At 36.3% G+C, this 144,179-nt stretch overlaps 2 protein-coding genes and 1 pseudogene across 3 annotated transcripts; 2 read left to right on the top strand and 1 right to left on the bottom strand.

Moving 5' to 3' along the window:
• Positions 1–30,609: 30,609 nt before the first annotated feature.
• Positions 30,610–98,843, bottom strand: SAMSN1 (SAM domain, SH3 domain and nuclear localization signals 1). 2 transcript variants are annotated; one of them, XM_036747382.1, is made up of 8 exons: positions 98,710–98,843; positions 56,622–56,693; positions 53,171–53,326; positions 51,358–51,487; positions 48,461–48,612; positions 44,413–44,619; positions 39,015–39,165; positions 30,610–31,610 (listed from the first exon to the last, which is right to left on the bottom strand). In XM_036747382.1, the coding sequence occupies exons 1-8, from the start codon at positions 98,764–98,766 to the stop codon at positions 31,411–31,413; spliced, it is 1,125 nt and encodes a 374-aa protein (XP_036603277.1). In that variant the 5' UTR covers positions 98,767–98,843; the 3' UTR covers positions 30,610–31,410. The 2 variants fall into 2 exon arrangements, with proteins under 2 accessions (XP_036603277.1, XP_036603278.1); XM_036747383.1 differs by lacking the exons at positions 56,622–56,693; positions 98,710–98,843 and adding an exon at positions 54,016–54,049.
• A 7,253-nt stretch (positions 98,844–106,096) lies between these two features.
• LOC118839877 lies at positions 106,097–106,661 on the top strand (annotated as a pseudogene).
• A 34,199-nt stretch (positions 106,662–140,860) lies between these two features.
• Positions 140,861–141,272, top strand: LOC118839878 (40S ribosomal protein S20-like). Its single transcript, XM_036747384.1, has one exon. The coding sequence runs from the start codon at positions 140,876–140,878 to the stop codon at positions 141,233–141,235; it is 360 nt and encodes a 119-aa protein (XP_036603279.1). The 5' UTR covers positions 140,861–140,875; the 3' UTR covers positions 141,236–141,272.
• The last annotated feature ends 2,907 nt before the right edge of the window (positions 141,273–144,179 follow it).

Below are 144,179 nucleotides of genomic sequence, written 5' to 3'. Positions count from 1 at the left end.
ATTGTGTGTGTATGTGTGTGTGTGTGTATGCCCATGTATATATATGTATATATTTGCCTCTATATTACTTTTCCTCAATGGAATATAAGTAGAACAAGAGAATGAATGAGGAAGGAGCTCTCTTCTTTTTCTTTTTGCATCCTTAGCGCGGAGCACAATGATTGGCTCATAGTAAAGCACTTAATAAACGCTTATTGCATGAAGAGCTGTGTAGTATCTTGTTGGTCATTCTCATCAGAAAATAGTACTGGCTGGCTGTGCTCCATTTGCTCTGATGTTGCTTGTTCTTATCCCACAGAGAAAAGAAATCTGTCTCCAGCAGTTGTATCTAGGCTCTTCCATCCCTGAGTGTGATTAAGAGAGGAGATTGGTAACTGCGTAGCCCTCACTCTGATAAATACTTTCCCAATAGACATAAGGGAAGTCTTTAATGATGCTACTTACTGCCCTTCCATTCCCCAGTCTATAGAGATTCACCAAGAAGCCCATTTCCGAATGACTTAGAGAAGAGCTTGCACTCTAGGTCACGGAAATAAAACTAATATGTAGAAGCAGAAATGGCTGTTCTTGGGGGAATTTCCTATTTCAGTTCACTGGGAGAGTTGTCTCTGCTGAAAGAAAGTAATTTCGATCACAAAAGCAGGTAGCCCATGGGTCAGTTGTAGCCAGTAAGAGTGTTCTATTAAGTTTGTGAAGACAGTTAGAATTCTTTTTTAGGCCCCATGCTTTCGTTAATTTTAAGTGACCCAGGGTGGCAGGATTAGAGTTTAACTTTTTAAAACACAAGAGGACTCAGAAGGTACATAAATGTCCTCCAGCACAGTCAGTGCTCTGAGTGCTAATGTACTGTAGCACATTCATCAGTCATTCTAATAGTCTTTTAACTTCTGTCAGGAAGCCTACTGAATGCTAACATCTTAAATGTTTAATATTCTAAAACATATTTTCATCAGTCTTGGAAATTATCTGGGAATACATTTTTATAACAACTCCTTTGGAGAGTAAAGAGTCTAAGGTTTATGCAGCAGGGACCACTGTTAGTACTTTCTGACATATTTGAGAGATTTGAGCACAAAGATTTAGGATCAGAAACTCAAAGAATTTTAGAGCTGGAAAAAAAAACCCAAACATAAGAGTCATGGAAGTCATCCATATATCTACAGGATGGCAAATAGCTAGGGGAAAAAAGTCAGTCAGTATCTTTATTTTTCCAAATAGATAGGGAAATGAGCAGTTGAAGTATTTGTTCCTATGAGCCCGTATGTCATTGCAATGTAAGTAGCAAGGGTACAGGCTTGGGAGTCAGTGGAGGAAGAACAATGAAGCTTTTTTTTTTAATCAGGTAGGGTGGAACTGTGAATCTGTAATAAATTAGGTCATCCTGGTTTACAGTTTTGTTTTTTTCCCCTTAGACTACTCAGGTTAGGAGCAAAGTAAATAAAAGATAGGGATGAGCCATGGCTGGACACGGACAGGTCAAGCAAAATTGAAAGCAAGGAAAACGAAGAGCTCCAGGGGGCAGTATTAATAAGTATAATCCTACATGAAATGATAGACTCAGGAGTTTGTCCTAGGTGGGAAAGGGGGCCAGTCTTGAAACCAAGGAGGAAGAGTCTATGAGACCTCTTGATACCAGAGATGGTGGTAGACATGGGAGTACAGGCTATGGAATGAGAAATCCTTATTTCTAATGATAAGATTCTTTTTAAAGGCCAGATTTTTCTGACAATTACTAATTAAATTTTGGAGTATCCCTGCTGTCATGCTTATACCTATGTTTCTCTTCAATGTGTACTCCTTTTCTACTGTTTTTTTTTAACCATATGAATCTTCATTCCCCCATTTGTGACCCAAACATACTTCCCAGTAGCATTCTCTCTTTTTTTGGAGAGGGGAAGGCAGGGCAATTGGGGGTTGAGTGACTTGCCCAAGGCCATACAGCTAGTGTGTCAAGTGTTGAAGGCCACATTTGAACTCAGGTCCTCCTGACTCCAGGGCCTATGCTCTCCTCACTGCACCACCTAGCTGCCCCCCAGTAGCATTTTTGATGTTTGCCCTAGACAACTAGCTTGATTTTCTGGGGTTGCCACATTCTTTCTCTTAAAGAAACACTGCCTGACACCACTTGCATTGTCCATTTGGTATCACTTGATAGAACATTGTGCCTTTAAAAGTTTACAATTTATATTATCAAAAACAATATTGAAGTCCTTTTTCATATTGTTTTCCATATAATTATTTATCTAGGGTAAGAAATTTGATTTCTAGAAACATGTTTTTTAAAGTACAAAATGCAAAGAAAAAGATATTTATTGACAGAAACAATAAAGATAATGTTTTCTCCAATTTGCACTTTCTGTTATGGGAGTAAATGATTCAAGATTTCGGGAATCAACAGTTGCAGAAAATTTTCAGTTCAAAAGTCCATAATGTCCACAGACTATAAAAGCCTTTACATCTCCTCTTAATGAGTCTCTCTCTCTCTCTCTCTCTCTCTCTTTCTCTCTCTCTCTCTCTCTCTCTCTCTTCCCCCCGCCTCCATCCCTCTCTCCCTCCGTCCCTCCCCTTTCCCTCTCTCTCTCTCTGAGGGGAAAAACCTGGGTGTTCTCTTTTCAGCTGATTGTATCATATTTTTGAGCTGGGCATCATTACGGATCTACAGAGAAGATAATCATTTACATTGCATATGGACATAAAAGAGGGAAGGAGTTGATGAATTGCAAACAAGTATAATTTATATGGACACAGTGTGCCAGAAGTGCGTTCCACTCTGTTTTACATTGCAAATGGAATGATTCCTGCCCACTCACTTGGCCTAGTGCCTAAGAACTGAAGGGAGAAGCTATCCTATTAGCTTTATGAATCAGGCTCCCACCTGTTCACCACACAGAAATTGGGCCTTACTCTCTCACACGCTAGGGGTCTCTGAGAGCCAAAGAGATCAGTGACTCACTAAAACAGATACTAAATTCAGATTCCAGCCACATGGCTTCTTAATATATAAATTTCAGCACACAGCTATACTGACATCTTAAATAATGTAGTCCAAACGCATGGTTATACAATGAGTGTAAAAAAAAAAGGAGATTCCATACAGCTAATATCAATCACTTTGCTTTCCCTGTAGCCCTTCAGATTATTTTTGTGCATAAATCTTTTAAAGATGTAAGAATCTACATATAACATTTCTGTACCTGAAGGCCTCAGTTGCTTCTGGTTTTGACTGGATTAGACCTGAATGAAATATTTGGTCAGTTCAATTCACTTTGTTGCAGTGATGGCTGACCCAAGGAATGGTAGGCCGCACTGAATCCTTTAGCAATTGCCGTTTTTACCATGGTCAGAAACACACAGCCATTCACCTCAAAAACCCACTTTCGTTTGGGGATATGGCTTTATCTTCATGATTTCTGGGTAATTGAGGTGGTTTTTGCTTTGAGAAATCTTTTGTTTCTGGAGAGCTGGTCAAATTGGATTACCGTAAGCTGAAATTCAGATACATAGTGTTTATTCTATATCCTGAGTACACACATACTGTTAACAGTTTTTGTTTGGGTACTGCCAGAAATCACTGAAGGAGCAAGTAGAAGTATTGAGAAATGCAGTACGGGTTTTTATTAGGCCCTATCAAATAAGCAGTTGGCAAAAAGGGAGTTTGAATTTCCCATTTCACAATCCAATACCCCAGGTCAAAACTAGGAGATTTCATCTCATTTTGGTTGTTTTCATGATTTAAAAAAAAATGACATCCACTTGATCTTGCACAGGATGTTGCAAAGGGCTTGAACATTATATCAGTGGATCTGACTACTCTGCAGGATTGACAATGGATTTAAAGTCCTCTATCTCTCCACTCTGGGCATTTTTTCTGGCTATCCCCCATGTCTAGAAAGCTCTTTTCTGTTCTGACTACTGAACTCCCTGGCTTCCTTTAAGTCTCAGACAAAATACCATGTACTACAGGAAACCTTCCCTAGCCCCTCTTAATTCCGGCTCTTTCCCTCTGTCAATTATTTCCCATTTATCCTGTGTATGGCTTGCTTTGTGTACATTTGCTTGGCTGTTTTCTCCCTATTAGGTTGTGAGCTTCTTGCAGAAAGGGATGGTCTTGCCTCTTTTTATATCCTCAGAGTTTAGCATGATGCCTGCCACACATTAGGCACTTAATAAATGTTTATTGAATTGAATCTACTGAAAATTTTGCCTGTGTGATTCACTTGTGTGGCAATGGGCAAATCACTTAATCTCTCTGTGTCTTTTGTTAACTCATCTGTAAAATGGGATGAGGCGGATGGGAGTAGAGGTACACAGATATACATACACACATATATGTATACATGTTCAACACATAGGTATATGTAAATGCATATATATACACATAAATTATGTGTGTTTGTTTATACAAGGTGTTCCAAAAATCTTAGGGCAGTTTTAAGCCTTAATAACTTAATAGATTAAAACTGCACTAAGATTTTAGGTATACCCTGTTTTCAACAGGATGGACCTGGCCTCTAACCTGTGAATGGCCAGAGCTAAACAGAGCTGGCTAGAGACAGAAGAGTCAGGAATAAAACAAAAGTTCGATTTCAAAGTGAGGGAAACGGCCTGCAAACAAGGAGGGATCCACACACATGTGCCAAGGCCCCTCCTTTAGTGGGGGACCCGAGCCAGTCTGGGGAGATCTCAATACTTAAACCAACGACTACATAGTGAGCTGTAGCCTTGACAATAAGGGGTATAACAGCAACAACGTGACAACTTTGGCTCATAGCCGGGCTTCATGACCAGAACATGGCTACTTTGTCTGGTGCTTGGGCGAGCTTAGAGGACATCTGGTGCTGGTCAAAGCAATACAATAATTATGTGATTTTTGCCAGAGGATGAGCGCAAAGGATTGTTGTTATGCCAAGCTCAAGGCACAGCTTGCTTGCTGAACCTTAGCTCTGGAAAACAGGGTGTCTCCTAATATCTTGACACTTGCCTAGAGAGAATCAGAGGAATTTTAGGCACTTTTAAAATAATTTCTTCTTTTCCTGTCTAACTTTTCTGTCAACATAATTATAAAAATACACAAATAAATGTATTTACATGTAATATATGCACTAATAAATGTACACACACATACACATGAATGTATTCTTTTATACAAGGTGTCCCCAAAATCTCAGTGCAGTTTTAAGTATTAGTAGCTTAATAGATTAAACTTCACTGAGACTTTAGTACACCCTGTATATGCACAGAGAATCAGAGGAATTATAGGTACTTTTTGAGCTATTTCTTGTTTTCCTGTCTAATTTTTTTTTGGGCAATGTAATCTATAAAAAGATCTAGAGACTTTTGAGACAGACTATGGGATGGTGAGACAAACACACAAACGCTAATTCTGTGACCCCTCACCCTTTCCCCTCTACAATTTAGCACTTTTATTTGCTGTTCATTTCATCCGATTTCTACTTTTCCTTCCTTCCACAGAGGTAGAGAAGTTAGAGGGAGACGTTGGTTCTGCCTTTATAGCAGGTAGCACAAACAGAGCTTGGGAGAGGAAGCCCATTTTGCCTTGAAAAAGATAGACATTACTTCTTTCCTGTGAGAACTTAGAGGAGAGACAAGGAAATCCCTGTATCCCTTCAAGAGAGAGAAAATATACAAATGTATGCAGTCATACCCTACGGTAGTTAGAGAGGCCATTAAGGCAATTATTAGCACAAATAAAAAAAAATCTCTGCCAGGGTGAATGCTGGGAGTTTTTGCATTGGAGCTGCTGAGGTTTCACTCCATTTTTAACCTCGCCTCAAATTCTAGGAATTTCTGGTGTTCTTTTGACCTAAAACATTGGTACTGCTGCTACTGACACAGAGGCAGTTCAACTGAAGATTAGTGCAGCTGCCCTTTAGTTAAGAGTTTTAGCTTTGCTTGCTAATAGTTCTAGATGTGGACTTTGTCCTTGGGAATTAATTTTTGAAAGATTATCCTTTAACAAAATCCATTTTTCTCCTGTTGCGATTAATTTTATGTGTGTGTGTGTGTGTGTGTGTGTGTGCATAGATAGATCTCTAGAACAATCTGCCTATAGAAAGATATATTATATAGATGCTTTTCAGTTTTAAACTGATTCTTAGCCCAATTTTTGTTGATGTTGGATGAAAGAAATTTTGCCTTACTCCATTTTCTCATACCTTTATGTTTTAGATGACTGTGTTTATTCACTCACTTTTTACTAAGTGCTTTCATTTTTGTATTGTTTTATATTTTACTTTATTTTGTCTGTCACTGGATCCCTCTTTTTGCTTGCTTTGTTAATTTCATTTTATGTGATTTTTTAAGTCTACATTGAGTAGGTTATTATTCCAGCACCTTTTGAATGTGTTTTCCATTTTTGCATTCATATTTTTGTATACACATAATTTTTACCCTTTCTTATTATAAACTGTAATTTTTACAAATTTTATTCCAGAAATTGCTTTAAAAAAAGAAATTTCATTTTCAGTTTTGTTTTGGTCTTATTCTTATTGTCACAGACAGTTCTTTCTGATATAATCTATCTGTTGTCTTCTTGTTTATTGAGTCATTCATGCCAAATGTTTGCTTTGATTCTTACATTTGTGAGATCATGAGCATGAGTGAGTTTTTGATTTACTGCATGCTATTTCATCGTTACTTGCTACTTGCTGGTGTATGAAAAGTTGTAAATGCTATTTCATGATCTGTAAATTTTATTTCTGTTGCATTGATAACAATTTGCATATTTGCCTTTTGTTTATTCAGCAAGTATTAATTACACATAGAATTGCTTTCCATTGTTACTATGTTTTAACTTTTCAAGTTTGGTACTTACAGTGGAATTACTGGTTTGCTGAATATTTTAAGCATGAAATAACTTTTTGATAAGATAGATGCCACATTGATTGAAGAGTGTTGAAGTGTTATGGTAGTCAAAGGGCATAGACATCTTTTTATATTAGAAGCAGACATTTTTAAAAAATCATTAAAAATGGTTTGGAGACTATAAAATAATGTTTAGTAAAGTCAAGCCAGAATGCACGGAGATCTCTTAATATTAGGAGTAGATATCAGCATTTAAAAAAAATATTTGGAAAATGAAAAGAAATGTTTAGTAAAGTCAAGCCAGTGGAGACTTGAATATATTTATCTACTCTGCTCTTCAATATAAAAGAGAAAAGCAGTTTGACTTTATATACATATATAGACTTATATAGATGTCTGATTACACAGACTAACATCTTTAAAACTAGTTAAGAACTGATAGCAGCAAATATGGAAATTCAAAGCTATATCTATATATCAGTGATGTTGAGTCATGGATGGCTACCACCACCACAGTTAGTGGAAACAAAGAAAATATTAATTGCAATAGAGGACAGAAATTCTTTTGCAAAGAGGTTTCAGTTCAGGAAATATTAACTTCAACTGGTCCAGAAATATCTTTCCACACATAGAGAAAGTAAACTAGCCACACAGTAGATGCAGATTCAGAGGAAAAAGTCTACAGAGGATCTGGTGAGATATGGAACAGTGGCCAAAGCGGTCATCTTTAGAAAGATAAAGTACTAGGAAATGTAGCCACAAGGTCCTGATACAAGAGCATCATCATCAGGACTCACATCCAGCAGAACTATCCTTTGCAACAACCATGCCCTAGAAAGACATACGACCGATGTCTATTTTTAAGAAAAAAATCGAAACTCCAAAAAATCCAAAACTAGACACACTGATTTCTAAATACTGAACATTAATAAAAGGTAACAGCCAGGAGAGAAGCTTACCCCAGTTCCATGTAACAGTAACAATGACCTCATATTAGATTCCTTATGGATCTATTACCTCTAGGCTCATAGGATCCCACATAGAGGTAAAGGTGAAGGTCGAGAAAGTGATTATGTCTCTGACCTCGACAATGGATCTCCAGTGCCTATGATATTTTAGGAGAGATATTGTAGAAAGGTATATTTATAGAATTTAAAAGGGCTTAGTCTTGGAAGACAGAGAGACAAAGACTGACCGATTATTGGAGCTTCTCAAACAAGTTATTGCTATATTGCCAAAGATAAAATAGACAATTTTGGTTACCTGAAGCTGAAAAGCTTCTTCGTAAGATAAAATTAATGCACTTAGGATAAAAAGGGAAGTAGTCAAAAGGGGCGTGGGTGTTTGTATCAATTTTTTCTGATAAGGGTTTGGTATCTGAAATATATTCACAATTAACAAATGTATCTAAGACTAGTAGCTGTTACCACACAGATAAATGGTCAGAGGATAGGAACAAAAAGTTCTCAAGAGAACTGAAAAGCATTCACAACCACATGAAAATGCTCTGAATTCCTAATAATAAAAGAAATGCAAATTGAAGCAACCCTAATGTTTCACTTCCTACCATTCAAATCAGCAAAAATGATAAAAAAAAATTGGCAACAGTCAATGTTGGAGGAGTTATGAAAAGATGGTCACAATCATATTTTATTGATGGAGTTATGAAATAGTACAACCATTTTGGAAAGTAATCTAAAATTATACCAATAAAGTGACCAAAATTACTATACCCTTTGAACCAGAAACTATTACTGGGCTTATACCTCAAGGAGGCCGTCAATAAGAAGAAGGCCCCCATATTTCCCAAACTATTTATAGCAATACTTTTTGTAATAGCTAAGAAATGGAAACAAAGTGCATGCCCATCAACTGGGGAATGGCTAAATAAATTGTAGTACATGAATTTAATGAAATATTACTGTGCTGTAAGAAGTGGCTTGTGTGATGAATATAGAGAAGCATGGAAAGATATAAATGAACTGATACAGAGTGAAGTAAGCAAAGTTGAGAAAACAATACACACAGTAACTACAACAATTTAAATAGAAAAAAAATGATACACCAAAAACTCAAATGTAAAAAAATATTATAAAGTCAAACAGAAGAGATATGAGAAGTCATCCCCAATCTGCCCCCTTGCAGAGGTGGGAGGTCTATGGTTGTTACTCATTGAACATATTTTGGGTCTTTTATGATGTATTAATCAGTATTACTCATTTTTTTCCTCTCTAAAAATACTATTTGTCATGTGGGATAACTCTTTGGGAGGGGAAGAGGGAGAGATATTTGGGATAGATCTGTGGCGATGTAAGAAACAGAAAATATTAATAAAAACTTACTTTTAAAAGAAGTTGTTTCTATCAAGAAGACAGTGAATGCTAGATTTAGCAGCTTTCACTGGAATGTTAACACTGATTGGAACTAATTTCAACCTGTTCAAGATATTGGAAAGATACAACAAACCATCTGGGGCTCAGTATCTGCATATTTTAACCATCTGCACAGTTTATGCTAAGGTATAAAGAAGGAAAGAAACAAATATTGTTAATGAATTTTATGAAAGTACTGGCTTTCCAAACTCAGAAGACCCTGAAAAATTTGACTTTGATGACTCCCCAGTACTAGAAGAATGGAAATAGTTCTTGAGGTAGAAGCTCATAAAAACACTCATTAAAATGTTCATAAAACTTATAAAGGAGACATGGAGTCTCTCTTCATGAATGAAATGTGGGATGTGGCTGAAGAGCAACTTTTCAGAATCCATCTTATTGGGTTCTAAACTTTGTGTGAATGATCTACGAAGATTTTTATGAAAGACCTATCTGAAGAAACTATCTGAAAATATTTCAGGCCATCCTCATAATCGCAGAATTTAGCAGTTCATATGCAACTGCTATAGTGGTAATGGTAGAAGAAATATGGAAATACAGGAATATGAGGAGACTGTCAGGCTGAGCAAAAGACCTAAAGTGGACCAGTATACCATGTCAAGGGATCAGTATGCCCTAGATGGTTTTCTACACAGCCAGAGGTTCTCAGTCTTGTACTTACACAGTGAATAATACAATCATACTCCTATGGCAGAAGAAAGCAAGGAGAAGAGTGTTTTAATCTGCCTGGCTATATTTTTTTTTACCACTGTGAGCATAGATCCCAAAGCACCTTAATGACTTCCCAATGGCTGATGCAGAAATTGCTCAGTGACCTGGAAGTAGTGGTCTCTTTAGATGATATCATTGTCTTTGGAAATACACTGGAAAATCATAAGGAGAGATAATGAAAGTATTGGATTGACTGAAGGAAGCCAGTCTGAGGTTATCAATAGTTTTTCAGAGCCTTAGTCAAACATATATGCTACAGTGTATTAAATCAAAGTGTCTACACTGAAACCAAAGAAGAGTAAATATGATCTTAAATTGACCATATCCACAGAACCTGTGAGATCCAAGAAATTTTTAATGATATAGTGGCTATTATTACAAATTTATTAAGAAGTATGGTTTTTTGCCAAACTACTGAATTACCTTCTATACTTGTAGAGACCCAGGAGCAGGATAGTTGATATATGTCAAATTGCTTCAAACCCTACAAAAGCATTTGAAGATTTTTGAAAGTTATGTCAACTTAGTAACCAACTGTTTGCAGTCCTGCCTGCCAATCAGTGTTGGGGGAGACATCTCCCAGTCTTCTGATATTTATCACATAGTCAAGTCTCCCCCACTTGTGACCTTTGTGTACCTGTTAAAATAAAAACTCCTGTGAACTGCTACAATGGAAGAAACCCCAGGTCAAAAAGTGGAACCTGGAATGAACCAGATTCTGATCATAGTTTACAAAGATTATAATTGTATTTACTGCCTGAGAAGAAAAGCTTGGAAGTTGAAGCAATGAGACAATGTTCTCAACTACTCAAAGGAGTGCGGGAAAAGGGTGAAAAATTTACATATATTTGAGGTATGTTGGACTTTTTGAGGTATTTATAGCTAAGTGGGGGTTAAGGGAGAAGCAATAGATTGGGAAGTCAGGAGGAAAGTGGTGGTCTAGGGAGAAGATATATAGAAACACAATAAATTAGAAAGCAGGAGGATTGCTGCTCTTTAGATAAGTCAGAGAGCTCTATGCTGGTCAAGACTGAGATAGAAGGGCTCAACTACTTTTGCAGATGTTGACCAATATGAATTGTCTTAAAGTTACCTATTAAAAACTGACTCCATCTTGAAACTATTGCTGATCTTCAGTAATCAAGTTGTCAGTGTGTTGCTACCATGGCATATTTATAATAAACTCCTTTTAATTCCCTTTGTCCCAAGTTTTGCCTCATTAATTAGGATGAAAGCCTAAGTGTATTCTACCAAACATTTAAAGAACAATTAATTACGATACTATATAAATTGTTTGGAAAAATATGTGAAGAAGGGGTCATACCAAATTTCTTTTATGAAACAAATATGGTGTTCTTACCTAAACCAGGAAGAGCCAAAACAGAGAAAGAAAATTATAGACCAATTTCCCTAATGAATATTGATATAAAAAATTTTAAACAAAATATTAGCAAAGAGATCACAGCAATTTATCACAAGGATAACATACTATGACCAGGTGGTATTTGTACTAGGAATGCAGGGCTGGTTCATTATTAAGAAAATTATCAGTATAATTGACCATATCAAGAACAAAACAAATGGAAATCATATGATTTTTTCAATAGATGGAGAAAAAGCTTTTGACAAAATACAGCACCCATTCCTATTAAAAACACTAGAGAGCATAGGAATAAATGGAGTTTTCTTTAAACTGATAAGTAGTATCTAAAACCATTAGCAAGCATCACATGTAATGGGGATAAGCTAGAAGCATTCCCAATAAGATCAAGGGTGAAACAAGAATGTCCATTAACCCCACCGTTATTCAATATTGTACAAGAAATGTTAGTGTTAGCAATAAGAGAAGAAAAAGAAATAGAAGGAATTAGAATAGGCTATGAGGAAACAAAACTATCACTCCTTGCAGATGATATGATAGCATACTTAGAGAATCCTAGATCATCAACAAAAAAAATTACTTGAAACAATTAACAACTTTACCAAAGTTGCAGGATATAAGACAAACCCACATAAATCATCAGAATTTCTATATGTCACTAATAAAACTCAGCAGCAAGAGATAGAAAGAGAAGTTCCATTTAAAATAAATGTATACAACATAAAACATTTGGGAGTCAGCCTGCCAAGACAAACCCAGGCCCTTTACGAACACAATTACAAAACACTTTTCACACAAATAAATTGAGATCTAAACAATTGGAAAAATATCAATTACTAATGGGTATGCCAAGCTAATATAATAAAAATGACAATTCTACCTAAATTAATTTACTAGTTCAGTGCCATACCAATCAAATTACCAAAAACTTGTTTTATAGAGCTAGAAAAAAAACAAATTTCATCTGGAAAAAGAAAAGATCAAGAATATCAAGGGAATTAATGAAAAAAAATGCAAAGGAAGGTGGCCTAGCCATATCAGAGGTAAAACTAGTATAAAGTGGCAATCATGAAAACTATTTGGTACTGGCTAAGAAATAGAGCGGCAGATCAGTAGAATAGGTTAAGTACATATAAGGTAGGTACACAAGACACAGTAGTCAATGACTGTAGTAATCTACTGTTTGATAAACACAAAGACTCCAACTTCTGAGATAATAACTCACTATTTGACAAAAACTGCTGGGAAAACTGGAAAGTAGTATGGCAGAAACTAGGCATAGACCAACATCTCACACCCGGTACCAAGATAAGGTTGAAATGGGTACATGATTTAGACTTGAGGGATGATACCATAAGCAAATTAGGAGAGCAAGGAATATTTTACCTGTTAGATCTATGGAGAAAGGAAGAATTTATGACAAACAAGAAATAGAGAACGTTCTGAAATGCAAAGTGGATAATTTTTTTTTTTTTTTTTGCTTTTTGGCAGGGCAATTGGGGTTAAGTGACTTGCCCAAGGTCACACAGCTAGTACATGTGTCAAGTGTCTGAAGCCGGATTTGAACTCAGGTCCTCCTGACTCCAGGGCCGGTGTTCTACTCACTGCTCCACCTAGCTGCCCCCAAAGTGGATAATTTTGATTACATTTAATTAAAAAGTTTTTGCACAGATAAAACAAATGCAAACAAGATCAGAAGGAAGGCAGAAAGCTGGAAAACAATTTTTTTTACAGCCAGTGTTTCTGATAAAGACCTCATTTCTCAAATATAGAGCTGTGTCAAATTTATAAGAATACAAGTCATTCCCCAATTGAAAACTGGTCAAAGGAAACGAAAAAGCACTTTTCAGAAGAAGTAATTAAAGCTATCTATGATCATATGAAAATGCTTTAAATCATTTGATTGGAGAAATCTGAATTAAAACATCTCTGAAATACCACCACACACCTATCATATTGGCTAACATGACAGAAAAGGAAAATGATAAATGTGGGAGAAGATGTGGGAAAATTGGAACACTAATGATTGTTGGTGGAGCTGTGAATTGATCCAACTATTCTGGAGAGCAATTTGGAACTATACCCAAGGGGCTATAAAACTCTACATACCCTTTGATCCAGCAATACCACTACTAGGTCTGTATCCCAAAGAAATCATAAAAAAAGGAAAAAGGACCCATATGTACAAAAATATTTACAACAGCTCTTTTTGTGGTGGCAAAGAATTGGAAATTGAGGGAATACGCATCAATTGGGGAATGGCTGAACAAGTTGTGGCATTGTTGAGGTTTAGGGGTACTTGAGACCCAAGACACTAACTCAGGTCCTGCTTGAATGAATTCAGCTCAAGCCTTCTCAGGCAAAGAAGGACAAAGTATGTTAAAAATTCATCATATTGGGTAGATTCTTAGCCGGCCTGAGCATTTGTGATGCTTGTAATAAAAGCGAATCACATTGCATCTGAAGTAGATTGAATCATGGAGGCAAGATGAGACTTATATACAGAAAGATTATGGGAGGGATCTAGGGTGGTCCAATGGTCTGGGGTGATGGGAGGAGTTTAGGGAGGTCTGGGATGATGTCAGACTCCAGGGTGGGAAATAGCTGAAGGCCACCTAGAGATAATGTAGACAATACAGGGCTAGGGTAACAGACTTGATAGGATCAAGGATGGGAAATGGCCAGAAGGCAATCTGGAGGTAACCAGAAAATGGAAGGCTAGGCTAGGCTATTTGGGTATAGAAAGATGATCAAGTGGGAAGAATTCAGGGAAAGCTCAGAGGGGTTCCTTATATCCCCTCTGTAAGGATCCCCTCTGTAAAGATCAGTAACCTATACCCCATCAGTGTAGGAATGAAATGGAATACTATTGTACTATAAGAAATGATGAATCGGTAGATTTCAGAAAAAACCTGGAAAGACTTATATGAACTGATGCTGAGTGAAGTGAGAAGAACCAGGAGAACACTATACAGAGTAACGCATTGTGTGATGATCAACTATGATAGATTTAGCTCTTCTCAGCAATACAATGATCCAAGACTTGTGATGGAAAATGCTAACCACATCCAGAGAAAGAACTATGGAATCTGAATGCAGATCGAGGCATACTATTTTCACCTCTCTTTTTTGTTTTTCATTTTTTCTTTCTCATGATTTTTCCCTTCTGTTCTGATTCTTCTTTTACAACACAACTAATATGGAAATATATTTCACATGATTGCACATGTATAACCTACATCTGTTTGCTTGCTGTCTTCGGGAGGGAGAGAGAAAAATTTGGAACTCGATATTTTATTTCAAAAAGTATGTTGAAAACTATCTTTACATGTACTTGAGGAAAAAATCAAATATTATTAAGAAAAAAATTAAAAATAAAAAAAATCCAGTTTGGGCCTTGATCTGGTTTAAAGAAGTGACTTCCACTTGTTAAGAGTTTTGAGATTACAGTCAATAAAATAGTATACATTGACTTATTAAAAACTAAAGGAAGGAAAAACATGTCTAGCAAATACATCTGTGTATCTGTCTTATCCTATCATCTGTGTTTTGTGGCAAATGCTGCTAACTTTTTCCTGTGCCCTAATTAGTCACGGGAAAAATAATGTATTTTCCGACGAACTTTAAAAGCCTCCAGAAGGAAAGTCTGTCTTTGCTTTTATAACTTTGATCAATCTTGAAAGACAGTTGGGTCACTCAGATAACAAGGAAATGAGTCCTTGTACCTAATCTATAGAATATTATGGTAGTGTAAGCTAATTAAAGACTGAAAATTTTGACCAAAATATAAATTCACTACTGTATGTTTCCAAATTGTGTGTGAATATTTTTAAGAAAAGGTGAACTGCTCTAGTACTAAAACTAGTATCAGTGAGCCAGTTTAAATGCTGACATCAGAAATGACACTTAGACTTTTATTGCATTAGTGCAATGTTAGTGCAGATTTAAACTGCTAACCTTAATGCTGCTTATCAACTCTTTCTTAACCAAGAACACAGAAAGAAGTCTGTTTAAATCAGGAATCAATCTAAATAAGTAAACTTCAACTTGAAATAACATTTGTTTGATCACTGTATTTACTTCTGGTCAGATATCATCTTTCAAGAAATTATCAAGGAGAGCTGCCCTGATATTCTAGAGCCAGAAGGTAACATAGAAACTGAAAGAATCCACAGATCGCCTCCTCAAAAAGATCCCAAAAAGAAAACTCCTAGGAATATTGTCACCAAATTCCAGAGCTCCCAGATCAAGGACAAAATACTGCAAGCAGCTGGAATGAAACAACTTGAGTATTGTGGAAACATAATCAGAATAATCCAAGATCTAGCAGCTTCTACATTAAGGGATTGAAGGGCTTGGAATACAATATTCCAGAGGTCAATGGAGCTAGGATTAAAACCAAGAATCACCTACCCAGCAAAACTGAGTATAGTACTTCAAGGCAAAATATGGACTTTCAATAAAATAGAGGACTTTCAAGCTTTCTCAGTGAAAAGACCAGAGCTGAATAGAAAATTTGACTTTCAAACACAAGAATCAAGAGAAGCATGAAAAAGTAAACAAGAAAGAGAAATCACAAGGGACTTACTAAAGTTGAACTGTTTTGTTTATATTCCTACGTGGAAAGATGATATGTATAATTCATGAGACCTCAGTATTATGGTAGCTGAAGGGAATATGCATATATGTATATAATATATATACATATATATATATATATACACGTGTGTGTGTATGCGTGTAAGTATATATGTGTGTATATATATACATATATATGCATATATGTATATATATATATATATATACACACACACACACACAGAGGTCACAGGGTGAGTTGAATATGAAGGGATGATATCTAAAAATAATCAAATTAAGGCATGAGAGAGGAATATATTGAGACAGGGAGAAAGGGAGAGATAGAATGGTGTAAATTATCTCACATAAAAGTGGCAAGAAAAAGCAGTTCTGTAGGAAGGGAAGAGGGGGCAGGTGAGGGGGAATGAGTGAATCTTGCTCTCATCGGATTTGACCTGAGGAGGGAATAACATATACACTCAATTGGGTATCTTACCCCACAGGAAAGAAGGAGGAAGAAGATAAAAAGGGGGGATGATAGAAGGGAGGGCAGATAGGGGGAGGAGGTAATCAAAAACAAACACTTTCGAAAAGGGACAGGGTCAAGGGAGAAAATTGAATAAAGGGGGATAGGATAGGAAGCAGCAAACATGACTAGGAAAAGAGAGGAGAGGAGAAGGGAGGGGAGGGGAGGGGAAGGGAGGGGAGAAAGGAAGAGGAGAAGGATGCATTGCCCAACTGGCCAGTTCCAGTTGGCTCTCCAGTGGGACAGCTCCTCTTTCTACTCACAAAGGTTTGTCCTTTGATGCCATGACATGGAAGTGAACTGGATTTAAGTAAGTGAGGGCTGTGCAAAGTCACTAACTTCACTTTTTCCTCCAGAACCATCTGGGTCTAGTGACAAGATATAGATCAGGACGACTGCAGATGGCCCTCTGTTAATAATTAGTATATATTGAAGTTACATTTTTGGACCAACTATTCACTGCATGTGTGAACTAATGTGCACTATATGTATAAAACTCCAGATGGTGATTATTCTATATATATAGCCCTAAACTGCGATTAGTAAAATTTTATTATTTGAGGTAAAATCTTAAGGCACTGCAATTTGATATTGTTCTGTGTTTTGATTTCAGGTATGGTTGTCTGAATTGTCATAAACCCCGTAGCTCAACATTCAAGGTAAATGCCATGTGCTGCTTGAAGGGAGTACAGTCAGAGAAGTGTAACAGGTGAATTTCAAGAATCAGAGAAAAGTTAAGGGGCAACCTTGCATAAGCAAAGGAAAGATCCTCTTGATTCAGTTTCCTGATTGTGCTATTTCCTTTTTGAACTGGAAGATTTCCCACCTGGTTAATTGTGAGTCTGACTTATACGCATGAATTCTATGGAATGTTACTATCTTGTTGACTGTCAGATATGACTTGTGCCTAAAATCAAACTGAGTTAAAGATTTATTTTTCCCTTGTTATGGCTTATGTCAGATCAGTCTGTGCCCTTGAGGAGACAGTATTGGAATTGTAATAATTGTGTCACTCTTTTTTCCCTTCATATCAGATTTCTATTATTAGGGCAGATGAAAGTTTTTATGATACTATATCTATTAATTAATAGGTTAGTACTAAAATATCTGAGTTACTACAGTAGGATGCAAGTATGAAAGATCTTCCTGTTTTCAATCTGAATTTGATGACTTCCTAGTTTTGCCACCCCCTTGCTAATGGCTATATATTCATGTTTCTAAGATTAAATTCTTGAAGTATCTCCTTCTTTGGGAACAATATAGAGATAATATACTCCCAAGAAGGAAATTAGGCAAGGAATATCAGAAAAATTTGCAAAGATCAGAAAAATGTCCTAAGAAGTTTTCAAGGTTCCCAAGAAAGTTTTCTAATTAAAGGAGTAGTAAATTTTGAGAAAGTGACAGAATCTGTTTTCTCTAAAACCTAGGTATGTGTGTGTGTGTGTGTGTGTGTGTGTGTGTGTGATGGGCTTATGTGATTTACTGGCCTTGAGTATGTTTTAATAAGAACTTCTCAAAATTAATCAAGGATTTTTTTTTACATAGCATTGAATTGAAATTGAAATTGAAATTATTTTCCTGTTGTCAAGCCTGTTTTAAGAGACACAAAGGCTCATTTTCCAATTCAGGACCTCAAAGAATATACTAAATTTTACTGAGTCTTGTTATTGGCAGATTTAAGCAAAATACATTGAATGAAATCAGTGGTGGGATTCAAATAAATTAACAACTGGTTCTCTGCCCTAATGACCATTTTAAATATGCAAAAAGATGTACTGAAAAGCAGTTTAATATTTCATGCATTTGGGGGCGGAGCCAAGATGGCAGCTGGTAAGCAGGGACTAGAGGGAGCTCCGTACCCGAGTCCCTCCAAAAACCTATAAAAAATGGCTCTGAACCAATTCTAGAATGGCAGAACCCACAGAACAGCAGAGGGAAGCAGGGCTCCAGCCCAGGACAGCCTGGATGGTCTCTAGGTGAGGTCTATTCCACACGGAGCTGGGAGCTGGGAGCTGGGAGCTGGGAGCTGGGAGCTGGGAGCTGGGAACGGAGTGGAGCAGAGCCCAGCCTGAGCGGCGTGGAACAACCAAACTTGGAGTCGGGCGGATGGGGCCCCTAGTTACCAGACCCCCTCAACCCACAAACACCAAAGACTGCGGAGAAGGGTAGTGGGAAAAGCTGCGGGAGTGGAAGGAATTCTCGGTTCAGCTTCCAGCCTCGGGGGCAGCGGAGGTGGGGCAGCTACAGTTGCTGCTGTTTCTGGCCCCAGGCCCACCTGGTGGGAGGAATTAAGTGGCGGATCAGAGCAGGAGTGCACAGCCTGCTAAAGATCTAAGCCCAGCCCGGGCTGGGGGTTCTTGGGGAAGGAGGAGTGCTGGTGTGACAGAGCTGGCACCTCCCCCCCAAACATGGAACATAGAACTCGTTAGTCTACAAGCAGTCATACCCCACTGAAAAACTCAAGGGTCAAGTTAGTTGGTTGGGAATATGGCCAGGCAGAGAAAGCACACCCAGATTCAGTCTCAGACTTTCGATTCTTTCTTTGGTGACAAAGAAGACCAAAACATACAGCCTAAAGAAGACAAAGTCATAGAGCCTACAACAAAAGCCTCCAAGAAAAACATGAACTGGTCCCAGGCCATGGAAGAGCTCAAAAAGGATTTGGAAAAGCAAGTTAGAGAAGTAGAGGAAAAATTGGGAAGAGAAATGAGAAGGATGCAAGAAAACCATGAAAAACAAGTCAATGACTTGCTAAAGGAGACCCAAAAAAATACTGAAAAATACACTGAAGAAAACAACACCTTAAAAAATAGATTAACTCAAATGGCAAAAGAGCTCCAAAAAGCCAATGAGAAAAATGCCTTGAAAGTCAGAATTAGCCAAATGGAAAAGGAGGTCCAAAAGACCACTGAAGAAAATACTACTTTAAAAATTAGATTGGAGCAAGTGGAAGCTAGTGACTTTATGAGAAATCAGGATATTATAAAACAGAACCAAAGGAATGAAAAAATGGAAGACAATGTGAAATATCTCCTTGGAAAAACCACTGACCTGGAAAATAGATCCAGGAGAGATAATTTAAAAATTATTGGACTACCTGAAAGCCATGATCAAAAAAAGAGTCTAGATACCATCTTTCAAGAAATTATCAAAGAGAACTGCCCTGATATTCTAGAGCCACAGGGCAAAATAGAAATTGAAAGAATCCATCGATCGCCTCCTCAAATAGATCCCAAAAAGAAATCTCCTAGGAATATTGTTGCCCAATTCCAGAGCTCCCAGATCAAGGAGAAAACACTGCAAGCAGCCAGAAAGAAACAATTTGAGTATTGTGGAAATTCAATCAGAATAACTCAAGATCCGGCAGCTTCTACATTAAGAGATCGAAGGGCTTGGAATGCAATATTCCGGAGATCAATGGAGCTAGGATTAAAACCTAGAATCACCTACCCAGCAAAACTGAGTATCATGTTCAAGGCAAAATATGGACTTTCAAGAAAATAGAGGTTTTTCAAGCTTTCTCAGTGAAAAGACCAGAACTGAATAGAAAATTTGACTTTCAAACATAAGAATCAAGAGAAGCATGAAAAGGTAATCAAGAAACAGAAATTGCAAGGGACTTACTAAAGTTGAACTGTTTTGTTTACATTCCTACATGGAAAGATGATGTGTATGATTCATGAGATCTCAGTATTAGGGTAGCTGAAGGGAATATGCATATATATATGTTTATGTATATATAGAAGTGAATGTGTATGTATGTATATATCTATGTGTACATGTATGTATGTGTATGTACGTATAGATATGTGTGTATATATATATATGTATATATATATATATATATATATATATATGTAAAAGAGAGAGAGCAGACACAGGGTGAGTTGAAGATGAAGGGAAGATATCTAAAAGAAATAAAATGAAATTAAGGGATGAGAGAGCAACATACTGAGAGAGGGAGATAGGGAGAGATAGAATGTGGTGGATTATCTCGCATAAAGGTAGCAAGAGGAAGCAGTTCTGTGGGAGGAGGGGAGAGGGCAAGTGAGGGGGGAATGAGTGAACCTTGCTCTCATCAGATTTGGCCTGAGGAGGGAATACCGTACATACTCAGTTGGGTATCTTACCCCACAGGAAAGAAGAGGGAGGAAGATAAAAAAAAATAAATAAAAGGGGGGGGGGATGATGGAGGAGAGGGCAGATGGGAGTGGAGGTAATCGAAACAAACACTTTTGAAAGGGGACAGGGTCAAGGGAGAAAATTCAATAAAGCGGGATGGGTTGGGAAGGAGCAAAATGTAGTTAGTCTTTCACAACATGAGTGTTGTGGAAGGGTTATACATAATGATACACGTGTGGCCTAGGTTGAATTGCCTGACTTCTTAGGGAGGGTGGGTGGGAAGGGAAGAGGGAAGAGAATTTGGAACTCAAAGTTTTAAAAACAGATGTTCAAAAACAACAAAAAAATTTGCATGCAACTAAAAAATAAGATACACAGGCAATGGGGCGTAGAAATTTATCTTGCCCTACAAGAAACGAAGGGAAAAGGGGATGAGAGGGAACGGGGGGTGATAGAGGGGAGGGTTGACTGGGGAACAGGGCAACCAGAATATATGCCATCTTGGAGTGGGGGGGAGGGTAGAAATGGGGAGAAAATTTGTAATTCAAACTGTTGTGAAAATCAATGCTGAAAACCAAATATGTTAAATAAATAAATTTAAATTAAAAAAATATATTTCATGCATTTAATACTCATATAAGAACAATAAAAGGAGTACACAAAACTAGATTACGTTATAAGAAAGAGTTTTAAAGTACTAATGAAAAAATATTAAATAACACCTGACAAAAACGTATCCTTACGGAACGAAAGCAGCCGTGTGACCATAGCAGCCAATTTTGGAACATATGCAGAACCAAAACTCATTTTACCTATTGTAACTCTTTTTTTCTTCTACTTGATAACCCTTGAAATCTATATTTCCATTGGTTCATTGTGTCCCAGCTTCCTATTGATTTCAGCATTCAGGGAACTCCAGTGAACTCATAATATCTCGGGGGAATTTGGGGTGTAACACAAAGTGGAAACAAATGATAGATTGTCACCCCCTGGTGGTTTGGCACTTTTTCTCTGTATGTTGTATGTTTGTTTACTGAAGTAACAAAACCGAGGGAATTAAAATGTAGTATTTCATCAAAGGTATAATGAGTTTTAATAAATGAATAAATAAATATTACAAGCATAGTTCTGTCAATTTTTTTCATCTATGGACAGAATGAACATTACTATGGGTGCTTACAAAATGCTGTTGCACAGATGAATGTTAAAAAAGAGTAAGGAATGTAAATTTGTGAGTTCCACATTATGCGGCTGCCCAGGCACCCAACTTAGAGATAACCCTAATTACAAGTGCCATTTTAACAATTGGTTCACCATACTCAACATAAAATTAGGCATTGGTTCTGCTGACATGGTGCGAACCAGCTGAATCCCATCACTGAATGAAATCTATTAGAAATATTTCTTCAGAGGTTGAAGAACTATCTCAAGACACAATCCAGGCCTTTCCAGAACCATCTAGCAATATTATCTCACTCCAAATGGAGATTAACTCTCTAGTAGAAACATTTCTCCAAATATGCTTAGTATTAGATGTTCTCACCGCTGCCCAAGGTGGACCCTGTGCTATTAGTAATCAATCCTGTTCTTATATTAATATGTCAGCAGAAATAGTTACCAATGTTCATTAGTTTCAATGTATTATATCTGACACTCAACAAGTAGCTAACGAAACACATGTAACAACCAGTAATACTGGTGGGACCTAGGAGACGAAGGGTGAGATATTCACTTCTTTGGTTAAATATGCTCTCCTTGCTGTAGGCCTTATAATCATCCTCTGTCTGGGTATTGACTGTTTTATTACTTGTAGCACTAAGGTTTTCTTTAAATTAGTTCCTAGTGATTATGGGTATTAATCAAATGTTATACTAGGTTGTTTTCCAAAGATACATTTTACTTAGCTTTTCCACTTCTGTGATTCTTGCTTTGGTCTATGGAACGCAAAATGATTCCTTTCATATTAGAGATTTTAAGCTTAGGCCTGATGGTTTTCAGTCATTATGACACCCTCCCCTTAAAGAAGGCTGTATTTTATTCATAGGTGATTCATTGAGGCACCACAATTCCTCAAAGGATCAAAGGGGGAATCATAAAATTGAAAATTGATAATCCTCTCTATTTTGTAAAGACTTAATCAAATTAGTATATATTATTAATTTGCTTTCAGTGAGAATTTAAATTCCTTAGTCATGCATTTTCCATTGCCTCTCAGTTACCCTATTCTGTTCTTATAAATTCACCCAACACTCCTTTTTCAGAGAAACATCCTTGAGAGAAAGGTTAAGCCTATTCTATGAAATGCTGATGTCAAGTTGTTCCATGAAACTCAAGTTGGTGTTTTCCAAGCTTGTGAAAATAGCAGTATTCTTCCAATCATAACTTGATAACATCCACATTGCTATAGATCTTGTGCCTCAGTCAATGGCTTTTTTTACTTAATCACTCCCAGGTTGCTACAAACCTTGTGACTCTGACCTTTTGACTTATGACTCTGAAGGACCTTGGTGACTTTCTTTGCCCTTTTGATGTTCCTCTTTTATGACTATAAAAGAACTGCCTTGACAGTCAGGAGTATCCATGACCCCATTCATTGGCAACCAGTACCCTTGCTAATAAATTAATTATGCTTGGAACTCTATTGCCCCACTTTATCATTATTTCAGTCATGATAAGCAACCTTTCATTCCTGGTACAAATCCCACCTAAGTACAGTATATGATCTTTGCGATATATTACTGTAATCTCCTTGCTAGTAACTTTAAATTTTTTGCATTAACATGCATTAGGGAAATTGGTCTATAATTTTCTTTCTCTGGTTTTGCTCTTCTGGTCTTAGATATTAGAATCATATTTATATCATCAAAGGAATTTGGTAGGATTCCTTCTTTGCCTATTTTTCTAAATAGTTTATATAATATTGTAATCAACTATTGGTTGAATTGGTAGAATTCACTTGTGAATCCATCTAGTCTTGGTAATTTTTTTCTTAGGGAGCTCGTTGATGACTTGTTCAATTTCTTTTTCTAAGATAGGGTTATTTAAGTATTCTATTTCCTCTTTTGTTAATTTAGGCAATTTATATTTTTTGTGAATATTCATCCTTTTCACTAAAATTGTTAGATTTATTGACATATAACTGGGCAAAATAGTTCCTAATAATTGCTTTAATTTCATCTTCGTTGGTGTTGAATTCACCCCTTTCATTTTTAATTCTGGTAATTGGGTTTTCTTTATTTTTTTTAAATCAAATTAACAAATGGTTTATCTATTTTATTGTTTTTTTTTAAAACAGCTCCTAGTTTTGTTCATTAGTTCAATAGTTTTATTATTATCAATTTTATTAATCTTTTCTTTGACTTTCAGGATTTCCAATTTGATGTTTAATTGGGGATTTTTAATTTTTTCTTTTTCTAGGTTTTTTTTTTTAGTTACAGGCCCAGTTTACCAATTTGCTCTTTTTCTATTTTATTGATATAAGTATTTGGAGATGTTAATTTTCCTTTAAGTACTCTTTTGGTTGCATCCCACGAATTTTGGCATGTCGTCTCATTGTTGTCATTCTCTTTATAGAACTTATTGTTTGCTTCTATGATTTGTTCTTTAACACACTTATTCTTTAGGATTATATTATTTAGTTTCCAATCTATGCTTCCACAACCCTTTATGAAAGGTAATTTTATTACATTATGATCTGAAAAGGGTGCATTTAATATTTTTGCTGTTATGCATTTGGTTGTGAGGTTTCTATGCCCTAATATATGGTCAATTTTTGTGAAGGTGCCATGTTCAGCTGAGAAAAAGGTATGCTCTTTTCTATTCCTTTTCATTTTTCTCCAGATGTCTATCATATCTAACTCTTCAAAAATTCCATTCAACTCCTGGATTTCTTATTTATTTTATGGTTAGATTTAACTAGATTTAAGAGGGGAAAGTTGAGGGCCCCCACTAGTGTAGTTTCACTGTCTATTTCCTCCTGTAATTCATTTAATTTTCTCCTGTGAGAATTTGGGTTCTATGCCATTTTGTGCATATATGTTTAATATGGATATTAGTTCACTGTATATTGTTTCTTTTAGCAAGATGTAATTTTCCTACTTGTGTCTTTCAATGAGGTCTATTTTTGCTTTTGCTTTGTCTGAAATCGTGATTGCTACCTCTACTTTTTTTACTTCAGCTGAAGCGTAATAGTTTCTGCCCCACCCCCTTATTGAACTCTCACACTGTTGGCTTCCAGTTTTTAATCTGTTCTGCTATATGCTTCCATTTTATGGGTGAGTTCATCCCATTCCCATTTATAGTTATGATTCCTACCTGTGTATTTCCCTCTATCCTATATTCTTCTATTTATCCCCCCCCCCAATTTTTATCCTTTTCCTCTTCTAAAGTCTGTTTTCCTTCTGACTACTGCTTTCTTTTATCCACACTTCCCTCCCATCCCTTTTTATCACTCTCCCTCCCATTCCTTTCCCTTCCTACTTTCCTTTGGGTAAGATAGATTTCCATTACCAATTCAGTATGTGCATGTGTGTGTACATACATGCATACATACATTTACACTTTTTCCCTTTTTGAACCAATTTAGATGTGAATGAACTTCAAGCATTACTTGCTCCCCTGCCACCATTTTCCATCCACTGTAAAAGCTCTTCCTTGCATGCCTCTTTTATGTGAGATAGTTTTCCCCATTCTTCCTCTCCCTTCTCTTATCTCCCAGGGAATCTCTCTTTCTCACTTATCCATTTTTTTTTCACATCATCCCAACATAATCTACTCATTCTCATACCCCTCTTTCTAGGTAGAATCTTTCTAACTGCCCTAATAATGATAAAATTCTTAGAAGATACATGTGTCATTTTCCCTCATAGAAAGGTACACAATTTAACTTTATTGAGTCCCTTATGATTACTCTTTCCTGTTTGCCTTTTTAATGCTTCTCTTGAGTCTTGTTTTTGAAAGTCAGATTTCCTACTCAGCTCTGTTCTTTTCATCAAGAATGCTTCAAAGTCCTCCATTTCATTCTTCAGTGAGCTTCTGTACTTCTTTTCCATTTGGCCAATTCCGCTTTTTAAGGTGTTACTTGTCTTCTCATAATTTTTTCCCTTTGTTGTCATTTCTTTACCTATTTCTCCTCTACTACTCTTATTTGATTTTTAAACACATATTTTAGCTCTTCCAGGAATTCTTGTTGGGCTTATGTCCAGTTCATTTTTTTGCTTTGAGGCTTTGCTTGTAGTTGTTTTGACTTCATTGTCTTCTGAGTTTGTGTCTTGATCTTCCCTGTATCATAGCAGCTTTTTATTTTAAAAAAAAACTACCATAGTTGCTTTTTATGATTATATTCTTTTTTATTGTTGTTGTTGATGATGGCTCATTTTTCCACTCTATATCTTGATTTGGAACTTTATGTTTATGTTGGGCTTTGTTGCTGGTGTATGTGCATTGGGGGAAGGGGGGGGGAGGAGGAGATGGATTCCCTGTCTGAAGCATCAGGCTTTTTCACACTTCTATCTTCAGAGCTAGTTCTGGGTTTCAAGTTTTGATTCTTCCAACGTGGTGTGATATGGGGAGAGGTGTGCTCACTGCTCTCTTGGTTTGTACTCTGGTCCTTAACCAAGAAGTGCTCCTGATCCCTTGGGATTGCAATCTACAGGGCTCCCAGGGCCTCTTCTCCCTTTGGGCCAAAAGTGATACTGTCCTTCAGGAGTTACACTCCCTCTTGCCTGAAAGTGCTCCCCCTTGCCCTTAAACTGTGACCTGGAAGTGAATATAGGCAAGGGAGCTGCCAAACAACCTTTGCTCCTGAGTCCAGTGTTAGCACAGATGTATCTTGTAATCTCCTTCTGTTCTGCTGCCAGGTCTCTTACCATCTCTCACTTGAGACCTCCAAAAACTGCTGCTGTTTCTATTACCACCATGCAGCCACAACACTGGTGTTTTGTCCACATGGGCTCTGGGACAGCCTGCTCCTCTGTTACACTTTCTGACTTTCTTTGTGGTCTTGTGCTGGAAAAATATCTCATTGTAAACTTTTGTTAGCTCTGCTACTATGGAATTTGAGTTGAAGTGTATTTTAAAGTTGTTTGGAGGGCAGTGTTGGGAGAGCTCAGTTGAGCGCTTCTTTCCTTCACCATCTTGGCCCCTTATATGTTTTATTTTATTTTATTTTGAAGGCAAAACCAAAACATTTATTCAAACACCAGAAAGCCACATTGGAACACTAGAAAGCCAAATCCATCGTAGTAACAAAGTAATGTATACACATTAGCAATGCAGGGTGCACCGACATCCCCAAGTCTTCCCTCCATTAGGCCTTCCCACAAACCAAGCTCCCTTAGGCAAAAGTGCCCCTCTGTCACCAACACTAACTGCTCTGTTCTCTGACTGCCTCCTCTCTTTCTTTTTTTTTCTTTTTTTCTTTAATTTATTTAATATTTTTAGTTTTCGGCATTGATTTTCACAAGAGTTTGAATTACAAATTTTCTCCCCATTTCTACCCCCCCCCACTCCAAGATGGCATATATTCTGGTTGCTCTGTTCCCCAGTCAGCCCTCCCTTCTGTCACTCCACTCCCCTCCATCCCCTTTTCCCTTACTTTCTTGTAGGACAAGATAAATTTCTATGCTCCATTGCCTGTATATCTTATTTCCTAGTTGCATGCAAAAACTTTTTTTGAACATCTGTTTTTAAAACTTTTGAGTTCCAAACTCTCTCCCCTCTTCCCTCCCCACCCACCCTCCCTAAGAAGGCAAGCAATTCAACATAGGCCACATGCATATCATTGTGTAAAACCCTTCCACAATACTCATGTTGTGAAAGATTAACTATATTTTGCTCCTTCCCATCCTATCCCCCTTTATTCAATTTTCTGCCTTGACCCTGTCCCTTTTTGAAAGTGTTTGTTTTTGATTACCTCCTCCCCCTATCTGCCCTCCCTTCTACCTTCCCCCCTTTTTTATCTCCTTCCTCCTTCTTTCCTGTGGGGTAAGATACCCAATTGAGTGTGTATGTTATTCCCTCCTCAGGTCAAATCCGATGAGAGCAAGATTTACTCATTCCCCCTCACCTGTCCCCTCCTCCCTTCCTACAGAACTGCTTTTTCTTGCCACTTTTATGCGAGATAACTTACCCCATTCTATCTCTCCCTTTCTCCATCTCTCAATATATTCCTCTCTCATGCCTTAATTTGATTTTACTTTTTTAGATATCATCCCTTCATATTCAACTCACCCTGTGCCCTCTGTCTACATATATATATGTATATATATATATGTATATATATGTATGTATGTATATATATGTAGGTATGTATATATGTATATGTATGTATGTATGTATGTATGTATGTATATTCCCTTCAGCTACCCTAATACTGAGGTCTCATGAATTATACACATCATCTTTCCATGTAGGAATGTAAACAACACAGTCCAACTTTAGTAAGTCCCTTGTGATTTCTCTTTCTTGTTTACCTTTTCATGCTTCTCTTGATTCTTGTGTTTGAAAGTCAAATTTTCTATTCAGCTCTGGTCTTTTCACTGAGAAAGCTTGAAAGTCCTCTATTTTATTAAAAATCCATATTTTGCCTTGGAGTATGATACTCAGTTTTGCTGGGTAGGTGATTCTTGGTTTTAATCCTAGCTCCATTGACCTCTGGAATATCATATTCCAAGCCCTTTGATCCCTCGGTGTAGAAGCTGCTAGATCTTGTATTATCCTGATTGTGTTTCCACAATACTCAAATTGTTTCTTTCTGGCTGCTTGCAGTATTTTCTCCTTGATCTTGGAGCTCTGGAATTTGGTGACAATATTCTTAAGAGTTTTCTTTTTGGGATCTTTTTCAGGAGGCGATCAGTGGATTCCTTCAATTTCTATTTTACCCTCTGGCTCTAGAACATCAGGGCAGTTCTCCTTGATAATTTCTTGAAAGATGATATCTAGGCTCTTTTTTTGATCATGGCTTTCAGGTAGTCCAATAATTTTTAAATTATCTCTCCTGGATCTATTTTCTAGATCAGTGGTTTTTTTCCAATGAGATATTTCACATTGTCTTCCACTTTTTCATTCCTTTGGTTCTGTTTTACAATATCTTGATTTCTCATAAAGACACTAGCTTTCACTTGCTCCAATCTAATTTTTAAGTTAGTATTTTCTTCAGTGATCTTTTGGACCTCCTTTTCCATTTGGGCAATTCTGCCTTTCAAGGCATTCTTTTCCTCATTGGCTTTTTGGAGTTCTTTGGCATTTCACTTAGTCTATTTTGTAAGGTGTTATTTTCTTCAGTATTTTTTGGTTCTCCTTTGGCAAGTAATTGACTTGTTTTTCATGGTTTTCTTGAATCCCTCTCATTTCTCTTCCCAATTTTTCCTCTACTTCTCTAACTTGCTTTTCCAAATCCCTTTTGAGCTCTTCCATGGCCTGGGACCAGTTCATGTTTTTCTTGGAGGCTTTTGATGTAGGCTCTTTGACTTTGTTGACTTCTTCTGGCTGTATGTTTTGGTCTTCTTTGTCACCAATGAAAGATTCCAAAGTCTGAGACTGAATCTGGGTGCATTTTTGCTGCCTGGCCATGTTCCCAGCCAACTTACTTGACCCTTGAATTTTTCAGCAGGGTATGAATTCTTGTAGAGTAAGGAGTACTTTGTCCAAAGCTTGAGGGGCTGTGCTGTTGTTTTCAGAGCTATTTCTACACAGCAAGCTCTGCCACACCAGTGCTCCTCCTCCCCCACGAACCCCCAACCTAGACTGGACTCAGATCTAACCTGGCTGTGCACTCCTGCTCAGATCTGCCACTTAATTCCTCCCATGGGGTGGGCCTGGGGCCAGAAGCAACTGCTGTTGCAGCTCTGTAATCAGCCTCAGAGCTGCATCACCTCCCTGCCCCCAGGGGAGGTGGCCTAATCACGAACTCCTTTCACTCTGCTCCCCACAGTTTTTCCCACTAATCTTCTGTGTTGTCTTTGGTGTTTGTGGGTTGAGAAGTCTGGTAACTGCCACAGCCCACTGATTCAGGGTAATAGGGCCTGTTCCTCCTGGCTCCTGGTCTGGTTGGTCCCAGCACAGCCCACGCTGGGCTCTGCTCCCCTCCACTCCCAGCTCCGTGCAATAAACCTTACCCTACAATCATCCAGGCTGTCCTGGGCTGGAGCCCTGCTTCCCTCCGCTATTTCATGGGTTCTGCAGCTCTAGAATTTGTTTGGAGCCATTTTTTATAGGTGTTTGGAGGGACCTTGTGGGGAGCTCACTCCAGTCCCTGCTTCCCAGCTGCCATCTTGGCTCTGTCCCCTCTCATATATTTTAAAAGAAAATAAATTTATGTATAATAAATTTTCAGTTTTGTGCATAATCCTCTTTTTCTGTTCTATTTTGCTCATGCAAAAATCCCATTTTATTTGGTTTTTGTTAAATTCCCTATAAAAATGTGAAATTATAATCTCTTCCTAGGTAAGAATTAGTTTATTTTTTGTTTTAACACTCCAGTGCCTTGTACACAGAAGGCATATAATAAGTGTTTGTTGAATTTAATCCCAATTGTCTGGTTGATACTGAGGTGGAATAAAAGTAGAAGCAACAGGAAGAGTCGAAGAGATGGAGGAAAATACAGTGGTGAGTGTAGCTGTTCTCCACCCCCTTTTATTCATTAAAGATGTCCAGATCAGTTTCTGTTTGAGAAGGGTATGGGAAAAAAGATGCTGCGTATACCTCCCTACATAGATCTTCATGTTAGGTTAGTCCTATTTGCTCTTGAATACGTTGCCAATGAGTACTCATGAAACATTTTCCACAATCTCTGAGGACTTTTCTCTCCTTCACTCTCCACATAAGATGCAGCATACGGACCTTTTTAAAAGTCTCACTTGTTTCTATTTAACATTTATTTTCTACTAAATGTTGTAGGCAGTCTTGTGTAATCTTCTTAAAATGATAAACACAGTAGCTTAAATATAAAACTAGAATCTAGGATGCATGATATAAAATCAGTCAGTTGATTTGATATCCATATCACTATAAAAATATCTCTGCATGTCTCAAATTACAGAGCCTTTTATAAAGAACACAGTCTGGAAAGTATAATCCCTACATAGCTCTATTTATTATCAACATTAAGACAATTTTGAAACAACAGGTACACGATGTAACTATTTTAGGACAAAATCAATAGTATTTACATTATAAGTAATTTTATTAATGGTTATGCTTGTAAAACCTCTTTTAGCTCTTTTTAAAAACACTGGTAAACATTTAACCATGAAGAAAATCATTAAAAATTATTTAAAAATATAAACCATGCCTGGTAAAATGCTTTAACAACGTGCTTGAGATAGAGGTAGGGAAAGGAGCGATATTGACAAGAGATTTATTGTTAATTTTATGGGCAATTGTCTGTGGCATTGCTATTCATCACTATAATTCCACACACAAATTTGTAACTGGTAGACATGGAGGTTGTACTGCTTTTTCTTAATGGTCAAATATTAAGATGATGAACTTGTAAAATGCTTCTAAAAATTAGTTTCATGTAAAAAAGGCAACACAAAGAGAAAGAAACGATGGACCACTAACACCTAACATTTAAAATAATAAATACATATACTATTTACAATTGGGAATGCATGAAGGACAATAACTTTTTTGATTTAGAAAGGTTTTTACAAACACATATTTTTCTCTTATTTGTTCTTCCATCTATAATCTAAAATCATTTAACAATGAAGTTTTTTCATCAGAATTTTGAAACATCAAGGTAATCAAATCTATATGCCACCAAAATTATTAAATATAAAAAAGTTATAATTCCCTACTATATTTCCATCTTGACTAATTGACTATTAGTCTCATCTTTGGATCTCCTTATAATGTTGAAAAACATAGGCTCAATCATTTGACTCTGTGATAGTAATTTTCTCTACCATGTTAGACAGATTTTCAGACTCCAGATCTTCTTTGCTATTATCTGAACTTTCTGATGAGATATAACAACCAGAATCTCTTGGACAGTCATTGAACTGTGACTTGTCAAAAGTGATGTCTGGCTTTAAAGATGGGGATGCAGGTTCACTTTCTTCTTCTAAAGCTATAAATAGAAGAAAAGACAAAAATTAGACAAGGTTGAGCCTTTGGTGGGTCTCAAGGTTGAGCTGATCATTATTTTGAGTTATTCTTACTTTATCACTATTAAAAAGGGCCAGTGCAGGAAGCAAACAATGCATTTAATTAACACACAAAAGACGTTTGAGATCAAATTGTCAAGACAAGGCTCTTCTACAAAAAGTACTGATTTTTGTCCTGATTCACACATTTACAATCCTAAATATAGTACAAACTATGTGAGATGATTTGGGCTTCTCATCCTTTTTTCATTATTTCAAAACATTAAAGCACTATGTAAATAAATGTTGCCAAAGAGCTTTAGATGTATTATTTCGCTTAAGCTTATCAACCTTGTAATACAGTCACTACAAGTATTATTATTATTTTTATTTGACAGATGAGCAAATTGAATTGCACAAAGATGAAATGACTGGACCACAGACATATAGATAGGATTAGAGGCCAAATTTGAATCCAGGTCTTCAAATCCAGCACTATAGTCCTTAAGCCAGAGATATTATTATATATTATATACACTGTGACTGATTGCTTATCCAAATGCCTCAGGATATCAGCAGAGAAAGGCATTTGTAGCTTGAAATGTATAACCCAGATCAATAGTATGCCTTAAGAATAAGTCCATTGTTAATTTTTCAGCTCAAATTATATATATATATATATATATATATATATATATATATATATATAACTTATAGAACAGCAGGAATTTATGAAATAATGTATTATAGAGTTTTAAGACTGACTATGCTTCTCACAGTTGCCACTCAGAGTTGAACAATCCTAGGAAAGTTTGTTTCCTTTGCCTTTATACTACGATGGAGAGAATCAAAGTAAGTTTACACAATAGGAAAGGGTAAATTGAACGTGGCATTATTATGTCATATTTTACAGGTCAAATTTTGATTATCCTTTCTCAAAGGTTTTCCCTTACAGTAGTGTCCTGTACCTGATAGATATGCATGTGGCCATCAATTTTAGGACATGTGCTTTGGGAGATTTTCCAGGAGAAGTGATGGCTTCACAAGTCTCTCCAAAGTTTTCTCCTGTTTTTCATTCTGGGTACCTGTGCTGGACACCATTCTTTACTAACAATAAGAACTCACATTTACATAGCAAGATCATATACATGATCGATATCATAAAATTTAGCCAATTTAATTCAAAGCCTCTTAGTTATATATGTATATTTTATATTTTTGTTTAATAATGCATTTAATTAACAGCTGCATTTTAAAAAAAAGATCTGATAACATTTTTCTAATGTCTTCTAAAGCTCTGGAATTAATTAATTAAGAAAACATTTTTTGAATCCTTGTTTTATATAAGGAGTTACGTTAGGCACTTAAAACCAAAAATTTAGAAGACTTTCTGTCTTGTCAAGGCAATGGTTTCCAAATGGAAACAATTTGAGTATCATTACAATGCAATGTATGAAAAAATGTAACTATACCATAAAAATTCAGACATTTTTATTGCTCTGACACTACATGTGATTCAAATGTATTTGATCTGTTACCTTAGTCTCTGAAATGTTAACTACAGTTATCAAACTGTATGCTTTAAGATTTAAAGTTAAATTTTTAAATTGTATAGCCTTTAAAAAAGATAGGTTAAAGGTTATAAGAAATATGTGTGTGCGTACATATATAAAGTATATGTATGTATAAATAAAAAATGCACAGACATATGTACATATACATACACACATACATTTGGAGGAAGTAGGCCATTAGAGACTATAGTAAAAGAAACCCCACCCCTTCCAAGCCCTCAGAGTTCCCATAGAACCCTGAATCGGAAATCATGCGTGCCCTCTGGTGACCTAGCCTGCCATTGTTAGTAAGGTTTGGGAGATATGCATATACTTTCACATTTAAGTATATATGTATATTTGTGCATGCGTGTATAGGTACTTAGATCCACATATATGTACCTACACATGCATCATACACACACACACACACACACACACACACACACTTCCCCAAACCCTACTGTCTGTGGCAGGCTGGGTCACCAGAGGGCATAGTCAGAGAGGTAAAGTTGCCCTGTCTCAAGTACCTCCTTTCCCTCATCATCCCAACAGTTTGCCAAAGTGATTTTTTTCTGAAACATAAGTCTAACCATGTCATACCCTTACTCCAGTGATTCTTTTACCTCTAGGATCAAATATAAACTTTTTTTAAAGATCTTCACAATCTCTCCAGTATTCTTTCATATTACTCTGCTCCCCACATTCTGTAGTCCAGCCATATTGACCTACTGGCTTTCGCTGACATTGCCTCTCTGGTCTTTGTGACTTTGTTCCTAGAATGCACTCTCTCACCCCCTTATCTCTTCATCTTAGAATCTCTGGTTTAGAATCTTGACTGAACTCAAATACCTGCTTTTTAGGAGGCCCTTCTTAGTCCCCCATAAGCTGGTACCTTCTCCTCTAAGGCTATTTGTATCTTGTGTAACCTGGCTTCATGCCCAGTTCTCCTAACACACCACTGAGGGGCCTTTTGACCACACCCAGTTTATTGGACATCACATCCCCTGCCATGTTGGGGTGGGGGGTGGGGGTGAGGTAGCCTTCTTTGATTGGCTGCCTGCATTGCTAAAATTAGAAAGGCTAAGCCATTCCCTCTCCACTAGGCTAAGCCACTCTTATTGGCTGTGTGTAAATGCTGATGATCCCAGATCTCAAAGATTGAACACCATGAAGTGAGAGTGAGTGCCTCAAGTGCAGGCAGCCAATCAAAGAAGGCTACCCCACCCATGTGGCAGAGGACACAATAGGTTCCATGTAAGGAGAGCCGGGAATTCTCAGAGAAGTTCGGGTTATACAATTTTGCATTTATCTTGCATATGTCTATTTATGCACATGTTGCCTCCCCCATTAGAATGTAAGCTCCTAAAAGTCAAGGTCTATTTTTGCATTTTCTTTGTATCCCTAATGCCCAGCATAATGCCTGGAAAGGGTTGTTTTCATGACCCCATTTGGGATTTTCTTGGCAAAGATGCTGGAGTGGTTCACCATTTCCTTCTCTAGCTCATTTTAGAGATGAGGAAATTGAGGCAAACAGGGTTAAGTGACTTGCCCAGGGTCACACAGCTAGTAAGTATCCAAGAAGCACTCTATGCACTCAGCAACCTAATGCTAAATAAATGCTGATTGAATGATTGGCTTATCTGTGGTCATTTAGGACTGAAACCTAGTGTGGCCCTTTCTGTTACACTTCACTGCCTGAAAATATGTAATGTAACAAGAACTTTTATGAGATGCTTTGAGTGCTATCAAAGCAAGTGAATTATTCACCAGTTTAAATGAAAACTGGTGTTAGCAGTATAAAATAAACCAGAAACTGTCTATTCTATACTCCGTTTTGAGCATCATTGAATACTTAAATTCTCTCTTAACCTTACCTAGCCTCCTTGATGAAATATGAGATAGCCAATGAATAAGGTTTGTTAATGTTTATTCAGTGCAAATGCAAAATTCAGAATTTCACGGTTAGTCCTTTCTCAGGGGAAGTTGATAGAAGTCTTCCTCTCTTCCAGCTAAATCCTACAATCAGCTCTAACATCATACTAAATGCTCTTATCAACTAATATATAATCATCTGTACTATCTGTTAAGCAATGACATCACCCTGCCCCACCCCCCAAAATGTTCATTCTATTTACATCCTCAATGTTAAAGCGAGGGAGAGTGTTACTAATTTTGGTAGGGGTGGGAAAATAAAAAAATGGATTATTCTGAGTCTCAAATTTCTCTTTATTCTAACACACACACACACACACACACACACACACACACACACACACACAAACACCTCATAATCTCCTATCCCAACATCCCATCCTCCTTGCTAATCATCTTTAGCTGCATTAATGACCAATGAAATATTTTTCTACCCTTTCCTAAAGTTTCAACTATTATTGCCAAGGCTAAAAAAAGTCTGTTTAACTCTTTGTTTCAAATGAACCAAAGGTGTTCTTATAACCAACCAACAATAAAAGACACTAACAGTAGTATTACTCAACTGTCAGATAAAATAGATGGAACAAAATCTTGAGCCGTACTCCCTCAAATTCTTTATTTTTAACTTTTGGCTTTAGCTTTAAAAATGGCTTCTTAGTTTTATGCGGCCATATATTCAAGGCCCTTATCACCAAAGTCACACTGAAGGTGTATATTTAATCTTTAGTATAGTAGCAGAAGATATACATTAAGTAATAGATAAAAATAAGCTACTGTTGCACAGAGCAGAATCAGCAGAACTCCCCATCTTATCAGCAAATGAAAGCCATTTTTTATTTTTTAAGCAAAGCACAATTTTATATAAGACAAATGGTATTTAGTAAGAATGGTCTAATATGTAACATACATGTTTTTGACATGTATACGCTAACAACTTCAGATTATCTGATTAGACTAAATATCAAAGAAATGTTAGTTCTTTGACTTATGTTTTGGCTACAGACAGTAGCTATATCAATATTTATTTTGTGGTTTTTTTTCTCTTCAATCTTGACTGCATGTGTATTTGTGTATTCATATTAAGATTCATGTATATGCTACATATTTAATAATAAGTGTTAGGCTTCTCTTAACTAACTTGTTAGAGAAATTACTTACGGCTTTATGAAATCAACTAAGTGGGAATTTCTTATTTTCAAACACAGAAAGTCATTATATTTTGGAAGAAGATATATTGTTGTTGTTTATAAGAAACAGAATCCTTGTTCTAGAGTCAAAATAGAAACTAGATGTGGAATGAAAGTAGTAGTAGAAAGAAAAATGGTTATATAGTATATATTGCTTTGCACAGGAGAGTGATCATTATAGAGCTTCAAAAAGTATATGCTATAGATCCATGTACATTTGAGTGAAAATTTTTACAGCTATTAATTCAATTGAACATGTATTTATCAAGCTCCTGCCATGTGCAAAACACTGTTAGATTCTAAGGGAGATACAAAGTTTAGATAAATAGTCCCTGCCATTAAAGAATTTTAAGAGAATTAAGACACCCACATAGAAAGCTATAAAACACATTATTAAATGAGAAGTGTGTTACAGAAGGCCAACATAAAGCATTATGTAAGGTTTAAGGTAGAAGTTCGTTATGAATTAAGAGGATTATAAGGGAGTTTTGTGGAGATGGTGCCTTTCGAGTCAGTTTTTAAAGGATGAATAGAAATTTAGCAGGTTAAGAAGAGAAGGAAAAAACGTCCAGGGGAAAATAAACAAAAGCATGGAGGTGGTATAAGCACAGGACATGTTGTGAGGCAGTGTTGGACAAGTTAAGAAGAAAGATCCCCATATGTACTCATTACTACACCACTATGAATCGAGTTATAGCAAAATTTCATTTCTGATGTGTATATTCTCTAGTGAAATAACAGATCAACATTTGAATAATTTCCCAAAGTAGAAGGAAACTTTTTTTTTCTCAAACCACCACGGAACAAAATAAGCATTTTTATAAAACTGTATAATAAAAATGGTAATTGCACATGAAACTGCAAATCTATTATGTACAACTTGCTATTCCTTTTAAATATATAATAAAGTTATCATATAAATTTCTTTTTTTCTTCCCTCCTTCTCTGTCTTGCCCTAATAGCTATCATTAGGCACAAATAGGTGTGTGTGTATATATATATAACATATATATTATGTGTGTGTATAAAATTATTCTATCTGTGCTTCTATTTATCAGATCTTTCTCTGAATCTACATAGCATCCTTCTTCATATGACCATTATTTTTAATTTGTATATTTATAATAGTCAAAATGATTTAGTCACTCTGTTACTGTATACATTGTTCTCTTAGTTCTGTTCAATTCATTATTCGTTATTCCATTCACGATTTCATGCCTTTCTAAGATCATCGAGCCCATCATTTCTTATGGTACAGTTGTATTTTATCACAATCATACACCATAACTTGTACAGCAGTTCTCCAATTGATGGACATCGCTGCAATTTCCAGTTCTTTGCCACCACAGAGAGAGCTGCCATAAACATCCCATTCACACTCAAACTTAAAATTACTATTTGTGAATTTCCCTCTGTTTTATTTTTGCTCATTTTTTTCCTTCTCAGCCTCTCTTTTTACCCTATCCTTGTTACTTTATCTTCTCCCACCACCTCCCATTCCCCATCCCACCCACCCCTCCAAGAATTCCCTCACCCTCTCCCCCAACCCTCCCAAATCCCAATCTATAGACCCCTGAAAAAGTCCCTCTTCCACCCTGTACCCCAGTTTTCTCACTTCTCTACATGTTCGGAAGACTACCCTTCCAAATGTACACATTGTTTGCTCTTCAACTCCGATGAGAGTAAGGTTCCACCATTACCAGCCCTCCACCCCCATCTGCTTTGTCTGTACTAGTTCTTCCTTTCATGCCCCATTTTTATGATATAGTTACTCTCTTTTACCTTTTCCTACTCAATTTTGTTTTTTTTAGAATCATCCCATCATATACAATTCAGTCCCAACCTTTCTTTCAAATTACCTTAGTAATGGTGACAGTTTTAAAAATACTGATAACATTTTCATATATAACAGTTTGACCTTAATGAGTACCTTATAATTAGTCTTTAATGTTCCTTATATTTTCCAGATCTTTTATATTGAATTTTCCATTGAATTTTGTCCTTCTTGTTACAAATACATGAAAATCTTTCGGTTCATCAGATGCCCATTTTTTTTCATTCAGGGTTATACTCAACTTTGCTGGTTAAGTTATTTTTTGGAGGCAACTCTAGCTCTTTGACTCAGGAAACTGTTTTCAAAATTCCCTTTCGTTCTTTTGATATTTTCTGTGTTAGGTAACAAGAGCACTTTGGAAACAGTAATATAACTAATGTATTCATTACACACACATGGCCAATTTGAAGAATGAATTCTGGGGTCTAATTGAATAAAATTATTCATTGTTTTCCATTGTATTCTATTATTTATGTAATCTACAAAAGGAAACTGTGACCTAGAGATGTGAAGTGACCTACACAGGTAGTAAACTACAAAGGCAGGGTAAAAAGGACAGAAAAGAAATGTATAATGACTTTCTGTAGTGCCATTTAAATACCACACCATGAAAATAGTGACAATATTTTGGGGGCAGATGGAAGGATAATGGTCATCAATAAGTTTTAGAGTATAATGAATTCTTGATATATAAACACAATCAGCAAAAAACCATAGTTGGATATTTTTGCTATGAAATGTCTTTGTGTGTTTGAATTTTAGGAAAAAGATTAATGTGTAAGATTCTTGTGAAGACAGTTAGGACTTTATGTGTAATGATTTCCTCCTTTACCTTGAAATGGTTATCTTTTTGAGCTAAATAAAACTATGGTAACTTACTTTCATCATCGAATAGATTTTCAGCTGCTGATAGCAACCTCATCCTGTCTTCTGGGTTTTCAATGTTCAGTTCAATCAAATGACTTTCCTTTAGATCTTTTAAATCTTCCAGGGTCTCATAACCATTTAGCAAAAGTGTTGAAGTATATTCCTAGAAAAAAAAATAATTTAACTGTGTATGCTTTTGTATATGTATGTACACACCTCAGTTATAAAGTGTCACACCTCTTTACATTCCTAGATCATGCAGAATCTGATTATATACTATATAAAAATGATTTCTTGGGCTTTGATAAGAGCCACAAAGCTGACACCCAAAGGAGTATTTTTTCTCTGCAACTCATCCCAGAACCTCAGAGTGTTTTGCCAGTCCCTACCGCTAGAGGGGTAGTGGAAGAAGGTCAACTCCAGGAGAGGGGGAGTAAGCAAAATAATGGTCTGGTGAAAGTTAGAGGAAGAAGAGGGAATGGGGTATATGATTGCTTCTGAAGTCTTCCTAGGGGCCTACCCTACTGTTCTCCACTAGGTTTTCCATGTAATTGAATTTTCAGTTCAATTCAATGAACATTTATTAAGCACCCACTATGTGCCAGGGACTGTACTAAATTCTGGGATTCCTAGTTATATCTCTGCTTGCAGTCTCATGCAGCTTCATTTTACAAAGCCAGATTAAGACCCAAAGGTGTCAGTAAAGAAGAAATCCATTTTCCTTTCATCCTTTTCATGTGAGCATTCCGTTTGTAGATTGTAATTCATAAGATATCCAATGTAAAAACAACTCATTTTATGGCTGTATAGGATCCCAAGGGGTAGCTATGTATTGAATGTAGCTATTTTGGGGCAAGGACTGTATGAAATCAATAATAGGGCTCCCAGGTTGAAGAACTCAGTTCTATTCTTTGTTGTACCAAATGAGATTTTATAACTGCCCCCTACACTTCTGTGAGACAGGGAGTGTTTTTTGGTCAAAAGTGTAGACTTACCAGAAACAATTAATATTGCAAAGATTATAGAAAATTTATGAAATATATAAATCCTATAAATATATAGCAAATATTGTAGAGATTTGGGGTGAAGTTGGCCATTTTTAATAATGACTAGTAAACTCTCAACTTGGATTTGAATGGGATTAGAGAATTTAAGAGTTCTCTATCAGATGAATAGAACTATTTTAAGAGACTTTAATGGCATGTGAAAATCTTGAAGCTCTGGTACACAGACTTGTTTATCTAAAAATTCAACAGATTATAAAAAGAATTAAAAGAAGATATATAAAATAAATGTTTTAAAGTTTTTATACTTCATTGTTAAACCTATTTGTAACCATTTGTATCTGTTATGTTAATTCAAGCAGTAAACATATTTAAAATTTAATATTAGAAAGTTTCATTTAATTTATCACTCTATGCTTGATCAGCATGGAGGGATAATTCCAGTATAAGATTAATTATGGAGGCATTTACATCTGTGCATCAATTTGACTTTGTTTATTTGAAGAATTTTTCTTGGTTTAGGGAACTAAGTCTGAAATTTACCCTTTCTTTCCATTCCATTTCTATTTGAATTTTAATAGGCAAGAAAATTTTATTCAATTTGGATTTGGTGAATTATAAATAGCATAGTGCCTGACACATGATAGGCACTTAATAAATGCTTGGTGGCTGACTGTCTTATTGACTAATTAGATGAAAATTGGGTTTTGATACATTTTTTTACTATGAACTATTTTATAATTAGAATAAGCCCATGTCCTTCCCTTCTAGGCAAGAAATGAATAAGAGATGGTAAGGAGCTAAGTTCCAATCTAATAAGTATGCCTTGTTTAGATAGGAATATAGCTCTGCTTCCATGTAGCAGAAGACTAAATCTTGAGTGTGGCAATTATAAAGGTTCAAGAGACAGAGTTTCCGGGTAATTTAATTGTTTTATTTCTAAGGCCAGCACGTTATTAATAAAAGGATGGTCATTTGGCTGTCTCTCTTAAACCAAAGGCCCCTAATGGCAGTGGCCTTACAGTTCATACACCACACCCTTCAAAAAGTAGGTGTGCCCAAGGGGTGCCAATCAACTCTTACTGGTTAACACAATGGAAAGTGGGCTGTATTAAAATGAAGGTCTTGGGTTACTTGACTTACGTCACTCAAATCTTGGTCAAAGGGATATCAATTTTCATATCACCTTTCTTGACAGTAGACAGAACCAACATTTCCCCAGACCTTTCTGAGCAAACTCAGTGAGCATTAGCCAAAACTTAGAATTTCTTTTACTGTCTGATTAGATCTTGGCCTGGGTAAATCTTTAAGAGAGATTTCCCGCACTTCTGGTTGAGGAAATAGAAAAGGGAAAAAACCTTGTTTCTAATGCAATAATTAGTTATTAAATACAGGAGAAAAATATTCATTTCTTACTTGGGATGTTAACTGAAATAGGGAGCATGATCAGATTTATATTTCCTTACACCAGGGTGATTTTTCTAGTAGTTTATCCAATAATAATTTTCACTGTTAAAGAGGTCTCAGGCAGGGTCATTTTATTTAAAAGTCGTTCCAACATGGCACTTCCCTGAACAACAGCAACACATATATATTAAGAATGTAACTGTAGCAATTCATTATATTTCCTTAAAAATAATGGAAGCCTAAGTACATATGTAAGCAGTGAGGGAATAACCAATAAAGAGAAAGAGGTGAGAGAGGGAGGAGGAATAATGGCATTACAAGCATCAGTATTGGCTTGGAATAAGAGGGACATTTTTATTTTGTTTGTTTGTTTTGTTTTGTTTTTGGAGGAGGAAGGCAAGGCAATTGGGGTTAAGTGGCTTACCCAAGGTCACACAGCTAGTAAGTGTCAAGTGTCTGAGGCCAGATTTGAACTCAGGTCCTCCTCACTCCAGAGCCAGTGCTATACCCACTGTGCCACTTAGCTGCCCCAAGAGGGAGTTTTTGATGAGAAAACTCAAGTATATGTGATTCAACCATAACATACTCCAATAATGTTCTCTCTCTCTCTCTCTCTCTCTCTCTCTCTCTCTCTCTCTCTCTCTCTCATGAAATTTCAACTAACCCTTTGTGCTTAGTTGGTTTCATGTCTCAGGCTATACTTCCATCCATCCACCATTCACCAGGAAATCAGGGTTTATGCGGGGCATTTTGCCATCTCTCATTTATCCTTCTTCCCCCTCACTACTGCTTTCCATTTATTACTCTTGGTCTGGGAACAGTAATCAAATCAATACTACCATTGATACTGGAGAGGGCATGAATTTAATACCTCATTAGAATATGAATTCCTTGACATCAGTGACTGTTTCATATTAGAATTCGTATTGTCAATACCTAGCACAACAAGGGTACATAGTAGGTACTTTAAAAATTCTCTTCACAGAAATGCTTAAGATAAAGGCCATTAGGTTAGCTTTCCTAGACATCACTAAATAGTCATGTAATTACGTGTATTCCACTCAACCTCTTTGAATTGAGTCAATTTTACTATCTGTAAAATTCCTTGTACTACCTTCCTTCCAGGATTGTTATGAAGTAAGAACTTTGTAAAATGCAGAGCACTATATATATGCAAGCAATGATTATTACTCTATTGAATTATATATATTATATTCAAGTATATTTTATTTAATTCAGTAAGCATTTATTAAAGCCCAATATTTTTCAGCTATTATCTTAGTGGCTGAGGATATAATGATAATATGTAATTACTGTACATTAACTTCCTTTAATTTCCTACTTTTGTTTGCTTATAATTTCATAATAAATAAAAGGGAGTAAGAGGAGTAAACTTGCTAAAATCAGAAAAACCCCATGTGTAAAAACATAAAAATAAGGAGTACTTCATAGTTTCAAAAAAGAAAAAAGAGAAATAGTTAAATCATATTCAGGAAAGTAATAGAATTAAAATAGTAGAATAAAAATATAGTCTTCAAGAGAAAACTTTATCACCAGAAACTGAAAGGTCAATAAAGACCATTTCAGGCAGTTTATTATAACAGAAAGAATACTGGAAGAGGGCTGAGAGATAAACCTGAGTCAGAATCTAGCGAGTATTATTAACTGGCTGTGTGGGCTAAAGAAAATCGCTTCCTCAGTGTCTTCATTTGGAAGATGAAGTGATTAGGTTGGATGACTTTTAAAGTCTCAGCCACCTTTAACATTCTAAAAGCTGCATTTTTCACATATTTACTCTAATTTTAATAATTTTTTTACTCAGATAACAAATTAGTTAAGTTTACTCAATTCAGTGCTAGTTGTACTCTTTTGTAGGGAATAAATTGTATAGATTCAGTAGATATGAAATGTTGAAGATTGAAGATAAGAGGTGAATATACAAGAAAGGAACAAGAAGATTTACTAATTTCTGGGGTAAAACAGTTGCAAAGACATACCACAAGTTGTGACTGCTGTTGTTGAATATTAAACCCATCTGAGAATTCTGTTTATGTGTATCTAACATACACAAGCTGCAAAGATGACTGTATTTAGTAACATAGTTAAATGGAGGTATCAGCAGCAAGAATTTTGAAATTAACAAGGTAGCTTAGAGAAAGCAATGAATAACAAAAGTGTTAACAATTGTTTCCATATAGCGCTAAGAGACCTAGGGATGATTCCCTACATATTGGGTGAACCTTCTGTGGAGAATTTAGGGAAAGACATAGAGAAGAATTGCAAAGGATGAGAAGTGGGTGGATTGGGACCTACACTATTGGAAAAAATACCCATATTATTGGGATAATGGATCCATCAAAGAAATATCTACCTCATGATGTAGACAGATTGAAATCTAGCATATATATGTATGTATATATATATGAAGTGTTTTGGAAAATCTTAATCTGACCTAGAAATATGAGTTATTCTTAATAATATTTGCCTTTATATATTCTCTCAGCCTTTTAGCCTAAGTATTTATGATGTTTAGCAGTTCCTCTGGAGTGACCCACTCTTCTATCAATATTTACCCCAGAAATTACAAGGGCCACTTATGGAGAACAAATGTTTACTTTGCCGTATGATGGATTTCTCAAGATGTGTGTGTGTGTGTGTGTGTGTGTGTACACACACATATATGTAGGCTTGTGGGTTATATACATATATGCGTATATATGTATATGTGTGTGCATGTTCTGCCAAATTGAGTCAGTATTTAGAGTTTGAATTCATAACGGTTATGCAAGTAAGGGTCTGAATTGGCATGAATAGAATTTTCATGGCAATATAGTCACTAGGAAACCAAAAGTGAAAATGGTGCTTTTTGTAGCTTATAGGCAGCATAGACTGACAGTTACTAATTGGGACCCAAATCACCTGATTTAGGTTAAATTCAGCAGTTGCTTATAGATATAGAACCCCCATATTATCCATAAAATGAAAATGTATTCACTGACCTGAAGAAGAATCCTCTCTAGGAATTCCTGCACAGTTTGTGGTTTGGCCCTCTTACTCTTTTGGTGTGCTTTTATCTTCTTTGGTGTGGCTTCTTCTTCTAAGATTATATCCACGTAAATGAATTTGAAATTGCCCACTTTTTTATTCAGCATTCCTGTCCACATACCCATTGGTGTTTTGCAGATAATGTCTATGATGTCTCCTTTCTGGAAGTAAAGAAAATCTTCAAATCAGTTTAAGCAACTCTGATGCTATGGATCAGAGTTTATTTCATTATGGAGTGGAAGCTGAGGCAGTAACAATGAAATCTGAATGGATCCAAGAGTGAAGAAAGAAAGCCAAAGGGGGAATTTTGGGGAGGTGATGATAGGGTTGTATCATCCAATAAACACAGTTGGTGTTTTTTCCCCACAAGACCTATGAAAAAGTATTATTTACTACAATAATGTTTATGATAACAACTAACAATGATCTATATTGAATGAGTATATGTATATAGGAGTGTGTGTGTGTGTGTATCTGTGTAGCAAATATAGGCACAGTGCATATAGTAAGAGGTAAAGTAATATCAATGGTTTTTTTCTTTCATAAAGTAAAAAACCGAACCCAAATTTTTTGAATTTTTTTTATTTCAAAATCATATTTCTATAAGAAACATGTCCCATGATGCAGAAGGGCTTAGAGTTCATTGATAACCTATAATGTGAGTAAATAGCAATAGTGTGGAAAACTAAAATGCTTCTAGCCCACCTACCTGTGGTCTTTGACTAGTCACTGAATCTCTGACCCTCAGTTTTCTCATCAAGGATAATAGCTCTACTCACTATCTCACAGTGCTATTATGAAGCTCAAATGAGATAATGTGTGGAAGTGCTTTTTTTTACAGTGAAGATCAAGTTGAAAGGGTAAATATTAAATGATGAAATTAATCCAATTGTCCTAATCTGAACATGAGAGGGGGGAAAAAGACTTCTAAAGTTCTCATCCAAGAATCTGATTGATTTATATTAAATTGATTAATTGGCATGGCACACTCCATTGAAATAGATCTTTAAAAATTGTAAAGGGAACAGTTTACTATGTAAACATAGAGACAAATTTAGCTTAGACTGCCCTCCTATAGAATTTACTAAGTTTGCTACCTGAGACATTTTTAAGGAGAAGAGTAGGGGTCAGACTTATAATTTCATTACTATAGGAAAGTACTGGGTGAAGAAGCTCCTTTTACCAATGTAGGTCAGTGATTATTCTGTAACTTTGTCTTAAACAGTTGCCTAGAGCACTGAGGGGTTGGAAAACTTAATACAGTCTGTATATGTCAGAGGTGGGCCTTGAATCCAGATCTTCCTGGCTTTGAAGCACATAGGGTTTATGTATAGTGAGTTCTGCTAAAGCACTTCTTTTGAAAACATGAATTTGTTCTGAAGTGATTGTAACAACAGTGTTGCTAGCAGGTGCTATGGAAGTGAAAGACCAACAACAAGAGCACACAGGAGGGCTGCTAGCACAGGTTCTTTGATCTGCTTTTCTAAGGAAAGCAACTTTAAGGGGTTAAAAATCTTACTTTAATTAAACATATATACATATACCATTCACTTAGTTCAGGGGGAAAAGCCAGCACCCTGAACTTCAGAGCAAACACAAACAGAAATTACAAACAGATCAACAGACAGGCTTTTATCTGTCTGACCAAATCACAATATATACATAGTTACCAGAAAGAAGCACCAGCATCTGGGTTTTCAAAGCTGGAGGGGCTGCTTCAACAGCTACCCAGAGTCTCATCACCAACACTTTTTCAATGAGTGTGCCCCCAAAGGCAAAATGCCATCCTTTGAATTTATATACACTTCTTCAGGGTCAAAGGGCTTCACAACCATGTGACTCAAACCCACATGACCTAGACCTTCTTGTGACATAAAGCTTGCTCAGGGTCAGAGAGTGTCAGAACCATGCGACTCAAACCCGTGTGAACTAGGCCTTTCCTTCACATAAGCAGATCATCAAAGACTCCCAATTCAATCAAAAATTCCTTAGTGCTGAGAAGCACTCCAAAACAAAGACAACAAAAAGTCCACTTTGTTTGCCATTACATTTGAAAGGCAAAACTCATCAAAGGTATTTGATTACCTCAGCATTCCAAAAGAGAAAACAGTAAAAAAAAAAGTCCCAACCTAATTACCATAACAGTGATTGATGTATTAGGGAACCATTTGAGCATAATGAGAATTTTGCATTTCCTTATGCACGACTTCATCTGTGAGAAACAATAAGAATGTAGAAAGCTGCACCTAGGTGAATTGATCTAAGGAGGAATATACAAAAAACACACATGTGCACTTCAAACATCTGCCAGATGGCTCAGTTCACTGAGTGTGTTATCTTACAAGGTTGTATTTTGCCATTCTTTCACATTTGTGAAATTTTCTATATAAAAGACCCAATCATGCAACTTCCAACATGTCTAAGCATCCTGGTTCAAAGGCATCAAGTATTGCATGCAAAAGGAAAGCTTCAAGTATCGAGATAAAGCTGCACCCCTTCTGACACCCACTTCCACAAGCAAACATCATGCGTTTTTCAGGTTTGAGGGCCATATTTATTGTCTATTTTCAGGTGCAGTTGGAGCTGTGGACAGAGAAGGGTTAGTCTGCGTGTATGCACTCCACCCCTCCACCTTCTACTCCTCACCTTATGCCATCACCTCTTCCGTGTCACAATTGCGGCCCATTGAGGCTGTCCTCTTGACTGTGGGTTTCGACCATGCCAGCCTCAGTCATGGAAATGGGGTTGCAGGCCAAACAATACCCTAAGGTTGTGTATGCCACCATTACTTATTGTAGTATTTATATATTTCTTAACCATTTAACAGGGATAAAACTATGCTACCATTTTTATTAGTTTTCTATCTTTTTTTATGTTTTACTGATGAGATTTTTGAGTGCTGTGCCCCTAGCTCCATTTTTCTCACAAGCTTTGTAGTTTTTATTATGTGATTTAACATCAAATGGTGATTTTTAGGGACACGTATGTCTTGTTATGCCGGAAACTGACTGTATGCATTGCCGCCTCCCACCTGAGATCAGTGGCAGTGTGACTGGTCTCAGGAGTGTCTAGTGTCTCTACTCAACTCACCTCCCTCTTCCCATAACCCACCTCACCCAATGCACCCCAGGTGACTAGAGTGATTTGTCTATGTGTTACTGAGGGCTGTGCCAATGGGTGGGGAGGATCATCTCTATTAGAATCCACAAGGATTCTTTAACAATGTGTTTTGTTACAGGCTTATAAATAGAATGAGGCAAAATGAAATGAGAAGTAGACAATGGCATGAAATGGAAGTGTGCAGATCTAAGCCTGTGATAAATATTTAGTCTAAAACCATCAGAAGGAACTCTTCAGCATAATTAATGGAAAACAAAAGGTGTTTCTTAGGTGGGACCTCTGTCTCCCTCATAGCAATCGACTTAAAACAATTAAGAAGAACTAAAACAAGTCTAGTTTTGCTTAGTGACTTTTACCCAGTTTCCCTGGTATTGCTTCTTGCTCCTTGTTCTTCCAGAGCTATTTTGAGTTTCAATTTCTCTTTGAAATCTTCATCTTCATTCATTCACTCATCAAATATTGCAGTTATCATGTGCAAGGTACTATGCTAGGTATTTCCTTACTTTTTTTTCTTAACCTCTTTAAAGTTTAGAATTAACATTAGAACTGGATATTCCCAAGTAGTTAGAGGGGACTTCAATGACCAGAAAGTAATTTCCCTCTTCCTCAAGACCCCTTACATCATCATATTACTAACAAATGTCATCAATAAAGAATACTAAGGGCTTTTTAATCATAAGAGCTCTCAAAGAGTATCATCTGGAAAACCCATTCCTGGGCTTGGATAGACTGCTCCCCACAGTACATTTTGTTCAACATTTTACTCTGACCAGCCGGTTCTGCTCTATCCAAAGAACCTGGCATTACTATGCCAAATCACATTGTGCAGACACGAGCATTATCATAACATTCACAACAAGAAGACTTTAACATTTCCATTACCTTAATTTTGAGTGAGTCAGTGTCATAGGGACTTGGGGTGAAATCTGTATGTACTCTGGCTCGGCCACAGAACGGCCCTGCGTATGGGACTTCATCATCCAATCTAAAGCTGTCTCTATTACTTGTGCCATCTGAACAGCTTGTGATTCCACCTGATAAAATCAGAGATAATATTTCATATGTAGTGCTATGAATATTCTTAACCATCATCTGGGAACAAATTTAAAAAGATCATCCTAAAAAAAAATCATCCACAGACTTCTTGTGGCAGTTTTTCCTGACCCTTCAACAAATCTGCTAACTACAGATTAGCACATCAACTGTTAACAATTTATATTTCTTCCACTCATCTTTTACCTTTTCCTTTTTCTTGCCCAACCCAAAGATTTATGTGTGAAGTATAAGGAATGATTGAATTTTGTTTCCACAGGAATTTCATGAAACATAATTTGTGAAACCTAAGAAGTCAGACTGATGCAAACTAATTGTAGTAGAGGGCAGTAGAGGGTGTCGGCCGCCTGTTAATCAGTATATCTAAAAGCTGACTCCTCTTCTTTGTGCTCTGAGTATGCCTTTTTCCTGTGTATCAAAAAAAAAATTGCCAGGCCAGGTGTCACTCACCAAGGATAAGGTCCATTAACCCAGACCCTGTCTTAGGTAATGGGACTCTTTCTTATGGATATCCTGGGTTCAAATCTTCAACTCATACTTTTGTCAATTCTTTTAGCAATTGAGAAAATTCCTTTCTCATGCTATGGAGATCATAAAATCTGAGTGATGCAGACTAAAAGCATTTTATGGCTTGGCACTTCCTTTATTAAATAAAGTATAAAGAAAATGAGGGGGGATTGAAATGTGGAAATGAGAGATATAAGCAGGGGTGTAGACCCATGTAGGGGTGGGGTTTAGGTGTTTTCAGATAGGCTGTGAACCCTGAAATGCCTGACCAATACAATCCAAGGGGAAAATGAGAATTGGGATAGAAATCATAAAAGGGCTTTGTAATTGTTTTGAAGTGTGCCTGTGTCTACTAGGTTACCCTTTTTCACAAGGGGTTGAAGGCCAGGTCACCCATCAGAGAAGATGTGAAATAAAAAAATCCTTTTTTTTTTCTAAATTCACTAATGGCCAGGTGGAATTCTTGGTGAGATGATTATTTCTCACAGAAGGTTTATTGTTCAGAGATTTCCTTGATTAATTTGATGAGTTTACACGGTGATCAGCCTTTATTTTGGACTTTTATTCTATTTTATCGAATAGGAATAAAAAATAATTGGTTTGGCCTGCCATGAATCAACTGTAGATGGTTGTTGTCTGTATTGACACAGTCATACAGGAACAAAAATTCACTCTCTAGTTTTTGACTTGTGCTCCATTTTTTTCTTCCAACAATGAGCCTGACTGAGATCAAGAGTTCCTTTCACAGGTTGAATGCAAAAGTATGATTTTGACTTGCAACAATGCATAAATTCATCCCCAACTGACCCACAACAGCCCAAGCCAACCATTTCAAAGTTCCGTGGGAAAACTTATACACTTTAAGTAAAAAAGTTGTGTCTCCTGATGACAAGCTCCTACATTTTTGTCCATGTTTATATATCAGTATATACCAAATAAAAATAAAGGGAAAAAATACAAAATAATTAAATACAAAGCAGTTAGGAATGAAGGTCAATAGAAGGTGGGGGTAAGATCTAGAAAGATTTTGTGTATAAAGTTAGTCAACAAATATTTGTTAAGCACTTTCTATCAGGCACTGTGCTAAGCACTGGGGATACGAAGAAAGACAAACACATTGTCCCTGTTGGGGGGACCCCAAAACCTGATATTATTAATGGCTGAAACAATATGTAAACAACCATAGTTGTTTAGAGTAAATGGGAGGTGAGGAAGAGGAAAAACCTCTTCCAGAAGATGAGATTTAAGCTGAATCTCAATAAAGCCAGGGAAGCTAGCATCCTGATATAAGGAGAGCATGCATTCTAGGCAAGGGAACAGCCAAGAAAGGGCAAGGGGTCTGTAGATGGAGTATGCTGTTCAAGGAACAGCAAGGTCAGTATTGCTGGGTCTTAAGGAGGAGCAAAGTACTTCAAAACTGGAAGGGTAAGAGAGGGCCACTTTGTGAAGGGCTTTGAAAAGCCACAGAGAGGTTTTCATATTTGATCCTGTAGTTTATTGAGTATTAACCAGACTTGTATTTTAGTAAAAATCACTTTGGCAGTTAGGTACACAATAGCGTGGACAGAGCAGAGTCTTGAGGAAGGGAAGCCAACCAGAAGGCAATAGTCCAGATGTGAGGTGATGAAGGTCTGTCCTAGGGTGACAATTGTGTACGTGGAAAGAAAGGAACGTATAGGAGAGATACTGTAAAAGTAGAAACGACAGGACACAGTGAAAGACTGGCTGTGCCTGAGTTGAATCTTCAAAGGAAGAGAGGGATACTATGAGAAAGAGGTGAGAAGGGAAGTACATTTAGGGCAGGGGGATGGCCAATTAAAACGTGCACAGTTGGAGTGCTATGGGTGAATATTGAAGAAAAAGCCACAGTTTAAGACAATTGTTTCCATTCTCTACTGTGTTTTATATGTAGAGATTAAAACTTACTTGTATAACAAAACTTTTTAAACATTAATTTTCTAAACAAAATGGTACTCATACCAGTATAAGCTTTTGAAACAACACATACTCTTGATAATCTTATCAGGTGTAATTTTTAACAGTAGAGACTTGATGTGGAGTCAACACATTTTAGTTTTTTGTTATTTTTTATTACCCAATATCTGTGATTTTCATAGCTAATTAGATAAATAAAATTATCTCCACATAAATAAGGCCATTAAAATTAACCTTTCAAAATTATCATGTTTAGTACTTTTTATTTGTTCCTTTGAACTTACTGGATGTACTTTGGCCACTGTAGATACTGTCCATGGAGTCACTGCCTTTGAGAGGAAATTTCTCTGCATAGGCTGCAACTCCTGGGTCACTGTTTCTATATGAGTAAGCATCTTCTTCATCCTCTTCATCCTTTGTTTTCAAATATCAGTGTAAGTACAGAGTCAAGTATTTCTATTGGATACTCTCTCTCTTTCACACACACACATACACACACAGACACACACGTATGCATCAAGTAAGTCATATTTTAGTATCAGTACATTTAAGAATATAATATTAGCAGCACAGAACATGGCCATCATTATTTACTTAATTTCTTTTCCTAGGAGAAAAATTTAGAGTGCATTTGGGGAAAAAAACTTTTAGATGAAACCAATGTAAAATTCTACTTAAATCGCAATGAAGCAGTTACAATTTAGCACTGACATATTGTCAAATATATTTTAGAAAGGTAAAATGGATCGACAGCCATATCTCTGATGAAACCACATTTGATTGAGCTGCTTATACTCCTTCATTTTTGCTACTTAATCTATTTACCAACACAATCTGTCATTTGGGAATTCAAAGAGAATTTAATCTTTTCCTAATTGTTTCATCTCAGAGGTTTTTTTTGCAATTAAGAAACACTGTTTATCTAAGACTCTTTAAAATTTTTGTCCCAGATTTGCTACTTAGCATATTTGACCTTTTCCAGGGAAGATCAAATCTTGCATAATTGAAATTAGGAGAGGTGAGCTGTTTTAAAATATGTTTCCTTTTTCTTGAAATTATCTCAAATACTTTCCAGGTTTATGCAGCTTGCATAAAGCATGTTAATTTTGTGATGTCTATCCAGATATAATTTCATCTCATAGACTACACACATACATATTCTACATAGACTATTTGAATATATTCTTTGAGCAGTGGCTGGGCGAGGGATGTTCCTTAGTGCCTTCACCCAATTTTGCTTTTACATCGATTGATTGTAGCTATAGTCATCTGACTGAGATACTATTAAGTACCCAGTCAGCAAAATAGCTCCCAGCTCTTAATGTACATAAAAAATTATGCTCAGGGAGCCTGGCAAATGTATCACAGAGGCTACAGGGTGTCCCAAAAACCTTGGTACAATTTTAAACTATTAACACTCAAAGCTATTAAGCTACTAAAGCCTAAGTGGAACCAAGGCTTTTGGGATATCCTGTAATAACATTAAGAGAGTGCTAATTCCTCTATTGCCCCATCTTTTTTTTTTTTGCAAATCCACTTGTGTGCTAGGCCAGAGCTTTTGTGGTGGGATAACAGGCAAGGCATTTTTCTAGGGAAATGGAGAGACAAAAAATCGTTCAGTGTCTCTGAAATTTATTAGCAGTAAAGCCAAAGTATATATCACCTTTCTGAGCCTCAGTTTTAAAAATCTATAAAATGGACTAATAATGCACTACATACCTATTATGAGTAAAGCTCTTTGTAAATCTGGGTGCATTCCATAATTATGGGTTATTATTATGAAATGAATTTATAATTCGTCTTGAACAGTTTGCTACCTGAGATGAACACTTTCACTAGTAATTGAGAAACCAGTTTTACTCTCTCCTTTACCATGAGATTTTAGGCAAGCCACTTGACGTTCCTTAGTCTCAGTTACCTTAATAAAGATAGTAATAATTCTCTTGTCTCTCTCATTGGAGACCATAATGAGAAAATAGATGTGAAAGTATTTTATGTAGCACAAAGTACTGTACACGGTATTATTAGTATTTTATTATCAACCACTGTAAAAAAATCCATCAATAGTCAAGCTGTTGTTTTATAGGCTATACTTACCTTGTCCTCAGACAGGGCTTTGATGTACTTCTTACCAATTTTTTTCTTCATGGTCCAAGAAATAGCCCTCATTTTTTTGCTTAGTCTTCCACCATTGTTTGGCGTTTTAGTTGGTTCTTGCTCTCTACCTTCATTTATGCCTTCCTCTTCACATTTCTAAATAGAATTGTTAGTAAATACCATAATTATAAGGCAAAGAACCTTGCTCTTAAAGTAATACCTAGAATTTTAGATTGTGCATATTCGTGTGTGGATAATCTCCAAAATTTCAAGCAATAGGTTTATATTCCCATCTGCATATGTTTAAGTGGCCCAAGCATAGCTGTCTGTAGAAAATCTCAAAAATTGGACCTTCAAATATTAACTTAATGGCTTGGGCATCACTTGAAATGACCTTGTAGTCAGAGATTGAACTTAGCTAATTCTTAGACTGGTCATTTCAGCCTTTTATGGTTTTTAGATGGATAAATTAAATTCTAGTCAGTTTACAAAATAAGCAAATGTATATATGTGAGGAGTGGGAGATATTTCTAGAATGAAGCTGGAAAGCTGATATTCATTATGAAAGGGTAGTGAAGATATATGACTTTTTCTCACATGGATCAAGATAATTTTGACATTCATTGATTAAAAAGTGAGATTCAGCTAAAAATCTATCACAAATCATTGCCATTTTCCCATAATACTAACAGAGGGTGACTCAACAAAATGTGTAATGGTAGGTGTGGTTCCATGAAAATGAATCTTGGAGGTAGAAGGGATGTTAGAGATTGGAGTTTATCATCCCTCCTAGTTTAAGAATTAATTCTACTCTGACAGATGGCTACTTGTCCTTATTTGAATACCTGAAATTGGCAGGGATCTTCTCTTTAGAGAGACATCTAGAGAATGACAAGAGGAAATGTCAAAGACATAATTAGTAGCATTATTGAGAGATTAAAGTTATCCTTATGATTTACCCTAATCTGGCTGTGTTGAATGTCACAAAGGAGTGAACAAAATTCTTACATCCTTGATTATAATCTGAAGTTGTTCCAATGGAAAATATTCATAGACTCTTCCAAAAGTCCTGGATGAATAATAGCAGCTAGCATTTATATAGAACTTTAAGGTTTACTAAATGTTTTACAAATATTATCTCATTTTATACTTACAACAACCCTGAGAAGTAGGTGCTATTATTATCCCATTTTACAGATCAGGAAGCTGAGGCAGAGAAAGGTTAAGTGACTTTCCCTGAGTCACAAATTTAGTAAATGTCAGAAGCCAGATTTAAATTTGGTCTTCCTGGCTCCAGGTTCAACCATGCCTCTTAGACAGTTTCATAGTTGAGAATTCAATTTTTTATTCTTCAATTTTGTTTCCTCATAAGAACATTATTTAACATCTGGGTTTTTTTGGGGGGGCAGGGCAATTGGGGTTAAGTGACTTGTCCAAGATCACACAGTTAGTACATGTGTCAAGTGTTTGAGGCTGGATTTGAACTCAGGTCTTCCTGACTTGAGGGCAGGTGCTCTACTCACTGCGTCACCTAACTGCCCCAATTATTTAACATCTAATAAAAAATATCAGAAACGAACTACATTAAAACACCTAATCTCTAGAAGTGTTTTTCTGGTATGTTATATTAGAAGTCTATGTTTTATATAAAATTCTGGACTTGTGAAACTTCAGACCTGCTACACTTAATTTTAGCTACTAGTCAAGCTATTCTTACTCATTAATTAAGTTTTTTTAATCAATACTACCTCCTCCTCTGAATTCTAGTGGGCTTTATTGTCTGTACCATTTATTTGGTACTTCTATACCAACTTGTAAGTCATCTTTTTCCATACATGTTGTATCTCCAAAAATATATTGTGAGTTCCTTTGAGGATAGGGACTATATCTTAGAACTGGAAATAGGATTGGATGATAGGACTTTGTTTCAGATTGGGAAATTAATGACATTGATGGCAATTGTATTCCGCTAAAGGAAGAAGGCAGTAGCAGAGCCTGATAGCATAACAGAACTGTTAGAGTTGGAGCTTTGTGTAAGATGGTGAGAATCACCCAGAGAGTTGCTGAGAGAGTTGATCAACTATAATTCCCTCATCCTTTGGGGTCAATAAGGGGAGAGAGTAGAGGCCTGGTAGTACCTGAGCTCCAGCATCATCCAGGAAAGAGGAGAGGTTCCAATGAGCTGATGGTATGTGTATTTGAAAGAGAGTGGATGTATCTACCATCTCCTATACATGTTGCACCCCACCCAAGGCTGGGGCAGGCATAATCCCTTTCTCCCCCTGAAGAAGTCTATTGGATTATCTTCCTTGGGAAGGGTGATTTTGGGGTCAGAGTGTGTTTTTACTTTGCTTGAGTCATCATATCGCTATTCAGGAAGGGTTTTCATTTGGAAGCCAAATGAGGCTTGGCCTTATCTCAGAAGATCAAATTTCAGACAAACTGGCGACAAGAGCTCTAGACTAAGAATTAGGAGTTTGGGGTTCTAGTCTCTGCTCTAAAAGTAACTCTGGGTCTCTATGTAAAATGAAGGCTTTGAACAAAGTGGTCTCTAAGGTTCTTTCCAGTTTTAACAGTTTGAATATTTTTTCTTGATTTTTTGCAAGTTTATGAGGGATTGCTTCAAGCACCCTTTTGGCCTCTTGACCCAAAGGATCTGTCTCTTTGCTATATGGGTAGGTGAGAAGAAACAATTGAACTTGATATACAGTTATCAAGAATGACTATTTGGAATAGGAAGTTAGAAGTCAGCATACTTCTCCTCCAGGATTGGCCTAGCCAAGAGCAGCCTGTGGTTACCATTGCCTTCACCAATGGGACCTAGTATTCTGGTATCTCTCTCTCTCATCATGAGGCAGTATAATCCTTTCTCTCCCCTGCCTTCCCACTCCTCCATCTGAGTGTATTTTTTATGCTGCTTTCTCTGGATATAATTTGTGTCCTTTGTTCCATATCCAAAAATTCTTATCATTCTTTTGCAGTATTTATCTCCCATCATCTGGCAAAGCGCCTTGCACCATGCACAGACAATCAATATATATTTAAGTAATTAAAATTATTGTATTTTGCAAAAGCTGCCAGGTTATATTTTTGGTTTTTTAAATTTTTGATATTGTATCTGCATAACAATCACAATAAGTTTAAAAAGTTATTTTTTGGCAAGTATATTCACCATGTATAAACACGTATGATTAGAAAAGTAAAGAGTTGTTCATGAAATGAAAAGGAAAGATAATAGCAGCCTGATTGCTGCATTGCTTTCCACAAACTATTCCTAGAACCAAGGAATGTTTAGTATGTTTGATAGATCTTCTGAGGAGGGTTTATAAAATGGCACAAGCAAAATGAAACAAACAAACATACAATGAGACAATGCAAAGCAGTTCTAATATGCACTTGTGGTGCATATTAATGAGATCATGAATTAACTGAAATACTGAATTATACTTACCTCATTTGAATCTTCCGGTTTGGAGATGGAATTGTTCCGAAAACGGTCAAAATTCCCAAAGCTGCTGCTGCGCTATAAACAAGAAAGGAAAACAGAAATAAACGTCAGCTTGAAATTTCTTGATTTGGAAAATGATATAAAAGGTAGATTATAATCAGGAAGTTTGTCTCTTGCAAATACTAGAATGATTTTTCCCCTCTGAAGAATATAATGTTTTTGAATTATAAACATTACAAGCACTTAATAAATGCAATGAGCAAAATTTATTTATGGTTTAGTGTTAAAGCCTTTAGTTTTCTTGTTAAAAATCAGTTAATTTATTCTAACTGCCCAATAGGTAGAACCAACTCTTTGTGAGAGAATTAATTTACAGATAAATTCACTGTGTAAATATCTTAATCATTCCCTCTCTCTCCTCCATAATTTTTTCAGAGGCCAGGAATTCAGATTTCAGGAAGAAATTTTGTCAATTCTGCCCACATTTATCAGAGAAGATTTTTTTAAATATGAAGACATTTTGGTAATCTGAGAATAGATTTTTTGAAGACTGCTTAACTCTCCAAAAGTCCATGCCTTATAATTGCCCTAATCTCTTATGTAATTTAGACATTAATGACCAACTCTACCATTATAGGAACCAAAGTATGGTAGCTATCCACATGTATCCAAGTAATTTGTGAGAACAGTTTAAGACTGCCATTACCTAATACAAATGTCAGGGTGAATCAGAGTAAAATATGGCAGTTGTCTAAAGTCAAAGAATAATCTAACTTTCCTTTAAAGACTTCACACATATGCATTTGCCTTATTCCACATTAAACATTGGGGTTTTTTTTTTGGTTTGTTTCACTTCCTCCCACAGGGATTATACGTATAGTTGTTGCTTCCAACTTATTATCATAAGATCTTGGAATTAGGATACAGATAATAGATTTAGATCTGGAAGGAAACTTAGAGACCATTTCTTACATACATACACACACACACACAGACACACACACACAGTTATATGTGTATGTGCATATATATATGTATATGTATATAGCATATATACTATATATGTATACGTATATACACAAATAAAGATATGTCTGCATGTATGTGCATGTATATATAGTATATATTACTATATATGTATATATCCAACTAAAAATATATGTGTATATATGTGTATCTGTAAATATAGTATATATACTCTATATGCATATGTATATGTCCAAATAAAGATATATGTGTATATATGCATATGCATATGTAGTATATATTATTATATGCATATGCATATGTATATATCCAAATAAGGATATATGTGCGTATATCTAAATATCATATACACACTGTATGTGTGTATGTATATATACAATTAAAGGAATGAGTGTATATATGTGTGTATGTATATATAATATGTGTATATATATATGTGTATGTATATATAATATGTGTATATATATGTGTATGTATATATAGTATATATTACCATATAGTTATGCATATGTATATATACACAAATAAAGATATATGTGTATATATGTAAATATAGTATATATACTATGTATGTATATGTACATATACAAATAAAATATATGTGTATGTGTGTATAGTGTATATGCTATATGTGTATATATCATGTATTTATGTATGAAGAAGATTAACACAAATAAATACAAGGTAGTAAAATACAAGAGAGAGAGGGAGGGAACAGGGGTTGGGATTAGGAAAAGCTTCATGTATAAGGTGGTATGAGAACTATGTCTTGAAGAAAAAAGGGATTATTTGACATGGATGTGAGGAGAGATGCCACTGCAGGCATCAGTGATAGCCAGAACAAAGGAGTAGAGATGGGAGGCACTGTGCTATGCCTGAGGAACAGAGATCCCAGTTTGGATGGATCACGGAGTGTTGTAGGGAGAACCACATGCAATAAGGCTAAAAAAGTTGGTGAAAATCAGCTAATGATGGACCTTAAAAACTAAACAGAGGAGACTAGGTTTTATCCCAAAGGCAACAGTACTATTGGAGTTTATTAAATAGTAAGTTTATTAAGAGTGCCAGATTTGTGGGAAGGAAAATAACTTTGGTAACAGCACGCAAAGAGCACTGGAGTGAGGAGAGACAAGTTGGGGTAACTAATTAGGAAACTGTTGCAATAGTGTGGGTGAAGGGTGATAGGGTTCTGAATGCAAATGGTGGCTAAGTGAAAGGGTCTACGGTGGTAGAAATGTCAAGATTTTGCAACAGATCAGACACATGAGATGGAAGAGAGGAAAGAACTGAGGACTCAAGAGACTCAAAGCATGGAAGGACCTCTGGGAAAAAAAAACAGGAAAGTTTGGAAGAGGGGTGAGTCTGTACAGAATGTTTGGGGTATGTTGGGTTTGACATCTTTGGGTCATTCAGTTTGAAATGCCCAGTAGGCAGTTGATGATGAAGAACTAGAGCTCTGAGGAGAAACTGAGTCTGCAGCTATAGATCTGTGAGTCATTTGCATAGTGAAGATACTTAAACCTAGAGAAGCTTAGTAGTCAGGCATCTAACAGGCATTTATTAAGTGCCTACTATGTGCCAGGCACTGGGGACACAAAGAAAGACAAAAGACAGTCCCTACTCTCAAGGAGCTCCCAATCTAAAGGAGGAGACAACATAAAAACAAGTATATACAATCTGTATATACAGGATCAATTGGAAGTAATCAAGAGAGAGTAGGCACTAGTATTGAAGGGTGTACGGAAAAATCTTCTTGTGGAAAGTGGGATTTTAGAATTTTAGAATTCAAGGAAGCTAGGGAATCCAGGAGGTAGACAAGAGGAGGAAGAGAGTTTCAGGCATGGAGAAGGGTCAGTGAAAATGTCTGGAATCTAGAGATGAAGTATTATTTGTGAGGCACAGAAAGGAGGCTGGTATGACTGGATCACAATGTTCAGGGGGTAAGTAAAGAATAAGACTACTGAAAAAGGTAGAAGGGTGCCAGGTTATCAGGGGCTTTTAATATGAAACAGGGGCTTTTTATATTTGATTCTGGTGGTAATAGGGAGCCACTGGTTTTTATTGAATAAGGGGTTGACATGGCTAGGACCTGAACTTTAGAAAAATAACTTTTGTAGCTGATTGAAGGATGGACTGGCATATAAAGAGACTGAGGCAGGGAGATCAACCAACAGCCTATGACAATGGTTATAAGCATAAATTATAAGTTCTAAACATGTTAATAAGGGTTTGTATAAGGGGGTAAGAAGAGACAAGGGGGCATATGTGAGAGATATTACAAAGGTAAAATTAACACATATTGGCAAGACATAGGGTGGTGGTCATGGTGGTGAGAGAGTTAAGGAGACAAGAATGAAACCTACATTTTGAGCCCTGGGTTACTGACAGGATGGTGATACTCTCAACAGTGGTAGGGCTGACTTCCAGGGGTGGAGCCAAGATGGCAGCTGGAAAGCAGGGACTTGCATGAGCTCCCCACCACGTCCCTCCAAAAACCTATAAAAAATGGCTCGGAACAAATTCTAGAACTGCAGAACTCACAAAATAGCAGAGGGAAGCAGGGATCCAGCCCAGGACAGCCTGCATGGGCGATGGATGAGGTCTATCACATATGGAGCAGAGGGGAGCAGAGCTCAGAGCTCAGGGACAGAGTTCAGGGTTCGACCACTGCCCCAGGGGCAGTGGAGGAGGTGCAGCTACAGAACTACAGCGCAGTTACCTCTGGCCCCAGGCCCAAATGGTGGGAGGAATTAAGTGGCGGATCAGAGCAGGAGTGCAGAGCCTGCTGAAGATTTGCATCAGGTCCGGATTGGTGATTCTTGAGGAAGGAAGAGTGCTGGGGTGGCAGAGCTGGCTGTATAGAAATACCTCTGAAATCAATGGCGCATCCCCTCAAGTTTGGAACAAAGTACTCTTTGCTCTACAAGCAGTCATACCCCAACGAAAAACTCAAGAGTCAAGGAAGTTGGCTGGGAACATGGCCAGGCAGCGAAAACACACCCAGATTCAGTCTCAGACTTTGGAATCCTTATTTGGTGAAAAAGAAGACCAAAATATACAGCCTAAAGAAGTCAACAAAGTGCAAGAGCCTACACCAAAAGCCTCCAAGAAAAACATGAACTGATCTCAGGCCATTGAAGAGCTCAAAAAGGAGTTGGAAAAGCAAGTTAGAGAAGTAGAGGAAAAATTGGGATGAGAAATGAGAATGATGCAAGAAAACCATGAAAAACAAGTCAATGACTTGCTAAAGCAGACCCCAAAAAATACTGAAAAAAATATTGAAGAAAACAACACTTTAAAAAATAGACTAACTCAAATGTCAAAAGAGCTCCAAAAAGCCAATGAGGAGAAGAATGCCTTGAAAGGCAGAATTAGCCAAATGGAAAAGGAGGTCCAAAAGACCACTGAAGAAAATACTACCTTAAAAATGATATTGGAGCAAGTAGAAGCTAGTGACTTTATGAGAAATCAAAATATTATAAAACAGAACCAAAGGAATGAAAAAATGGAAGACAATGTGAAATATCTCCTTGGAAAAACCACTGACCTGGAAAATAGATCCAGGAGAGAAAATTTAAAAATTATTGGACTACCTGAAAGCCATAATCAAAAAAAGAGCCTAGATATCATCTTTCAAAAAATTATCAAGGAGAATTGCCCTGATATTCTAGAGCCAGAGGGTCAAATAGAAATTGAAAGAATCCACATATCACCTCCTCAAATAGATCCCAAAAAGAAAACTCCTAGGAACAGTGTCACCTAATTCCAGAGCTCCCAGGTCAAGGAGAAAATACTGCAAGCAGCCAGAAAGAAACAATTTGAATATTGTGGAAAAATAATCAGGATAACACAGAATCTGGCAGCTTCCACATTAAGGGACCGAAGGGCTTGGAATATGATATTCCGGAGGTCAATGGAGCTAGGATTAAATCCAAGAATCACCTACCCAGCAAAACTGAGTATCATGCTCCAAGGCAAAATATGGATTTTCAATAAAATAGAGGACGTTCAAGCTTTCTCAGTGAAAAGACCAGAGCTGAATAGAAAATTTGACTTTCAAACACAACAATCAAGAGAAGCATGAAAAGGTAAACAAGAAAGAGAAATCATAAGGGACTTACTAAAGTTGAACTGTTTTGTTTACATTCCTACATAGAAAGATGATATGTATGATTCATGAGACCTCAGTATCATAATAGCTGAAAGGAATATGCATATATATATGTGTAAACATATATATGCATATGTGTGTGTCTATGTGTGTATATATGTAGGTATATAAACATATATATGTATATATATACACACAAAGGGCACAGGGTGAGTTGAATATGAAGGGGTGATATCTAAAAAAATTAAATCAGTTTAAGGGATAAGAGAGGAATATATTGAGAGAGGGAGAAAGGGAGCGATAGAATGGGGTAAATTATCTTGCATAAAAGTGACAAGAAAAAGTGGTTCTGTAGGAAGGGAAGAGGGGGCAGGTGAGAGGGAATGAGTAAATCTTGCTCTCATCGGATTTGACCTGAGGAGAGAATACCATACATACTCAATTGGGTGTCTTACCCCACAGGAAAGAAGGAGGAAGAAGATAAAAAAGGGGGGATGATAGAAGGGAGGGCAGACAGGGGGAGGAGGTAATCAAAAACAAACATTTTCGAAAAAGGACAGGGTCAAGGGAGAAAATTCAATAAAGGGGGATAGGTTAGGAAGGAGCAAAATATAGTTAATCTTTCACAATGTGAGTATTGTGGAAGGGTCTTATGGAATGATACACATGTGGCCTATGTTGAATTGCTTGCCTTCTTAGGGAGGGTGGGTGGGGAGGGAAGAGGGGAGAGAATTTGGAACTCAAAGTTTTAAAAACAGACATTCAAAAACAACAACAACAAAAAAAAAAAGTTTTTGCATGCAACTAAGAAATAAGATACACAGGCAATGGGGCATAGAAATTTATCTTGCCCTACAAGAGAAGAAGGGAAAAGGGGATGGGAGGGGAGTGGGGTGACAGATGGGAGGGCTGACTGGGGAATGGGGTAACCAGAATATATGCCATCTTGGAGTGGGGAGAGGGTAGAAATGGGGAAAAAGTTTGTAATTCAAACTTTTGTGAAAATCAATGCTGAAAACTAAATATATTAAATAAATTTTAAAAAAAAAATTAAAAAGTAGATCTAAATCTGAAAACAAAACAGTGATAGGTAAGTTAGGAAGAACATTTAGCAGTGAAATATAAAGAGTTCAGTTTTGGATGTCATGAGCTTTAGATGTCTTTGGGACCTCTAGTTCGAAATATCCAATAAGCATTTGGAAATGAGTTTGGAGGTTAGTACAGAGTCTAGATAAGAAAATCTAGAATCATACCAGTGATAATTCAGTGAAATCAGTGGGAGCTGTTGAGATCACCAAGTTAAATAGTTTATAAAGAGAAGAAGACTCAGGACAGAACCCTTGGAAGCACCCACTGTTAGTGGGTGTGACCTAGATGAAGAAGACTCCTCAAAGGATATTAGGAAGGAGTAGTCAGACAGGTAGAAGAGGAAACAGGATAAAGTAAGAAAGGGAAAAGTATGGGCTCTCAGAAATAGCCTCAATTCTTTTAATGAAATACGAAGCAAGTTTCTCAGCCGAAAGGATGAGGAGGGGATCTATGAGAAGTTTGAGGATGGACGAAAAGGTCTGGAAAAAGGAATGTGGTGCGTGGAATAGTGAGACAAATAGGAAGGTACAAAATTATTGTTATTACAGTGAGCGCTGAATTCAGTGAGCGCTGTTTGTAGCAGACCCAGAACCAGTGAGCATGGTTTTGTGATTCTCTCCAGCTTTAGTCAGCAGCCTTATGAATAGGAACACATAGGGGTAGGGATCTAAATCTGAGGATCAGTGATAGGATAAGGGGCAAGGACTCTAGAAAAGGGAACGGTATAGAATTGAACTGGATCACCAAGATGGTGAAGGGAGATGAGTGTAGTCAGCACAGAGATGATGGCTTGAAGAATAATTGAGGGTTAAGGGAATTGGAAAGCATTTTAAGGAAAGAGAATAGGGTTTGTGGTTCCAAGATAGAGGGAGAAGTAGAATGACAACAGATTGTGATCAGATAAGGGAGTTTTAGAGTTAATGAACGTGGAAATGATTTATTTGTGGGTGATGATCAAGATCAAGTGTATCAAAGCAATGTGAAATGAATAAATTGAGGACCATGGAGATTAACATGTTTGAGAGAATAATACTATAACTATATGGGGTTGAGAGGAAAGAAAGACCATGAGCCAGGCACTGAATTTATTGAGGAAAGAAGAAGAGTGCCCTGGAGGTCTATTGCCATTAGAATTTTTATTGGATAGTAAATATAGAATGAACCTGAGAGAAGGCGTGATTACTGAGTGAGGGTCATAGAGAAGGTTGCAAGTTGCATTGGGTAACAAGGAGTATTCCAACTACCCCACCTTGACCAGTAAGTTAGTGGAAAGGAGTAAAAAGGCAACCAGTAATGGAAAAGGTAGCCAGGGAAGCTGTGTCATTAGAAGGAAGCTAAGTCTCAGTGAGAGGCAGACTGTAGAAGGAGAGGGAAAAGCAAAGATTTAAAATGAAAGCAAGTTTGTTAGCTATGGACTGGGCATTCCAGAGAGCACAATAGAAAGGCTAGGGAGCTTTATACTTGGACATGAGGGAAAGGGGAGTTATGCTGAGGTGGATGTAAGTAAGGAAGTGAGAAGCAGGGGATAGACAATGGTGATTGAATAATGGCAGACAAGGGTTCAGAATTATTGAGGTGAGGATGGTATAACTAGGGACAAGTTTGTTAATCATTAATGAGTAAGTTCAGATAGGTTATAAACATCCCTATAGGCTTTTTCTCAGGTTAGAGTCCTTTCAGGGTATTATACAGCTCAGGTGAGGGGATCATGTTTCCCTCCTTCCCAGGCAGGGAGTACCAGGCCAGGCCAGTGGATAGGCAGAGGGAGCTGGATGGAATGGTGTTTCTCCCCTATCTTCTAGGGAGGAAGAGGTCAGGAAAAGATACCTTCATAAGATGAAATACTGTTTTTCCCCTTATCTGGTGTTTCTCCCCTTCCCCAGAAAGTAGGAGACTGGTGGGTAGAAGTCACCAATAAAATATATATAAATAAGAGAACCCAGACCAGAGTTTTAGGGGAATAAGCACAATTAGGAGGTGTGCCATGTAGGATGAATTAGCAGAATAGATGTGAGTTTAAATAGAAATTAATCTCCTCTACTAACTGTGCTTATTTGCCTAAGGCTCCTCTCTCTGGAAAAAAAGAGTATCTAGGAGGTAACTATAGTTAGTAAGGTCAAATGTAACAGGTTGTTAGGTCAAGAAGAATTAGGACTGAGAAAAGACTGTCAGATTTGGCAATTAAGAGAACAACAGCAACTTTGGAGAAAGAATTTTCATTTGAATGATGAGGTTGGAAGAAAACAGACCACAAAATTTGGAGGTATGAGAGGCAAAGAAGTTAAGACAGTGAGTGCAGGTAGTTTTCTCTGGGAGGTTGGCGATCAAGTGAGGAGAGATATAGAATGATAGCTTGAGAAGATGGAGGAAACTTAGACATGTTTGAAGGCTGTAGGAAAGAAACTAGTAGATAGAGAACTTAGAGAATTAAGAGAAGAGAGAATACTTGAGGTTGCAATCTGATGGAGAAGATCAGAAGAAGGGCCACCTTTTTTTCAGAGATTGTGGAAGGAGGAGAGAATTGAGAAGGGTGTCAAAAGGTTTTGAGATGAGGAGAAGGGGAAAAGAGGGAGATCACAGTGAATGGTCTTAATTTTCTCAGCAAAATAATAGGAATGGTACTCAGATGAGATACATGCAGAAGGGGGCAGTGTGGAGGCTTGAGGAGAGATGTTTTGCAATAGCTTCTCAGGGGAATGTCCATTTTAAGTTGGTCACCATGAATTCATTGCTGACTCTGTGTCCAGTCTGCATGATTGTATATTTTTTATACTCTGTTTAGCAATGCTTTAGAAGTAGAAAAACCCAGGGCTGAGGTTTGACAAGAAATGAGTAGTGATAGGACAAGGGGGCCCAGGGTTCCAGCAGTAAATGAGGCATAGAGGGGAATTGGTTTGCTATAGGGTCGAGATTAGATAGAGAGGAAAGTGAAGTCAGAACAATGTTAGTGTTCTGAGAAAGCATTGTGGATGGAAAAACTGGAAGTCTTCATGAGGGTGAAAAAAGTTTTGGAGGGGTGAGGCATAGGGGAGATATTGAATTATGGGAGTTTAGGGTCAGATAGAGGAATGTCAGACATTTTGATTAAGGACCTGAAGACTGGCTAGTAATGTTAAGATAAGTGACCGGTGTGACACTGTGCACGTAGCTGAGGAAGAGTGCAGTAGTTCATGGGATTTAAAGAGAATAAACAAATTGGGGGCTCAGGGGGTTAAGGGGGCATCAGAATGGATGTTGAAGTCACCTAGAATAAGGGCCAGAGTTGCAGAGAAGGAGATTGGTGATTCAAGTGCTGAATTCCATGAGAAAGTTGGGAGAAGGACCTGAGGATCTGTATACATCAGTCACCCTAATTTGAATAAAGTGAAAATTTTAATGAAGCTAACCTCAAAGGAGAACAGGTTTAAGGGAAGATCTGGATGTGGCAAAGAAAAACAAGGAATATTCTGATTCCCCATCTAGAACCAATGTTACAGGGTTTGCCAATGAAGGTTTAATCAGAGTGGAGAGGATGAACAGGGATGCAGTGTCCTCTCTCCATTAAGCAAGTCTCAGTGAAGTTTAGTAGAAGGAAAGAGAGTAAGAGAAGGACCAGAAGGAAGAGAAATTTGTTCCCTATGGAATGAGAGTTTTCTTCATTAGTTTAGTTATCCTAAAAGTTCCTTGTTTTATTTTCAAATTAATTGAAATTTTTAAAAAATATCTTTGAGAGCCCAATAGACAGAGTGATGAAATATACAGCCCAAAGATTATAGTTATTTTAGATAGAATTAACTACATGGCACAGTGGATAGAGTACCAGCCCTGGAGTCCGGAGGACCTGAATTCCAGTGCAGCCTCAGATACTTACTAGCTATGTGATCCTGGGCAAGTCACATAGCCAACCACGTTTGCCTCAGTTCCTTCAACTGTAAAATGAGCTGGAGAAGGACATAGCAAACCACTCCAGCATCTTTGCCAAGAAAACCCCAAAATGGGGTCATGGAGAGTCAGACATGACTGGAATGACTCAACAACAACAACACCTTTCACTGACTTGATATCTCTTCTGAATATGCCCTTTGGCTTGGAGTGAGAGAAAAAGAAAGGGGTGAAAATGTAGAAAAAACACTGGAAAATACTATTCTCATGTGGTACTTGTTTACTTCAATATGACTTTCTAAAACATTTAATCACTTTAAGTTGGCTTGTAGGAATGATGGCATTTCAAGGCTTTCTTTGTACTGTCAACTCTCTGAAAGCATGTTAGGGCAGATCTTTCTTTACTTGTGTTCACGAACAATGTGAGAGTAGGGAAATCAGTTATTCCTTTTCCGGATACTTGAAAAATCCTTCTATCTGGTTAGATCAGATGCCAAGGGCAATTTTGTAATATACTGCCTTACATCTATTAAATATTAATAGGGGTTACAGGATTTTTTCTGCCATCTTACATAATGCACAGGAGAGCACTAAATAGGGCTACTTCAGCATTTCTCATACTAACATATTCCATTAAATAATCAATAGTTACCACCCTTTAAAATGCATTCAACTACATTATGTCTATAAAGAAGAGCAGATTTAGGAGCCATGGGCTATGAAAGAAAAGAGCTATTACTTTTGGTTTTGTCAATCATCATATTACAAATTGTTGGACACCCAATTTGCTAATCTAAGATTTCAATATGAAAAATAGTTTTAGTTTAAGAAGACCAATTAAAGCAAATCTCAGTTGTTGAAAGATATTACACTTATTTTTAAATAATAACTTATAGCCAAAAAATTATAACTTATCCACTCCTTTCATAATGTAAAACATCATTTGCATGTCTTGATTTGTCTATGAATGGCCTAAGAACAATGGACACATTTTTATTCAGAGCAAATTATATTCATATTCAAAGCCAGTTATAGTTAAGCAAAGTCTATTTCTGGGATTACAGTCCAGAATAAAAGAAAGTGTATTTTGGCATCACAAATCTTGCATTCCATATACAGTTATTAGATTTAGCAAATGTGTAGTAATAATTCTGCTCAAAACAAAAGCTTTATTAAGCAAACTTTTAGTTTTCTAAAGAAAATTTACCAAAGCAAAATTCATGAATTTGTTAATGGATCTTTCAGTTGGGAGCTCACAGTACATTCAACCTCTAACTGAAATAATACAAACATATTTAATCCAATTCAACCAAAAATCATTAGATGCCTGTTTTGTGTAATGCACTGTGCTGGGTGCTGGGGCTACAGCTATGAAACAGGACATAGTACCTGACCTCAAGTAGCCTTACAACATGCTCTAGTCTTAAAAAAACTACAACTATAAAAAAAAAAACCTTCAACAGGCCCTACCATCCTCTTTGGTAAACCATATAGAGGGAAGTAGACTGAGGCTAGAAAAGTAGTGTGACATCATATTGTGGAGGATCTTAAGTGTCAAGAAAAAGAAATTAAACCTCACTTGATGGTTGGTAAGGAGTTTTCATATTTAGTGGTGCTGACAAGATGGAGAAGGCCTTAATGAACTGGAGTTCATGTGATCAAATATGTGCATTAGGAAAAACCCTTTGACAGCTGAGTGGAGGATGTGGGGAGATAGTTGTGGCAGAGGGACCAACCAGTAGACTATTATAATAGTCTTAGGTGAGAAACGAGGATGGTGTCAGGGTCAGAGGAGAGACAAGGGCATATGTGAGAGATTGTATGAAGGTAAAATCAATGGGGCCATGACAAGAAATTGGATATGGAAGGCGAGAGAGTGAGGAGTGAAGGATGACACCTAGATTGCAAGCCTGGGGGACTAGAAGTTAGGAAATGAGAGAGGGTTTAAGGGGAAGATAATGGCTTCAGTTTCATACATGTTAAGTTTCAAGTGTCTATAGGACATCCGTTTCAAAATGTACTAGATATGAGATATAAGATTGGTGTTTGGAAGAGAAGTTAGGGTTGGATATCTAAAATTGATCATACTCTATTTTAAGAGGTATTCATGTGAACAAACATTTGTCTGAGCTCTTATTTTATTTTCTGTTAGGTAATGTTCTTTGATTAGTCTAATTTCAACATCTATAAAATCTTTTTTACGTGAAACACAAGCTTTTGAAAAGTGGGGTTTTAGAATGGAAACTCTGATACAATTTTAACTAGGGCAAGGATCACTATTGTGTCATACTGTTTCACCACCCGCACCAGAACAGAATCAGGACTTCCTTTAGAGATTTTGATAGCTTATGCATTCCTTAGCTCAGCATGATTTAAGGGGCCAGGTAATTGATGTGTGACTTCTTAGTTGTGGGTTGTATTGAATTTGTTACCATGGTAAAAGTTGCTATAGAAAAAAAATTCACAGACTGTCTTTTCTCCAGAAATAGGCATCCTGCTTACCTTCCTCTATCCATACCACAAAATGGTGTAATCATTTAACGCTGAGGCAATCCTAACACATTTTTTAATAGTTTGCTGAATTTGTTCACACTGTTTAAAAGATATCTGTTCTTAAATTAGAAGAATTAAATCCTAGAATATTTTTTGAACAAAGGTTGTTTAAACTAAGGTTTAAAATTTTAATATTCTCCAATGGTGTATGAGTACTATTCTGAAGCAAAAAAAAAATTAACTTAGAAAGCTTATACTAATCAATGTTTTGGGTGTAGTATTTAAAAGGGATGATAATTTGGTTTAGGACAACTAACTAACATCTTATTTTGTCAGTATATTTCAAAACATTGGAGATGTGTCTGAGTTACCTGTGCAATTTTTTCCTTTGAAACAATGCATGGAACTTTCCCATAGAAAATCACCTTAATATTGTAATATGGAAGATACTGGGAAGCTAAAAATGGTTGTTGTTAGAAAAAAATGTAAATCAAGATATTAAATTCTTTTTAGCAAAGCCCAAACTGTGATTCCATTTTCTTTTTTTTAAATTTGTTTCTCTTTTGAAGTCCTTGCCTTTAGTTGTCAGCATTGGTGAAAATACCACTTATGTTCTTATGGTCTTTAATTTCTTCAAGATGACTTCTACAATCTTACTGGCCTCTTCCATTTTTCTCTCTTTTCTAATTCATTTTGTATACCTCCTCCGGAAGGCTAATATTTATATTTTAATTAAATATATGTGTAAATATAATATATGCACATATTTATGACAATATACCTATCAAATATATGTATATATCAATTTCATCATGTGATTCTCCTGTTTAAAAATTTGTGCCAAAAGAAGTTTAAATTTCTCAGTTTACCATTCAGAGATTTTTGTGATGCCTACTATTTCTATACCTTTATAATTCATTACTTTGCAACATCAAACCTTTACTCCAACTAGGACAATATCCTCTCTGTCTCCTAATTAAGTCAATCTTCTCCTTTGTTCTAATATGGCATTCATGCTATTATCCCTACCAGGGGTGCCTTTTTTTCCTCTCTTGTCCAATTATCTAAATCTTTCCCAATGTTCAAGGGTCTGCTCATGTGCTTTTTTTACAAGGTCACCTTCCCCATCTCTAAAGTAAACTGCAGAAGTTTCTGACACTTCAAGACTCACCTGATTGTCACCAGCCTCAGCCTTCCTGTGCTACATATGAGGGTATTTCACCTAGAAAGCAAAACTGCAAAGATATCCCCAATGGCTTTTCTGAGTTCTGATCTCACACTTCTGCCTAATTCTTACTTCATCTCAATCTTTTTTTCCTTCTAGTTCCTCAGATTCAACATATACCAAAACAAAACTCATGTCTTTCTCAAAAACTTCCTTATTCTTCCAGTTTACTAGTTTCTGTTGTGTGTATACCCTTTCTCCAATGCATATTTGATATCTCCACAAGTAGTGGTTTGGCCCCCGAACTTACTTACGCAGTACGTTTTAGACTCTCAAGACTGGGTTGGAAGGGTTGGGTCAAATTCAAGCCATGAATGAAATTTGTCTCCCTCCCCCCCCCCCCCGCCTTTTTTTTTCGCTATTTGCTGATTTTTTGTTTGTTTCATGAGCTTTGAGCTCTCTTAGATAAACATGCAGTGAGTGATAACTGTTCAAATTATGACCATCTGTGCAGAGGAATAGTGTCCTAAAGCATGAGAAATTTATAGAACCTAAAAATTTTAAAGACCCCAACAACACTACAAGATCAGGGCCAATAATGAGCCATATGGTGAACCAAATCCTCTTCATCCTCTTTTCTTTTCTCTCTCTTTCACTTTTCTACCATTTAAAAAAATAAGTTAATTTATTTATTTTTAGTTTTCAACATTCACTTCCATAAGCTTTACATTTTCTTCCCCTCCCTCCCTTCTTCCTCCTCAAGACAGCATGCAATCCAATACAGGCTCCACATATACAATCCTACTAAACATATTTTCACATTGTATAGAAAAATTAGAACAAATGGGAGTAACCATGAGAAAGAAAAACAAAACAAAACAAAACAGAAAAAGAAAATAGTCTGTTTCAATCTGCATTCAGACTCCATAATTTTTCTCTGGATGTGGATGGCATTTTTCATCACGAGTCTTTTGGAATTGTTTTAAGTCCTTGCATTGCTGAGAAGAGCTAAGTCTACCAAAGTCAGTCATTGCACACTGTTATGCCATTTTTCATGCTTAAACTTCCCAAAGTATAAATTTGAGATCAAATAGAATAGATAAACCTTTTGTCTCCATCAATCACTGCTGTAGAAGTTGCGGGAAGTGAAGAAAATTGTTGAAACATCGTTGATACCATTGGAGATGGAATAATTCCTGTCTTTGAAGAGGGACCTGGGAAATCATTTCTGTGCTGTTGTGTCTTATGAAATAAGACCTAATATATTGAGTCAAAAATAAAATACATTCTATTGAAATACTTAAAAGACAACATATGATGCTCATGTTTTCAGCCTTTAATGATTTACCAGAAGTCTCAAATGGGGATAAAATATCCTTCAATTAATATTGCTTGCCTATGTACATTCTGAGTTTGGACTGTCTGTCCTTTGTTCTACTTATGTGGCCTCTGACTTACCACAAAGTCACCCTTTAGAGAGCAGTTGCTACTAAGTAGTGCAGAAAGGGATAAGAGAGCTTGAACACTTCTTTCGAATTCTCTTCAAATATTACTGTAACCCATTGCATGAATCTTTGCTCCTGTCACATCCTATACTGTATTTGGGTGCACATCATATCCTTCCTGCTCATTGAGTTCCCACAGAGCACATGTTATGTGACATTTATTATTCTCTTACCAGTTCCTGGTGCTTCTCAGGCACAGAGATGTCTATTGAGTTTAATAGTATTTCATATTAATACTAATGTTGACACTTAATTATATACTACTTTGAATGGTTACATGACTTCATTTGGGTGCATCTTATTTCTAGAGATTCAATCAGCAAATCTAAACAATTTATACTCATATAAAAATGCTCTAAGTCACTATTGATTAGAGAAATGCAGATTAAAACAACCTTGAGATATCATTTTACACCTCTCATATTGGCTAAAATGATAGAAGAAGAAAGTGACAAATGTTGGAGAGGATGTGGAAAAATTGGGATACTAATTCATTGGTGGAACTGTGAACTAATCCAACCATTTTGGAGGATAATCTGGAATTGTACCCAAAGAGTTATTAAACCACCTATACCCTTTGACCCAGCAATACCACTACTTGGTGTATTTCCAAAGATGACTAGGGAAAAAGGAAAAGAACTTATATGTTCTAAAATGTTTATAGCAGCTCTCTTTGTGGTGGCAAAGAACTAGAAATCGCAGGGATGCCCATCGATTGGGGAATGGCTGAACAAGTTGTGGCATATGATTGTGATGTAATACTACTGTGCTATAAGAAATGATGAACTCAATGATTTTAGAAAAGCATGGATTAACTTGCATGAAATAATGAAAAGCAAAATGAGCAGAACCAAGACAACACTGTATACAGTAACAGCAATGTAGTTTTAAGAATGACTTTGAGTGAATAAGTTATTTTGTCTATTATAGATACCCAAATTAATTATAGAAGACATATGACGAAAGATGCTATCAATGTCCAGAGAAAAAACTGATAAATAGAAATATGTATAGAATAATTTTATATGCATACATATGTATATGTACATATACACACATATCCATATCCGTATATATATGGATATGTGTGTATGTATACCTATTTGTGTCTAATAGTAGCCATCTCTAGGGCAGAGGGAATGAAGAAAAAAATTTACATGATAATTTTGTTGTATATTTGAAAAAAATAGTAAGTTGTGCACAGTAGATTTGCAGTTTCTTGTGCAATTTTTTAAAATTGTACTATACTATGAAAATGCTTGTTTTGACCGGAGGAGAGAATACCATACACACTCAATTGGGTGTCTTACCCCACAGGAAAAAAGGAGGAAGAAGATAAAAAGGGGGGATGATGGAAGGGAGGGCAGATGGGAGAGGAGGTAATCAAAAACAAATACTTTCAAAAAGGGACAGGGTCAAGGGAGAAAACTGGATAAAGGGGGATAGGTTAGGAAGGAGCAAAATATAGTTAGTCTTTCACAACATGAGTATTGTGGAAGGGTTATACATAATGATACACATGTGGCCTATGTTGAATTGCTTGACTTCTTAGGGAGGGTGGGTGGGAAAGGAAGAGGGGAGAGAATTAGGAACTCAAAGTTTTAAAAACAGATGTTCAAAAACAAAACAAAAAAAAGTTTTTGCATGCAACTAGAAAATAAGATACACAGGCAATAGGGCATAGAAATTTATCTTGCCCTACAAGAAAGGAAGGGAAAAGGGGATGGGAGGGGAGTGGGGTGACAGAAGGGAAGGACAACCAGAATATATGCCATCTTGGAGTGGGGGGGGAGGGTAGAAATGGGGAGAAAATTTGTAACTCAAACTCTTGTGAAAATCAATGCTGAAAACTAAATATATTAAATAAATTAAACAGGAAGTAAAAGAAAATGCTTGTTTTATTCCATAAATTAAAAATAATTAAAAACTAATTAGGCATGTGCTATGTGCCAGGCCCTGTTCCAGGTGCTGGAAATACAAATACAAGAGTGAAATAGCACCCTGTTTACAAGGACCTTACTTTCTACTGGACGGATATGGTATGTTCATAGAGAAGTAAATAGAGGATATATGCAAAATAAATGCAGAGTGATCTGGATAGGAGGGGCACTAATAACTGGAGAAATAAGAGATGGTCTAAAAGTTGCTAGAAAGCAGACACTACGAGTTTGTTTGTTTGTTCGTTTGTTTTGTCAGTGTAATGTACACACTGTAGTAAGCAGGTACTTCTTGAATGATGAATCCATTATTTCTGTTATGTGCATATTCCTCTGATCCATTAAATAATAATTTTCTAGGCAGACTTAGTGGCGTACATACCTGTAATTCCAGCTACCAGAAGGTTAAGACTGTTGGATTGCTCTGTGTTTCAGTAAAGCTAAAATTAATTGGGTGCCTTTGCTAACTAAGTCTATCATTAATATAATGAAGCCCCTGGAGCAGAGGGTCACCAAGCTGCCTGGGGAGGAGTGGCCCAGGTTGGAAACAGAGAAGGTCAAGCCTTCTGTGCCAGTTACCAATAAGTGGTCCATGAGTGACTGCTAAACTTCCAGCCTAGACAGGTAAGATAGGGAGGCCCAGCGTCAAAATTAATAACAATAATTATAATAAAACAATAATATTCCAAATAATAATTTGTGCCCACATAATTCCAGAGCCCATAAATTGTATCTTGATAATATATTCAAGAAAACATAAGCTCTCTGAAGGTAGGGACAATTTGGGGTTTTTTTTTTGCCTGTCTATATTAAATGCCTAGCCCCATCTGATTCACCTTCTTAACCTAACACGTATACTTATAAATGCTAGAGTATTCTTTCCTTTGTACCGCTCTTCATGCCATTATATTAAGATTTACATCATTTTCACAATCCTAATTACAAACTTGATTCTGTTTTTACTTTCACAAGTACCTATTTCCTTTATTAATTAAAAAAATATTTCTGGGAGGCACAGTAGAATTAACTGTAAGCAACTTAATGCACATGCATGTATACATACATACATATCCTACAAGGAGAAAGATTGTTGCATAAGAAGATTATGATCAAAATAATATAGAACTATTCTTAACAACATGAATTAAACAATACCTTCTAATATTTCAAATACAGTATCTTATTTTTTCCCCTCACTGGAAACAGAAAGAAAAACCTTGAAAGAAGCTGATAGAAATGGATAATATAGAAGTCAGTACTTTTAAAAAACTGATTAATACAATTTCAAGAACCAAAAGGGCAAGGTTACTAAAATATTAGCAGTAGCTTACATTTATATAGCACTTTATATTTATAAAGCCAATATGAATTTATTAAATGTCAACTATGTACCAGGCACTGTGCTAAGCGAGAGAACTATGCATGCATTTTCAAATTTGACTCCTAACAATCCTATTAGGTAGCGTATAGATTTAGAGCTGGAAGAAACACTTAAAGTTACTTCATCTGACCCTCTCAATTTAAAGATGAGAAATTTGCTGCCCACAGAGGTTAAGGTGACTTGTCTGGAGTAGTAAGTATAATTCAGGATTCAAAGGTAAGCTCTCTTTCCAGTGCACTATTCAGTTTTATTATCCACATTTCACAGAAGAGGAAACTGAGACTCAAAGAGTAAAAAAATTTCCATCTTCTAACTCCAAATAGAATGTATTTTTCATGACATTACACTACTTCCCATATATTGACTCATCATGCTATCTAGGGATCCAAACCTGGGCCTCACGGGGAATTGTAGACACTCAGTTCATCTAATACTAAGCTGAAGACACTGACATTTTTTGCTCTCATAATTACTGTCAATTACACCATTAAGGAAATAATTAAAAATACCTCAAAGAAGACTGTGATAGTCCATTACTAACCATTGCTTGGAAATATATTAAATAAAGGTGAAGGAAAAGATATCTTCCCCCAAATGAGTTCTATTTAATAAAATTTCCCAGCAATTAGTAAGGCAAAAGCATTTTCAGTCATTTCTATGAGAACTAAAATGTCCTCCAAACTTGTTTAGACTCAGAAAACAGAAAAACCATTCCAAAGTTCTCCTGAAGGCACATTTTAGTCATACAGCGATACCCTTGAACACAAATAATGACAAACAATAAGCTAATTCTTTTTTTAAAAAGTTTTTTTAAAAGTAGTTTTTATTACTTTTAAATGAGTCTGCTTGATGCATGATTTTGGTATCCCTGATTAATAGTCACTGAAAGCTCAGGCTCTGGAGTTGTAATGTTTCTGGAAGCTTCCTTCCAGCAAAGCTCAGCTATTAATTCAATGGCACATGTCAGCTCGGCAAAGCAAGGTCACTCTTCTGCTTCAAGGGGAACCTTTTTAGAAATAATAAAACTGACAGAAAGTCCCTTTTTGCATGCTTTATGTCACCAGAGGTTGAGTACTGCAGTTAATATCATAGAGCTTATAAACATTTCCATCTCAGGCAGCACCCAGTGCTACTAGACTTAGGGATTTAACCTTTTTTTTTCTTCCCACTAAGATTAGACATGTTTATGGGGGAAATATACAATTTGTAATCCTAAACAAGGAAAGAATGAGTAAGAATAATAAAAATAAATCTTTTGTTAGGTTATATGGAGGAGAAATTTAGGACCTACAACTTTTTTTATATTATGAATAGGGCAAGTTTTCTTTGCACACATTATTTTATTTGGATTCAAATCCATGGATGTTTCAATTTACTGGGACTTGGTTAGAGCATTAGAATCTTCTTGCTTCAGTGGAACTGTTGATTCCTCACAATCAGATGATAGTAGACTGTATTAAGTTACTTTTAGTAATAATTGGTAAAATATAAAAATGAAAAATATTTCATTGGTAAATTCTTTCAATATTTGCTATGTAAATGAAGTTTTTACTACACTGGCATAGCACAGCTCATCCAAACTTTTCAACGTCTTCACGTAAACCCTCAAAAGAAGATAAAATAAACACACTGTAGGCTTTCTTCTAGGTCACTTAATTTTCTAGATACCAAGGTAACACTTGCTATCTGCTATCCTTTCTTTATCTATCATCTCTCTCTTGTTTGCATATAGTTGTTTGCATTTGTTCTCACTAGTTAGACTGTGATCTATTGGAAAGCAGGGAATTTTTACATAGTCCAGGTCTATTGAAGCAAGTAGCCTTACTCCATGAAACCTGTTGTCATATCCACCACTACAATCAGCAGCAGCAGCAAGTTCACTACCTCCTTCTTATAGGGAAGATACAGAGATCTGGTACTGGATTTTTGCTGACATCTCTTGCCATTCCCTTAATTGTTGTGAGAATTTGAGAATAGTCTTGGAGATCATATTCTTAAAATGAAAAAAAAAACAAACACAGGGTAAGATAAAGGTGCTGTCTCTAATTTCTAATTGGGTGCTATATTTGGCCAGTCTACAATGTCTAAATTGTTTGTCATTAGCTGAATTCACTGTGCAGAAGCCAACAGGAATTCTTAAATAGAGGTAGGTATTACTTGTTATGGAGATCGCTTGATTTTGAATCTAAAATTGAGTGAGGAGTACTCTCTTTTTTGGGGGCCATCAATAACTAAGGGAATTTTGTTCAATTAAACTGTATTCCTGCCCATGTGGCAAGCTTGCTCATGTTGTCAAGATACATCAAAGTATAAATAGCAATATTTTGCAATGTCTTAGGTTTTTCATGGAACTTGCTACACAATTGATATTATCAACTTTTTAATGAGACAAACCAAAATTGCAAAGCTGCGTGGTTTTTTTTTTTTACTGTAAAACACAGAAGTCAAAGTTAAGAGTTAAATCAATATGGATATTTTTAAGTGCAATGGGACAGCTAAGTGGTGTAGTATAGAGTGCTGGGCCTGGAGTCAGAAAGACCTGAGTTCAAATTTGGCCTCAAACACTTACTAGTTGTGTGATTCTAGCAAGTCACTTAACCCTTTTTACCTCAGTTTCCTCATCTGTAAAATGAGCCAGAGAAGGAAATAGCAAAAACTTCTGGTATCTTTGCCAAGAAAACCCCAAAGATGGTGATGAAAGGTTGGGCATGACTAAGAAACCACTGAAACTGAAGCAAATGCTCTAAATTCCCAGTTCCTCAATCTGTTTAATTCTGATGACCTACCCCTCTACTCCACCTCATTTGCACACAGAGATGTTCACTTCCTAGACCTTACCAACTGCTAGCTTCCTTATCCCCATCCTCTGCAATCCAACTCCCACCAATGTCTCACTGTCGCTTTGTCCACCTCTTTCATTGTGCCTTCTCCAATGTCTACTTCATAATTTCCTTTCATCTTAAACATTTTCATGCACCTTCCATCATCCAATAATCACTGTGACCTAACTACTTTCTGATGACACTTCTTCCTTCACCATTTCCTTTTCTAATTTTCCAGATGAGGGAACTGAGGCAAACAGGGTTAAGTGACTTGCTCAGGGTCATACAACTAGTATGTTTCTGAGTCCAGATTTGAACTCAAGAAGATGAATCTTCTAATTCTAGGCCAAGTTATTTTTAGTCTACTGTGCCACCTTGCTGTCTAGTGCATTTGAGGGAGCATCAATATTTGTGCCAAAAGTCCCCTGGTATGAGGGCAGAAGTTGAGGTGATAAAAGTGATGAATCTTTAAGGTTTATTCATAATTCAGAATGACTTGAACTGGGCTTTATAAAGGGGTGAGAATATGCTAAGCATTAAAGAATGTATCTAGGCAAACTGTTAGTGAGAGAGAGGACTGTTGAGGGAGGCACGTGATGAGACCATCTGAGGTCCTCCTTCAAGATCTAACCTTGTGGCAGGTGGTGATATTCCATGAAGAACCATGAGGAGCTATGGGGAAATATGAAGGCCCTGGGTTGAAGAGACAGAGACGATGACATGAATCAAGGGGGATGGCTAGGGGAGTAACACAGGGCTAAATGCAAAATTGCTACCTTGTTCAATTCCTCAACAAGCATTTATTAAACACCCACTATGGGCAAGGCACTGTCCTCAGAGTTGGGAATACAAAAACAAAAATGAAACTAACTGATTTCAGGGCTTACATTTTACCTGGACTGAGAGGAATTAAAAATATACATACATAAACAAACAAACAAACAAACAAATAAATAAATGAATAACTAAATGAATAAATACAAAGTAATTCGATAAGGGATAGAGTATTAGAAATTGAGGGAATCAAGAAAGGCTTCAGTTTGTCAGTCGAACTGAGCCTGGGAAGGAGAGAAGAATGCTTAATTGTAGAGATGAGAAGGGAAATCATTCCAGGAATGATTGTGGACAGTGTTTGTGAATGCCAGAAGGAAGGGAACAGGCATTTATTAAGTGTCTGCTATGTTCTAAGCACTGTGATAAGCACTTACAAATGCTATATCATTTGAACCTCACAACAACCTATGCTATTATTATTCCTAATTTAGAAGCTGAAAAAATGAGGTAGAGATTAAATAACTTTCCCACAGTCATATAGCTGGAATGTATTGGAGCCTGGATTTGAACTCAGTTCTTCCTGTCTCTAAGCCCAAAGTTCTATCCACAATGCCACCTAGCCATCTGAGGGAGCAGGGTGCAGTGAAGAAACAGTAAATGGAGTTCAGAGAAAAACTAGCAGTCTAGTTTGGTTGTGACATAGAAATGATGAAGGAAAATACTGTAAATAAGTTTGGAAATCGATTGAAGCCTTGTGTCATAAGGGCCTTAAGTGCAAGTCTGAAGAGTCCACATTTTGTCCTAGTGGAAACAGGAAATCACTGATGATTTCTGAGAGTAGGAGTGACATGGTGGTAAGATTATTTTAGCAGTGAAACAAGTAAGTGCTACATTAGGTGATAATATAGAAACTTTCATCACCTCTCTTCCAATCATCAGGTCTTCATGGAGGAGGTGCAGTTTTTTCAAGAACAGTTTAAATAATAGAAGAGATAGTTAGTACTTTGCAAGATACATAAATTGATGGACCTACCTGCACAAATATCACATCATCTACTATATTGGTCAGCTTAAAAACCTCTTTTATTAATTAATTCTTTTAAAATTGGGTATTTTGTTCAATCAGTAAAAAATTATAGTCTTTCCCATCCACCCCAGCCTTCCTCTTTTGAATCTTCCAACCTTCCCATATGTAGCCAAATGAGACAAATTTTCACACCAGCCACGTCTGAAAAAAATCTATATCTCATTATACACTGAATCCTTTACCTCGCTATCAGGAGTTGCGTAGCATCATTAGTCTTTTGAAATCTTGGTTGGTCATTATACTGATTAGAGTTACTAATTCTTTCAAAGCTGTTTGTCTTCATCATACTGTCATCATTGTTTAAATTGTTCCCCTGGTTCTATTGACTCCACTCTGTATCATTTCATAAAAATCTGCCCAGGTTTCTGTAAAACCATCCCCTTCATCATCTCTTAAAACACACCAGTATTCCATCACATTTAAAAAACGTGGTTATTTCATCTGTTCCCCAATTTATGGGCACCCCTCAAATTCCCATATTTTGTCATCTGAGAAAGATTTATAAACATTTTGTACATCCTTAGAGTAAGAAAAAAATTTGTTTTGCTTAACACTGGTCTCTCCCTTAATCTAACCTCCTCTAATTCTTTCTCCTCCCTTCTTCCCTTTTCTTCCTGTTTCCTTATTGTGTAAAACATATTTCTATATCCAACTTTATATGTTCTTCCCTTTAATCAGCTTAGAAGAGAGAAGTGTTCAAGTGTCAGCTGCTTCTCCCACCCTTCCTCCTTATTTGTTTAAATGTCTACTTATTTACTCTGATTACATGAGATAATTTCCCCTAATCTTCCTTTACCTTTTCCCAACCCTGATGTATTTCTCTCCCTCTCTTCCAATTCTTGAATTAAAAGCATCAATGTAAAACAAAACTACTCCCAGATTTTGTCTAATCAGATTCCTTCTGCGGCCCCTCATGATGATACAGTTCAGAGGTGGGACATGGGTCATTTCTGAATGCGAGCAGTTTATTATTGTTTAGTTCCTTATGATTTTTCATTCATGCTTACTTTTTCTATATTTCTCTTAACTCTTTCAAGTTTTTATAAAGGTAATCTTGAATATATTTTCCATATGCTATTTCACTGAAGATCCATTTTTCCCCCACACAGAATTATATTAGATTTTTCTGGGTAAGTTATCTTTGGCTGCAAGACTATATCCTTTACCTTCTGGACTATTATATTACAAACTTTTCAGGGTATATGGGGTGCTCAGAGAGGACTAGCAGCCCTGGTATGAGGACTTGCCAGCCCTTTTCAGGACTCCTCATCCACCTTTCACCCAACTCTCACTTGTGGTTCCAAGAAGCTATAGCATTGTGCAGACAGCTAAACCAGGTTGAGGGCAAGTGACAGGGATCAAACCTATCAGTGAGTTAGGGAAATGTCTACCCAAGCATGTGGAGACTTCCCCAGTGGAATGGGGAGATGAGAACAATTTCTTCCAACGGCCATGAAGGCAGCTGAAGCAGGAACGCCTAGAGTTTGGTCAGGCATCGAAAATATCAAGGTCATCCGTTTAATCTTGGGCCATCACGAATTATCTTGACTTTTGTCCTGCCACTGGACTTTGATGACTCTAGAAGAGAAAATGAGGCTGACAACTTTGCACAACTTTGCCTCACTTAAGTCCAATTCACGCTCAAGTCAAGATATCACCCAACACATCATGAAGTCATTGGTTCTCTTTGAAAATGAAGGACGAACAACAATAATGCCAAACTTTCCACTCCTTTGTAGTAGTAGCTGATAAATCATGTGTGAGCCCAACTGTGACTCCTTGGTACTTGAATTATTTCTGGCTGCTTAAAAGATTTTTTCTAATAATATTTCTGGTATGTTTCTAGTGTTTTCCTGGAACCTACAATTGCCTTAGAAGCACAGCCTCTCATTGATGACTAGAGGGTTCCACAGGCTGAACATTTCTGCCAAACCAGTATCTCCAGACTTCTGGAAAAAATGACTTGCTATGATTTTTTTTCTTTGATTTTTCCTATCAGAATTCAGTCTGGGGCATTAAAAGCAAAGCCTTTTTTTTGCAGGGAGGGGTAGGGCACAGAGTTCATTATACTGCTTCCTGCTACCCTATCACCTGGTGTCTATCTTCTTTAATTAATTCTTAATAGAGAATATTATTGTTTTACATAATGAGACAAAATGGAAATGTATTTTTTTCTTAAAGCCAGTCTGCCCAAGTCCTTAATACTCTGAGAAGAACAGAAATAAACTTACTTGAAAACTGTGATTTGGGCAAATTTAGATATGTAGAAAAGGGACTTGATTACATTGTGAAAAAATCAGCAGGTATAATGAAATTACTCAACTCCAAGGAAAGAGAAGAAAAAAGATTTTTAAAAGATAAATGTGTGTCATTTAATTGATTTTAAAAGATCTAGTATATTGGCAGACTGGGTAGAGACTTGGTATTGTTTATACAGGACATGTTCCTGTATAAGAAGATTATATTGTCCAAATCACAATAAAAGAGATGTACTTCTGTCATTACAATCAGCCATTTTGGCTTCCAGACTTTTCATGATTGTCTCAACATTGTATCACAGCCTCAGTATGGCCAATCTTTTCAGCTCGTAATTGGAACAGACTATCTGCAAAAAACTATTCTATCACAGGTTCATATTATGGAAAATATCAAGCCTAAAGCTTTGCAAGGAGGAAGTTTCAGAATAATTTAATTGATGGATTAAATAGTGAAAAATATCATTCTTAAAGCTTAAAGTCTTTTTTGTTCTGAACCGGTGTGTGTAAACCCAAAGTTATTTTGTCTCTTCTTCTACACAGGACAATGATGAAATAGTAATCAAAATTCCAAAATCTTTAGTGTCACAACAGAAACAGCGGCTTTTGTCATTGTTGTTGTAGTTTTAGTGGAAGTTAAATGTCTGAAATTTCTCATGGACCTTAATTTCTAGTAAATAAAATCACAAGAAGTATATGAAAGAGAAAGCATCTACCAATTTCATATGATAGTCAACATATTTAGTTCCTGTGGCCAGCCAGCTACTTCAGTATGAAAATCCTCTAAGATGAGGATTACTATGAGTTTATCATCATATGAATTCATGTGAAGGAATCTGTCACTTAAAGGGCAGCTAGGTGACCCAGTGGATAGGGTGCTGGGCCTGGTGTCAGGAAGACCTGAGTTTAAATTCGGTCTCCGACAATTACTTGCTCTATGACCCTGGGCAATTCACCTAAGCCTGTTTGCTTTAGAGAAGGAAATAGCAAACCACTCCAATATCTTTGCTAAGGAAACTCTAGAAAGGAGTCATGAAGAGTTGGACATGACTGAAACAACTGAATGACATTAATAAATCTGTCATTCAGAAAGAAAAAGCCTTGAAAAGCAAAAGAAGTTTATTATGAAATTTCATATGAAGGGTTAAATGATCTAGAAATAATAACTCGGAATATCTTTATATTTATCTATACTTGTAACACATGTTTTTCTTTTAAAAATGGTTTATTGATTTCTTTTTCCCCCGCAGCTAAATAAAGCTGATGAACAAAGTAGCTTGATCTGACTTTTTGCATCTGTGGTCTCTCACCTTTCTGCACAAAGGAGGAAAGTAACACAAACATTTCCTTGCTTCCAGCAAATCAAATAAAATGAGAAGACTCCAACACCTTTCATCATTGGGGTACTCTTTTTGTCAAGTGACTGGATTGTAGTAATCACAGAACTGGAACTAGAACCTTGATCTCCTGATTTCTAATTTTGCTCCTACCTTTTTGTGCAGCCTTTTTGTGCAACATGTTCAAATGGGTTTTGTAGGAGAAAACGTTGTTCTTAAATGGAATATGACTCAAAGGTGAGAGATTTCAAAATCTTTAAAGAAATGAATTCATGCTGGAGTTTGCCCCTTTCAGACAAATCTGTATGTTTTCTTGTTAAATTATGAAAACTATGTAGCCCAACATGATTATCTTTTTACCTTTGCTCTCAGAAACTCAAATGTCAGACCCAATTATAGTAATCAGCTCATCTCAGTAGCATGATAGTATCTATTTTCTCTATTCCTTTGAGAGAGACTGTCATGTTTTATATATCATTTCCTTGTTGTGCAATATATTGAATTTATAAAGTGCCTTACTTTGGAAGTGCATAGGTAGAAATGGGAAGGAAGGGGAAGAGAGAAGGAAGAAGGAAAGGAAGGAACAAGGTAGAGAAAAAGAATATTTTGAGAGGGTAGTCACTACCAAGCATCACTAGAGCAAAAACAATAATAAAAATAGGCCTCCTAATTCTACTCTCAAAATATACTAGATTAAGAAAAATAAAAACTGAACAAAATGCACATCAGATATGATCACCTCTTCCTGGTGAGTTGTGAGTTAAAGTATCTGTTGATAATTTTATCACAAAAAGAAATGCAGATAAATTTTTAATGCTACAACTATGTGTCATTCTGGGCTATGAGCATAAATTTGCACACTGGGTAGTGCAGTGAAAACAGCTCATCACCAACTCATCACCTCTCATCATTGCTGAGATCAAATGCAAATGAAAACCAATGACACTTCAGTCATCTCATTAATGGTGCTTCACTTATTATTATATTTATTTATTATATTATATTATAATATATAATAATAATATTATATATTATAATATAATAATAATATATTATTATATATTAATGGTGCTTCATTTATTATTATATTCAGTTAAAATTAAAAGAAATGTAAAAATTAGCTATTTCTAAAGCTGCCATGGAATAATTTTTAAATAACAACACTTACTGAATTCTAGTGAGCCAAAAAAATCTCAATTAAATTTTATTAGCGTAGAGCTTTCTTTACAATAGAGCATAAACCAGCCGCTATTTTCATTACATTTTCTGTTTTAAATTTTTCTACCATACTTTTTTTTCTGGAAAATATCCATTTCTATATAATAATGTAACAATGAATTATTATACAATTTTAGTTCACATTTGGAGTTAATATCAAAATACAAAATTATATCAGAAATTATTTCAGATTAGTGAAAAATTTAAAATATCACAAACTTGTTATAAAAGCCATGAAGAAAAATGCTATATAAGTACATATTCTGACTTAAACCAACCTAAGTTTATAAAATAGTGACTAAAACACTTAACTCACATTCAGAAGTCTTGGTTTCTAGTTTTGCTCTGCCACTCAGTCCTACCATGCAACTTCTGGTAAATCACTTAACCTCATTTTCCTCATTTGTAAGGGAATGGTCCATACCAGTTGATTTTTTAAAAGTCATTCTGAACATTTAATCATTTCAGTATTTAATAAATCATAATTTTTCTTGCACAAGTTTCTAGAGTGGATACAAAAATATTTGTATGATTCAAAATAAGGACTTTTAAAAATTAATTGGAACTACTTTGTAATGAGATGCTGCCATAAAAATAATGAAATCTCTGTCCCTGGATGTGTTGTGAAGCTGAATGCTGAACTGTCAAGGAATTATAAAAAGAATTCTTATATTAGTAAGGTTACATAAATTTTAAGATGCTTTACAAATCTTTGTCTATAGTTCTACTGCAAAGATATATCCTTACTTTCCCAACAACTTACCAGGGATTAGAAAGGCATATATAATTACAATGAATACTAAATGCTATAAAAGAGACATAGATACTTCTCACACATTTCTTTCATTTAAACCCATTCATTTGTTAAGGATCAGATCAGTTATTATGATTTCAGAACAAAAGAGCCATCTGTGAATTTCTTCATAAATGTCTCAATAAATAAATACATATTCACGTGCAGACACGTCTGTAATTCAAAATTACAGATGAAACCAAGTACTAAAATGAATCAAATAGTACTGAGAGTACAACTGAAGCAAAGTTAAGTAATATAATGAAGAGCATTACAAAAGCTCCTAGGTAAAGCTATTCTTTGACAATTCTTCTGAAGATCAGTGGTCCTAGCAGGGTAACTAACAAGAGTCCATTTTTTCATGCAGTAATATTGGGTAACATTCCCAACAAGTCTGTGAAGAAGATAGTACAAGTATCTTTGTTCTCATTTTGTACTCTAATATAATAATATAGTCAAATATACATATGTATGATATACACATACATACATATATGTACACACATATGTGTGTATATACATACATACATACATACATATATGCCAGAAACAATCCCAGCATTATGGAGGTGACAACACATAAACAACTATGTACACACAAGATATCTAAAGAATAAATTGGAGGTAATCAACAGAGGGAAGGCTCTAACATTAAAGGGGATTAAGAAAGGCTTCTTTTAGAAGGTGGGATTTTGGCTGGGATCTGAAGGAATCCAGAGAAGATAGGAGAAAGAAAGAAGGAGGGAGAGCATCCCTGGTATGGAGGACAACTAGTGACAGTGCCCAGAGTTAGGAGAGATGATGCTTTGTTCTAGGAAGAGAAAGGAGGCCAGTGTCATTATGTCACAAAGTACACAGGTTAGAGTCAGTTGTAAGAAAATTACAAGGGTGGAATGGGTGGCGGAAGGCTTTGAAGGGCTTTTATATTTGGTCCTGGAGGCGGATTTTATTCACTGGGGGTTTTGCGCGCGCGCGCGTGTGTGTGTGTGTGTGTGTGTGTGTGTGTGGGAGAGAGAGAGAGAGAGAGAGAGAGAGAGAGAGAGAGAGAGAGAGAGAGAGAGAGAGAGAGAGAGATGGCTGTACCTCTGCTTTAGGAAAATTGTTTGATGACTGAGTAGAGTGTTGAGTTCAGTTTTGAACATGTTGAATATAATATATTTATAGGACATTAAGCTTGAGATGCCTAATAGGCACTTGAAAACGTAAGACAGGATATCAATAGAGAGGTTAGGGCAGGATAAGTAGATTTGAGAATCATCAGTGTAGAGGTGATAGCTGAAACTGTGGGAGCTGATGAGATCACCAAGTGAAGTAGTATAGTGGGAGAAGGGCCTGTTGGACACCCATGGTTAGCAGGTATGACCTGGATGTATACACAGCAAATGAGATTCAGAAGGAGTTGGGAGAAGATCTGACAGAAGAACAAAGGGAGGTCACAAAAAACCTAAAGAGAAGAGAGTATCAAGAAGAGACTGATAATGTCAAAAGCTGCAGAGATGTCAAGAAGGATGAGGATTGAGAAAAGACTATTACATTTAGTGGTTAAGTGATCGCTGCTAACTTTGGAGAGATAAGTTCCAGTTGAATAATGGGGTCAGAAACCATATTTCAGAGACTTAAGAAAAGAGTGAGAGCAAAGGAAGTAGAGGCATTAGTTGTAGAAGTCCTTCTCAAGGAGTTTAGCCATAAAAGGGAGAGAAATGTAGGATGCTAGCCAGCTGGGATGTACAGATCAAGGGAGGATCTTTTGAGGATGGGAAGATATGGGCATGTTTGTAGGCATTAGGGAAGCAGACAATAGGCAAAGAGATATTAAAGATAAGGACATAGTGGGTATGATGGAGGGAGCACACTGATGGAGATGATAGGATGGACTGGGATATATAGAGAGGGAGAAGGGGAGTGGAATTAAACATTTATATATTGCATAATATGTCCCAGGCATTTACTAGGCTCTTTTATGAATATTACCTAATTTGATCTTTGCAACAACCCTGAAAGGTAGGTGATATTATTATCCCCAATTTACAGTTGAGGAAACCAAGGCCAAGGCTTAACCAAAAGTTAAGTAACTCGGAGTCACACAGCTAATGAGTGTCTGAGGCTAGATTTGAACTTAGAGCTTGTTGACTCCAGGCTCAGAGCTCTGTTCATTGCACTACCAACTGCTTCAGCTATAGGAGGATTTGCTTTGACAAAGAGAAGGGCCATGTCTTCATGTAAGACAGAGGTGAAGGAAAGAACACATTTGAGTGATGTGAGATAAGGAAGAAGGGAGAAGCAGAAGCTCTTGGCAAATATGGGTGATTTTTTTTTAGTAAAACATGAGGCAAGGCTCTCAGCTGAGAGGGTGGAGACAGGGGAGCTGTGAGAAGTTTAAGAAAGAATAAAAATATCTGGGAGAGCTGCTGTGGTGAGTGGAACAGTGGGTCATGTAGGGAAGTATAAACGTTTTGCCTTGCCATGGTGAGGACCCAATTGATATGTAGCATAAATTTGTAGTGACTCAAGTCAATACAGTTTCAAGGTTTTCTCATGCTTCATTTAGCAGTATATAAGTAGAAGCAAAGGTAGTAAATGGTGAGAGTAATACTGAAGAAAATGAAGCTAAATGTTCTTATAGAATTTATTTAATAACATTTTAAAAAATGAATGAAATTTATCTGACACAACTAGTAACTGTCAGATCTGGGATTCAGAAACCTCTGTGTTTTGACTATAAGTCCAGTGTTCTTTCCTCTGCACTCACACTTCCTCATTTCTGTTAACTTTTATGATGTCTTTGTGTCTGAAATGATTTCCGAGTAATGACTTATGGAAATTTTTGAGATATTGAGGTTCTAACCATGCATATCCTAATTTCTTACTAATTATCTTTAGAACATGTTATTGATCCCTCTCTGAGAATAGCCTGACTATTTCCTGTATTTTTTCCTACGCTAAACAATTTATATATACTTCATCTCTTTTATAAGCTTACAAGCTTCTTAAAGCCAGGAATTATGTATTTTTCACCTTTTACCTTCCCCTTCCCCATCCTCACACATATACACACATGCACATATACATTGGCTAGTAAGCATTTGTGTTTAAAAGGTGCTTAATAAATATTGCTTGAATACCAAATGGACTCATGACATAAAACAAAGATCTAGCAACCTCCCTCCAAAAAAAATTATCTACAAAAGAGACAGAAAAGAAGAAAATATGAAAAATAAAATTAACAATGGTTATAGGTAGGGCCATTGCATGTCACATATAAAATGTATGGATTGCTGTACTTGGCCCATATTTAAGTAATTAATAAATCAATTTGAGCCTTAGCTTCCCCAAACAATCTTTCCCTATTTGCTATAATATATCACACAATTCTTTGGAACTTGTCTGATGATACCAAGATAATATACTTTCCTTACTAATTTTCTTTCCCAACTGATGATATAATATTTTTTATCCTATTTAACATTAAATACACTAAGCAAGCCAAATTAGAATTAGATATGAAACAATATAAGTAAAAAATATTAGCTAGATCACCACTCGCAACCCATTGGAGTCAGCTATGTGGTTCAGTGGATATGTTGTGCGAGAATAAAACGAGACTATATTTGTAAAATGCTTTGGAAACTTTAAAGTGCTAGCTATTATTATTATCTCATGTCCCTTTAAAAGCAAACTAAAGAAATCAATATTGAATATGAAAGGATAATGCTTTTATTTTTCCCCTTATCATTCTTTAGGTATTTTAAACAATTTAAACAAAAAGATGTCATTATATTAATATTTCAGCTGGATACAATGGAAATTGTATGGGGCTGCAAGTCACACCTCAATCGTATAGAACTCATGCAGAATCAAGCTTGTATCATTTTGGGCAAGTCACTTAACCTCTCTGTGTTCCAATTTCTTTATTATTTTTCAAAAGAGAACAACACATGCCTGCACTATTTCACAGAAATGTCATGAAGATAAATCAAGATAATCCCTTTATGGAGATAGGGACTTTACAATGGCTATGATATTCAGGTTTTTTTTTTCTTAGAGAAACCATTCATTCTGTCTCAGAACATGGGGAATCAGAGTTCTGAGGGGCAATTGACACTCGTAGGTGTGGCATGGAACCAGAGAAGAGATTTCATGATAAGTAGCGATAATAATCACAGGGAGGACAAAGGATAATAATGAACTGTATAATCAGGGACACAGGAAAATTCCTATAAGGGTGCAATATTTCTATCCTCTCTAGCAGTTAGTATTTCTAAAATAAGGTAAAACAGAAAAAGGGGATCAGGAAGCAAGGAGGCAGTCCAAAATAGATACCTTAGAAGCTTTAATTAATGAGGACTACAGAAACTTAGGGAGGAATGAATAAGTAAAAAGGCCATAAATAAAAGAATTAAAGTCTAAAATAATCAGGAAGGGAAAACATAATGGATAGAATAGGAAGAAAATCCTTGTTGGAAAAAAGAAAAAGCAATTTAAAAATTACTAAGAAAATAAGCTAATGGGGAGGAAAGAATGGAGGATTTTAACTGAATACTTAACTGAGAGGAAAAAAAGTAGGAAAGAATTGGATAACTAATGAGTTAAATATATCTCTAAAACTAGGAGAAAGGGTAAGAAACAGGAAGAGGAAGGTGAGGGAAAGAGAGTTGTTTAGAATAGAGTTCCTTTAAATTAGGTTAAGGTAAAATAACAGAAATGATAAAGTAATACCTTTACTGAGAAAGAAGGAAAAATCTTAATTAAAACCCCAATATTAGAGACAAATCAAGGAAAATATAAACCCAACTCTCATAACTTTAAATATAAGTGGATTAAATAATCCAATAAAATGAATGAGTGACAGGTTGGATAAGAAAACAAAACAAAACAAGAAAAGCAACAATCTGTTGCTTACCAGAAACACAACTAAAAAAGATAAACAAAATAAAAGTGAGGGCTGAAACAAAATTTTCTATGCTTCACATAAGTCCAGAAAAGTAGGAGTTTCAATCATACAAATAAAAAACAAAGATTCAAAACAAAAAAGAGAAAAATAGGGAAACTGAAAGGAACTATAGATAATAAACAAATATTGGTATTGAACTTTTATGCTCCAAATGTTTTAACATCTAAATTAATAAAGCAAAAGTCAACTCAACTATGAGAAGAGATAGAAAATCATATGATAATGGCAGGTGATTTCAATATACTTCTTTCAGATTTGGACAACTCTAACCAATAATCAAAAAGGACAATATCCAATTGATTAAGTTGCTAGAGAAACTCAAGAACTCATGGTTTCTTCTAAACAGGGCTGCTAACAAATAACCATATATTGGGGCACAGAAATATTGCAAGCAAATGTTAAAAGGTAGAAAAAAACCCACATCTTATAATAATAATCAGTTTAGGAAGAACAACCAAAAAAACACAAAACTAAATGGAGACTTAACAATGAAATGTTAAATAATTAAATGGTGAAAAACCAAATGGCAACAAGAACATTGTGAAGAAAATGATGATAATAAAACAATGCATCAAATTTCCTATGTAGCTAAAGCAGCCTCCAGGGGAAAATTATACCTATACAAACATATATTAACAAAATAGAAAAGGAGGAAATTAATGAACTGAAACATTTTTTAAAATTAGAAAGTCAACAAATAAATCTAAAATAGTCCAAAAGGGTGATATTTAAATTAGAGAAGAAATAGATAAACTACAAACAAAAAACTATAGAAATCATAAATAAAAATAAAAGCCGGTTCTTTGAAATAAGTAATAAAATTGATAACCCTTTAGCCCAGATGTTAGAGGGAAGAAAACCAAATGAACAAAATAACAAAGGTTAAAAAAAATCAAATGCACCATGGCAAAAATTATAACCAAATCAGAAGAAATAAAAAGAGTTATCACAACCTATCATGCACAGTTATGTGTACCCCAAACCGAGAACACACAAAAAGGACAGGAAGACTTTCAAAAATACAAATCACCCAAATTAACAGAAAACTATCTGTAAAGAAACTACTAAGGGAAAAAAATCCTATCCCTGATGGACAGATTCTATCAAATTTTTAAAGGACAATTATAAATTCTATAAAAATTATTCTCAAAAATGAGAAAGAAAGCAACCTACCAGATTCTTTTTATGAGACAAATGCAATCCTCTTTTATAAACCAGGGAAGGGCAAAACACAGGAGAACTGGAGATCAATATTATTAATGCACATCATTTAAAAATTTAAATAAAATCATGTCAAATAGACAATGTTAATTCATCCAGGAAACCATTCATTATTACAAAGCTGAATTTATACCAGGGATGCAAAGATAACATTAGCAATATAACCAACACAATTATTAAATTTTGTTAAAAACAAAAACACAGCTCAAAAGAAGAAAGTGTCTTTTGACAAAGTACAACATTCTTTTATGCTAAAAACCCCACAAAGTTTAGGCAGAGAGGAGCATTTTTTTAATTTCATAGAAAGCATCTATCTAATACCAAAAGCAAGCATCACATACAATAGGGATATGTGATGTGCTTTTCCAATAAATATAGGAGTAAAGCAAGGATATACACCTTCTCCAAAAAGATGAGACAAATTAATCCACCAAGATAGGAAAAGGGGAGATAAAGCAATCATTATTTGCTGATGATATGATGATTTGCTTAGGAAATCCTAGAGAATAAGCAAAGCTATTAATTGAAATAATACTTTCAGTGGCATCAAAATCTACAAAATTAACACCCCCCAATAGATAGCATTTCTATGTGATGACAACAAAATCCAAGAGAAGATACAAGAAAGAGAAAACCTATTCTTTAAAACTACAAAATGTATAAAGTATCTGGAATCAGTTTACCAAGGGACACAAAATATATGTAGAATTGCCAATACAAGGAACTCTTTAAAGAAATAACTTAAATAGCTGGAGGAATATTCAGTGCTATGGATGACCATTATAAATATAGTTAAGATGACAATACTACCAAAGTTAATTTGTAGGTTAATGCTATACCTATCATATTATTAAATGTATGCTAGAGAACTTGATAAAGTAATAACATTCAACTAGAAAAATGAAAAATACAATGAAAAGAGGTAGGGACATAGGAGAAATGGCATTTATAGACTAAAACCATATTATAAATTAGCAGTTACCAAAATGATCTGGTACCACTTAAAAAATAGAGAAGTAGATCAATGGAACAGGTTAGCAATGGAGAATAACAAATAATGACACCTAACAACCTATTACTGAATAAAGTAGAAAGCCTAAACTACCTAGTAAAGTACTCCGTATTTGACAAATCTGCCTTAACAATTATAAAACAGTTTGGCAAAAAACAGACTTAGATCAATACCTTATGCTACATTCCACAATCTATTCTAAATGAATCTTGATGTTAAAGATTACAATAAAATATATTAGAAGAGATACAGATTAAATAATTTCTCCAGCTATGGTAAAGAAATAGATTCCTTTTTTTGGGGGGGGGGGACTGGCCTTTTTTAAAAATTCAATTTTACTTTATTTTCAGTTCTAAATTTTCACTCTTTTCCTCCATCAATTGAGAAGTCAAGAATAACAAAACCCATTACAAATATGCATAATCATGCAAAGAAAATTTCAGCATTAGCCATGTCCAAAAAGAAAGGAAGGAAGGAAAGAAAGAAAAGAAAAGAAAAGAAGAGAAAAGAAAAGAAAAAAAGAAACGAAAGAGGAGACAATATGCTTAAATTTATGCCCTGAGTTTATCTACTCTCTATCTGGAGTTGGACAGCATGTTTCATCATGAGTTCTTTGGAATTGTGGTTGGTCACTGTGTTGATTAGAGTTAAGTCTTTCAAGTTGATTAACTTCATAATATTTCTATTATTGTATAAATTGCTCTTGTTATTCTCACTTTACTTTGCATGAATTCAGACAAGTCTTCCCAAGCTTTTTCTGAAACTTTCCATTTTGTCATTTCTTACAGAACAACAATATTCCATCACATTCATCTACCATTACATGTTCAGGCATTCTTCAATTGATGAGCATTTTTTCAATATCCAATTCTTTGCCACCACAGATGAGCTTCTGTAAATATTTTTGCACATGTGAGTGGTTTTCCTATTCCTTTAGATCTTTTGGGAGAACAGATCTGATTGCAGTATTGCTGGGTGAAAAGGCATGTATAATTTAATAGCTTTGAGATCATAGTTCCAATAGTTTCAGAATAGTTTGACTAGTTCAAAACTCCATCAACATTGCATTAGTGTCCCTATTCTCCCACAGCCCCTCCAACATTTGTATTTTTCTTTTTTTGTCATCTGATGAGTATGAGATGGTACCTCAGATTTGTTTTAATTTACATCTCTCTAATTATTAGTAATTTTGAGTATTTTGTATGACTATAGCTTTGATGTCTTCCTCTTACCTATTCATATCATTTAACCTTTTATCAACTGTGGAATGGCTCTTTTTGGAAATTTGACTCTCTTTTCTACATACTATATATTACATTTATATGTGACTTTTATCAGAAAAACTTGCTGCAAAGACTTTTTCTCAATTATTTTGCTTTTCTTCTAATTTTAGCTGCTTTGGTTTTGTTTGTGCAAAAACCTTAAGTCTTTGTAATCAAAATGAACCATTTTACCTAGGAGATAGATTCTTAACCAAACAAAGGATAGAGGCAATTATTGAATGTGTAATAGATGGCTCTAATCATATGAAACCCCCCAGACTGACTTGTCTAAGTAAGGGAGTTGGAATATTCCTTGGCCCTCTTTGCTACTTCTGTGTTCTCCCTTTCCCACCACAAGTCGATATCCTCGCCTTTGAGATTTACTCAACCCATATGTACCACACAATCAAAATTCTAGTAGCTGTTGCCTAACAAACTCCAGGATTTTTACCTTCTTTCCTCAATGAATTCACAGCTTGGCTCACAGCCTCTCTCCTCAACTCCTGTCCTCAAAACAGAGGTCTTCAACATACATGCTGATACTCAAGCTTCCTGTTCTCCTAGTTTCTTAATGTACTTATTTTACATCCCACCTGAGCCACACATAGATAGTTATACTGTGGAGTTTACTATTGCTTACCACTGAAGTTCATCAATTCAGAATTCTCTTATTCTATTAAAACCTATTAACTTTCTACCTCTCCCTCTGCTTTAAAATCCCAATTCTTTTTCTTCGTCCACTGTCACTTCTAATCCCTAGACCTCTCAATTCCTTCCTAATCCACCACCCATGCACTAGCTGCACTCTCCTCCCTTCCCTATCTGGACTCTTTTGTGAATTAATACAACTGTATACTTTACTCTTTTACTAAATCTCTTTCTCCTTTATCATCATTACCTATCTTACCCTGCCAATCCTCAGACTTGGATCACTTCCACCACCTTCAGCCTTCACTATTATACATATATTGCTGAATGAAGATAGAGAAAAATCACAAAACCATGTCAACTTGGTCCACTACAAATTTATGTTGCATAATCTCAATTGGACCCTCATTGTTGTTAACTTATTGTGTAGTTAGGTGGAGCAGCGAATAGAGTGGGCCTGAAGTCAAGAAGACTCATCTTCCTGAATTCAAATTCAGCCTCAGTCGCTTACTAGCTGTGTGACACTGGGCAAATCACTTAAGCCTGTATGCCCTAGTTCCACATCTATAAAATGAGCTAGAGAAGAAAATGACAAGCCTCTCTAGTGTCTTTATCAAGAAAATCTTATATGTTGCCATGATGAGTCAGATATGACTGAAATAACAACAAATTAACTCACTATCCCACCATAGCAGCTCTTCCAAACCAGTTCATCCCTCCTCCAACCTCTCCTGCCTCCCCTCCCTCACCCTTTCAGTTGAGAAATTAGCTTCATGTTTTCCCTAAAATTAAAATGAAACCATTTGCTGTAAGCTCCTTCTTCTCCCTTATTCCTTACCTCACATTACCCAGATGCCTTTTACAACTATTTCCTTCTTCAGCCCCAACTCATATAATGAAATAGTCCTTTTTGCCAAAACAAATCCTTCCTTGTACACAAGTTATTTTTTTCTCTCCAGTCTTCTTCAGGAGATGCCCCCTCTATCATCCTTACTCTTTTACTTATTTTTAATTACTCCCTATCTACTGGCTATTTCTCTACTGCTTACAAACATCTCCCTGTTTTCCCATCCTCAAAAAATAAATCTTTTTTGCTCTACCCATCCCCACTAGTTATCATCCTTTATCTCTCCTCCCATTTGTGGCTAAATTTCTCAACATATCATCTACCATAGGTACCTCCACTTCATTTCCTGTAATTCTAATCTTATCTTTCTATCATTTGGCTTCCTATCTCATTATTCCACTGAAATTGCTCTCTCCAAAGTTACTAATGTAGCTTTTGTCAATCACCCTCTTTCCCTTGGTATTCTCTTCTCCCTAGGTTTTGTGACACTATTCCCTTCCTGGTTATCCTCCTACATATCTTACTGCATTCTCTGTCTCTCTCTCTCTCTCTCTCTCTCTCACTCTCTCTCTCTCTATCTATCTCTCTCTCTCTCTCTCCATATATATATATATATATATATATATATATATATATATATATATATATATATATATATATATATATATACACACACACACACATACATATATGCATATATACATATGCATCTATACATATATACGTACATTTGTGTACGTGTGCTCAAAGATATGTGATCAAAGATATGAAGCTACACTTTTCCAAAGAATTATATTTGAAACCATGTGAAAGAATACTCCAGATTACTACTAATAAGTGAAAAGTAAAGAGAATAATCCTGAGGTTTTGTCTTAAAAATTTGCAAAGATAACCAAAGATGGGAACAGTCAATGTTGGAGGGGTAAGATAGGCACACTAGTGCATTGTTGGTGGAGTTGTAATTTAGTACAACTATTTTTTTTTAAAGTTGATATTTTCTTTGACTTTATTTTCCTTAAATCTTATCTTTTTTTTAATGCAATTTATTTATTTAACATATTTGGTTTTCAGCGTTGATTTTCACAACATTTTGAATTACAAATTTTCTCCCCATTTCTACCCTCCCCCCCACTCCAAGATGGCTTATATTCTGGTTGCCCTGTTCCCCAGTCAGCCCTCCCCTCTATCACCTCCCTCCCCTCTCATCCCCTTTTCCCTTCCTTTCTTGTCCTACAAGATAGTACAACTATTTTTTAAAAGCATATGCACAATAATATTTATAGTAGTAGCAATTTTTATGATAGCAGAGAATTGGAAACAAAGATTCCTAATGATTGGAGAATGGCTAAACAACTTATAGTACCTGAATATAATGAAACACTACTGTGCTGTTAAAAATTATGAATATGATAAATACAGAAAAGAATAGAAAGACAGAAATGAATTGAAGCAGTGTCATAAGTCGGGCTAGGAAAACAATGTATATAATAGCTAAATAAGGTAAATGGAAACAACTGAACTTTCCCCATCATGTGATATGAAAAGAAAACACCCATAAAAACTTATTCTAAAAAGAAAATTATTTAAAAAGCAAACCAAAAATGAAACTCAAAGAAAATAAGTAGAAATTAAATATAACTTTAAAAGAGTGAATGTGTTAGAGAGCATAAAAGCAAAATATCTGTACATTTGTTTATGTAGACATACATAAATATATATATATATTATATATATAATTATTATGTATGTATGGATATGGCTAGGAAGTGAAGAATTATCTTCTGTAAAGGAAATTTTCAGGAACTCCAAATGCAAAATAAGTTTCCATATGGATTTTTACCTAAGGTAAATGTTTTTGTACATATATTTTTTAAAAGAATTGTCATATTCCTTTATATGGAAGGAAGAATCTACATGAGAAAAATACTTCTCATAGATTAAAATAGTCCAAGTCACCAAGTAACAAAAGTATCATTTTGCAATTAGTTCAAATTTTTGTACACTAAAATCAAACATCAAATAATAACATCAAGTAGATAAGTAACCTAAAATAAGATGATGAAACATGAGAAATGAAAAAATTTTGACTTTAATTAGGACTTCAAAAGAAACTTTTTTTGTTATTCTCTTTGATGTCCTCCATAGATACTTTGTTCCACAAGCCTTTTGCTATTTCCTGGTAGAGTCACAAGAAAGGAAAACACCTTATTCACACTAAACAGTTGAAGAAAAAAATACGATCTTGCTATCAATCCATAAACAATGTCATTTATACCATTGTTAGCATACCTACTTTTGTTCTATAGGATTTTCATATTAGGAAGAACAATTACTACTAGAAAATACTTATTCATAGAACTTCATCTATAGACTATAACTATTGATTTGGAAAATATTAAATAGCATGCTGTACTATCTGTTAAATCCTCAAATAAGTCTTATAAATTGTCTTACAGAAGAGCTGTTAAACAATTATAACATACATTTTAATATGTTTTATTTGAAAGAGACCTGATCTCAGTATCATTCTATTTATAAGTCATTCAATACAAATATCAAATAAAATTTTCAATAGTAGAAATTCATATTTTTTTCCTTCAGACATACTATAAATTACTTACTTTATGCCAATATTTACAAATATAATTGTGCTTTCTTATATAGAACTATAATTCTCAAGTTATGCTTAAAATCACTTATTAACAAGACAAAAAATGATAATAATATCTCTGCTTCAGAGGACTGATATAAAACATTTTGTTGTGCTAAAAGCAAGGAAAACACAGTATAGTTTGCTGTATTAATAATGTCAGTTTGTTCAAATAATTATGCAAAATACTTGCTCTATACTAATCCCTATAATAAATAACCATATTTTTTCCTGGATATAATCAAAAAACTTTTTATATTTAATGTTTCCATTTCTTTATCATTATTAAATTATAAAGGGGTATGCTATTTAGAGGTAAGAAGAATTTTCTATTCTCACAAAGAGGCATTATCTAACTCATATACATAGTAGTTTCCTAACATTAAGATGTTGAACAGAAAACACCAAATCAATTTCTTTAAGGCTGAAGATCTGGACTTATGGCTTCTATTGGCCAAATCATCCTAACAGGGGAAAATGAGTGGAAAGGAAGCAGCGGTTGCTAGATGGTATTTGTCTTCAGACCTTGCAATTCCGTTTTCTGTATTTGCCATCAAACATTCAACCCTATTCCTCACTTGCTTGTATTATTAACAAATTAGAAGAAAGCTTTAAAAGAAATACACCCTAGTGGCTAATCTTTTCAGCAGCATTCTCTCCTTTTAATTATGTGTCATTAACTTACCTTTGGTTTTTGTTGTTTCTCCTTTTCTGAAACATTTGAAGGTTTTCTCTTCAACATTTTAAATTCAGACTTACTCCAAATTGTGTGAGTTTTGAGACAGTAGAGATGGAAGTTCCCCCATGCAACAGTGTAGTTTGTATAGCATCAGCAAAGTTTCAGCCTCAGATGCTACTTCCTCTTTTAAGTCAGGATATGACTTCATCACCTATCTGGTTTAAGTTTTCTTTTTTACGGTAACTCTTTGGTAACTTTATTTTCCCTATCCCTGAAGTTTTCTAATTCTGATACATAGTATGTCTCCATTTGAATTAGAAGAAATAGTGAAATCCTTAAAACAAGATCAACTCTCATCCATATTACATTTAAAAATAAACATTTTGAAAACTTTTGGGAGGTTAATGGGAGAAGTTCTACCACAAAGCAAATAAACAACTACAAATATTTGGGGAATTGCTGTTGTGAACCCAATCTAAAAAGATAGCAATTATTATGCTTAATTATAAGTTTTAAAGTATTCCAGTTAAATTGTACCAAAATCCTATTGCAAATGAAAAACAAAAGAGATGCATTATCTTAATTTGAATCAGCTGAAAAGAATTGTGTCCTCATGAAATCCAAGCTAAAATTTAAACTAAGCCCACAGAAATAAATTATTTTAATTATTATAACCTTTTCAGTAAGAAAGCAAAACCTTCGTTGACTGGAATAAAAATAAGTGAGATCATTATTTAACCACAGTGATAGTTTGTTTTCAAACATCAAATATTTCATTACATGCTATATTTTCTACATAATAGGTTGGGATGTGAACTGATGCAAAAATGTTCAATGTCAAAATTGGCACAAAATATTTTTGTATTTGTTCCCCCTATCCAGTTTAAACTCTGTTAATCAAAACTGAAGCTAACAAGAACAGCTCGTCCTTCTGTTATTCTGAATAAATGAGGTCTTACATGCTTCTCCAAAGGAAGATTTCAAAAGACCTGACATTCTCTGGTTATATTAATAATGAATTCTTAGGATAAGCCCAGAAGCTCATTGAGAAGCTCTCAAAATTTTCAAGGTGAAAGACACTGTAATCTTGGCTGTCACCTTTTTAGACCAGTGATCTCCAGATTTATTTTATTGTGCAACCTTACCAGCAAAATTCAAGTATCCACAATATATGCTCATTTAATTATTTGCAAATAATATATGCATGTGGCTCTACTAATAATTATGTACATTATATGATTTATATAGAAATAGAAATTAAAAAGGAAAAGATAGTGATAAAGTAATACTTAATCCCAGAATCAATAGGGAGTCACTGGAGTTTGAGTAGAAAAGGTACATGATAAGGCTTGCATTTTAGGAAAATCACTTTGGTAGCTGTTTGGAAGATGGATTGGAGAAGGTAGTGACTTGAGGTAGGGAAACCAATTGAGAGGTTATTGTGATGCAATGAATAGAATATTGGACTTGGAGTAAGGAAGACCTAAATTCAAACTCTTCCTCAGACACTTATTTATCTTTATGATTCCAGGCAAGTCACCTAACTTCTCTTAGCCTCAGTTTTGTCATCTATAAATTGGGGATAATAATGGCATGTACCTCAGACAGTTGTTGAGAGGATCAAATGTGATAACCTATGTAAAGCCTTTTGTAAACTTTAAAGTGTTCTATCAATACTGGCTGTTATTGTTACAGTAATCTAGGAAAGAGGAGGGAGTGACGAGTGGTGCCTGTGTGAGTAAACAAAAGGGGCTGACTGTAAGAGATGCAATGGAAGTAGAAAAACAAGATTTGGCCACCAACTGGATTATATGGGTTGAAGGACAGTGAGAAATTAAAGGTGAAACTGCGGTTGGGGATCCTGATGATGGGGAAAATGTTGCTGTCTTCAACAGAAATAAGGAAGCTCAGAAGGAGAGGGGAATTTTGGAGGGAGAGAAGGGGGAAGAGGGAGGAGATAATTTCACAAAATCTGCAAGGTTGCCACAACCAAACCCTGACTTTCATTCTTTGTGACTCATCTTGTCTCACCCCAAATGAACAGGGGGTGTGGGACCTCTCACTAGGAATATTCGCAAGTCATTGCGAATTGCAGAGACAGCCCTCTGAGAGTTGTCGCAGAGCCATGAAGGGATCTGCATATAGGGGGTGGGTATGTTGATTTGTGTATGTGTGTGAGGAGGGAGGTGGACTTGTGCACCTCCTTTTCTAGTGGTTCTTTCCCAGGTAGAAGTAGTATTATAACTGCCCTGAAAGGCCATTCCAGCTCAGAAGGTTTGAAACATAGTGGAGGAAGGGAGCAGAATGGGGGAGTGGTTTAGGATAAGAAAAAGTGAGCCTATGACACATTTTTTCACTTTTCTATTAGTTGATCTTATACTCCACCCATTGGTGTGTCCATAAAGCCTCTTAAGTGTGCATAACCACCACTTTGGAGATCACCATTCCTGACAACAAATACCTTGAACGTATTTTCCATATCATTTTCCCCATTCTTTAGTCCCCTGCTTAGCTGTGGAATCTGACTGAATTAAAACAAAAGGCATCAAAATCTCTGAGGAATTTGAAGGAGCCCACTTTGCAAGGTAGTTGGTAAATTACATCCTAAATCAAATAGTGAATTCATTAATATGTTTATTTGAATGATGGGAATATTTTTGTAGCTGTCACTTAAAGAAATTGAAGGCTAACAGAAAAACCTAAGGTTGGGCAATTTCCTCTTTACTGAAAGCACACTGCTTCAAATACTTTTGTTTATACTGTGTAGAATATCTAAGAATTGGAATATGGCCAATGATAACTTTCATTTTCATCCTAGGCATTGTAAATTTTAACAATGACTTTCTCATTCTTTTTTAAGTCTTTGATTGTGAACTCTTTATAAAATTGTGATTTTGGTATTATGTGTTGATAGAAATAGTATCTTACATGAAAGTTTTTTAAAACAAAATATTTGTAGGGCATGAAACAGCATCCAAGTTAAATTTGTTTTGGTTTGTATAGTTTCACAGACTTATTTTAATCACCACAAGTAATACTTATAGCCAACTACGAGGTGCAGGAGGGAAGGAGAGAGAGAAGGGGAGAGAGAGAGAGAGAAAGAGAGAGAGAGACAGACAGAGACAGACAGAGACAGAGACAGAGAGAGAGACAGAGAGACAGAGACAGAGAGAGAGACAGAAAGATAGAGACACAGAGAGAAAGAGACAGAGACAGAGAGAGACAGAGACAGAAGGAGAGAGACAGAGAAAGAGACAGAGAAAGACACACATGCACACACAGAGAGAGAGAGAGAGAGAGAGAGAGAGAGAGAGAGAGAGAGACAGAAAGAGACAGAAAGAGACAGAGAGATTGAGCCAGACACACAGAGAGAGAGAGCACAGTAGATTTAAAGTGTGGAAGAACTAAGTTCAAATCCTGCATTCACCTCTAGGTATGCAAATCATCTTTCTCAGTTTCATTTACTTACATGTGAAATGAGGAGGTTGGATTCTGTCCCTTCCCTTTATAAAGCTATACTCCTAGAATCCAAGAATGTACCATGCCAAGGTAGCTGATAAACCACACATGTACAATTTTCATCTTTCAGGCAATGACTTTGGGACATTTTACCAGCATCAAGGAAGCATTGAACACCCCAAATAAGGCTGGATCATCTTTCTTTCAAATCAAATTTGAGGGTTTGTTTTCCCAGTCCTTTCGCTTCATAAAAATACATTCCAGAAATCAAAATAGAGATCTGAAATTTAAGCTCTTTGCTACTGAAAAATCTGAGTTAACTAGATAGCAAACATTACCGTTAATCACCTACTATCTTCTAAAAGTGAGAAACTTACTCATTTGAATGACCTACCAAAAGTAAATGAGCAAGTCTGAAAGTTAAAGTGAGTTAGTGAAATGGATGGAATTAGGTAAATGCTTTGAAAGTTTCTGACATTTTATCATACTTAAACCACACATACGCATTCTTGCTTAAGAAATTTTTTGAAACAGGAAAATTGTGAAAGGACTGTATTAGGCTTCTATGTTTTGTCTTTAACACGACCTTTATTATTCTATAGTGCAAATTCAATCAAGGCTAGGGTTTTTTTTCCCAAACATATCGGTTAATGTTTCTTTATCATCACATTTTAACAAAAATATGCTTAATTTAATTAAGCTCACATAGAATTACTTTACGGAGAAGCAAAGAAAACAAAGAAGAGTCTAAGATACTTAGAAAAGATATTGAAATGTGATTGTTGGAGATTTAGAAAAGTGCAAGCAATAAAGCTGTAGGACATGAAAAAGAGAAATTTAATGAAATTTAATTAATGGTTAATTAAATGAAAAAGAAAATTTAATAACTCTGAAGAGCTGAATTTTTGAGAGTCAGGTACCTTAGACATCATCTCATCCAGTACCCTCTTTTTATAGATGAATCCCAGAAAGGTCTAGTGACTTTTCCAAGGTTATACAAGTAATCATAGGTACTACAGGCAGAATTTAAAGCAGGTCTCTTGGATCCCAAACTAGCTCTTTATTCTAATCAGTTGCATGCTCTTAAATGACACATTAATATGAAGGATAGGAATTGGTGTTTCAATTATGTCCATATTGTTTTTACCTGATTTCATAATATTTGCTTCTAGCTGTCTTATAGATGGAGAGATTTTTAGACCTAAGTTTCTTGAAAGTGGAAGAGTGGGTCAAGTTCTCAACTTGCCTTATTTTTACACTCTTTCCAACTCTATTATGTTAGAAGGTAGTTACAGTTTTTCATATCCTTCCTTCACCCATCACAAAGAACTATTACAGAAACTATAAAATAAAATGCTTTGGATCATACCTCAAAAATTGATCAAAAAGTCACTTAAATAGGGGCAGCTAGGTGGCGCAGTCAGTAGAGCACCGGCCCTGGAGTCAGAAGGACCTGAGTTCAAATCCGGCCTCAGACACTTGACACATGTACTAGCTGTGTGACCTTGGGCAAGTCACTTAACCCCAACTGCCCTGACCAAAAAAAAAAAAAAAAGTCACTTAAATTAACTTGGTTGAGGAAGAGGCTAAAAACTAGAATACTTAGAAGACTAGCAGTACTGAAAACATATAATTATATGACAATCAAAGGATAAAACAGTCAGAAACTGTCATAAAGATGAAAACACAAATTTGGTGGCTTTAGTGGGCAGGCAGGTGGCACAGGGGATAGAGTACTGAGCCTGGAGTCAGGAAGACTCATAGTCTGAAATTCAAATCTGGCCTCAACGGTTGCTCACTGTGACCCCAAGCAAGTTATTTAACCCTGTTTGCCTCAGTTTCTTCATCTGTAAAATGATCTGGAGAAGGAAATGGCAAACCACTCCAGTATCTTTGCTAAGAAAACCCCAAATGGGGTCATGAAGAGTCAGGCATGACTAAAAGTAACTGAACCACAAAAGTGGGTTAATAAGTTGCAAGATAAGTTTTGTTAATAAGTCATGTTAAATCATCCAAAAAATTGAATTCCAGTCCCAGAGCACATGTAAGCTCAGAGAATCCTTATCCCACAATGCACTGTTCTCCATGGCCAGAGAGAGTATTGATGAACTCCAATTGAGTGAGTATAATTTTTTCACTCCCTTTATTTTTCTTGCTTTTTTGTAACATGAATGATATGGAAATGTGCTTTTCATGATTTCACATGTATAATTGACATTATATTGCCTTCCCAATGAATAGAGGAAGAGTTGGGGGAAGGAAGAGAATTTGGAACTCAACATTTTTTAAAAATAATTGTAAAAAAACAGAGAAATTTTTGAAAGATGAAAAGTAGTTAAATAGTTTTTACTAAAGTGGTAGTTAACATTCGTGTAGTACCTGCTCTGTGCCATGTGCTGTGCTAAGCACTTTAAAAATATCTCTTTTGATCCTCACAACAACCCTGGGAAGTAGGTTCTATGATTATCACCATCTTACAAATGTGGAAACTGTGGCATATAGCAGTTGTCCAAGGTCACACAACTAGTAAATGTCTGATGTTGGACTTGAACTCAGGTCTTCCCAGTTCCAGGGTGGTACTCTATTCGCTGTACCACTTAGCTGTAATAACAATTGGTACAAACACAAGTCTGTGACCAACTCTCCCACAAATACATACAAAGTCCAAGGGGAAGGTGGGCTCAAGCTTAGAGAGCACATGTCACAAAGAGCTAAGCTCTTGGTTGCTGGAAATATTTCTCTCACATTCATATACTACTGAAGAAGTTCTTCTCAGGTAAATTTTTATTGTTTGATTTATTTTTGCTTTGTTGGACTTTTTGTGGAAACATGAATCTACATCCACAGTAGATAGTCCTCATTGTCCCATACAGTGTAGTGGATAGGGCACTAGACTTTAAATCAGGAAGACCTTGGTCCAAATCTTGCCTCATATATTTACTATGTGACTCTAAGCAAGTCAGTTAATTTCTCTTTGTCTCAGTTACCTTGTTTCTAAAAAGTATTAGACTTGAAGGCCCTCTGTCCACTGCACCACCCAGTCGCCCCAATTAGAATTAGAAAGAACATTAGAAGGTCAGTTAGACAATGACTACAAGTGCCTATTATACAACACTACTCTAAATCAGATTAAAATGTAATTGGGAAATTTTAACAAAATGAAGAAAATATAATAAAACAAAATAAAAATATAATTTAAAAATAATAAAAATATAATATAAAATAAAAATATTAATATGTGGTTTTCTCTGTCAATATGTGGCTATCATGTTTCTATTTGACTTTGACACAGTTGATATAGTCCACCTCTGTCTGTCATAGATAAGAAAACTTGACCACAAAGAGGTTAGATGACTTTCCCAAGGTCACCTAAACAGTAGTAGGGTTGCAGGGCTGGGATTTGAGCACAGATCCTCTAACTTCTAACCCACGTGCTTGAGTTTCCCAGGTAACTTTCAGGAACACCTGTGGCCCGTCACTGAGCAAAGTCTACCCTTTGAGATGACAAAGCAGTCCCCTTATTGGCACTTGAGCTGGAAGAGTCACCAACTCAGATTACCTTTGGAAAAAAAAGTGATCCCACTCTAGTATCCTCTTTTTTCTAGGATGCAACTGTTCCCATATGGTATAGTAGTAAGGCAAAATTCATGACCTTAGAGAGGGCCATGGACATGCCTGAGTGGTTTGGAATCAAGAAGTATAAGGAATTCTCTAGGTATAAGGCAGAGGAAGTATAACATTTATTTAGACTCCAGAGGATCAAATCCAAGGACCAATGCTCCCAATTTGATATAGTAGCAATAATATTCTAAAAACAGTAAGCCCACCTCAATGTAGCAACAAGGAAATTATAACAAAGTATTATGGGCCATGGGACTGAGTGAGTGATTTGCCACCCTGCGCACCTCTCCTCCTGTGTTCTCTCTCTGCAGTCATGCCCTGCTCCGAAGGGACCCCTGCCGCAGTCTCCCCCAGCAAGCAGGCCTGGCCTGCGCAGCATGAGGAGGAGAGCCCTGTGTGCCTCCACTTCACTCACCTCTCGGAGCACGCCACAGCCCCCTCCAAGGAGTCACGTGGGCTGCAGGCTATGACCTGTACAGTGCCTATGATTATACAATACCAGCCATGGAGAAAGCCCTTGTGAAAACAGACATTCACATCTCTCTCCCTCCTAGGTGTTATGGTAGAGTTGCTCCATGCTCTGGATTGGCTGCAAAACATTTCATAGATGTGGGAGCTGGTGTCATAGATGAAGTTTACAGAAGAAACGTTGGTGTTGTACTATTTAACTTCGGCAAAGAAACATTTGAAGTGAAAAAAGGTGACCAGATTGCACAGCTGATTTGTGAACGGGTTTTTTATCCAGAACTTGAAGAAGTCCAAGGCTTAGATGACACTAAACATGGAGCAGGAGGTTTTGGTTCAACTGGTCAGAACTAAAATTATATAAAGAATAGCTATAGCAGCTTTCCCCCTAAAAGAGTTAATAAAATGACTTTCCACTTAAGAAATAAACAAGGTATTATAGCAAGGAGCCAAGCCATACTGTAACCTTCCTCCTCCCCACCCTGGCTAGGACCTTCCTGTAAATAATCACTCATGAATCCTAACTCTCTGCTCAGCACTCTCTCCTGCAGCTCTGCTGACTCCAAGTTCCTTAATCTCCGCAACTCTCTCTCCTTCAGCACTCTCTGCTCTGAAGTCTCGATGCTGGCTCTCCCTTTGTGTCTGCTGCCTCAATGTCTTCTTGATATCTGCTTCTGAATCTTGCAGCTCTCTGCTCTGCTGCTCCCAGTTCTGGGCTCTCTTTTTATACAGTCCTAGCCATCAACTGGTTGACTAGAACTCAGTGCACATACCTTTGGCTCTGGTCTTAACAGCTCCACTTAGGGCCCCGAGGGCTTCACACCTCTAGCAAACTAGTTTGCTAACTAGCAAAAGGGTATAAGCTTGAGGCCTCACTCCTAGCTAGTGAAAGGGTGTGGGCCTGTCTCTATCAGGCCTCCCTTTGTTGGCCCCACCTGAGGTCTATTCAATGGGCAGGAAAGATCTTTCACTTACTGATTGGCTTGACACATGGCCACTAGAACAGAAACTCAACTAGATGAGCTGATGTTGGTCATTAGAGAACCTGGCTGTCTTTTCTGTTTTTGTGTTTGCTTCCCCACTCATAAATGACTGAACATAGATCCTGGACAGATGTGTCCAGACTTGGAGGCAGCTTTGTGAGGTCATGATTCCTGGGTTCCTCAGTCTGTTTTGGGTACACTTTGGGATGTGCTTCCTGTATCTACTATAATACTTCTTGGAGGATAAGTAAACCACTAGCAGAAGGATGAACTCAAATTCTAGCCTCCTTTGCCAAAAGACATGGAACTGAAAGGAATCGGTTGGACAGTGCAGAACCAAGGTGGAAATGTAAAAGATTCATTCAGAAGACCGTCAAACTGTATCATGCCTGATATTTTTTTTTAAAGGTGTTTTATTTATTTTTAGTTTACCACACACGGCTCTACATAGTTTTGAGTTCCAGCTTTTCTCCCCTCCCTCCCCCCTCCCTCCCCAAGATGGCAATGAAGTCTCATATAACTGTCATGTATAACTTCGCATTGAATTAATTTATGCTCTAGTCAAGTCGTGGAGAAGAATTTTGACCAATGGAATGAATCATGAGAAAGAAGAAACAGAACCAAAAAAAAAAAAACAAAACAAACAAAAAAAAACCCCAAAAACAAAAACAAAAGAGAAGCAGAAAAGGCGAGCATGTAGTGTGCCTCAGTCTGTATTCAAACTTCGCAGTTCTTTCTCTGAATGAAGATAGCATTCTCCATCGTGAGTCCCCTGGAGTTGTCCTTGCCCCTTTAGGTTGCTGAAAGAAGCGCAGTATGTCAGGGTTGGTCCTCACGGAATCGACATATCTGTGGCTGTGCACAACGTTCTCCTGGCTCTGCTCCGCTCACTCAGCATTATGTCGTGTAGGTTTTTCCAGGTTGTTATGAAGTCTGCTTCATCCCCATTTCTTATGGCACAATAGTATTCTATCACCTTCATATACCACAGCTTGTTCAGCCATTCCCCAATTGATGGGCATCCCTTTGCTTTCCAATTCTTGGCTACCGCAAAGAGAGCTGCTATAAATATTCTTGTACATATGGGTCCTTTTCCCACTTGCATGATTTCTTTGGGATACAATCCTAGAAGTGGTATTACTGGGTCAAAGGGTATGAACATTTCTATAGCCCTTTGGGCACCGCCCTCCAAAATGGCTGGATCAGCTCACAACTCCACCAGCAATGCAACAATGTTCCAATTTCCCCACATCCTTTCCAGCATTTATCATTCTCCTGATTTGTTATTTTAGCCAATCTGACAGGAGAGATGTGGTATCTAAGAGTTGTTTTGATTTGCATTTCTCTAATCAGCAGCGATCCAGAGCATTTTTTCATATGCCTGTAGATAGCTTTAATTTCTTCCTCTGAAAACTGCCTGTTCATATCCTTTGACCATTTCTCAATTGGGGAATGGCTTGTATTCCTATATATTTGGCTTAGCTCCCTGTATATTTTAGAGATGAGGCCTTTATCAGAGATACTAGTTGCAAAGATTTTCTCAGAATTTTCTGCTTCCCTCCTAATTCTTGTTGCATTGGCTTTTTTTGTACAAAAACATTTCAATTTGACATAATCAAAATTATCCATTTTGCATTTTGTAATGCTCTCTATCTCTTGTTGGGTCATGAATTCTTTACTTTTCCACAAATCTGATAAGTAAACTATTCCTTGCTTTCCCAAATTATTTAGAGTATCAACTTTTACTCCTAAATCATGAACCCATTTTGACTTTATTTTGGTATATGGTGTAAGATATTGGTCTATGCCCAGTTTTTTCCCTACCATTTTCCAATTTTCCCAACAGTTTTTGTGAAATAGTGAATTATTAGCCCAGAAACTGGCTTCTTTGGGTTTATCAAAGAGTAGATTGCTAAACTTGTTGATTTCACCTACTTGTGTACCTATCCTATTCCACTGATCCACACCCCTGTTTCTTAACCAGTACCAGGCAGTTTTGATGATTGCTGCTGTGTAGTACAGTTTAATATCTGGTGTGGCTAAACCACCATCTCTAGCATGTCTTTTCATTAATATCCTAGATACTCTAGACCTCTTGTTTTTCCAAATGAATTTTGTTATTATTTTCTCCAGCTCGGTAAAAAAATTTTTTGGTAGTTCGATTGGTATGGCACTGAATAGATAGATTAATTTAGGTAGAATTGTCATTTTTATTATATTAGCTCGGCCTAACCATGAGCAAGTGATATTTCTCCATTTATTTAGATCTGATATTATTCGCGTGAAAAGTGTTTCATAGTTATGTTCATATAGGCCCTGGGTTTGTCTTGGCAGATAGACTCCCAAATATTTTATAGTGCCTTCAGTAACTTTGAATGGAATTTCTCTTTCTATCTCTTGCTGTTGGGCTTTGTCAGTAATGTATAGGAATGCTGAGGATTTATGTGGGTTTATTTTATATCCTGCAACTTTGCTAAAGTTGTTTATTATTTCAAGTAGTTTTTTACTTGATTCTCTAGGATTCTCTAGATAAATCATCATATCATCTGCAAACAGTGATAATTTAGTTTCTTCTTTTCCTATTCTAATTCCTTCAATTTCTTTTTCTTCTCTTATTGCTACGGCTAATGTTTCTAGAACCAAATTGAATAATAGGGGTGATAATGGACATCCTTGTTTCACCCCTGATCTTATTGGGAATGCATCTAGTTTATCCCCATTACAAATAATGCTTGTTGATGGTTTTAGGTAGATGCTATTTATAATTTTGAGGAAGGTTCCCCTTATTCCTATGCTTTCTAGTGTTTTTAATAGGAATGGGTGTTGTACCTTGTCAAAGGCTTTTTCTGCGTCTATTGAGATGATCATATGGTTTCTGCTAGTTTTGTTGTTGATATGGTCAATTATGCTAATAGTTTTCCTAATATTGAACCAGCCTTGCATTCCTGGAATAAATCCTACCTGGTCATGGTGTATTATTCTCGTAATGAGTTGCTGCAATCTTTTTGCTAATATTTTATTTAAAATTTTTGCATCAATATTCATTAGAGAAATTGGTCTATAATTTTCTTTCTCTGTTTTAACTCTACCTGGTTTGGGTATTAGTACCATATTTGTGTCATAAAAAGAATTTGGTAGGACTCCTTCTTCACCTATTTTCCCAAATAGTCTACAAAGTATTGGAATTAGTTGTTCTTTAAATGTTTGATAGAATTCACATGTGAAACCATCTGGCCCTGGAGATTTTTTCCTAGGGAGTTCGTTGATGGCCTGCTCAATTTCTTTTTCTGATATGGGGTCATTAAGAAATTTCACTTCCTTCTCTGTTAGTCTGGGCAGTTTATGTTTTTGTAGATATTCATCCATATCTCTAAGGTTGTCAAATTTATGGGCATACAGTTGGGCAAAATAATTCCTAATTATTGTTTTGATTTCCTCTTCATTAGAGGTGACCTCACCCTTTTCATTTTTGATACTGGTAATTTGATTTTCTTCTTTCTTTTTTTTAATCAAATTGGCCAAAGGTTTGTCAATTTTATTGGTTTTTTTCATAAAACCAGCTCTTTGTTTTATTTATTAATTCAATAGTTTTCTTGGTTTCAATTTTATTAATTTCTCCTTTGATTTTCAGTATTTCTAATTTGGTATTTAATTGGGGGTTTTCAATTTGCTCTTTTTCTAGCTTTTTCAGCTGTCTGCCCAGATCATTGATCTCCTCTTTCGCTATTTTATTCATGTAGGCATTTAGAGATATAAAACTTCCCCTAAGAACTGCTTTTGCTGCATCCCATAAGTTTTGGTATGTTGTTTCATTATTGTCATTCTCTTGAATGAAATTATTAATTGTTTCTCTGATTTGATCTTTGGCCCACTCACTCTTTAGAATTAAATTATTTAGTTTCCAATTAGTTTTTAGCTTATTTTTCCATGGTACTTTATTAAAAATGATTCTTATTGCATCATGATCTGAAAAGGATGCATTGACTACTTCTGCTTTTCTGCACTGGATTGTGAGGTTTTTATGCCCTAGTACATGGTCAATTTTTGAGTATGTGCCGTGTACTTTTGAGAAGAAAGTATATTCCTTTTTATCCCCATTCAGTTTTCTCCAGAGGTCTATCATATGTGCCTTTTCTAAAATTCTGTTTACCTCCTTAACTTTTTTCTTATTTATTTTGAGGTTAGATTTACCAAGTTCAGAAACGGGGAGGTTGAGGTCTCCCAATATTATAGTTTTGCTGTCTATTTCTTCCTGTAACTCCCTTAACCTCTCCTCTAAGAATTTGTATGCCTTACCACTTGGTGCATATATGTTAAGCAATGATATTGCTTCATTGTTTATGGTGCCTTTTAGCAGGATATAATGTCCTTCCTTATCTCTTTTAATTAGATCTATCTTTACTTTTGCTTTGTTTGAGATTAGGATTGCTACACCTGCTTTTTTTACTTTAGCTGAGGCACAATATATTTTACTCCAGCCTTTTACCTTAACCCTATGTGTATCCCCCTGTTTCAGATGCGTTTCTTGTAAACAGCATATTGTAGGATTATGGTTTTTAATCCATTCTGCTATCTGCTTCTGTTTTGTGAGAATGTTCATCCCCTGCACGTTCAGGGTTATGATTTCTATCTGTGTCTTTTTCTCCATCCTAATTCCCCCTGTTTATGCTTTTATTTCTCCCTTTCCCCTTCTCCTCCCCAACAAAGTTTTGCTTTTGACCGCCGCTTTCCTCAGTTAACCCTCCCTCTTTATTCCCCTCCCTTATCTTACCGTTCCCCACTTGCTACTTCTCCTCTTCCTTCTGCCCTCCCCCCTCCCTTTTTCCCCCCTTTCCCTCCCACTTCCCGTAGGACAAGTTAGATTTCTAAACTTATCAGAGTATGTTATTCCCTTCTTGAACTAGATCAGATGACAGTAAAGCTCAAATACTGCTCTTCTCCCTCCCTTCTTTCCCTCTACTATAATATGGTTTTTTTTGCCACTTCCTTTGGTGTAATTTACCCTTTTCTACAACCTCCTTACCACTTCCCTCATAGCCCTCCCTTTATATCTCTTATTTATATTTTATATCTTTACATCAGTTAATTTATACAGGCATTCACAACCTATGTATATCCCTTTCATTTGTCACAATAGTTGTACCATTCACAAGAATGACTTATATATGTATATGTATATATATATATATATATATATATATACATAAAAAACATACATAAGATGATATAATCCCACATAAAGATGTAAACAACCTAACCTTATTGGTTAATGAAGTTTGTGGGGTTTTTCCCCCTGGTTACCTTTTTATGTCTCTCTTGAGGTTTGTATTTGGAGATCAAATTTTCCATTGAGTTCTGGCCTTTTCATCAGGAAGGTCTGGAATTCCCCTATTTCATTGAATGTCCATCGCCTTGCCTGGAAAATTATGCTTAGTTTTGCTGGGTAGTTGATCCTTGGTTGTAGTCCCAGCTCCTTTGCCCTTCGGAATATCATATTCCAATTTCTCCTGTCTTTTAATGTGGAAGCTGAGAGATCCTGCGTGATCCTGACTGTAGTTCCACGATATTTGAATTGCTTCTTTTTGGCTGCTTGCAGTATTTTCTCCTTGAGTTTATAGCTCTGAAATTTGGCTATAATATTTCTTGGTGTTTTCAGTTTGGGATCTCTTTCAGGGGGTGATCGGTGAATTCTTTCAATGACTATTTTGCCCTCTGGTTCTAGGACCTCTGGGCAGTTGTCTTTGATAATTTCTTCGAAGATACTGTCAAGGCTCCTTTTTTCATCGTGGATTTCTGGTAGACCAATAACTCTCAAATTGTCTCTCCTGGATCTATTTTCCAGGTCAGTAGTTTTGCCAATCAGATATTTCACATTTTTTTCTATTTTTTCATTCTTTACGTTTTGTTTTATTACTTCTTGATGCCTCATAGATTCATTAGCTTCTACTTGCTCAAGTCTAATTTTAAATGAGTTAGTGTTTACATTTTGCTTTTGAGCCTCCATTTTCAATTGGTTGATTTCACCTCTCAGGGTGTCCTTTTCTCTCTCTAGATTCTGAATCTCCATAGCCATTTCGCCAATCTTATTCTTTAGGGACTTTTCCATTTTTTCCATGTTTTCTTTTACCTCCCTAATTTGGTTTTTAAAATCCTCTTTTAGCTCTTCCAGCAGTGCTTTTTGGGCTGGAGACCAGATCATATTAGCTTTTGAGGTATCTGATGTATCTACCGTGTCATTGCTATCTTCTTCTATGTCGATATTTTGATCCTGCCTGTCTCCATAAAAAAAATCTATTGTCCTCGGTTTTTTTGTGTTCTTCTTCATGTTGGTTTGCCTTTTGCTGGCTTTACAACGAATTTCTATCTGTGGATCTCAGGGCTTTCTGTCCCAGCTTTCTTATTCTGGGGGTTGTGAGTCTAGAATTATAACCTTCAGTTTCCTGAGGTGTGGGGGAGGGGTCTGGCTCCCTGGTGTCTCACTCCCTGTGGGTGCTCTCCAGCACTTGCTTTTCAGCAATGGTCTCAGCTGTTTGTTGTTTGAGCTGATGACTGGCGCTTCCCCTGGGGGAGCAAGATTACGTCTGGGCTCCTGGCTTGGCCCCCTGCCGACTCTTCCCCTCTGGGACTAATGAGCTTCTAGTATTTGTCCTGTGAAGCCCCGCTACTCTCTCCTCTGTTTCAGTTCTCTTTTTTTTTTCCTGAGGAATTCTCTGGGTGAGGGGGGGAGGGGTTAGAGCCGGTTACCTGGCCATTGAGTCTTCCGGAAGTTCAAGAAGCCGAGTTCCTGGGTTTTGCAAACGTCAGGGCTGGGTGTTTTCGCGGCTGGTGGTGTTGCGCTGCCTCTCGTCGCTCCCAGAGACTGCCGTCCTGTGTTGGGAGGCCTGGGGATCTCTGCCGGTTTCGGGCGCCCAGCTTTCTCCCAGCCCGTCTCCCACGTGGATTTCCCGGCCAGCCGCTTCCGCCTTGGTCTGGAGCAGCTCCGCACCGAGCACTCTCCGAGCTTGCAGGTTCGTTCCTCCGGCCTTTCAAACTCTCCCGGCTCGGAAATTTGCCCCACGCAGACTGCTCGCGGTTTCTGACTCTCTCAAATCTGCTCAAATTCACTTTTTTATGGGAATCTGACAGACCTTGTGAGAGAGCTCCGGTAAGAGGCTGCCTTCATGCGGCCATCTTGGCTCCGCCCCCATCATGCCTGATATTTTAAGTATCAGTCTCCCAGGAGAGAATAACATAACTATTTATGTTACTAGTACTTCTTGTTTAAGCATTTCTCTCCAGTCTTATGTGTGTTAAGCATATGTTTTGTTTAGAGGAAATGAATAATTGTCCCATGTAACCTCATCTACATGGTACATTCATTACCTTTCTGTTTTCCCTTCTGAGAGTGACCCAATACATTAGCCAAAATCTAAGCATTATGTAATTTTCTCTGTAGCTCCTAGATGGGAGTAGTTAGAGCCAAGGAGTTCAAGGATAACAGCGAACTTTCTTTTCAGTGGTCTGGATCTCTCAGAACTAGATTTGTTCATTGTGTGTGGGGCCAGAGTGAATTTTGAACATCAAATATGAGACTTATTAGCTGTGTGACCTTAGTCAAGTCACTTAATATCCCTTGGTTTCATTTTCCTGATTTGCAAAAAAACATGGTGTGGAACTACTAGGTACCCCCTGAGGTCACTTTCAAATCTCCATCTATGATCCTGAGAATTTAGGCCATAATTGCACAATGTTAACATACTTTATGATTTGTGCATTTTTACATAGAATATTACTCTATAATGACTTTGAAGATGTACTGTCTCTCAATTATAAATATACTATTAAGTTGACCTGCTTTCTCCATACTTTTTTCACATAAACACTGGAGAAAAGCAGAGTATCCTTTTTGATAGATATGACTTCCTGTGGGTTTTTTAACTAAAAAAAATGGTGTGTGTGTGTCTGTGTCTGTGTTTTGTGTTGGGGAGGGGGAACTAATATAATATAGTCAAAGAGTTATGAATGTTTCCTTTTTCCAGAATAGCTTTTCTTAGACAGGAAGAGAGTTTTTTCCATTTTTTATTCAATCATCAGAAAAATCAATGTCAAACTTGAAAAAGATCAGATCATCTAAAATTTTTAGACTACATTTAAGTTGAAAGGTTGTATAAGAAACCTGCCCATTGAAAAAAAGGGGTGAACAAGTCCTTATAAAACAGACGTTGGGGTGTGTGTGTGTGTGTGTGTGTGTGTGCGCGCGCGCATGTGTGTAGTTGGGTTTGTAGGGACAAAGATTAACTATAATAAATATTATGTTGCTATAATATTATATATTCTGTACATCATTAATATATAACAATAAAATATATTATTGCATATACTATAATCTTTGTCCCTCCAAACCCAGTGCTACCACAAGATTGCTATGATTTAACATTTTAACTGTGCATACCTTTATTACAATTAACTCAAAAAGTAGTAGGTAAAGTTTACATTAACAGAAAATTCTAATATATGACATTCCAATAGACAAACGAGTCATAACTAGAAATTTTCATACCTGATGAAGCAGCATAAAATAATTCCTTCAAATCAACTTTTGAGATGTTGATGTGAAAATAATACAAGTAATTAAGACAAATTCAGTTGAGCAGGAGAGAGAATTTGTATAATAGCTTCTAAACTGCAAACAGAGTGTTATCATTTTTTTCACCCTCTCAATTTTAATGCCCCAGAAGAAAGTTCTAATTGCCCCACTTTGCTTAGGAAAGGATTCATTCTACAGACCTTCAAATTCAAGAAAAAAATAGCAAAGGAGAATCTTTTATCTAGGTACACATATGTGATCCTAAAAATATTATCTCACCTTGCCTAATACATGAAGTACTATTGTCACATGGAGTATAAAACTCAGAATGGGTCCCAGCTTCCCAGAAACATGACAAAAATTACAATTTCTAAAACATATAAATCCAGTTTGTGGGAATGGAGTAACAGAATATTTAAGTTAACTGTCATCTAATTCTTCTAGCCTCTTTTATAAAAGGTTTGTTTATAGTGTTCATTTGCACTAATGAAGAGGAAAAGGAAAAGCTGACTTCCCCAATATGTAACTGAATACAACTATAAAATATAGTTATAATATATTATGTATATAGATATGTACATATATATATATATAATGATATATCACCAAAATATAACTGAATGAACCTGCACTCATACCAGGATTAAGGTTAATAATTGACACAAAAGTTCTTATTGCAAATGACTATTATGCAGAGGGTTCTCAGTATCAATGGGCAGTAAGGAACTGAAGTGTTACTTAGACACAGTTATACTTCAAGAAGTACCATGACGGCACTCTGTCACCTTGGAATTCCTGGCCAGTGACATTTTATTTCCTTCTCATTTTTACCTGGCAACTTTCAATGTGCTGTGATATGAAGAAAATAAGTTGTCTGCCTCTACACACACATACACGCACATACAGCATTTGCTCAAGGATGTGGTCAGTGTGTGACGAAACTTCCCAGTACTAAGCTCAGCACCTGATTACCAAAGAAAATATCTATGTCACTAGTGGTTTTAGCTATTATTACTCTTTATCATATGCTGTAGTTAGCTTTGAATACCTTGTCTACCCCCAGTCAATAGCAAGGGGAAGTTAAATTACAAGGGAAATACCATTTTGGCTTTATTTAAATTTAGTTGCAAATTATTTTAAAATTAAATTTAAAATATTTTTCAATTCTCACCATACTATATTTAAACACATTCTGATTAGTCTAATAGGTTTTGCCCTCTGTATATTGCTGTGTTATATGTAGATCTCAATTCAATAATAATTTATTAAACCCCTACTTTGTGCCAGGTACTTGTGCCAGTCTGGGGATACAAAGACAAAAATGAAACAGAGGAATAATAGATAGAAAGATAGGTCAATAGATAATAATAACAAATAACTAACATTTGTGTGGTGCTTACCATGTTCCAGGTGCTGTGCTAAGCACTTTATCACCTCATTTGATCCTCACTACAAGCCTGGGAGGTTGGTGCTACTGTTATCCTCACTTTACAGATGAGGCAAAAAGAGGTTAAGTGAGTTCCTCAGGGTGAGTGTCTAAGGTCACATTTGAACTCAGGTCTTCCTGACACTAGGCCCAGTGTTCTTTCCCCTGTGCCACCTGTCTGCTAAATAGATAGATAAGTAGGTAGGTAGATAGGTGCATAGATATAAAAACATGTAGATATGAAAATAACACTGCACTGAGACTTTTTAGGATTCTCTATGTATGAATGCGATGGGTGTATTGAGATCTATACAGATATAGATATATCTTTTTCTATGGCTATGTATCTATTATTTACTTTTCTAAGTACACTCTCCCCTGAGTAGAATGTGTCTGTTTGTGTATAAGTTTGCTCCTCAACTTGTGATTTAATCAATGTGGGAAAATACCAGCACTAAAATAGATCAGAAACTCTCAGTCTTAAGAGAGTTTGCTGGGACACTCAGAGGATGCTCAACATCACGCAGACAATGTGTCAGAGATAAGGTTTGAACTTATCTTATTACCTTTATTTCTACAGTGAATACAAAATAAATATAAAGCCCTTTCAACAGGTTAGTGATAGGAATAGGATGGGGAGACCACTGACAACTGGAGGAATCAAAAGAAAAGGCTGGTGTAAGAAACAGAGCTAGCATTAAACCTGAAAGGCATGCTAGTCCTCTTCTCTCAACCAGACCTCAATCCTTCATCTCCATCTGTCTGGGGGACGTCTTTTCCTAGATGTCCCATAGGTATCTCAAACTCAACATATGTAAAACTTGTCTATTTCTGTTCAAGATAACACTATTCTTCCAGGCACTCAGGTTCACAACCTAGGGATCATCCTTATTTTTCCCTCTCACTTAGCTCTGCCTATATCCAATCAATTGTCAAGTCATGGTACAATCCACAGGGATTGACCAAGTTTCCTCAATCAATATGAATATGGCTTCTATGCATTGTCACAGCATTTTATCGAATGGCTTTCAAAGACTTTGATACTGATAACAGGATACTCACCCCCAATTCTCACTCATGAATTAGGTCCTCCAGGGGATGGGTACAAGAAGTCCAAGCTACTTTATAGATCTCATTCCTAAAACTATAGCTCTCAACCCTTCCATCAGTGGATTTATCTTCAACAATCATCCAGTTAGCCAAGTTATCTTAAAGCAAAAGCATTTACTAAAATGTCATAATAAGAAAAGTAGCTACAAAACATTTCCTTTGTAAACCTTAGGTTCGATCTCTCAGAAACACATAAAGTGTAGGTTATTTCTTTTCAACGGCTGGGTGCTGCCTCCATTGCCAATTGTCTTCTCAGCTTCTAAATATGACATTGGCAGTAGAGCCAAGAGGGTGGCTGGAAAGCAGGGACTGGCCTAAAACTCGCCCCCAGGACCCTCCAAACACCTATAAAAATGGCTTTGAACAAATTCTAGAACTGCAGCACCCATGAAATAGCACAAGGAAGCAGGGCTCTAGCCCAGGACAGCCTGGATGGTTGCTGGGTAAGGTCTATCCCACTGAGCTGGGAGCAGAGAGGAGCAGAGTCCAGCATTGGCTGTGCCCAGACCAACCAGAACAGGAGCCAGGAAGAACAGGCCTTAGCGCCCTGAATCAGTGAGCTGTGGCAGTTACCAGACATTTCAACCCACTAATACCAAAGAAAACAGAAGGTTAAGTGGGAAAAAACTGCTGGGACAGAGCGAAAGAAGTTTGCAGTCTGTCTACCACCCCGGAGGCAGTGGAGGTGGTGCAGCTACAGAACTACAGCTGCAGTTGCTTCAGGACCCAGGCCCACCTGGTGGGAGGAATTAAGTGGCAGATCACAGCGGGAGTGCAGAGCCTGCTCAGATCTGAGTCAGGTCCAGGTTGGTGGTTCTTGGGGAGGAGTAGCACTGGTGTGGCAGAGCTTGCTGTGTAGAAAAAGCTCTGAAAACAACAGCGCAGCCCCTCAAGCTTGGGAGAAAGTACTCTATACTCTGCAAGTAGTCATACCTGGATGAAAAACTCAAGGGTCAAGTAAGTTGGCTGGGAACATGGCCAGGCAGTGAAAATGGACTCAGATTCAGACTCAGACTTTGGAATCTTTCTTTAGTGACAAAGAAGATCAAAACAGTTAAGTTAACAAAAGTTAACAAAGTCAAAGAGCCTACATCAGAAGCCTTCAGGAAAAACATGAACTGGTCTCAGGCCATGGAAGAGCTCAAAAAGGATTTGGAAAAGCAAGTTAGAGAAGGAGAGGAAAAATTGCGAAGAGAAATGAGAGTGATGCAAGAAAACCATGAAAAACAAGTCAATGACTTGCTAAAGGAGACCCAAAAAAAAAATACTGAAGAAAATTACACCTTAAAAAATAGACTAACTCAAATGGCAAAAGAACTCCAAAAAGCCAATGAGGAGAAGAATGCCTTGAAAGGCAGAATTAGCCAATTGGAAAAGGAGGTCCAAAAGGCCATTGAAGAATATACTACCTTAAAAGTTAGATTAGAGCAAGAGGAAGCTAGTGACTTGATGAGAAATCAAGATATTATAAAACAGAACCAAAGGAATGAAAAAATGGAAGACAATGGGAAATATCTCCTTGGAAAAACCACTGACCTAGAAAATAGATCCAGGAGAGATAATTTAAAAATTATTGGACTACCTGAAAGCCATGATCAAAAACAGAGCCTAGATATCATCTTTCAAGAAATTATCAAGGAGAACTGCCCTGATATTCTAGAGCCAGAGCGTAAAATAGAAATTGAAAGAATCCACAGATTACCTCCTCAAATAGATCCCAAAAAGGAAACTCCTAGGAACATTGTCACCAAATTCCAGAGCTCCCAGGTCAAGGAGAAAATACTGCAAGCATCCGGAAAGAAACAATTTGAGTATTGTGGAAACACAATCAGAATAACATAAGATCTAGTGGCTTCTACATTAAGGGATCAAAGTGCTTGGAATATGATATTCTGGAGGTCAATGGAGCTAGGATTAAAACCAAGAATCACCTACCCAGCAAAATTGAGTATCACGCTCCAAGGCAGGGTTTCATGTCTCAAATATGTAAGGAACTTTGTAAAATGTATAAGAGGATGAGTCATTTTCCAATTGATAAGTAGTCAAAGGATATAAATAGGCAGTTATCAGATGAAGAAATCTAAACAACTTATAGTCACATGAAAATAGTCCAATAAAATAGAGGACTTTCAAGCTTACTCAGGGAAAAGACCAGAGCTGAATAGAAAATTTGACTTTCAAACACAAGAATCAAGAGAAGCATGAAAAGGTAAACAAGAAAGAGAAATCACAAGGGACTTATTAAAGTTGAACTGTTTTGTTTACATTCCTACATGGAAAGATGACATGTATGATTCATTAGACCTCAGTATTATGGTAGCTGAAGGGAATATATATACATTATATATAGACATATTATATATACATATATATACACACACACATATATATATATATACATATAGACAGAGGGCACAAGGTGAGTTGAATATGAAGGGATAGACATATGATATATACATATATATATATATATATATATATATACAGAGAGAGAGAGAGAGAGAGAGAGAGAGAGAGAGAGAGAGAGAGAGGGCACAAGGTGAGTTGAATATGAAGGGATGATATCCAAAAAAAGTAAAATTAATTTAAGAAATTAGATAGGAATATATTGAAAGAGGGAGAAAGGGAGAGGGAGAATGGGGTAAATTATCTCACATAAAAGTGGCAAGAAAAAGCAATTCTGCAGTAAGGGAAGAGGGGGCACATTAGGGGGAATGAGTGAATCTTTCTCTCATCGGATTTGACCTGAGGAAGAAATAACATACACAGTCAATTGGGCATCTTACCCTACAGGAAAGAAGGAGGAAGGAGATAAAAAGGGGGGATAATAGAAGGGAGGGCAAATAGCAGGAGGAGGTAATCAAAAGCAAACACTTTTGAAAAGGGACAATGTCAAGGGAGAAAATTGCATGAAGGGGAATAGGATAGGAAGGAGCAAAATATAGTTAGTCTTTCACAACATGAGTATTGTTGAAGGGTTTTACATAATGATACACATGTGGCTTATGTTGAATTGCTTGCCTTCTCAGGGAGGGTGAGCAGGGAGGGAAACGGAGAGAGAATTTGGAACTGAAAGTTTTTAAAACCATTTATTAAAAAAAAGTTTTTGCATGAAATTAGGAAATAAGGTATATAGGCAATGGGGCTTAGAAATCTACCATGCCCTAGAAGAAAGTAAGGGAAAAGGGGATTGGGGGGGGGGCATGGGATGACAGAAGGGAGGGCTGACTGGGGAATGGGGCAATCAGAATATATGTCATCTTGGAGTGGGGGGTAGGGTAGAAATGGGGCAAAAATTTGTAATTCAAACTCTTGTGAAAATCAATGCTGAAAACTAAAAATATTAAATAAAAAAAGAGATGACACTGCTGTTGACTGATTGAATGTCTTGAATGTGTCACAGAGCTGATACTTAAGTTAGTAACCAGCTACCATATTATCTAATATACCTTTAAGTTAGTAACAGCTACCATATTATCTAATCAAGAAATTGAGTGAAGAAAATTTTAAACTCCTTTTAAAAGACTAACAAACCCTAATTTATATTTCCCTTATCAAACCACCAAAGGGCTACTCCCAGTTTGGAACCTTTAGAATTTTAAAAAGAGACTTCCTAAAAATAAATAAGGAAAAACCTTAACACTGAATCATCTGTTACCTTTTTCTTTATATCCTTCATTATTGTTAAATAAATTGGGGAGATTCCATTCATCAGACATTCCCTGAAACCTTGCCTTTGTAAGTGCTATTTCTCATTATTTCCCTTTGTATTCTAAACTTTTTGTTCCTATAAATGTATTTTGTTAATTGCTTTCTTTAGTTCTATAAAGTATCCTCTTCAAAATTTGCTTGCTACTAAACACCAAATCTATAAACTAATTTCAGTGAGACTATATTTCAAAGGTATTATGAAGAAATGAACCAAAACTGGCAGTGAAGCTTTCTCAGTTATTTAAACTTTTTTTTTATTTAAATTTATTTATTTAACATATTTGGTTTTCAGCATTGATTTTCAAAACAGTTTGAATTACATATTTTCTCACCATTTCTACCCTCCCCCCCACTCCAAGATGGCTTATATTCTGGTTGCCCTGTTCCCCAGTCAGCCCTCCCCTCTATCACCCCCCTCCCCTCTCATCCCCTTTTCCCTTCCTTTCTTGTAGGGCAAGATAAATTTCTACGCCCCATTGCCTGTGTATCTTATTTTTTAGTTGCATACAAAAACTTTTTTTGTTTTTGAACATCTGATTTTAAAACTTTGAGTTTCAAATTCTCTCCCCTCTTCCCTTCCCACCCACCCTCCCTAAGAAGCTGAGCATTTCAACCTAGGCCACACATGTATTATTATGTATAACCCTTCCACAATACTCATGTTGTGAAAGGTTAACTGCATTTTGCTCCTTCCCAACCCATCCCGCTTTATTGAATTTTCTCCCTTGACCCTGTCCCCTTTCCAAAGTGTTTGTTTTGATTACCTCCACCCCCATCTGCCCTCCCCTCCATCATCCCCCCCCCCTGCCTTTTATTTTTTTTTATCTTCCTCCCTCTTCTTTCCTGTGGGGTAAGATACCCAACTGAGTATGTATGGTATTCCCTCCTCAGGCCAAATCTGATGAGAGCAAGGTTCACTCATTCCCCCCTCACCTGCCCTCTCCCCTCCTCCCATAGAACTGCTTCCTCTTGCCACCTTTATGCGAGATAATCCACCCCATTCTATCTCTCCCTATCTCCCTCTCTCAGTATGTTGCTCTCTCATCCCTTAATTTCATTTTATTTCTTTTAGATATCTTCCCTTCATCTTCAACTCACCCTGTGTCTGCTCTCTCTCTTTTACATATATATATATATATGTATATATATATATAAACACATATATATATACATACATACATATACAGATAGATATATACATACATACACATTCACTTATATATATATACATAAACATATATATATATATATATATATATATGCATATTCCCTTCAACTACCCTAATACTGAGGTCTCATGAATCATACACATCATCTTTCCATGTAGGAATGTAAACAAAACAGTTCAACTTCAGTAAGTCCCTTGCAATGTTTGTTTCTTGATTACCTTTTCATGCTTCTCTTGATTCTTGTGTTTGAAAGTCAAATTTTCTATTCAGTTCTGGTCTTTTCACTGAGAAAGCTTGAAAGTCCTCTATTTTATTGAAAATCCATATTTTGCCTTGGAACATGATACTCAGTTTTGCTGGGTAGGTGATTCTAGGTTTTAATCCTAGCTCCACTGACCTCCAGAATATCACATTCCAAGCCCTTCGATCTCTTAATGTAGAAGCTGCCAGGTCTTGGATTATTCTGATTGGGTTTCCACAATACTCAAATTGTTTCTTTCTGGCTACTTGCAGTATTTTCTCCTTGATCTGGGAGCTCTGGAATTTGGCAACAATATTCCTAGGAGATTTCTTTTTGGGATCTATTTGAGGAGGCGATCGATGGGTTCTTTCAATTTCTATTTTGCCCTGTGGCTCTAGAATATCAGGGCAGTTCTCCTTGATAATTTCTTGAAAGATGGTATCTAGGCTCTTTTTTTGATCATGGCTTTCAGGTAGTTCAATAATTTTAAAATTATCTCTCCTGGATCTATTTTCCATGTCAGTGGTTTTTCCAAGGAGATATTTCACATTGTCTTCCATTTGTTCATTCCTTTGGTTCTGTTTTATAATATCCTGATTTCTCATAAAGCCACTAGCTTCCACTTGCTCCAATCTAATTTTTAAAGTAGTATTTTCTTCAGTGGTCTTTTGGACCTCCTTTTCCATTTGGCTAATTCTGCCTTTCAAGGCATTCTTCTCCTCATTGGCTTTTTGGAGCTCTTTTGCCATTTGAGTTAGTCTGTTTTTTAAGGTGTTGTTTTCTTCAGTGTATTTTTCAGTATTTTTTTGGGTCTCCTTTAGCAAGTCATTGACTTGTTTTTCATGGTTTTCTCGCATCCTTCTCATTTGTCTTCCCAATTTTTCCTCTACTTCTCTAACTTGCTTTTCCAAATCCTTTTTGAGTTCTTCTATGGTCTGGGGCCAGTTCATGTTTTTCTTGGAGGCTTTGGTTGTAGGCTCTATGACTTTGTTGTCTTCTTTAGGCTGTATGTTTTGGTCTTTTTTGTCACCAAAGAAAGAATCCAAAGTCTGAGACTGAATCTGGGTGCGTTTTCGCTGCCTGGCCATATTCCCAACCAACTAACTTGACCCTTGAGTTTTTCAGTGGGGCATGACTGCTTGTAGACTAACGAGTTCTATGTTCCATGTTTGGGGGGGAGGTGCCAGCTCTGTCAGAGCCGCACTCCTCCTTCCCCAAGAACCCCCAATCCCGAACTGGGCTCAGATCTTCGGCAGGCTGTGCACCCCTGCTCTGATCCACCACTTAATTCCTCCCACCAGGTGGGCCTGGAGCAGGAAGTAACAACAGCTGTAGCTGCCCCACCTCCGCTGCCCCCGGGGCTGGAAGCTGAACCTCGAACTCCTTCCACTCCCGCAGCTTTTCCCACTAACCTTCTCCGCAGTCTTTGGTGTTTGTGGGTCAAGGGGTCTGGTAACTGCCGCAGCTCACATATTCAGGGCGCTAGGGCCCCATCCACCCAGTTTCTGTTCTGGATGGTTCACGCCTCTCAGGCTGGGCTCTGCTCCACTCCGTTCCCAGCTTCCAGCTCCGTGTGGAATAGACCTCACCCAGAGACCATCCAGGCTGTCCTGGGCTGGAGCCCTGCTTCCCTCTGCTGTTCTGTGGGTTCTGCCATTCTAGAATTGGCTCAGAGCCATTTTTTATAGGTTTTTGGAGGGACTCAGGTACGGAGCTCACTCTAGTCCGTGCTTACCAGCCGCCATCTATTATTTTAACCTTTTTTAAAACAATTTCCAAGTGCTTTAAAGTTGTATTTATGTAAATATCACTTTGTCTTTGTAGGATAATTTCCAAATATTTTATGCAATTTGCAATTACTTTAAGTGAAATTTCTATTGTCATGATTCTGTGATATATATATATATATATGTATATATACATATATGCACATATATATATATATACGTATGCATGTATATATCTTGATACTTTGCTAGAGATATCAATCATCTCAATTAGTTTCTTCAATGATTCTCCATTTTTACATACACCATCATACCATGGATAGGACACTTTATAAATAAACAAAAGTTAGCAGAGTCAGGTGTAAATTTGGATGATTTTAATTACATTAAATTTAAAATGTTTTGTACAAACAAAATAAATGTAGCCAAGATCAGAAGGAAAGCCGGAAATTGGGAGGGGGAGGGTATTACACACAATTTCTCAGACAGGTTTCATGTCTCAAATATGTAAGGAACTTTGTAAAATGTATAAGAGGATGAGTCATTTTCCAATTGATAAGTAGTCAAAGCATATAAATAGGCAGTTTTCAGATGAAGAAATCTAAACAACTTATAGTCACATGAAAAAACTTCTGTAAAACATTATCGATTAGAGAAATGCAAATTAAAACAACCTCGAGATATCATTTCACACCTACCAGATTGACTAAAATGATAGAAGAAAAAGTGACAAATGTTGGAAGGGATATGAAAAATTGGGACACCAATTCATTGTTGGTAGAATTGTGAACTGATCCAACAGTTTTGGAGAGCAATCTAGAATTATGCCCAAAGACTTATTAAGTTGTCTGTTCCTTTTGACCCAGCAATATCACTACTACATCTATTTGCAAAGATGATTAGGGAAAAAGGAAAATAACTTACATGTCATAAAATATTTATAGCAACTCTCTTTGTGGTGACAAATAACTAGAAATTGCAGGGAAGTCCTTCAGTTGGGGAATGGTTAAACAAGTTGTGGTATATGGTTGTGATGGAATACTATTGTGCTATAAGAAATGATGAACTCAAAGATCTTAGAAAAAACATGGAAAGCCTAGCACAAAATAAATGGAGTGAAATGAGCAGAACCAAGAGAATATTGCATACAGTATTAGCAATATTATTTCAAGAACAACTTTGAGCAAATAAGTCATTTTGACTATTATAAATACCCATATTAACTACAAAGGATATATAAAGGAAAATGCTTATCCACATCAAGGAAAAGAACTGATAAATAGAAGTATACATAAAATGATTTTAGACATGTGTTTGTACACATACACACGCACATGTATTTGTGTCTAATCGTAGACAGGTGGAGGGGGAGGGAAGAAAAATAGAAAATGTACATCATAACTTTATTATATACTTGTATACAATATATAAATAGAAATAGCAAGTTGTGCATAATACATTTGCAGTTTCTTGTGTCATGTTATGGAAATGTTTGTTCCATAAATTAAATATAAAATACATTTAAAAAATAATAATTTGTTTTCTATTATTTTGTTAATTGTGTTATCTGAGTAATAAGCCATCTTTATGTCTATTATTAATTTTAATAGTATTGAATTATTAAATCAATATATCTACTAATATTAAACTAACACATCTATTATTAGTCCAAATAGCTATACTAATAATTTATTATGAGTTACTTTCTAAATATATTGTAGGTATCTAGTAGTTGCAAAGACTTTATTAAATCTTTGTGTCAATATTCATTAATGAAACAAGGCTGTAGTTCTGCTTTCTGTCTCCTGGGTTTCAATATTGACTATGTTTAACTCATAGAGGTTTGGTAAGCTGTCTTTTATATCTGCTACAATAATGTTCATTATTAATTGCTCCTTGCATTTTTCATAGAATTCACTTGTAAATCCATCTGGCCGAGGTGCTTTTTCTCTGGGAATTCATTTTTGGCTTCCTCAATCCCAACCTCTTCTCCATTCAAAGATTAAATTGCTTAAGATCTATAATTCTTACTTTGCTACTGATCCACTTCTTTTGAAGTATCAATTTTGATGTCATATATTTGTGCATAATTCTGACTGATAGTTCTTTTTATTTCCTCTGCTGTGAATAAACCAGGTTCTTTTTTTATTTTGGTAATTTTATTTTCTATTATCTTTTTCTCAAACATTTTAGCTAAAGAGTTCATTGGTCTTTTAAAGGAACTTTTAATTGTTTATTCATTTTAAATATTATTTTGTTAGTCTTTTTATTTTGAAATTTCTCTAGCCTGTAATTTTCAAGATTTCTTATTTCATATTAATTTTAGGGTTGCTAATTTGCTTATTTTCTTTTTTAAAAAGTTGCATGTTTATTGATCTTGTCTTTTTCTATTTTGTTAATTTAAGTTTTCAGAGATAAACATGTTCTTCTGAGGACTCCTTCAGCTTTATCCAATAAGATTTTTCTATATTGCCTTCTTATTTATATTAACAAGATTACTTGTTTCTAGAATTTGTTCTTTGACCCTTTTGTTATTATATTATTATCCTATCGCCATTTAAGATATTATCCTTTGTAATCATGTCTTTTATTAATGACTATTTTTCTTATGCTATGGTCCATACAAGATGTGTTTATTTTTTTCTTCCTTTCTATATTTGCTTTTGATTCCTAGTACTTTTTTGTTGCTAAAATATAAATCACTTCTTTCTCTTATACTTCTGATTTTCTCTTTTATATCATGTAATCTTTAGATTTATTAACTAATTCATGCTTCCTTTGACTTTTGAATGTTTCTCAAAATGTAAGCTTTTTTATTTAAGGAAAAATAATTTTAAAGATTCTCCTATCTTACACTCATGGACCTTTCTAGTGTTAGCCTCGTGAAACTCAGCACTTTTTTCTTAATCCTTCACATTTATTGAAGGTGTTTGACTTTCATCTGTTTGATAGGTTGACATGATGAATAGACTGCTCACCTGTGGATTTCTTCAAGGGAATTACTCGAATTTTTCTCTTTTACTGAATGTCTAATTATGTTTTTTTTTTATTTTTAAGATCAGTTTTGCAAGATATGTCAATTTGAGGGCCAACTTATTTTTTTTTTAAATTAACACTTTGCTCTTTTTTGAAAAAATTGATTTTTGGGGCAGCTAGGTGGTGCAGTGAGTAGAGCACTGGCCCTGGAGTCAGGAGGACCTGAGTTCAAATCCAACCTCAGACACTTGACACACTCACTAGCTGTGTGACCTTGGGCAAGTCACTTAACCCCAATTGCCCTGCCAAAAAAAATTGATTTCTTGCAATTTAATGCAGTAATCCTACATTATTCTGATTTATTATCTTTAGAATTTTAAAGAGTTTTTCATTGCTACCTGCTAAATTGGTTGTTTGATATTATTCCAAAGTATGATTATTGTGTTCTTTGGTGAATGGAGCTTGGGGTTTCTTTCTATTGACGTCTTGTGTTTTTTCTTGTTATATTTCACTTCTTACATTTCTGGACAATTTTCATACATAGTTTCATGGAATATGGTATTCAACTTTGCCTCTTGCTGGTAATTTTTTAGAAGACGTATTGTTCTTAGGCTAACTTTAAATCCTAGCCTTGATTCCTCTGTTCTAATTTTGGAGGGCTCTTATGTGTTCTTCCAAATAATGGTTTTCTCCTAATTTTCCTTCTGTCGCTCTTTTTTTTTTCATTTCCAGTTCTTTTAATTTCTTTTTCAGAGAGTTTCTCTAGGAAAATATTTCAGTATTTTGTTCTAAATTCTCTATTCTCTTCTTACCAATCTCCTGCTCCCTACCCAGCAATCAGTGTAAATAAATCAGTGTAAATAAAGACCTTGTCTCCCCTTTCCTTCAAAGCCCTTGCATGTCAACCATTTGGCCCATAGCTCAATCTCATCCCTCAGAGTGTACTATTATTAGATCAATAGCTGTTACATTTTCATATAGTTGTCTCATAATGGCCAGAGGCAGGCAAAATAGCATTCCTCAGGAGCCAAGTCCTCACCAGTAGGGGCTCACTGGCACACCAGAAGAGGCAAGGTGTTAGGGCTTGTGCTAGAAGATCATTAACGCCTGAGGGATTTGGGCAGGCTCGGTCTTGACTGCCATTTTCATTTAACAGTGGTCTCCTCTTGTGCTCTACCTACTCTGTTAGAGGGCTTAGTTTGTACTGCCACATAAGTACTCATGGGCAAAGGGTGACAGTATGACCTTGTGTCATCCATTGTATAGAAACTAGGGCCCAGGAGCAAGAAAATAACCACTTTTCAAAAGTAGTATGGAGAGGAGCTTGAGGCAACTAAGCGGCTCAGTGGATAGAGTACTAGGCCTAGAATCAGGAAGACATGAATTCAAATCTAGCCTCAGATACTCACAAGTTGTGTGTCCTGGGGCAAGTCACTTAACCTCTGTTTGCCTTATTCCACTGGAAAAGGAAATGGCAAACCACTCCAGCAACTGCCCAAAAAAGCCCCGTAGGGGGTCATGAAGAGTCAGATACAACTGAACAACAACAAATAGAGAGTAGCTACTCCAGGAAGCTATAGGCTCCCTGATGGTTGTGGTTGTGGTTATCCTGGTTGCCCTCAGGTGCCTGTCAAAGGCTCCATTCAGCCTTATCTTTGAGGACAGAGACCACTAAAAACATGGGTCCCACAGGTTCTTAAGGACGTAGGGAAAAGACTTCTGGATGATCTGCCTTAGGTCATTCTAAGCTCACTCAAATAGTCAGATTTGCTGGTAAATGGGCACAATCACAATAACCAAGTACAGAATATGAGTTTTTCAGAACTCCAATGCCTCAATAAGCATTTGGGATTCCTTTCTGGATAGTGGGGAATTCAACATCAGTAACTTATTCCAAACTGTGTTTAAAATCATCTGGGTTCTTCCCATCCTCTATATTCCTCAAAAATTTACTAAATGGTCTGGACCCTGGAGTTTTGTGGGATTAATTTCCCATCCCTTGTCCTTCATAAAGGGTTATTCTAAGGCCTCAGCTAGTATATCCTCAACTGACCCAGTCAACATAATAAAGTACTCTGTCCTCTTTCATCTCCATTATTAGAGAAGAAATATCTTCCCTCTCTGCCCCACAGAACACAATAATGTTTGATATTAACTACACAAGATGGTTCACATAATTCCAAAGGTTTTCATTTGGCAGAGTTTGATCAAAGGGTCTCATGTGTACTAACTTCCAAGAGTTCCTAGTGTTTGCTCTTATAATATCCTCCCTCTGATTAGTCACCACAATTGTGACTCACGCGTAGGTTCTTCCTGAACAATAATGCTCTCCCCTCATTGGTGTGCCTACCAAAATCTCCTATGGATATCAAGGTACTTCTTTGTATCTATGTGGGAACCTTAGTATGAGAGTAGTAGCTAGGGCAGCTAGGTGGTAGAGTGGATAGAATTCTGGGCCTGAAGTCAGAAAGACTCCTCTTACTGAGTTCAAATCTGGCCTCAGATACTTCTTAGCTGTAGGACCCTGGACTTAGCCCTGTTTTCCTCAGTTCCTCATCTATAAAAAATGAGCTGGAGAAGGAAATGGCAAACCACTCCAGTATCTTTGCTAAGAAAACCTCAAAAGTGGTCACAAAGAGTGGGATGTGACTGAAAAGACTGAACAACAACAAGAAAGTATGAGGGTAACTTGGCTTCTAATGTCCATTGTCTACACACACACACACACACACACACACACACACACACATACATACTTTCTTTTTTTTTGAGTTAAAAATTGTGTGGTTTGATGTAAATGGTCAGTCTCCAATAATGTGATTGTGAGATCCATATCCTGGGAGTTGTATTCTGTGATAGCATCTTTGATAGGGATGTAACTGGCCCGAGGTGAATCCTAATAAAGCTCAGAAAAATAAAAAGTTTTACTACACTTTATGTAGCTTCAAAATGTGTGTGTATGTGTGTGTATGTGAGAGAGAGATAAAAAGAGGGAGAGAGCGAACAAATTGCTAAAAATTAGTATTTACCTCTATTAAGTGATAGCAACCAGGAAAGTGACTTGAACTAAAAATAATTTCCTTAGAACAGCAATAATTATGGGGGCACATAGATTTAATTCTAGATCTATATTCCCAATCTCCTGCTCCCTACCATGCAGGAATCAAAATATCTCTTGGAGATAATTGAGTAGATAAGATTCCAGTCATGCTACACTGTGAGCTGTATTTAGGCAAGCCCCTGTGGACGAACACATAACTTACTTAGGCAATACACACACACACACACACCCAACATATAAAAAATAACTGCAGAAATAAAGATGGCTACATAAATCCAATGTGATGTTCAAATGTCCTTGGTGCATACAACTTAGAATCATAGAATGCCAGATCGTGAAAGGACTTTATAGAGACTCAGAATCAAAGAATCACAAAATTACCCATCTGGAAGGAGTCTCTAGTCTTTTCCTGAACAAAAGTTCTCTCTACAAATTGTCCAACATGAGGCCATCCAGCCTTTGCTTGAAGAGGGAGCTCATTCCACTCTTTAATCAACTCTCCCTGTGGGAAATTTTCTTAAATCAAATTGAAATCTGCCTCTTCAACTCCAACCCATTTCTCCTTATAGAACAAAACAGAAAAATTCTAGTTCCTCTTTCCACATGAGAGTCTTTCAAATACTGGACCACAGCTATCATGTTTTCCCCAAGTCATCTCTTTTCCAGGTCAAAAGTTTCAAATTCTTTCAACTACTATCCATATAGAATGAACTTAAGGCCTTCACCATCATATTAACCATTCCATAGAGCTTGTCCAGTTTATCAATATGATATCCAGAACTAAACATAATACTTTAATTTGGACTGATGGGGGCACAGTGATGCAGCTTAAGATTACATTAGCTTTTCTGGTTGGCCACATCACACTATTGACTCTGTATTGAGTCATTTTGCTCAAATTTCAGATCTCTTTTAGATGAACTAGTCTTTAGCCATGGCTCTCCCATCTTCTACTTGAGAAGACAATTACTTAGATTATCATTTATCCATATGAAATTTCATCTTATTATATTGAATCCAATATCTGGTCAGCCAAGATATTTTTAGATTCTGTTTTTTGTATCCCATGTGTTATCTTTTCCTCCTAGCTTTGGGTTATTAATGAGTTTGAAAAGCATCTTATCTGTGCCTATAACCAAATAACTTGTAAGAATATTAAACTGCATAGGACCAAGAGCTCTTGACTGGATTCCACACCCCTTTCCCCAAATGCTAGTGCCTCTCAATAAAAATTTCCTTTTACATACATGTTATATGCATACACATGTGTGCTCACACACACACACACACACACACACACACACACACACAGAGTTTTACTTACGAGATAAGATTTGCATTAGCCTCCCAGATACCATGTAAGCTCCTTAAGAGTAGGGACTGCTTCCATTTTGTCTTGGTTTCCCAAATACCCAGGACATTTCCTGTACCATAGTCAGCACTTGATTGATTTATTGATTCCCCCTTCCCACCCCTTCTTTGATTGTCCTTTTTTCCTAATATGCTTTCCTCAATATACTGTAGTTAAAAAATTCAATTTTTTTGCTTTTAACTTTCCTTGTCAACATGAATTCATTATTTTAGCACTCTTGATCCTATTCTTAGAAAATTTTTTCCACACTCTTATGCTTCTTTCATTTCCTATCCTCATTTTTAATATTCTATATATACCTTTTAAAGTTCTGAGATGGTTGCTGTGTACCTTACTCATCAACATATAGCTGTCTAGACAACTTTCACTTTTCCTCTTCATTAAACATCTATGTATGTCTTCTGAATTTTATTCCTGAGAGCTTCCCATTCCTTTTAAGCTGAATTTCCCTGTAAAATTTTAGGCATCGGAATCCTATCTATTCTCTCTCTGAAGCCTTTGGAATAATTTCCCTCAAATATAGCATTCATGTAGACTGTCCTTGGATTTTTTCTCCTCTGTAACAAATTCCAAGATATAATGGTAATTCTCACTGTTTTCTTCATTTCCACCTCATTATCTAGTTCCCCTTTTCAAGTGAGAATTAGATCTAGATTAGAAGTTGCTACTAGTTTCTCTAAATCTTGAAGAATGAAATGTCAATTAAGGTAAACAAAGAAGTTATTAGCTAGTCTGCTTTGGAAGAGTGAGAATTCTAGTAGATGCATGGATAATTGAAAACTTCATCACTGAATCAAGCTTCTACACCATGCTGCTGATTTGTTTACAAAGTTCATAACATATTCCTCTTTCTGAGCAGTTAGTATGTATTTTTCTGTTATGGTTATAGTGCTTCTCTCTCTGTGCTTCTTTTGATTTTCATCAGAATGTTTTCTACCATGCTTTACCAGTCTGATTCCTGGATTTCCTCACATGAAATATCTTCTTAATAAACTCTGGTACTTAAAACTTTTGGAAGACTGAAAAATATTCTGACAGAAATTAGGTATGAACATCTCACAGTGCAAATTAAAATCAGTTCCTAATAAATATTAAAACAAAGTGACTTAAACATTAAGGGTGTCACAAAAAATAAATTAAAATAACAAGAAAGAAGTTAACTTTCAGATCAATAGATAGGGGAAGCATTCTTGAGCAAATGTGGCATGGAGAGGATCACAAAGATAAAATGAATAAATTTTCATTTACATAAAATTTAAGTGTTGGCACAAACCACACCTCTCCTAAGATTATGCCATCTTTCAAGAACTGAAAACTTAAAGACCCCCAGAACCAGCTCTGAAAATAGCAGCATGAAAAAACCTGAAGCTTGGGATAGTGCCCTCTCCAACCCGGGAGCATAAGCCAATTTTAACATAAAGTTAAAAGTCAAGAATTGGGCTAAGAAATGAGCAAAAACAATAACAAAAGAGGCTGACTATAGAAATTACTATGGTGACAGGAAAGATTAAAGCACTCAGAAGAAGACAACAATGTCAAAACATCTACAACCAAAGCATTAAAGAAAAAGTAGAATTGGTCTCAGGTCAAAAAAAATGCCTGGAAGAGCTCAAAAAGGATTTGAAAAATTAAATAAAAAGGGTAGAGGAAAAATTGGTAAAAGAAATAAGAGAAAATCATGGCAGGGGGCGGGGAACATGAACTGCTTCATAAAAGTCACACAAAAATACTAAAGGAAATGACACTTTAAAAAACAGAATAGGCTAAATGGTAAAAGATGCATAAAAATCACAGAAGCTCACTCCTGAAAAAGTAGAATTGCCCAGGAAAAAAAGATGTACAAAGATTCACTGAAGAGAAGAACTCTTTAAAAAGTAGAATTGGCCGAATGAAAAGAGATGTATAAAAATTCATTGGAAAAAGTAAAAATAAAAAATAGAATGACTAATTGGAAAAGGAGGTTTAAAAAAGCTCACTGAAGAAAATAACTCTTTTAAGATCGAAATTGGGCAAGTGGAAATAATGACTTTATGAGAAATCAAGAAACAGTAAAAAAAAGTCAAAAATTTTTTAAAAAATGGAAAAATGTGAAATTTCTCATTGTAAAAAATGATTAACCTGAAAAATAAATAATAATAATGGGACTACCTGTAAGCCATGACTAAAAAAGAGTTTAGGCATCATTTTCCAAGAAATTATCAAGGAAAACTTCCCTGATATTCTAGAAGCAGAGGGTAAAATAGAAATTGAAAGAATTCACTGATGACCTACTGAAAGAGATCCCAAAGTGAAAACTCTTAGAAATATTATAGTCAAATTCCAGAGCTCCCAGGTCAAGGAGAAAGTATTGCAAGCAGCCAGAAAGAAGTAATTCAGATATCATGGAGCCACAGTTAGTATTACACAAGATATTGCAGCTTCCACATTAAAAGATCAGGGAACTTAGAATATGATAATCTTACGTGCAAAGGAGCTAGCATTACAACCAAGAATAACTGCTGAGCAAAAGTGAACATAATCCTTCAAAAGGAAAAATGGATATTTAATGAAAAAGAGGACTATCAAAAGCATTCCTGATGCAAAGGTCAAAGCTGAATAAAAAATTTGACTTACAAATAAAAGACTCAAATAAGGATAAAAAGGTAAGCAGGAAAGATAAATCATAAGAGGTTCAGTCAGGTTAAACTGTTTATATTCCTACATGGGAAGATGATACTTGTAACTTTTAAGAACTTTGTCTTTATTAGGACAGTTAGAAGGAGTATATGTAGGCAGAAGACATGAGTGGGAGTTTACTATAATGGAATTATATCCAAAACAAACAAACAAACAAATAAATAAGTAGGTGAATAAATAAATAAAGGGGAGAGAAACAGGGATGGGCTGGGTGAAGGAGGAAGAGAGAGGTAGAATGGGGTAGATTATCTCACATAAAAGAAAGGTAAAAGAACTTTTATGGTGGAGGGGAAGATGGAGTGGTGACAGGCAATGCTTGAACCTTAATCTCATCAGAATTGGCTCAAAGAGGAAATAACATATATAATGTAGAGAAAGTACTGGTGGAGTATGAACGCAGATCAAAGCATACGTTTTTCAAAATTTTCTTTTATTTTTCTTTGGTTTTTTTGTTGTTTTGGTTTGTGTTTTCTTTTACAATAGGGCTAATATGGAAATATGTTTTACATTACTGCACATGTATAATCTATCTTAAATTGCTTGCCTTCTCAGGAAGGGGATAGGGGAGGGAGAGAGAATTTGGAATGCAACATTTTTAGAAAAAAAATGAATTTTAAAAATTATTTTACATGCAATTTAAAAAATAAAATATTAAAAAGAAAGCCATAACAATTTTTTATAGTGTAATGATCAGCAATGATTCCAGAAGACCAATGATGCAGCATGCTATCTATCTTCTGACAGAAAGTGACATACTCAGGTTGTAAGGGCAAGCAAAGTGGGACTTTTTGCTGTTTTTTCTTTTGGAGTGCTTCTCAGCACTAAGGCAATCAAGTGCCTTTGATTAAATCTTGCCTTTGTTGATAGGAAGGTCCACACTGGAAAAAGGGTATATGTACCAGAGGATAGCCATTGAACTCAGAATCAAGAATTGAGAATCGAGAACTCTCAGTAATGTGGGAGGAAAGGTTTTGCTTTTGGGGCACACTCATTGGAAGAGTGTTGGTGATTTGGCCAGAGGAGACTCTGGGTAGCTGTTAAGAAGCCCCCCTCCCCTGGCTTTGAAAACCCAGATGTTGGTGCTTCTCTCTCTGGTAACTATGTATGAATTGCTATGTTCAGATAGCTAGAAGCCTGTCTATTGATTTGCGCTATTTGCTCTGTTTATATTTTCTCTGTTTGTAATTTCTGTTTGTATTTGCTCTGAAGTTCAGGGTGCTGACTTTTCCCCCTGAACCAAGTGAATGATGTTTAATTATGATATGTTTAATTAAAGTGAGATTGTAAATCCCTTAAAGTTGCTTTCCTTAGAACAGCACATCAAAGAACCTGTGCCTCATGTGTGCTGGTGTTATTGGCCTTACACAGCCATGGTAGCTGCAAGTAACATTGTGGTTACATAGGTGCAAAATGAAACATATTTCTTTGAAGTGGTAAATGTGTAAATTTGTTTTGCTGGACCATGCATATTTGTTGCAAAGGTTTATTTTTTCTAATTCTTGAGAGCTTGGAGGGAGAAAAAGACATTTTGTTAATTTTTAAAAAATAAAATTTATTTTTAAAAGTGTTATGCTGTTCCCTTATTATAAATTAGGAAATAACTGTCACATGCTGACTTATTCCTGGTCATATCATGAGTTGTGCAATACTAGAACTAGAATGTGGGTCTTCTGATGGCCAGTCAAATGTCCTTTCTGTTACATCACATTGCTTCAACTCTACTAAGCTTATTCTGTGTTTAGAGAAGCTATAATCATGAATTCTTTCTGATTTTCCACAATTTAAATCTCTGAGTCAATTTACCTCTCCAATCAATATGCTCATTTAGTGTTGAACTTTGAAAGTCTGTCTCACTGTCTGTCTCTGTCTGTCTGTCTCTCTTTCCCTCTCTCTCTCTCTCTCTCTCTCTCTCTCTCTCTCTCTCTCTCACACACACACACACACACACACACACACACACACACACACTCCAAGTTGATTGTGTTCCTCAATTTTCTTTGATGCCTCTCCTTCTTTCTCTTCATTAGAATTCTCAATGTGTCTTCCAAATTTTATTCTTGAGAGTTTTTCTCGATTATTCAAAATCTGTAAAGACATTTCAGTTATTACCTCTGGTATCTAGTTTGGTAGATATCTATTTATCTATCTACCTAGGTAATTTTTCCTCTCCCTTTTCTCAACTGAAAGACTTTTGATTAGATTTTTTTATGATGCAAGATAATTAAAATTTCACCTTCCCTTTTTTGATGTATTCTAGACAAGAGATCCTATCTTTATTTTAAGACAAATCTGAAAGATCATTTACTGCAACTCCTTCATCTGATAGCAAATAAGATCATGAAAAGTTTAGTGATATGACAAAGTTTATACTAGCTAAGTAGTGTCAGAACTGGAACTAGAAATTAGGTTACAGGATTTCTGTCTCAGTACTCCTGTGACTTGGCAGCAGGAATCATACCTCCTCTTTAGAGTGCCTTTAGCTCATGGCTTTTACTGTTTAGTTTTTTTTTATTCCTCTAGACTATTGCATGAAACAAAGCTGATAAGAAAGGCAAAACCAGCTTTTGGATTGCTTCTTCTTCTCCTAGGACAGGATTTTTTTTCTATTTAGGAGATTAGTAATAACATGCTCTTCAATTACCACTACTATCCTGCCTTCCATTCCCACCATGTATTTAAAATTCAGGAAATTGAGACATTACCCAGGCCCACTTTGCTGCAGATCAGATATATATTTCCTTGACCCAGATGTTGATCTGAGAATACTTAAGCAATATCCTTCATAGTAATATTTTTTAAGTTTCATTGTTTGTACTGTTTCTTCAAAGGAATGCATTAGTTAATCTAAACTGGAAAAAAGATACCAATCCTATTTCAACTAATTCTTAATTATTTGTGATAGTACAACTTATAAAAGGGAACACTTCTGTTACATTAACATAAGTGGTTTGACACACTCTTTTAAAGGAAAAGCTATACTGATGCCTAAGGTAGATGAAGATAATTTCCAAGTCAAGAAGTCATCATGCATATGCAAAGGCACTGGCTAATCCTTTCATAAAGTATTTTATGTTATTCATAAAGTAAAGTGTCCTTCAAGACCCAGTTAAAATGCTGCTTTCAACAAGAAGTCTTTCCTAATCCTCAATTCTAGTGCCTTTCTTCTGTTTTTCCCCCCATCTCTACTGTATATAGTTAGTACATAGTTATTTATATGCTGTCTCTCCCAGTAGATTGTGAGCTTAGATTGTCGAGGGCCTGGATTATCTTCTGCCTTTCTTACTTATCTTCTTCTTTCTTACTTAGTACAGTGCCTGGTACATAGGAGGTGCTTAGTAAGTGTAGTAACTGATGAAGGAGTTATGCTTTATGTATAACTTGAATACAAAAATTTCTGTTGATTGATTTGTCTGACTAAAAACATGCAATGAATTTGCTCTATCTTCTAAGCCTACTTGAGGCTAATAACTTGATCAATTTGCTTCCAGTGGCATAGACAACACTACAAGAAAGTTGACTGCACTTTTGGCAAAATTGTATTTCTATGACTGGTGAAAATACTGTTGTAACAATTTACTGAGATGCAAAGGCCAGGCAATTGCTCAAGTCGACAACCTGTTGGCAGCAAATGCATTTGTACTGCAGATATTTTGATTTAATTCAAACTCATTTGGGTTTTAAGTAATAGAGACTCTTCCTCTATCTCAGCTGAACCAAATTAATTTACAGTAAATAAAGCCATCAAGTCTACTAATTGCTGCCAATAGAAATTGCCCAGTGTTGCAGAATTTTCAGGGAAATTACATTATAGAAGCCAAGTGGTCACATTTTAAAATCATTGGAATATAAAAATTTCTTGCTCATTGTTTTCTCTATGTCACCATTTAGCACCAGTGAATTTAATTTACCCCACAGACATCTATAAGGATAATAACTTTCCATGTTCTCTTTCCCAGCTTTGCCTCTGACTTCACAGATTTGACCACTGCCCTTCAGCTGCCTTCTCATTCTGGAAGGCCCCTCTTAGCCCTTGAATCTCTCTTCTCCCATTGAATCTCTCCCAGAATCTTCATTTTGAGGAAAGTTCCAAACCATCCATCTTTCATTCTTCTCCTGGCTTTGCTTCCTACTCTCCAGACTTTGCCACTGCTACTCAACTGCCTTCTCACCCTGGAAGTCCCTTCATTGCCTCTGGCCTTCTCACTCTGGAAAATCCTTCCAGCCACTCTAGGCTCTGCTTCTTATTGTTGAACATTATTTTAAAGGCTTCTCTCCTCCGCCTCGTCCCCTGCTTTCCAACTCACTTTAATATGTTATCTTCCCCTGTTAGAAAGTAAGGACAAAGACTCTTTCTTTTTGCTCTTCTTCGTATCCCCAGTGCTTAGCGTGGTGTCTGGCACGTAGTAAACACTAGGCCTGTCATCTGACTTCTCAATATTTTAATACATATTGCAAAGGACTTGAATCAAATACTTTCACTTAAAAATTACCATGACATAAGGGCTACATTAAGAGTGTATATAGGGAATTAAATTTAGCCCCTTTCTCTAATATTTCTTCTTTATATTAATTGTCTCTGATTCCAGAAGCCATTTTGGGGTCTTCAGCCCAGGTACTTAGATGATTCTGGTGTCTCTGAACTGTGGTTATCCCCTTTAATGGTGCAAGTCATAATCCAAACCATACCTTTTTATCCTAACAGGCTATTACTTCATTTTCCATAACTCTATCTAACAATCTATCAATCACCCTATAGTCCAATTCTCCTTTCAGGGGACTAAGAAAGGGCAATTGAATAGTGAGGAGGAAAAAAGAGTCATGGAATCCTAGAGTGAAGAAAAGATCAAGAAGAAGCTAGTGCTACAGGCTTTGGAGAAGTCAAGAAGGATGAAAATTGAGAAAAGGCCATTAGATTTGGCCATTAAGAGATCATTGATAAAATGTAAAATTTATTCCATTTCCCATGATCATTCTGGGTTCCTTAAAATAAAGGATTGAGGGATTCTTGGCCAAGATAAAATGAACCTAATAAGGGCTGCTAAGACTACATTTCTTATAGTCTTTTTTTAATGTAATATTTATTTGGTGAATTTACATGTGAGTTCATTTTACAAAAGAAAAGTTACATACAAATGTAGCTTTCAGTGCAGTTTCAAATATTTTAAAACAGGCAACAAGTCCATGAGGATTTAAGAATGATAATATCAAAGGGCATGTGTCATTTTTCTTTATGTGGTTTTTTTCTACCCCCTCCCCAGGGGGAGGAAGGGAGAAGAGTAGAAGAAAATGTCAGTGTCAGTGGAAATAAGACCACGAAGAATAAAAACCTTTTTAGGGAATCAGAAGAATTTTAAGTTGGGGATAAGTAACCTTCCTGAAGTCAGCAGTGGTTGTCCTGCAAGGCACATAATTTAAAGACTAAGAAAGAGAGCCCTTAGATCTTAATTATCACTATCCTGGCTGTCAAAAAAAAATTTCACTTCGCTCTTTGGTGAAGGTATCGCAGGCTGTAGCCGCGTGGAGTCGGCAGTCCCTGCCTCTCCTCCTCCTGACTCACCGCTGTTCGCTCTCACCGAGGAATAAATCGGTCAGGAAGCCCCTCCACTGTCATGGCATTCAAAGACACCAGCAAGACCCTTGTGGAGCCCGAAGTGGCCATTCACCGGATCCGTATCACCCTCACCAGCCGCAATGTGAAATCACTCGAGAAAGTGTGTGCTGACCTAATCAGAGGAGCCAAAGAAAAGAACTTGAAAGTGAAGGGACCTGTTCGAATGCCCACCAAGACACTTCGGATCACAACTAGAAAAACTCCTTGCGGTGAAGGTTCAAAGACTTGGGATCGGTTCCAGATGAGAATCCACAAATGCCTTATTGATTTGCACAGTCCTTCTGAAATTGTTAAACAGATCACATCTATCAGCATTGAACCAGGTGTAGAAGTTGAAGTCACCATTGCAGATGCCTAACCAATCATTTCTTTTAATAAATTGATTGCAACTAAAAAAAAAAATTCACTTCTCAATCTGCTACCTTTAGACCCATGATCTCCTAAAGCCAGGAGTTACTACTCCTACTGTGAAAGAGGGACCAATCTTACAGATACTAAAAAGGTAGTGTTTGTGCTGACAAAGTTTATTTGGTTTCAGAAGTATAAGCACCAAGTGAATGCTGGCCCTTTGGATAAGCAACATCTCCTCACCACAGACCCTGTACACTAACAAGATTTTAGTTCTTCAAAAGGATGGTATAAGGCCTTAATATATTGTGGTATGTATTCTCTAAGGCTCAGGCTTAGTGAGAAACTATTCAATGGCCCACTGCTTTAAAAAAAAGGAAAACCCAAGCCACAAAAATGAGACACTCTGCTAGTAAATTAGGATTATAACCAAAAAGGACAGGCTGGATAAAATGATGACTAGGAATAAACAATGAACTGAAATATGAGTGAGAAAAAAAAATGTAAACAGATGGTCAGGTTTCCTAACTTGTCAACAAATTCCTAGATATTGGCACTCAGGACCTCACAACAAAGGGCTCACTGAATTAAAACTAAAGGCATCCCACACACATACTTTTATATAAAAAGCAGTGCCTCAGAAAGGGTACTTTTTCCAACCCTGTTACTGTAACTTGGTGAAACACTCAAACACTTGCCATTTTGGGTATATTTCCTGTAGTCTTGCAGAACTAATCAAAAGATGTTCAACTGGAAAGGGGGAGAGAAAAATGACAATACACACACATTCACATATTGTCCGCCAAAGTAGATATCATAGACAAGAGGAGATTCATGGACATTCACAGTGGACAAAACTCAAGAAAAGAACCAACAATAAAACCCATGGCCTCAGATACCCATCCATGGGCATCTGCTTGCACACACTCGCCCATGTGCATGCACACGTGCGTACACGCACACACAGACACACACACACAAAGAGTAATGGATGCATTGAACTCAAGATCCTATTTCAAGGAGACAAATTTTACTTCATATGTATCTTTTATGCTCAATAGAATAGAACTTATGGCTGGAACAGGACTTTGCAAAGTCATAGACTAATAAAATCAAGTCAATGAGAAATTATTAGAAACTTACTCTATGCCACGCAGCTGTGCCAAGTGCTGAGAATATAAAGAAAAACAATCCCTGGTCTCAAGGAACTCAAAGACCAATGAGGGAGATAACATGCAAACAATTATGTACAAATAAGACGTATATGTATATATATACATATATATATGGCGGGGGTGCATGTATGTATGTATGTATGTATGTATACACACACGTATGATAAATTGGAGATAATCTTAGAGGAAGAGCATGAGTATTAAGGGGTTTGAGGAGAGGCTTTCTCAGCCTTTAGCTGATACTTGAAGGAAGCTAGGGAAGCCAAAAGGTAACAATAAGGAGAGATCAAATTTCTGGCATAGGAGGGGATAGCCAGTTAAAAAAAAAAGCAGAGTTGGGAGATGAAGTGTCTTGTGCAAAGAACAGTATGAAGGTCAGAGTCACTGAATCAAAGAATAAGTGGTGCTAAGGTATAATAAGATGGCAAAGGTAAGAAGAGATCTCAATTAGGAAGAGATTTGAATGCCAAAAAAAGATTTTCCTTTGGATTCTAAAGCTAATAGTGAACCACTGGAATTTATTGAATAGAGTGGTGACACAGTCAGACATGCACTTTAAGAAAATTGCTTTGGCAGCTCATTGAAGGATGGAATGGAAGGAGAAGAGGTTTAAGCCAGGGACATGAACTTGAAAGCCATTGCAATACTTTAATCCTTTTCAAAAGGAATAGCATAGGTAGAGACTTGAGGCAGTAAGAGATATTAAGAAACACTTATATGAATAAATTAAAATTGAGAAGGGGAAGCATGGTAGTGAGCATTTGTGTAAAGATCAGTAGAGGCAGCAACAAAAGCATTATTTTCATCAGGGTATATTATAGACCAGAGATGTCACATATTCAGTAGAACAGAAAACAGATTAAAATTTAATTGGGAAATATTTAACAAAATAAATAAAATACAATAGAACATAGATAAAGTTAATATATAGTTTTCTAAGTCAACATGTGGCCTGCAGGAATACTTATGTATACTTATGTTTAGATACCTTCTTTGTGAGTTTGGCCAGAAAATAAAAATATATAAGGAGTTTGGGACACAGATCAAAAACCTGTGATGGATGCATGATATAGTAATTGTAAGAGATTCGGTTATAAGAAATCTAATGGAGATTGTCTCTCTTCCCAAGTAGAAGATTTAGTATTTTTTTGGCTTACTTTAATGATAATTTCATGGATGAATCAATGAATTCTTCTATTATGGATCTGATTCTCAGCAATAAAAAGGAATTCACTGTTGAAGTACAAATGATGGGAACCTTGTGGAGGATTAACCACACCAGCTCAAGGAGAAGAAAGCTAAGCATAATCTGGAGACCATGGAGAGTCTTTTTAAAATACATTCCAGAAAAAAGGATCCCATGGAACGATTCAACTCAAGAGGAATGGAAAGCTCTCATTAATGAAATTTTGAAGACATGATGAAAAACAATCATAAAGGGGAATACAGGGGGGAAGAATTGTAAAAAAAAATTGTGGTCTCATAAAGACACATAAAGAACTCATATTGTTGTTTTGTTGTTTTTAGTAATGCCAGTCTTTTCACTACCCCATTTTGGGTTTTCTTGGCAAAAATATTGGAGTGGTTTGCCATTTCCTTCTCTAGCTCATTTTACAAGGGAGGAAACTGATGCAAACAGGGTTAAATAACTGGCCTAGGGTCACACAGCTAGTAAGTATTTAAGGCCAGATTTGAACTCAGGAACACTGATCTTCTTGACTCCAGACCCAGCATTCTATGCACTGTGCCACCTAGTTGCCCCAACGAACTCATATACCA

This window comes from Trichosurus vulpecula, chromosome 2 (assembly GCF_011100635.1).
Source record: "Trichosurus vulpecula isolate mTriVul1 chromosome 2, mTriVul1.pri, whole genome shotgun sequence".
Taxonomy (NCBI): Eukaryota; Metazoa; Chordata; class Mammalia; order Diprotodontia; family Phalangeridae; genus Trichosurus; species Trichosurus vulpecula.
This window is presented reverse-complemented; position numbering and strand designations above follow the sequence as displayed.

Bases quoted from the DNA above. Each gene is read 5' to 3' on its own strand.
- SAMSN1 (XM_036747382.1), bottom strand. From the start codon at position 98,766: ATGTTGAAGAGAAAACCTTCAAATGTTTCAGAAAAGGAGAAACAACAA. The intron at 53,327-56,621 runs GTAAGTATAATT...AATTCTATTTAG, and splicing joins AACCGGAAGATTCAAATGAG to AAATGTGAAGAGGAAGGCAT. The intron at 31,611-39,014 runs GTAAGTTACCAT...TTCTATTTATAG, and splicing joins AAATCTATTCGATGATGAAA to CTTTAGAAGAAGAAAGTGAA.
- LOC118839878 (XM_036747384.1), top strand. From the start codon at position 140,876: ATGGCATTCAAAGACACCAGCAAGACCCTTGTGGAGCCCGAAGTGGCC.